Source organism: Lactuca sativa, chromosome 7 (genome assembly GCF_002870075.4).
Source record: "Lactuca sativa cultivar Salinas chromosome 7, Lsat_Salinas_v11, whole genome shotgun sequence".
In the NCBI taxonomy this organism is placed as follows: Eukaryota; Viridiplantae; Streptophyta; class Magnoliopsida; order Asterales; family Asteraceae; genus Lactuca; species Lactuca sativa.
In genome coordinates, this window is record NC_056629.2 from 28198001 (window position 1) to 28342179 (window position 144179).

At 37.0% G+C, this 144179-nt stretch overlaps 11 protein-coding genes, 1 non-coding gene and 1 pseudogene across 16 annotated transcripts in view; 3 read left to right on the forward strand and 10 right to left on the reverse strand.

Annotated features, from left to right (window-relative positions):
* LOC122194940 (DNA-directed RNA polymerase II subunit RPB2-like) overlaps positions 1-738 on the reverse strand; it is an 803-nt gene extending 65 nt beyond the window's left edge. Inside the window, exons 1-2 of the mRNA XM_042896335.2 lie at positions 312-738; positions 1-227 (exon numbers count right to left, since the gene is read on the reverse strand). The exon at positions 1-227 is cut by the window's left edge and continues 65 nt beyond it. Of these exons, the coding sequence (XP_042752269.1) occupies positions 141-227; positions 312-692 (468 nt within the window). The 5' untranslated portion in view covers positions 693-738 and the 3' untranslated portion in view covers positions 1-140. The remainder of the gene's footprint in view (positions 228-311) is intronic.
* An 11413-nt stretch (positions 739-12151) lies between these two features.
* LOC122194939 (uncharacterized) lies at positions 12152-13198 on the reverse strand. The gene is made up of 2 exons (XM_042896334.2): positions 12475-13198; positions 12152-12364 (listed from the first exon to the last, which is right to left on the reverse strand). The coding sequence occupies exons 1-2, from the start codon at positions 13120-13122 to the stop codon at positions 12362-12364; spliced, it is 651 nt and encodes a 216-aa protein (XP_042752268.2). The 5' UTR covers positions 13123-13198; the 3' UTR covers positions 12152-12361.
* Positions 13199-13258: 60 nt separating this feature from the next.
* LOC111892674 (DNA-directed RNA polymerase II subunit RPB2-like) lies at positions 13259-16574 on the reverse strand (annotated as a pseudogene).
* An 84-nt stretch (positions 16575-16658) lies between these two features.
* LOC111892693 (DNA-directed RNA polymerase II subunit RPB2) lies at positions 16659-17580 on the reverse strand. Its single transcript, XM_042896336.1, has one exon. The coding sequence runs from the start codon at positions 17478-17480 to the stop codon at positions 17142-17144; it is 339 nt and encodes a 112-aa protein (XP_042752270.1). The 5' UTR covers positions 17481-17580; the 3' UTR covers positions 16659-17141.
* Positions 17581-28376: 10796 nt separating this feature from the next.
* LOC111892691 (DNA-directed RNA polymerase II subunit RPB2) lies at positions 28377-35637 on the reverse strand. Its single transcript, XM_023888742.3, has 24 exons — positions 35257-35637; positions 34496-34717; positions 34126-34416; positions 33623-33820; positions 33443-33507; positions 33284-33370; positions 33065-33185; positions 32920-32964; positions 32624-32834; positions 32425-32501; positions 32232-32339; positions 32025-32141; positions 31779-31934; positions 31589-31693; positions 31390-31515; positions 31229-31306; positions 31042-31137; positions 30843-30958; positions 30692-30761; positions 30557-30610; positions 30335-30478; positions 29950-30249; positions 28892-29314; positions 28377-28806 (listed from the first exon to the last, which is right to left on the reverse strand). The coding sequence occupies exons 1-24, from the start codon at positions 35488-35490 to the stop codon at positions 28681-28683; spliced, it is 3570 nt and encodes a 1189-aa protein (XP_023744510.1). The 5' UTR covers positions 35491-35637; the 3' UTR covers positions 28377-28680.
* Positions 35638-41516: 5879 nt separating this feature from the next.
* Positions 41517-48390, reverse strand: LOC111892690 (DNA-directed RNA polymerase II subunit RPB2). Its single transcript, XM_023888741.3, has 25 exons — positions 48000-48390; positions 47221-47442; positions 46848-47138; positions 46360-46557; positions 46207-46271; positions 46031-46117; positions 45820-45940; positions 45676-45720; positions 45451-45588; positions 45255-45327; positions 45069-45145; positions 44883-44990; positions 44689-44805; positions 44431-44586; positions 44241-44345; positions 44026-44151; positions 43851-43928; positions 43547-43642; positions 43338-43453; positions 43185-43254; positions 43059-43112; positions 42819-42962; positions 42436-42735; positions 41927-42349; positions 41517-41852 (listed from the first exon to the last, which is right to left on the reverse strand). Exons 1-25 carry the CDS (start codon positions 48237-48239, stop codon positions 41733-41735), a joined length of 3570 nt encoding a protein of 1189 aa, XP_023744509.1. The 5' UTR covers positions 48240-48390; the 3' UTR covers positions 41517-41732.
* Positions 48391-54720: 6330 nt separating this feature from the next.
* Positions 54721-57300, forward strand: LOC111892687 (CASP-like protein 1C1). The gene is made up of 3 exons (XM_023888739.3): positions 54721-54934; positions 55638-55737; positions 56914-57300. Exons 1-3 carry the CDS (start codon positions 54780-54782, stop codon positions 57142-57144), a joined length of 486 nt encoding a protein of 161 aa, XP_023744507.1. The 5' UTR covers positions 54721-54779; the 3' UTR covers positions 57145-57300.
* A 345-nt stretch (positions 57301-57645) lies between these two features.
* On the reverse strand, positions 57646-60684 carry LOC111892685 (3-deoxy-manno-octulosonate cytidylyltransferase, mitochondrial). 2 transcript variants are annotated; one of them, XM_052765298.1, is made up of 8 exons: positions 60374-60684; positions 60112-60157; positions 59378-59464; positions 59109-59233; positions 58847-58986; positions 58709-58760; positions 58129-58239; positions 57646-57891 (listed from the first exon to the last, which is right to left on the reverse strand). In XM_052765298.1, the coding sequence occupies exons 1-8, from the start codon at positions 60611-60613 to the stop codon at positions 57799-57801; spliced, it is 894 nt and encodes a 297-aa protein (XP_052621258.1). In that variant the 5' UTR covers positions 60614-60684; the 3' UTR covers positions 57646-57798. The 2 variants fall into 2 exon arrangements, with proteins under 2 accessions (XP_052621258.1, XP_023744506.1); XM_023888738.3 differs by having other exon boundaries at positions 57646-57888; positions 60374-60682.
* Positions 60685-88906: 28222 nt separating this feature from the next.
* LOC111892671 (callose synthase 11) lies at positions 88907-95110 on the forward strand. Its single transcript, XM_023888719.3, has 4 exons — positions 88907-89127; positions 89223-89300; positions 89396-94725; positions 94836-95110. Exon 3 carries the CDS (start codon positions 89447-89449, stop codon positions 94715-94717), a length of 5271 nt encoding a protein of 1756 aa, XP_023744487.1. The 5' UTR covers positions 88907-89127; positions 89223-89300; positions 89396-89446; the 3' UTR covers positions 94718-94725; positions 94836-95110.
* On the forward strand, positions 92427-92505 carry LOC111892703 (small nucleolar RNA J33). The gene has a single exon (XR_002850631.1). It is a non-coding gene; the product is annotated as a small nucleolar RNA J33 (small nucleolar RNA).
* Positions 95111-95382: 272 nt separating the features above from the next.
* Positions 95383-98088, reverse strand: LOC111892675 (uncharacterized). The gene has a single exon (XM_023888723.1). It carries the CDS (start codon positions 98086-98088, stop codon positions 95383-95385), a length of 2706 nt encoding a protein of 901 aa, XP_023744491.1.
* Positions 98089-98477: 389 nt separating this feature from the next.
* Positions 98478-102333, reverse strand: LOC111892696 (probable hexosyltransferase MUCI70). Of its 4 annotated transcripts, none has more exons than XM_023888751.2 (9): positions 101641-102333; positions 100903-101229; positions 100427-100637; positions 100225-100334; positions 99940-100139; positions 99726-99829; positions 99419-99606; positions 99126-99325; positions 98478-98887 (listed from the first exon to the last, which is right to left on the reverse strand). In XM_023888751.2, the coding sequence occupies exons 1-9, from the start codon at positions 101927-101929 to the stop codon at positions 98642-98644; spliced, it is 1875 nt and encodes a 624-aa protein (XP_023744519.1). In that variant the 5' UTR covers positions 101930-102333; the 3' UTR covers positions 98478-98641. The 4 variants fall into 4 exon arrangements, with proteins under 4 accessions (XP_023744519.1, XP_042752177.1, XP_042752178.1 ...); XM_042896243.2 differs by having other exon boundaries at positions 100903-101252; positions 101708-101888; XM_042896244.2 differs by having other exon boundaries at positions 101708-101846.
* A 12584-nt stretch (positions 102334-114917) lies between these two features.
* LOC128127210 (uncharacterized) lies at positions 114918-116055 on the reverse strand. Its single transcript, XM_052765638.1, has 2 exons — positions 115452-116055; positions 114918-115381 (listed from the first exon to the last, which is right to left on the reverse strand). The coding sequence occupies exons 1-2, from the start codon at positions 116053-116055 to the stop codon at positions 114918-114920; spliced, it is 1068 nt and encodes a 355-aa protein (XP_052621598.1).
* Positions 116056-144179: the final 28124 nt, after the last annotated feature.

The window sequence follows — 144179 nt, forward strand, 5'->3', positions numbered from 1 at the left end:
TATTCTCATCTATAGGTATCTCCATGGACATTATAAGCTATTGCTGTAGGTTTAGGGTTTATGTCAACTACTAAATTCATATACATTCAAGTTCCAAAAATTCAGTCAACAGACTCAAGCCCCTTTCTACTTGCTATCTTTCACATATCTTTGGTAAGCATCCTAGGCGCAATCGCCATAGCAATCAGCTCTTGAAACAACAACTTACACGCATACGGAATATACACCTACATATATCAAAAAAATATTTGACCATAAATAATAAATACTAAAATTTAACAGGATGGGACAATAGGATGATAGTTACATACCTGAACAATATCAGTTTTATTCTTGCAGCTTTTACAGTCAAACGAGTTTTTTCTAAGATTGGCAGCTGCAATCAATCCACAGCGCTCACAGACATGAACCCGATACGCATCACTCAGCTCAAAGAGCCGTTCTTTAAGGAAATGGGCCGCACCATGTGCAATCACACAGTCGCGTTCCATTTCACCAAACCGGAGCCCACCGTCACGTGACCGACCCCCCGTGGGCTGTCGGGTCAGGATCTGGATGGGACCGCGTCCACGTGAATGGATCTTGTCATCAACCATATGTTTAAGTCTTTGGTAGTAAGTGGGCCCCAGGAATATCATCGCGGTCAGACGTCGGCCTGTGTGACCGTTGTACATGGTCTCAAACCCGCGCATTTGATAACCACATTTGTGAAGCGCTCTGCTAATATTATCCACCTGTCACATCAAAACAATATGCCAAGTCAAATGAACTAAATAAATAAAACTTAAGTTTACAAGAAACAGCAACGTACTTTCATTTGTTTGTGTATTGTAACATCCTACTTCAATTTCTTTCCATTACATCATTGTACTTATGATTTTGTATACTAACAGGGCATTGTACTTTCCATATATACAAACCTATAGCATCCTACTTCCATTTCTTTTCTTATCAGGACATTGTACTTTGAAAACATCAAATGAACCAAAGAAATAGGTCTTAGGTTCAGAACTTTTAGCATGATGTAACAAATAATAGGCTAAATGCAAGAAAAAGCAATGTACTTTCATTTGTGCGTAACATAATTCTTTAACAAGATTGTACTTTCAATTCTATTCTTATAAAGGTATTGTACATTGTCAGTATACCCAACTATAGGCTATAGCATTGCAACTTCAACCTATTTTCTTATCATGACATTACACTTTGATAAGTCTATTCAATACTTGCTCTGTATTTAGATGCCATTGCTATTAACTAAATAAAATTTTCAAAATACAAGAAAAATCAATGGAAGTAGATTGCTATTTATTGAAAGTACTTACACTGACATCAGTGAAGGGAGTGGCGTCTCCTTATGAAGAGAATTGTTGTCGAGAATTAAGAAAAGAAACGATAGATTTTAATGATGAAAGATGATGAACACATGGAGTAAATATTAATCAGATCTCATTTTCATTAAGACTGATTACAAAATAAGCTGAAGAGAGATTTTGTGTTTTGATATCTTCTCTACTTCAAGCCTAAGGCCCTATTTATAGGGAACATACAAAAAATATACTAAGTCTATACATTTACACTTCGCATACTACACTTCGCATACAAAATTGACTTAGTAAAATAACATATAAATGCGAAACATTACAATACACACTATTCGACTTTTTACAACAAACATCTACATTCTCCCCCTTTGTAAACAGTCGATGTGATTCAACTCAAAAGCTTTTGAATTGCAGAGTGAATTGTTCTTCGCACTTCTCCATACCAGGAGATCACCTTCTTCAAGTCTTTCTTGTCTCCTTCGTTATTTTTCTTGCAATTGTTCATACGTACAATGAAGTGCGTATATTGCGAAGAATTGTATCTTTCAATCTCTGAAGCTTTGAATAGGAATTTCTTCGGTTTTCCTTTAGTGTCTTTTCCCGAAAACACCATGCCAAAAGGTTTCAGGCATATCTCACCCACAACATACTTCGACAGAGCAGATTGTGTCAAAGTATCTTCCCATGGAACTTTAACTTCTCTTCCTAGCACATTCGCTAATTCATCATCAGTAAGAGCAAGACAATCGAAATAGTTATCGATGTATGTCTTTACGTGTGCGAATCCAACTTTGAACACATCTGTCTCAGAGCCTTTGAGTTTGTTTTCTTCCATATGCTTCAGAATCAGAGCTACTTGAATAAGATCGTTGCAATTCATCAACGGAAAATCAGCAACTGTGAAGTCGTATTGTTTGTTGTCAGCTCTGATGACAAAATATCGAAAATTTTGAAGCATGTCTTCAAACAGAACATCCTTCTTTATTGTAAGCACCTTCTTGATCTTCATCAGGGACCAAACTTCATCTGGATCCTTCCCAAGAACAGCATGAAATCTGATTTTCATATGAGTGTAGTCATCTGGATTATCAAATTTCTCACTGATCTTGTATTGAGCTGTGATGAACAACCTTTCGTTAATTGGGAAGTCCAGCTGACAATGATCTGAGTTCGCAATATCGTAACTTCTTTTAGGCTTCTTCTCGAACTCATACATCTCCCTTCCTACAACTTTCGACTCTATAGTTTCGTAAGAGTAAAGTTTCGCAGGATCTCCTTTGTTCATGGAGGGAGGATCACTTGCCCTTTGTCTCATGATGCTCTGAACTTGTCTCATCCTCTCCAATTCAGCCTCAGCATCAGCTTTTAACTCCTCCTTCGACTTTTCATACAAGATGCCTTTTCCTTTTCCTGTTACATCTTTCTGAGGTTTTGAGCTTGAACCTCCTTCGTTTTCTCCAATAACAATTCCCTTGGAAATTGTTTTTGTGGTGATTGTTGTTGAAGAAATCGGTTTTGTAGGAATGGGAAGAGTAGCAACCAGTTGAGTCGAAATCACTTTTCCCACTGTTTTAGCCTCATCTTCTTTGCTTCGACTTTTCTCTCCCCCTTGCACCCCTGTGAAAACAGGTGGAGCACTCTTCGGAAGTAAAGAAGTGAAATTTGAAAGCGGAGCGAGAGCTTTTTGAATAGCTTGTTCTAAAGTATTAATCTTTAGAGACAAGAATTCAGGAGTAAGGATTTGCGAAGATGATGAATGCGAAACGGCTGATTTAAGCTCAGTGACCAATTTGATCAAGTGATCAAACTTCTCCATTGTGACAGCTTTCTGATCTTCAACAACAGGAATATTATTGAGTTTGTGGAGTTGAGAAGAAATTTCCACAATTTGCTTTTGAAGATCTTCTTGTCTCGTATGCACATCTTGAAGATCCTTCGCAAGTTCAGACTTCAATTCCTGAATTTTGAAGTTGACATCCTCACGAACTTTCTTGACGTCTTGTACAAAAAGAATGTGTCGTTCTTTTGTAGCAGCTTTAAGATCTTGAACTGCAGACGTAAAATTGTTCCCTTGTGCTTTCACTCTGAGTTCGTTATTTTTATCGGTTTGATCTACTTTCTCCATGATTCTTTTCTCAGCACCTTTAATCATGACATCAACCTCCATTACTGATATCGAAGACATTCTCCCAGAATCGGCTTGCAATTGGATAATAGCCTTTAACTTTTGATTCAGTATTTTAAACTGCTTTCCTGTCATCAGCATATGATCAGGAATGTCTTCTTCGTCTGAATCAAAAGGAATATCATCTAGAATTCCTCCAAAAGCACCTCCTTCGACTTCAGGATCAGACATTTGTTGCGAAGGTGGAGGATTTTCAGGTGATTGGGATGGAAAAAGTGTGGTAAATAGGTTTTGAAGGGCATGATCAAAGATGTATGAAGTGGTGGATAATGTGGTAATAGGTAAGGATGTTTGTATTGTGGATGCAACACTCGGGATAGGTGCCCCCGTATCAGATACGTTGACAACCATATCCGAAATAGGTACCTCCTCAGTAACTGATTTGGTAAGAACTATTTCGAGTGGTTGGGTTTGTGAAATAGTAGTGGAAATTTGCGAAGTTAAAAGTATTGGTAAAGAGACATTTACCATAGTTGTGACAGGTGGAGTTTCTGGGACAACTTCTTCATCTGATGATTCATTGCGAATCACCATCTTTCTCCTCTTAACCAGCGTGCGTTGCATGTTTTTCACAACATCTTCAGCCTGTTGGCGTTTCTTTCCTGGAGACACTGGTGCAGGAATACTGCGAATAGTAACTCCTTTACTACTCACTTCTGCTTTGCGAATTTGTTTTAGAACTCCAGACTTGGAAGGTAAAATTTCCTTCTTCGATTTGGACAAAGTTTCATCGGTTGGAACAACTTCATCTTGTACAATTGGTGAACCTTTCGCACTTTTCTTGCTCACATTCTTCTTCTTCGATGGTGTAGCAACATCTGGTAACACGCCGGTCTGATCAGCTGTATCGATGTTTCGCAAATATCTCACCAAAACTTTGTGTGTGGGAGAAACTTTGCGAAGCATCGCATCCGGAATACGAGCCACACGCGTAAAAATGGCTTCATTATCTTCAACAACTTTGGGAAATTGGTAGAAGGAAAATTCAGCAACTTCTACATCTTGCATTATTGGAATAGCTTCTTTCTCGTAGACTTTCTCAAGAATTAAACTCCAGTATCTTGCACAAGATATCCCCTTCTCCGAATTTGTGTTTTCCAGGATTTTCACAAATTCTTTCCACAGCTGAGTTGCGTAATCGACATTGATGTCATAGTAGATACCCATTACCATGGCATAGACTTCGACTCTTCCTCTATCCAAGCCGACTGATCTTCCAGTAAGGCACCGTAGAAAAATGCCAAAAAGAAAATTCCAGATGCATGGAAATCCCGACTTCCTGAAGTCACTGATCTTCTCCAACTCTGGTTGATGTCCCATCTCATTAAACATATGAATGATCTGGGAGTTTACAGGTTTAACAAAGGGAGGGTTGTTTGGAATCTGCAATAACTCCACGAACAAATTCTTTGACAGTTTAACCCTTTTGTTGTTGATGATATTGAAAGTAATCACATCCGCCGTGTGATTGTATGAAGCCGTGGAAGCAGCACGAGATAACCACACCATTGGAACGGGGAATGATCTGAACATGGCAGTTGATAACGGTGATCGTTTCAAAGCCACAATAAGCATCTTCAGGTCTTCTGGATACGCAGAAACGGTGGGATCAACTTGGTAATTGGTACTTTGAATCTTCATAAGTGATTGAGAAAGAACCTCATCAGTGTTGGAATTTGTGGCTGCCATTATTAGGGTTTGAAAGAAAGTTGAAGTTTGGATCAAGGTGTAAGCTTTGAAGTTTTGTGAGAATTCTTGTTTGCGTAACCGTACATAGTGTTCTTGATCCCCCTTTTATAGGTTACTCAAACTTGATTTGAAATTAAAGCGGGATACATTTAATGTTATCCGATGTGGCACCTTGAAACTCGGATCATTACTGTAAAAGATGACTATGTTTCAAAAAGTAACTGTCACATCTCCTCGAAAACCGGATAGAATATCAACCATTTTGAGTATACAGCCTGTCAAGTATCCGTTATAGAATCCGAACCGGTAAAACCCTTCGCATGGAAGCAAGGCTCTTTCACTTTTGGGATTTAAAGTGAAGTCATATGTCAGACTTGCGAAATCATCAGTCTGAGTTGGTTTTACTCAAAACCTCAAGGATTTCGTGTGTGCATTGTGCCAATGGAATAAGATAAGATTCAAGAAAATTTGGAATGTTGTGATGTCAAAAAAAAAATAATTTGACATGAATGCAGTAAAACCCCAGGCAAAGGTTGCTTCGTTAATCATCAAGAGAGATAATCAACTGCTTGTGTAGTTTCCCGTGAATTACAATCGAATACTTGTAAAGAAGTATCAAAGGGCTTATTTTAAAAGGCATTTTGGGTTGGTTTGAAATTTCATTACATATCAGCCTTAACATAAGGTGAGAAATTGTAAATGAAATTACTTGTTTGACCAGTGTAGTCAGTGACAAGTTGGCTTGTGAAAATATTTATCATGACAAGAATTTGCGAATGAAACTTACACTGAAATTATATTCAAAAGAAAATTTGTTTTGGATCTTGTTGGGTAACAAATATTCTTAGTTGTAAATATTTGATCAAGACCACACATGCGAATTGAATATGATTTGAAGTTTCGAAATTTTTGATACTGAAACAAAGGTTTCGTAAAAATTTGGAACAAAGTTCCCCGTCAATTCCTTAAGGTGTATGATTTTTGGGTTTCACTTTCATCACGGACTCATGATGTTAGATCTTAAACACAGAGTTGTGATTTGTCTAGGTTTTAATTTGTTTTGATCAAAGACCTCAAGGACAAATCTTTTCAAAAAAAATTTTGGAGTGTAAGAAATGTTTGGTTTAAAAAGATTGGTTAAGAATCGAAGTGTACCTCTGTTATAATGACCAATACAGAAAACTCTTAACTCATTTGAGAAGAGTAAGGTAGCTCGTTTTGACTTATGCGAATATAAGTCTTTTTGGGAAGAAATTTTCATGAGAGAATTTCATTAAGGCTTTCTTGTCACACATAGAGTCATATTGAGGCTTTTGGTCTACATACAGCAGCATGCTTCTAGGGACATCCTAACTAGTTTGTAAAAGAAATTGAATACCTTCCCTCAGAAACACAAATGTATGACCTCTTCGCATTGTAGCCCTGTATTAAATTCTCAACACACACAGTTTAAAGAACAAAGAAAACAAAAAATATTTTTGTGATTTTTGAATTTTTTTTCAAAATTAAAGAACAAACAAAATAAAATCTTTTTGTATTTTTAATTTTTCAAAATTAAAGAACAAAAAAAATAAGATCTTTTTGGATTTTTGATTTTTCAAAATTAAAAAACAAAAATAAAATCTTTTTGGATTTTTGATTTTTCAAAATTAAAAAAATTAAGCGTAAACCTTACCGTAGTGATTATGAGCTCAAATGCGAAAATATGTGGTTGCGAAGCCATGCGAAGCCTCTGAATGAACAGTAACCTCTGAATGATGTTGACTCTTATCTGCTGATCAAAACTTTTAGTTTTGTGTTGATGAAATTGAATTCGCATTAATCATCCCCAAACCTGCTAAAATTCGAACAAATGATTTTTCATCAAGAGGTTTTGTAAAAATATCAGCAAGTTGTTCAGTTGTTTTGACAAAATGAATTTCAATATTCTCATCTTCCACATGATCTTTAATAAAATGATATCGAAGAGCAATGTGTTTTGTCTTTGAATGTTGCACTGGATTGTGACAAATGCGAATTGCACTTTGTGAATCACAATACAAAGGAATCTTTTTTCATGTTTATTGCATAATCACGAAGTTGACTCTGAATCCAAATAATTTGCGAAGTGCAGGCAGCCGCAGATATGTATTCTGCCTCAGCAGTTGATATAGCCACACAAGTTTGTTTCTTTGATTGCCAGCTCACTAACTTTCCATCCAATAGTTGACATCAACCAGTCGTACTTTTTCTATCCAAAGTACATCCTCCTAGATCGGAATCTGAAAAAGCTTGAATGAAAAATCCTGTTTTCGCAGGATACCAAAGTCCTAAAGAAACGGTTCCCTTTAGATATCGAAAAATATTTTTCACTGCAGTCAAATGAGGTTCTCTTGGATTAGCTTGATATCTAGCACAACAACAAACAGAAAACATAATATCAGGTCTACTTGCAGTTAAGTACAATAAAGACCCTATCATGCTACGATACAGTGTCAGATCAACAGCAGGAGCATCTAACGAAGGAGTTAGTCTTGTTCCTACTGCCATAGGTACTCTGAGCTTTGTGCTATTTAGCATTCCAAACTTTTCAAGCAAGTTCTTCGTATATTTTTCTTGATTAATTAAGATTCCTTCCTTGTTCTGTCTTATATTTAAACCAAGAAAATTATTAATTTTTCCCATCATGCTCATTTCAAACTGACTTTTCATTAAATTTTCAAATTCAATTGACAATGCTGGATCAGTTGAACCAAAGATAATATCATCAACATAAATTTGAACAAGCATTAGATGACTCCCAACTTTCTTGCAAAATAATGTGGGGTCAACTGATCCTTGTTTAAATTTAGATTGTTTCAAGAAATTTGTAAGTGTTGCGTACCAGGCCCTTGGTGCTTGTTTTAACCCATATACAGCTTTGTCAAGGACATACACATGATCAGGATGGTCACTGTTTACAAATCCTGGTGGTTGTTCAACATACACTGTTTCTTCAAGTTTTCCATTTAAGAATGCACATTTAACATCCATTTGATAAACATCAAAGTCTTTGTGAGCTGCATAGGCTAAAAATATGCGAACTGCTTCAAGTCTTGCAACAGGTGCAAATGTTTCTTCATAGTCAATATCTTCTTGTTGCGAATAACCTTTAACCACTAATCTTGCTTTATTTCGAATAATATTGCCATCTTTGTCGGTTTTGTTTTTAAAAATCCATTTTAATCCAACAATTGAAACATCAGAAGGTTTAGAAACTAATCTCCAAACCTTGTTTCGTTCAAATTCAGCTAATTCAGATTGCATAGCAACAACCCAATCGGAGTGTTCCATAGCATTCTTTACAGTTTTTGGCTCTATTTTCGAAATAAAAACATTAAACATACAAAGTTCTTGGTTTGCATTCAATACCTCATTTTTCACACGAATTTGAGCTCTAGTCAACACACCTTCTTGTGGATTACCAATTACCTGTTCTTTTGGATGATTTCTTGTCCATTTCTCAAGTGGTGGAAAATTTGGATCAAATTCTAATGGTACATCTTCATACATATCTTTACTTTCAGATCCTGCAACAGAAAAGTTATCATTAACTGCATGAAATTCTTCATTTGTATCAAGATTAATTGTCTCTGTTTCATCATGCTCCCCCTCAACATGATCTGCATCTTGATAATCCCCCTCAAAATGATATTCTTGTTGATTTTGCGAATGCTCCCCCTCAACTTGATGTTCTTTCTCCCTACAAACATCTGGTGTGCTTTCACAAGTTATCGTTGATTCATCAGTATGTTTTGAGGATTCTGATGTTTGATTATCAGGAGCATTATTTTCTGCATCAATTGCCCTGTCAGGAATTCCAAAAATTAAATCATAATCAAAATCATTGATTTCAGAATTATCAATTGAAGTATTCGAATCCACAAGTATTGGTTTATTATCGAATTTACTATCAATTTGTTTAACATAATAATCATCAAATGTTAAATTGAAAGTTTCTTCAATTTTTCTTGTTCGTTTATTTAGCACTCTGTATGCAACTGAATTCTGCGAATATCCTAAGAAGATGCCTTCATCAGCTTTAGCTTGAAACTTGGACAAATTATCTTTGAGATTCATGATAAAGCACCTGCAACCAAAAACATGAAAGAATTTTACATTAGGTTTCCGATTATTTATGATTTCATATGGAGTAACATTAAATCTTCGATGAATGTATGATCGATTCTGAGTAAAACATGTTGTGGACACAACTTCTGCCCAAAGATATTAAGGAAGATTCGCATATGTTAACATGGTTCTGGCAGCTTCGCATAGAGATCGATTTCTTCTTTCAACTACACCATTTTGTTGTGGCGTATATGGTGATGAAAAATTATGCGAAATGCCTTTGCTTGTGAGAAAAATGTCAAGAGTTTGATTTTTAAACTCAGAACCATTATCACTTTTAATTTTTCGTACATTCTTCTTCAGACTAACTTCAATCTTTTTAATAAAATCAATCATCGTCTGAGCAACTTCAGATTTCAACCTGAGAAAAAACACCCACGTAAATCTAGAGAAATCATCTACAACAACTAAAATATACCGCTTTTTGTTTATTGTTGCAACAGTTGATGGTCCACATAGATCAATGTGAAGAAGTTCCAATGGATCTACTATTTTTGTATCTATCACAATCGGATGACCCTTTCGATGTTGTTTTCCTTGTTCGCAAGCTGCACACAAAGAATCATTGTCAAATTTTAGTACTGGTAACCCTCGAACTAAATCATCAGTTACAAGTTTATTTAGATTTCGAAAGTTCAAATGTGACAATCTTCTATGCCAAAGCCAGCTAAGATCATTGGATGCTTTTGATAGTAAACACACAACTGGTTTTCCCACAATCGGTTTGATGTCCAGTGTAAACATATCACCATATCTTTTGGATTTGAGGAGTATTTCATTCGTCTTTGCATTTGAAATGATACTTCCTTCTTCATTAAATACCACTTGATTTCCAGTACCTACAACAAGTTGTGACACACTTATCAAATTATGTTGAAGTCCTTCAACATAGGCCACTCTGTTTACTGTGAAGTTTCCATTTGTGACTTTCCCATATCCTTTCACTTGACACTTGTGATTATTTCCAAATTTGACTACTCCAGCATTTTCCAAGCTTCTGTAATCTCGCAAATTTTCCTTTCTTCCAGTCATATGACGAGAGCAACCACTATCAATGTACCATTTCATATCATATTGCTCGTCACATATCACCTGCATTTATTGGAAAAATTTAGGAACCCAAGACTTTTTGGGTCCATCATTAGTAGAATGAAACAAATTTCTGGAATTTAAAAACCATGTTTTCACTTTGTTTGTAACAGAATCCATTATATCAACATCATCAGTTCTAGATTTTGAAATATAGTCATTCAATAATTTTGGATTTCCATTAATTGTAATCTTATCCTTCACAACATTCGCATTTTTGATAACTGGTTTCCATTTTTGAACTGGAACTTGCGAATTATGAGATGATGCACTAGCAATTGAAGAATTATTTGTGAACTTATCAAATGCACTTTTGATTTGTTCTTCTGAAAACTTCCCACTTTGATATTTCTTTCCTTTTCATTCAAACCAATGATTGATCGTACTTATATCAAATTTTCCTTTTGTGTATGAAACTTTGGTTGGTTTTGATATTGAAGGATTTGGAAAATTTGGTTGTTTTGGTGAAAATTTCATTTTGGCTTGAGTTGAGTTCTTCAAACTTGATGAAGCATTCGTGAATTTGTCAACATTTTGAAACTTTTGATTATTTGCAAATTTTTGCGAATTCTCAAATTTTCGATTGTTGTCATATTTGCGAATATATGGAACCTTGTCAACAGAATTTATTTGTTTATGAAAACTTGATGATGTTTTTGAAATTTGTTCTTTTTCATCTCTTGATTTTTCATTAGACACAACTTGCCAGAATATTGCTTTTCTTTTTGAAACATTATTTTCTGTTGAATAGTTTCCAACCATCAATTTGAATTCATGAGAATTTAGTTTCACTTCAACCTTTGGGTTTTCATCTTTTTCAAAAATTTTGTTAGATTTTTCACCTTTAACCACCCATTTTTGTTTTGATTTTTGTTTTTGAAACACATAAGGATTTTGGGTTAAATTGTTTTCTTCTGTGTTTTGATTTGCTAAAAAACCTTCAGTCGTGGACTTTTGATTATCTTTTTCAATCATTTTATTGAAATCAGGATGAACTTTCTCAGCATTTCTAGTAGTGACAAAAACTTGATTTGGAAAAATGGTTTTATCAGTACATACAAAATTTGGATATACCACAGTGTTGGTTTCCAAATAATGTGCGCCTTTATCATTTAATATTTTGTCAAATTCTGTTGTATTTTCAAACACTTGATCAACCACAACCCTTTGAGGTGTTTCAGTTGAAACTTTCTTTTCTTCTTTATTTACATCTGTGTCATCAGATTTCCAGCTTTCAACTTCCACATTATCAAACTTACAATGTTGCGAAGTTGAAGGTTTATCAATTTCATCCTCTACTATTGAATCAACTATTATTTCTTTACCTTTGATCTTAGATGTGATATTAATGATTGACAATTGAGAACAATCAACCTCTTCTTCCTCTTCTATCTCACTGATTTCACTTACATTATCAGAATTTTCGTCAATATCAGCATAATTCAACTGTGAGTCAAGAGTTGAATTTTCAGTTTTCTTTATGATTTTCACTTGTTCACTCTTTGTCAAACTTTCATTGACAATGTTAACCAACTCATCAGCATTCATAAATTCATCAATTTTGACAATACCATAAGAATATCTATCATCAGGTATTTTGTCAAATTGAGCAATTGTGCTTTCGCAATCATAAGAAACAACATCAACTTTTTCACGTTCATACTCAAGAAAAGGTAAAAGTTTCCTATGTTGTTCTTTGCTAATATCAGAAGAATGATGTAAAACTGTTAATTTTGCATATAGTCGTTTTGCAGAATTACAATATATGTTTCTTTGTGCTAGTAATAACCTAACATCGTTAGTAAGATTATTCCTATCACAATCTATATTTTTGACTTGCAATTCCAATTTCTCAACTCTGCTCTTCTTTATTTCTAAATCTCTTCGTGTCTCACTAAGTTGCACATTTAATTTCTTAGCTTCATTACTAGCAGACACAATAACAGAATCAAAACAAGCCACAGTATCATCAAATGAAACAATTTCAGCATCATAAGCAGATAAAGGAATATTAAAAGATTCAAGAATTGCACGTACCTTGGTTGTCATGGGTGACTTGTCAGTGGATTTAGACACAAAACATCTCCCTGAAATGTTCTCTTCGCAATCCTCAAAACTTGCGAACATTGCTCCATGTGTGGGATGCCTCATTTCCTCATCATCAGATCCAGAAGACCAGATCTGATAAGTTCCACTTTCTTCTTCAGCAGTTTCTCCCTTAGCAACTAATGACACTCCTTTGGTCTTAGCACGTAATTCTTCAATCTTCTCGGAGTAGTATGCTTCATCTTTGACTTTTTCTTTCTTCTCTTCTTTCTTTCGCAACATGCAGTCAGCTGCGAAATGATTCGCATCATTGCAATAATGACAATAAATTCCTGAATCACCTTTCAACTTTTTCTCTTCATTCGCATTTTTCTGTTTTTCATCAATTTTCTCCATTTTCTTCCTCTCTTCCCCTCCAGTTCTTGTGACAACATTTTTCGCATCACTATTCTTTCCTTTTGGATTAAAAGGCTTTTTGAAAAACTTTTTAACTCTGTTGTTTGAATAGAATGCTACAGCTTCATCATCAGAGTTCATCAAAAATCCTTCTTCATCTGAACCATCTTTTTCATCAGTTTCTGATACCTTTGAAATAAGAGCCAAAGGACCACCAATCGCTAGTTTTGATTCTTCATACATTTCTGAGACCTCACATTCATGTGTTTTCAGTTGATTGTAGAGATCATTCAATGTAGTTGTATCAAAACTTTGTTGATTCTTAATCATCATACTCACACTTCGCCATTCCTTGAGAAGACCCATAATGAAAGTTAAATTGAATTCCATGAGAGATCTAGTGATACCATACCTATTGCAGCGAAACATAAGCTCATTCAGACGATCATAGTAACTTTCGAGAGTTTCTGCATCCTTTTGTCTGAATTCCTTCAGTTCAACCAGACATTGCTTCACAGAATTGATCTTCGTCTTTTCGCTACCTTGATACTTTTCTTCTAGAGTATTCCAGATGTCTTTTGCTGTTTTACAACTACGAATGTAATTGTAAACCACAGGAGGTAGAGCACCTCTTAGTTTCCTCATGCACCTCTTTTCATTATTCTTCAGTCGTTTTCGTTGTTCTTCAACATCAGGAGATGCAGTGGAAGCTCTCGGAAGTGCAAGTGCTCCATTGCTCGAGTAGTTACAAGTGGTTTTTGAGGATAGAAAAGAACGTAGGCCAAAGTATCCTAAAAAGAAACAGAATCAATGAAAATATGATGCTCATGCTATAATAAGTAAAGCAATGAAAGTACATTGCTATTTCTTGCATTTAAGAAGAAATTTGTTGCGTACCATACGGAACTGGAAATTAGTGACATAAATCCCCATTGCTTGCTTACCCATGGCTGCTTGATACGTATTACGTGGAGACTGTTTGTTGACACATAAAACAAAATTTAAATATTAATAATTATGTAACAACAATAATATCACTGTGGATTTATATCATTACCTGATTGTGGTCAGGAAATGGTATAATTGAGGCACAAACACCCAAGATTAAAGACGGATGGATTTCACAATGTGTGTAAGTGTCCGAATAAGAATCGTCTGGATTTTCCCTTGCCCTTATAAGATCCTACAAAATTACATTTTATGCAACTAATTGATAATTTTTATACTATTTAATTCCTTCCTTTTTACTTCATATCATGTACTGTTGCTTACATTAATGGTCATGGAAATCATAGTGTTCTCTTCCTCTTCCGTATCAATATACTCTATGAATCGATTTGCTACAAGATCACGCCACCCACCATCTTCTGGGGTTTCCTGTGAAACCATAAATACAAAACAAGATGTTATTAAGATAATAATCCATAAAAAAAAGTTACAAAATTACAAAACTCGAGAGACATACCCTTTGTTGGAGCTTTTGGATATCTTTCTTTTTTATTAAAAGTCTTTGGTTTTCTACAACAAAAAGCGGGCGACTGCATCGACCATAATCAGTATATATCCGAACTTCTTTTAAACGCGTATCCCGGACAACTCCAATTTCTGTGTTCATATCATCCTGGACATTTTAAACAATTCATATAAACAACATTTTACCAAACTATGCACCAAAATTTTAGTAATTTTAATCTAATAAAATTTTACTCACTCGTCTTCGCAATCTCCTCAATGTTTTCACCAACATGTCTGGATTGCGATGGACTCCCACCCACACACCATTTACAAAGATTTTTGTAGCTTCTGGGATAACAGCAGGGGAAATTTCCTAATATGGAAATAAAAGATTAGCCGATTAAAAAATAAAAAACATTATAGTAAGATATATATAATATTTCAAAAACTTCGTGATGTTTACCTCAAGATTTTCTGTACCCTATTCTTCCAAAAACTCTAGAATCGGGGATGCAGCTGATCCGACAGTTATGTAAACCATTAATGCAAGATTCTTCACCAGTCTACATGCCTAGAACAATAATCATAAACATAAGGTTACCATTTGAATTCAGATATGATCAGATCATAAGTCATAACAAAAGCAAATTACTAACCTGCCCTTCAGGCGTTTCTGCAGGACACGTCATTCCCCATTGTGAGTTATGTAGCTGCCTTGGTTTTGCCAATTTTCCTATTTAAATGTAAAAACAACTAGTTTTAAGACAAGCTAAAACAAAAAGCATCATGCACCGTGGAACTAAATCTAAAACAAGAAACAATAAAGATACAGTAATTTCATCAGACCCTTTGAGTAAAAATTATAACACAAGTTACCTTCGCGCCCTATAGGTGAATTTACTCTTCGTAAATGTGACAATGTAGATGCATATGTCAAGCGATTCAACACCTGTGAAACACCAGCCTTAGTTCCAGCTGCATTTGCTTTCCCCCAATTCCCAGTAGCAATGGAATATTTAAGCCCGTTTGTTATTGTGTTTGCTTTAATTGCAAATTGCAGATTAATATCCTTCCCCTTGTTTACACACTGCAGATTATCAAATATAATGGATTCAGATTCAATGACCAGATAAAAAACAAGAAACAATGAAACTTGAAGAATTTGAGATTACCTTCTGAACATATGCTCTTACATCTCTTGTTAACTGCCGAAAGTGCTGCATTAACACAAGAGGTGACAACTTTTCAAATGCATATACATATGTAACATATCCATAGAATAATCCAAGAAAATAAAATATAAATTAAAGCCTCACCGTTCTAAATAGGCTCCCGAGCAATGGACAAGCAAGATCCAACCTTTTGTTTCCATAATGATCCCTATCATCCTCGACCCTCTGACCAAGAGCACATAACAAAAGACGGTGGATAATATAACTGATGAAAGTAAAAACAAGTTACTTCTATATAAAAACAAGAAAAATACCAAAAACAATGCATGTCATATAGAAATAAGTAAGGTTTACCCAAAGTAGAATGCTTTCTTTGTTTCACAATACTCTCCAACACCCACATGAGGAAGCATTTCTTTTTGTAGAATATCATGGGCAAACCTATGAAACAACAGATTTTGTAAAACCAGATAATATTAAAACAAATAGACAAATAAAAAATAAAATATACTTTATTCTATCCTCTTTCGTGACACCAGCACGGGCACCTCTTTTCCCAATGTAATCTAGTGCCACCTGCATAAAAACAAAGAAAAAGAGCCATGGCTAGTAATTAATTATGAAGTTTACATTTCATTTTATCTATCAGAAATAACGATTGGAAAACTGTAAAGAAAATGAGATAAGGGAAGAAGCATACTTGTTGATTTTGTATAACAAATGCTTCTTCTAGTGATGGTCTTAGCAACTCCATCATTTGAGTGTCAGCAAAATCATAACAAATGTGTTCTAATATATCTTTATCAGCAACAAATCCTAGTGCTCGAAAAACGATAATGATAGGAATCTTAGTTCGGATATAAGGAAGGGTAGCATGGATACATTGACCTGAGGATCCCTGCAATTGTAAAAGATGCCAAGTAATCAAGAGAAAGAACAACTTACTTCATTTATATGTGTATTATAGCATCTTACTTTCTGTTACAGCACTATAATTTCAAAGTACAATGATGTGATAGGAAAAGATGAAAGCAGAATGCTATGATAAACAAACAAATGGAAGTACATTGCTATTTCCTTCGTCAACATATCATACCCCTTTGGCACTAGTCCGAGAAAGCATCTTCACAAACATGGTATTTGGTGACCTAAAGAAGGATATATCAAATATTCAAATACATCACATGAATGTATGCATTTCCGTTCAGTCAAAGTGCAATTTCCTTGAAAATGCAGAATGTTTTGATACTTCAGTTGTTTTGTTTAGTATAGAATGTGAATCCCGCTCATTTAGAAGTATCGTTTCACAATAGTTCAATTGAATTCAGATCATAGTTTAGAAGTTCTTACTTCACAATAGTTCAATTGAATTCAGATCGGAGTTTAGAAGTTCTTACTCGGACACCGCTAGAGTCTTGCAAAGGATCCTTACATTTCGATAATTCAACTAGGAGTATGAGTACTATTATGATCTGATTCTAGAATTCCATCCAGTCGAACAATTTCCAGTTAGATTCAGATAGTTTCGTGAATCAATCAATTTCAAGAGGCTTAAACTGATTTTCCCTCCAAAACCAAAACTAGAGTTAAAACCCTAGAATTAAGAATGCCAAGCTTAGGTTACCACTTTCAATTTCAATCAACAATCAATTTGAACAATCTCTTCTCCGAAACTGAAATCTTAATCCTTCTGTGGAACTTTAACAATATACAGAAACAGGATCCAAAACGAACCTCTGCACAATCAGGCCGGTGCCCCGGATTGTGCTGTGATTCGCGTCGGATCTCGATATCTGCAGATTCGTCCACAATTTCTTGCATGGAATTCTGAATAAACTCATCAAATGAATCAAGTTGTTGGCGAACAAGTCCTTTTTCTTCGAAATAAGAACTGATAACTGTCCAAGCATCCTCTTGGGTTATATCTTCTTCATCATCGTTGTATCCTTGATCATGTTCTTCCTCCAAATCCATACCCAAATCTTAAGGAAAGCCTTTTTATCCAAATCAAATTCGAGAGGTTCGATCACAGATTTTGAAGGAACGCAATTTGTGGAAGCGGGAAGGGTTTAAGGTCTCCCTAAGTCTTGCTGGTCGTAGCATCAATCTGGAGTTTTATTTATAGAATGGCGGTGATTAAGGGTGGATATGTAATTTACATATCCAAACTTCTGGAGCAAGTTACAAATCTAAGAGTATCGGGTATGGTCCAATTTTATAACACCCAAAATTACTACATCACATGGCAACACTACAATAACTAAAAGTGTCGATGGTGAGCATTATGTCATAACATGTAAAGAGGTAAAAGAGAGAGGAAAAAAATTGATTGGTTGAATTCTTTATTGTAGTTGTCGTTATCATGAGATTTGTCTTAACAAGACGACAATCATGAGAGTTGTCTTAACAAGATTTGGGGTGGTATTTTTGATGTTATCACGGCGTTATGGGCATGCTAGATTAGCATTAACGGCGTTGCGGTGACTCATATCGCTTGTTCTAACTGACCACAAGCTATTGACTGTTCGTTTACTATTTCTCTCTACACTTAAAATTCAAATAATCAAAATTAGATGTGGTTTTTCATTAATTGTTGTTCGGATGCATTTCTATTAAGTGCATTTAAGATATTATAGTAAATGTGTTAGTTTTGTGATTCATGTTGGTTGGTGAAGTGAATGAACCATTTATTATTTTAATTTTTTTGTCTTTATTATTTAATATAGTTTAAGGTGGACACTATAATGAGGAGAAAAAAGTACATTAAAATAAGTAATGTCTTTGTTGCGACTTTCTTTATTAATTCCTTAGTATATATTAAGTAGGGTAAATGTCATTGTAGCCCAACCATGTTACATGTTATGGTTTAAAAGGTTCCTATCTTTTTTTTTGCATTTTAGGGGAACCACTTGTTAATTTACCGGTTGAATTGGTCCATTAACATGTTTTTAAATGTTACCCATACAAGTCACAATACACGTAAGCAAGTGAGTCAACTCTGAGTCAAATCGGTGGACATGTCACTAAGTTGGGTCGACGTGGAATACTTTAGCCCTAAGGGTTACTACTTATTGTGGACCCTCCCTTGTGACATAAAAAGAGGGACCAATCGGTTGAAACCCTAAATCTTCATTCCCTGTTTCCACTAAACAATACCGAAAATCCAACAAACATCCCTTTCAAGTGAATCACGATGACTACCCCCACCGCCAAAGTCACCCAAATCGGTATCGATAAATTCAAGGTACCATCTCAACTTTGAAGATTTGCATACTATTTTTTGTGAGTGAAGCTCATATTGCGGAACTAAAACTTGAAGTGGAGCGTCTAGAAGAGGAAATGGTTCGAGATTTGGTCATAAGTGGATGGACCTACTGGCATTGCATTGTCGGTTAGCGCAAATGGAGAAGAAGTTGAACTTCGTCACTGTGTTGGTGTTCGGGCTAGTGTTTGTCATATTTAGGTTTCTAGTGACGAAGGTTATTAATGTTTTGAAGAAGTCATATGTCCATCGCTGTGGTGTTTGTGTTAATCAGGTAGTATTTTGTTTGTTTTAGGGTTTATGTGTTTGTATTAGGGTTTGTGTATTTCAAATGTGTTGTTCACTTTAGTTGGCATGTTGATGTTTATTTTGTGAAAGTGGATAAAGACTTGTATACATACGGGCAATTTTGTATAACCAATGTGTGTAATTGTAACACCCGTAAAATTCAAGCAAATTTAAAACTTTTTAAACGATTCAAAACCCATTAGTTATTACAAAATATTTTCAAAACAGTTTAAACATCAGAGTATTCCCCATAACCATATCATAAAACATGAGGAGTGGTACGATCATGCCTTCGCCTTGCCACGATCTCCTGAAGTACCTGAAACAAAACAGTGAATCGTAAGCCCGAAAGCTTAGTAAGTTACCCCCAAAATACCGATACGTATACAATCCACATAACTATGTCAACAATAACATATCATAACAAACTGAACAGAACAGCACATAACGGGTCCACAACCCTACAGATTGTAATTCCCATGAGCCCACAATACGAGTCTCCCTTAGCCCGTAACTGGAATGCTCCCGAGCCCACAGTACGAGTCTGGAATGCCTACCTGGCACACACAAGTATCACACAGACAACAAGTATAAACTATCATATAAACCATTCCATGGGCACCCGCCCGCTATCATTGGACCTCATCATGAATATCATTCTAGCATACTGTGCCTAGGGCTAACCCCCGGGTCTTCTACTCATAACTACATGGGTCGGCATTGTGGCCTTAGACCCATTCACACAAAGGGAAACTCACCTGCACTTGCTGAACTTGCTGATAACCCCTCTAGCTGCTGCCCGACAACTCTTTAAACTCCTGCTCCACTAGCTCCCCGAGCTACCAATATCAATGCAACACTTAGTCTAACTGTCCCCCGAAGTCAACTAAGTCAACTCTGGTTAAAGTCAACCTTCCAGGTCAACCGTACTCGCTGAGTCTGCCTACTGACTCGTTGAGTTCATATGCTCAGAGTCCTTCCATTCGCGACTCGACTAGCCGAGTCAGTCCATGACTCGTCGAGTCCACCGATTTCTGAGTCCTGACCTGTCCAACTCACCGAGTTCCCACTCAACTCACTGATCCGAGTCTTAACTCGAAGGGTTTGGGATTTCGCGACTTGACTCATCGAGTCCAAGGCAATCTTCAACAGACTCATCGAGTTGTTCTTCCAACTCGCCGAGTTCCTGCCCAACTTCATCTAACTCGCCGAGTCCACCCATGTAACTCGCCGAGTCGCTCCAGTTCTTAATCCATTCAGTGGCTTTTTGAGCCATGCAGGGGCTCCAAATCATAGATCCATACTTCCAAAGCTCAATCCTTACGTAAAGTTGCAAACTTTACGTATAACTAAAGAGATCTAGGCTCAAAACACTCTTAGGCTAGGTTTTAGGACAAAGAGCTTCACTAACTACTCAATATCCGATGCTTTACGACATATTGGACCATCCCAACACTAGATCTGAAGTAGCAACCACATATCCAAGCCCCAAACCCGAACTGGGTCTCAAACAACCATGAAACCCCCAAATCTCATAACAAAATAGATTTAGATGCAAAGGAGGGAAGATAGCAGCTTATTACTGGTGGTTGTCGAGGCCAACAAAAATAATAGCCCTAAATATTACACACTAAATAGTGTATAGTGGTAAAGGGGTCGAATCCACGGAGATTGGTTCAATTTATAACTCTATGAAAAATCTCTTTGTAAAAATACTTGTAAAATAACAATAAAAATAAAATGGGGGGTTTTGGTGTTTTGAAATACTTAAAACAAACTAGAATTAACTATGATTTAAATAGACAATTTCAACAAAAATAAGGGTTTGGTGTAAAATCAATAAGGGAGAGATGGTTAACTTAAAGTTTCCTCACTTTGACTTTTGATGAACATATCATTAGAATCCAATGGTGCAATACTTTGATTTAAATCCTTAATTTGGCTGTAGTAATCCAAGGAGCTTGAGATTACCTAGACTTTTCTTAATTGTTGAAATGGCTAGAGAAGCTCATAACAATTTCATTAGTCAAAGTCCACATGCGGACTAAAAGACTTCTCTAAAATCCTAAGAAAATCGCAAAAAGATATGGTGATGTAAAGAGACCAGATATGGATTCTACTCGGGGACAAGCACTAATGTTTCATCCTAACGGTTCAAACATGATCAAGTGTGATCCTCTCGGTGGTAGTGACCAGAAGGCTAAGACATCCATTGCTATAGTATATCCTACAGTCATTAGTATTGTATGCATAATTCTTCATGAAAACTACCTGGCCATGATCACTTACCCCTTTAAGCTACCAGCATCTGATCCCAAGTATGAAATCCCAAACTATAGCTAGTGGTCTCGGTTCGATGGGTGAGATAGCAACAAGATCCTGGACCAATAATGATACAATAACTATGAACCTGTTCCATGGCATCCAAGGAGGTGAGAATAAACAGACAACAAAAATGCATGAATGCTAATGCCCTAAGCTAAATGTTATGCAAAAATATAAAAGTAGAAAAGAAGAAAATAAAATCTTTTTGGATTTAATAAAAATGAATGAAAATTAGCTTAAAACTAAAATGTTATGCAACCTAATTAAAAATGCATGAAAAAATAAAAGGAAAATGAAATGCCCCACCCCAAGCTTAAGAACAAGCATTGTCCTCAATGCTTAAAGTAAGGGAAAAATGACCTAAATCGGAGGATTGGATGACGGGAGATGTCTGTGGCAGTGGTTTTGTGAAATTACGACCGGTAGAACTCCGACAATCTTGAATTTTCCGATGAGGTGGGTGATGGAAGGTTATATGAGAGGAATGGAGTGGGAGGTCAAGATGATTAAATGAAGAAGAAGGGAAGCTGAACATTTTAATCTATGGGTCAACAAGGGTCAATTTCGGTCAATGTTGGTCAAGAAAAGTCAAAAGGTCAACTCATTAAAACCTTTGGTCAACACCTGGTCAAATAATAGCCAAAAATAGCCCAAATTGCCCAGCATAGTGCGTGGGTCGCGCAGTGTAGCACGCGGGTCGCGTAGACCTTGCAGTTAAGTCTTGGGCCAATGTCGCTTCATCACACCTGGCCGCGCAACCCACCCGCACAACTGCATGCAGGTCGCGCAACCCGCTGATCCTGATCTTCATTTTTGCTTCATTTTTCTTCGTTTTTCACCCGTTCTTGCTTTGGAAGGCCCCAAGAAACTCTTGATTTATTCAAAAACAACTCTTTTGAATCCCAAAAGCATCTTCAAAAGTCATTTATCCAAATTAAAAACACAAAAACACAACGCTTTCCAAAAATTCCCTTCTTTAACGTCTTTGGCGAGACGCCTCCAAACTTCACTTTAACACTTTGGGGCATCCAAATGGATGACATCTTGGACATTTGAATCAAACCCTTCATTGAATGGATTCAATCGATGTCCATTAACCTTGCAAATTTTCCCCGTGTCTACATTTCTTAATTTCCACACCTCCATTGAGACTCTTTTCTTGTATTTGACTTTCTTTTTACAGGAGAACCATACTGGACTTAGACCTTTGATAATAGCAATCATCCAACCATATTCTCTTTTGTACTTATTCAGTAAGGTGACCAACTCTTCCATCTTTGACATGGTTTTTGAGTAGGTGAACGGGCGTCTTCTTTCTTAGGATACGTATCCTTTGAAGAGTCCGAAAAATTTATCGCTTCCCGCTCTTGTGGTTGGTCTACCAATGGAGTTAGTTTCTCAATGGTAGTGGGTGGCTCAACCTCTCTTTCATTAACCCCCAACACTTCCTTTATAGTTTCATTGACAACTTTCTCAATTTCTTCTTCTTCTTTGACAACCTCTTCCACTTCTACTTCTTCTTCTTCCTCTTCTTCATATAACACTCTTGGGCCATTAAAACTTTTCTCATCTTTCAAAGGAATAGAACATGTTCTATGACATGGGATCTCTTCAGATGGTAATTTGTGTTGAGCTTCCACTATACTCAATGATTGAGCAATTTGTGTTATTTGTTGCTCTACGCTTTTGAGGCTAGCTTGAGTTGTTTCCTGGAAAATTTGGGTAGAAGTGGCAATGCTTTTCACAATGTCCTCTAAGGACATGCTTGGCGTTTCAGTTTGTTGAGGAGGGTAAGGATAGGGTTCTTGGAACAGTGGAGTTGGTTGGTATTGGTTATTTCCCCATGTTTGGTATGGGTTTTGGTAATGGTTATTTTCCCAAACTTGGTTGTTGTCTCACCATTGATCATGTTGAGGCTGATCATAACTCCATTGGTTTGACCGGTAGTAGCTTCCCTTATCTTGCACTTCTTCCCATTCTCCTTGTAAATATGGACACGTGTCGGGATGATGTCCATTTTGGGCACAAAAATCGCAAAGAAGAGGTGTGGGTTGCACACTTTGGTCACTTTCAATCATCATAACTAACTGAGCTAGCTTAGAAAGTTGGTCTTCGGTGCAAGGATTGTTCATTTCCAAATCATACTTTTTTTTTTTAATTTCGAGGTTTTAAATTAGAGTACCTGCACAATGAGATGTAGGCATAGAGAAACAAACTGATTAAATCAAAACCAATCCCCGGCAACGGCGCCAAAATTTTTGGTGGTTGTCGAGGGCAACAAAAATAATAACCCTAAATATTACACACTAATTAGTGTATAGTGGTAAAGGGGTCGAATCCACGGAGATTGGTTCAATTTATAACTCTATGAAAAATCTCTTTGTAAAAATACTTGTAAAATAACAATAAAAATAAAATGGGGGGGTTTTGGTGTTTTGAAATACTTGAAACAAACTAGAATTAACTATGATTTAAATAGACAATTTCAACAAAAATAAGGGTTTGGTGTAAAATCAATAAGGGAGAGATGGTTGACTTAAAGTTTCCTCACTTTGACTTTTGATGAACATATCATTAGAATCCAATGGTGCAATACTTTGATTTAAATCCTTAATTTGGCTATAGTAATACAAGGAGCTTGAGATTACCTAGACTTTTCTTAATTATTGAAATGGCTAGAGAAGCTCATAACAATTTCATTAGTCAAAGTCACTAATTCCAAATAGCATGTAATTAGTGAAAGTCAACTAGCATTAAAAACCAAAAAGTCACCAAATCCAAGAGGGGTCAAATGCTTTCACCTCCATGTTGGAGGAAATGTTTTTAAGATTGTGTGAAACAAAAACAACACAAAAATCATTTGTTGCTTGCTAATTTGAGGATCCTTTACTTAATCAAGAAATTAGCCAACTAATCACCACAAACACATTTGAACTCATGAATAAAAACATACTAGTAGTGATAATATGATAAAACACAAAACATTTCCATAAAGATTTAAGAACAAGTTCATGTATTCTTCAACATTCAACAAAAGTTCAAAGGATTCAACAAAAAGTCAACCAAGATTAGTTTAGCCAAGCATGACTAAACTCAAAGAAACAAAGTTAGAGAAGATTATACCAAACATTAAGCAAGAATCAAGAGGTAAAAAGATGATGTTCTTGAGGTGTTCTTGTCCTTCAAAAATCTTCAAAACTCCAGAGAGAATGCTCAAAAATCGGATGTCTAAGAGTTTAGAAAAGTGGCACACCAAACTTCCCCATATAGCTCAAAACATGAATTCCCGGAAATGCCCCTGCTGAGCCTTGCGCGACCCGCGTGCTGTTGCGCGGGTATTTTGCGCGGGTGGTCCCTGGATGTACTTTGAGGTTTGGGCCTCCATAACTTAGCCCACTTGGCCCAGTTCGAGTCTAATAAACTCCTAGCCCATTTTTCTTCAAGTTTTCTTCAATTTAAACCCAATTTGGCTTCTCCAAATGATCCATAGCTTCCATAATCGTCCAATCATCAATCTCCGCATGCTCGAATATTCTCCCGCATCTTGCAATTTTAAAGTTCATTTTCTCCAAGCCTTCAAATAGTCATCAAGCTCGCTCCATGCATCGAATCCATTATCATCAAGCCTATAATTCTCGACGTCCTCTAAGTCCAATAGCTTTCCATATGTCCCGAACATTCCCGCTCCGCTAGACCCGAAAACCTGAAATTATGCTCACAAGATTCGAAAGTACCCGAAATAGTCATAAAATAACAAAAAGGAAAATATGCATGGAAATTATCTAAATTATGAATGAAATATGCTAAAATAAACTATAAAAAGAAGTAAACAAAACAAACTATCAATTACCTCCAAGATGAGCACAAACGGAAGTAGATCTCGGATCTACACCTCTCCTTTGAAGCAACCCTCTTGATCTTCAAGTTCCTTTCCAAGGTTATTTCTCTCAAATGATGGAAGCTCACACGGAATCTAGGGTTTACGGGCTCTCTAGGATGATATGGAGGCTGAGAAAGGGACATAACACCCTTTATATAGGATACAACTCGCGGGATTAGGGTTTTCCTTGTTCAGACCAGACTCGCCGAGTCCCCTTAGCCGACTCGCCGAGTCGGTCACTTACTCCCTGACCCGGATCCCGCTCGGACTCGCTGAGTTCCTCCTTGGACTCGACGAGTCAGCCCTTTACTTAGGGTTTTCTTTCCTTTCTTGGCCTTCCTGATTTTGGGTGTTACAACTCTCCCCCACTTAAACTAAACTTCGTACTCAAAGTTTTCTATGGCCAACCGCCTGCGATCTGCTTTCAATACTCTACTTATTAAACCAACACCAGCTGCCTACCTTCGCTGGCCTTTCGCCCAGTCCTCCTGACGGCCGTTAATCCTTGCGGATAATAATCTCGGGTCAACCCTGACCCTGAACATTCTGGAAACACAATTTACTCAACCGAAAATCCTTCTGGTACTCTCTGAGTACTACAACTGAACCCATAGGGATTCACCCCCTCTTTCCTTGTGCGTTTTCTTGCCTTCCCAAGGCGATGCTCCATAACCATATATTTCCTTTGTCACTGTGAAGGTCCTATCCTCCACCAAATCCATTACTCCCGTTACCTCCAGTACGGGCCATTATTGTCAGTATCCACTAGGCATTTCTCTCTACTATAATTGGGTGTCGAGTACCCCACGATCAACTAATTGAATTCCACCATAGACCGCTTACCAACATTGCTATTGACTGAAAATTTCCGTTATTCCTTATCTGCCTTCCGGATGAACCGAGACCACCCTGGTCCCTACCAATCTAACAATATCTGGATTACCGGTTCCCACCGTTCGCCAGCCCCAACACACTCCTAGTCACTCCCAACGACTTTCGAAGAAACTTCGACTACCTATAACTACTCAATCTATTATGCCATTCTGGCACTACAACTCTGGGGTCCTCGATCCCCTATCTGACACTACGGTCCCTACCAGGTCCCACCTTTGCTACTAAAACTCACGGGCCTCGCCCACGGGTCTCACCCGCCTCTATCCTTCTAGTCTCACTTGTCTAACCACTCTCGCACGGGCCTCGCCCACGGGTCTCACCCAACCATACTACTGAGCAACCCTGCTCTCAGGTCTCACATATATTGCTACTCTCATACGGGCCTCGCCCACAGGTCTCACCCAACTACATCCTGGAGCGGCCTCTCCCAAGGTCTCACCTCTCTAGGGCTATACAAGTAAACTCCCTACTGTTCTCATCCACTACCCATTCCTGATCCCTATCTGATCACTAGGAGATAAGGGCCTCGCCCCAACTCCGCTAACGAAGCTACTATGGAATGCTACGGCTTACCCGTAGTCTTACATCACCTTCCATCTCTGACTGCTAGTGAATGCTACGGCTGCCCCGTAGTCTTACAACACCTTCCACCACTGATCGCTGCTGGAGAAAGTTGCGGCTCTCCCGACGCTCTACCATGCTGCTTCTGCCTCTGCCTACTAACACGAAAGCATCTCATGTTATCCGTCCTCAAGATCTTCATTCCGACTCACTCGAGTCCTACAGGCGATCCTCCAACCTGAATTCCCAACCACGTACTAACCATCACCATTACATGCACTAACTGATGGGGAGTTTCCCAAACTCCCAACCCTGAACTCCTCAATCCATCAAACGATGTACTACTTCTTTTCCTTCTCAGAGATCGCGTACTCATTCTGGATCTGCGTGCTCTTACCCTTGTACACTCGTAGGATTCTTCCCACTTCGATCCTGTTTACACCTCGCTCCTCAATGCTTGAAAAGAAATCCCAATCCTTGCTACCATTCTATAATCAATCTGCTGAGGAACCCCAAGCTTACCATAGCTAGGGATCTAACCAGTCCATTCCTAAAACTTATACGGCTCCGAACCAGCGAGACATACCAAGTCCCTCCCAGGCATGCTCTGTTAGCCATCATCGTTAGAGCTCTGTCGCCGTTAGCTAGGGATCTAACCAATCCATTCCTAAAACCAGTCCATCATCGTTAGAGCTCTGTTAGCCATCATCGTTAGAGCTCTACCATTCCATAATCAATCTGCTGAGGAACCCCAAGCTTACCATAGCTAGGGATCTAACCAGTCCATTCCTAAAACTTATACGGCTCCGAACTAGCGAGACATACCAAGCCTCTCTCCTTCGACAAGCAATTGTTAGCCATCATCGTTAGAGCACTGTCACCGCCGCTTCCACTATCTTCATTTATGTTATATTTTATGTTTTTGTTATTGTTTTTCTAGTTTAATCATCATCCCCTCCCGATCAAACTGCAGGGGGATGTTAGTGATTAGGGTTTAGGCCCAAACCCTTTAAGATTCAGATTAGGTTTCTTATGTATCCCTATTTATATGAGGTTTAACCTCAGTATTTATCAATCAAACAATCTATTATCTTACAATACCCACTACCCTAATAATGTAAAAGGTGCAAAATGAAAGAAGAAGAAAAAAAGATGGGAGCTCGCGAAGATCTTGCTGGAAATTGTTGATCAGCTAAGGTAATGGGACACCTTAGACGGTGTTCCCTTAGGTCCGTAACATCCCGACTATCCTTTCCTCAAGGTCTGCATAATCTATTTACCTTAGATACAGGAAGCATGCCAAACTATTAAGTGAGCTTGTTGCAGTCGGAACAAAAGTCAAAACATGTTACTATTTTATGTAGAAAGGGTAACACCAAAAACCAAAATGAAAAATAATAATGGAAATCACACACAAAAACTTGGAAAGTATTAAAAATCTATATTGGCTAAAGTAATAACTTATCTCAAAGATTAGCATTGCCCTTAAAATTAAGAGATAAAAACCGAAAGGATGGGACAAAGGTCACATCGTATCCTTCAAACAAATTCAAGATTCATATTGATTTAAAAAACATTCTTGTCCTCCTATCGCCAACAATTACGGGGACGAGAATCAAAATATACTTTTATTTTGCATAAAATAATAGCAAAATTCAAATCCATTAAGTTCTCCAAGCCTTTTTATAAGAAACAAGAAATAATCGAGTTTTAAAATTCTCATCACATACTAATATAGTTGCTGGTTTGGTTAAATGCTATATATGAATGAGAATAGTAATTCACTGTTCTCATCCATAGGTATCGGAGACTTTTTGGTTCATCATATGCTACTGCTCTAGGTTTACGTCAATACCTAACAATATTATTTAGGGTATTCCACCATACACTACTAAGTACTAAATTCATATACATTCAAGTTCCAAAAATCCAGTCAACTTGTCCCAATCATCTCAACTCAATTCTCAAGCCCCTTTCTTCTTGGTAATGCTATCTTTGACTTGCTTCACATCTTTGGTAAGCATCCTAGGCGCAATTGCCATAGCCATCAGCTCCTGGAACAACAACTTACACGCATACGGAATATGCACCTACATACATATCATAAAATATTTGACCATTAAATAATAAATACTAAAAATTAACGAGATGGGATTGGGATTGATAGTTACGTACCTGAACAATATCAGTTCTATTCTTGCAGCTTCTGCACTCAAACGAATTCTTTTTAAGATTAGCAATTGCAATCAAGCCACAGCGCTCACAGACATGAACCCGATACGTGTCACTCTGGTCAAAGAGCCGTTCTTTAAGGAAATGGGCCGCACCATGCGCAATCATGCAGTCGCGCTCCATTTCACCAAACCGGAGCCCACCGTCACGTGACCGGCCCTCCGCGGGCTGGCGGGTCAGGATCTGGACGGGACCGCGTCCACGTGAATGGATCTTGTCGTCCACCATATGTTTCAGTCTTTGGTAGTAAGTGGGCCCCATGAATATCATCGCAGTTAGCCGTCGGCCCGTGTGACTGTTGTACATAGTCTCGAACCCACGCATTTGGTAACCGCACCTGTGAAGAGCCCTGCTGATGTTATCCACCTGTCCCCATCAAAACAAATAGGACTTGAGTTTACAAGTTTTGCAAGAAATAGCAACATACTATCACTCGTTTGTGTATTATAACATCCTACTTTCAATTTCTTCTTATTAAGGAGTTGTACTTTGAAAAATATACCCACTTATAGCTTTCTACTTTCATATTTTTCTTATACTTTGGAAACTATAGTAGTGAAAATCGTTTTATTTTGGGATGACATTGCTAATATTAGGGAAAAAAAAATTCAAAATACAACCCACAAAAAAAAATGTCAAATCAACTGAACAAAAAGGACTTGAGTTGAGAAAATTTAACGAGATGGAACAAATAATGGACCAAAATGTGAGAAATAGCAATGTACTTTCATTTGTGCGTAATATAACATCCTACTTCCATTTCTTTCTATCACAAGATTGTACTTTCAGTTTTATCCTCATTAAGGCATTGTACTTTGTCAATATACCCAATTATAGCATTGCAATTTCATCTTCTTTCTTATCATGACACTATACTTTGAAAAATCTGTGCAATCATTGCTCTGTATTTAGATGCCAACGCTTTAACTGAGTAAAATTTTCAAAAACAAGAAAAATGAATTGAAGTAGGTTGCTATTTATTGAAAGTTGAAAGTACTTACAGTGACATCAGTGAAGGGAGTGGCGTCTCCTTCTTTGCCCATATGAGCAGCAACTTTGCCCATAATACACTCAATGAGTTGACCAATTGTCATACGAGAAGGAATAGCATGAGGATTGACAATGATATCAGGAGTGATTCCCTCCACAGTCCATGGCATGTCTTCTTGCGTGTAAGTCATTCCAACCGTTCCCTTTTGACCATGTCTACTGCTAAACTTATCTCCAATCTGTGGGATCCTCACTGACCTCACCCTCACTTTCACAAACTTCAACCCATCAGCATTTGTTGTCAGCAGCACCTGCAGCACTCTCCACTTTCCATATTTATAATCTAAGCCAACAATTCAAAAACACGGGCAGCCGGGCAGGGAAACTGGGCAGTACCTGATCAACCATTCCATTTTCATTGTGACGTAAGCTTGTACTGAGATCACGGCGAGTGTATCTGGAGGATTGCCCTTGAGCATCATCTTGAGCAATTGGTGTTGTCTTCCCGATAATCACATCGTCACCACCAACTCGTGTCCCCTGTATTATAATGATCATATGATTTTAGTACAAATAAAAAAAACCCTAAATCCTGAACCCTAAGAAGACCGTACTCACCGGAGGAGCAAGACCATCATTGTCCAATTTATCGTAAGAACCATGCCGCATACCCTGTACTTGAAAAAAAGAGGTTAAAATACCGGTTTGGTTTTAGAAAAAGAAAGGAAAACACCGTTAAAGGTGTTTTTTTACCATGGTGTTAGATCTATCTGGACAACAAAAATCTTCCTTCACAAGTGTACCCATTTTCTTCTCTTCATCCCTGTAAAAAACCATGTACATCAAGTTTTCTAGTCTATGGACTGGAGGGAGGGTATTTATGTCTTTTGAGCAAGTAAAGAACCTGTAAGAACGGAAGAAGAGTGATCTGAAGAAGCCACGGTCTATTGAGGACTGGTTCATGATAACAGAATCTTCTTGGTTGTATCCAGAATAACAGGCAATTGCCACAATTGCATTCTAACACAAGAGAAAAAGGGATGGTATTTTGATATGAAAATAAAGCATTTTTTATATGAATTAAAAAATGCATAATCGCATACGATGCCAGCTGGAAGCTCTCGGAAGTGCAAGTGCTCCATTGCTCGAGTAGTTACAAGTGGTTTTTGAGGATAGTAAAGAACATAGGCCAATGTATCCTAAAAACAAACAATGAAAACAGAATCAATTAAAGTACATTGCTATTTCTTGCATTTAAGAGTGATGAAAAAGAATAAATGTGTTGCATACCATACGAAACTGGAAGTTGGTGACGTAAATTCCCATAGCTTGCTTACCCATGGCTGATTGATATGTATTACGTGGAGACTGTTTGTTGACACATAAAACAACATATAAAATATTAATAATTATGTAACAACAATAATATCACTGTGGATTTATATAATTACCTGATTGTGGTCGGGAAAGGGTATAATTGAGGCACAAACACCCAAGATCAAGGATGGATGGATTTCGCAATGTGTGTAAGTGTCTGAATAAGATTCACCTGGATTTTCCCTTGCACTTACAAGATCCTACACCACATCCATTTCCCAAGTTATTTTCTTAAATATTTTTTAAAACTTGATATCACGTATTGTGGCTTACATTAATGGTCATGGAAATCATAGTGGTCTCTTCCTCTTCTGTATCAATATACTCAATGAATCCATTTGATACAAGATCATGCCACCCACCATCTTCTGGAGTTTCCTGTGAATCCATAATTACAAACAAGATGTTATTAAGATAATAAACCATAAAAAAGTTACAAAATTATAAAACTCGATAGACATACCCTTTGTTGTAGATTTCGGATGTCTTTCTTTTTTATTAAAAGTCTTTGTTTTTCAACAACAAAAAGTGGGCGACTGCATCGACCATAATCAGTATATATCCGAACTTCTTTTAAACGAGTATCCCGGACAACTCCAATTTCTGTGTTCATATCATCCTGGACATTTAAAACAATTCATATAAACAATATTTTACCTAACTATGCACCAGAATTTTAGTAATTTTAATCTAATAAAATTTTACTCACTCGTCTTCGCAATCTCTTCAATGTTTTCACCAACATGTGGGGATTGCGATGGATTCCCAACCACACACTATTTACAAAGATTTTTGTAGCTTCTGGGATAACAGCAGGGGAAATTTCCTAATATGGAAATAAAAGATTAGCCGATTAAAAAATAAAAAACATTATAGTAAGATATATATAATATTTCAAAAACTTGGTGATGTTTACCTCAAGATTTTCTGTACCCCATTCTTCCAAAAACTCTAGAATCGGGGATGCAGCTGATCCGACAGTTATGTAAACCATTAATGCAAGATTCTTCACCAGTCCACATGCCTAGAACAATAACCATAAACATAAGGTTACCATTTGAATTCAGATATGATCAGATCATAAGTCATAACAAAAGCAAATTACTAACCTGCCCTTCAGGGGTTTCTGCAGGACACATCATTCCCCATTGTGAGTTATGCAGCTGCCTTGGTTTTGCCAATTTTCCTATTTAAATGTAAAAACAACTACATTTAAGAACAGCTACCTAAATCTAGAGCAAATAACAATAAAAAAACAGTAATTTACAACATTGAGAAACAATAATAGAAAAGATAAAGAGAAGTTACCTTCACGTCCTATAGATGAATTTACTCTTCGTAAATGTGACAATGTAGATGCATATGTCAAGCGATTCAACACCTGTGAAACACCAGCCTTAGTTCCAGCTGCATTTGCTTTCCCCCAATTCCCAGTAGCAATGGAATATTTAAGCCCGTTTGTTATTGTGTTTGCTTTAATTGCAAATTGCAGATTAATATCCTTCCCCTTGTTTACACACTGCAGATTATCAAATATAATGGATTCAGATTCAATGACCAGATAAAAAACAAGAAACAATGAAACTTGAAGAATTTGAGATTACCTTCTGAACATATGCTCTTACATCTCTTGTTAACTGCCGAAAGTGCTGCATTAACACAAGAGGCGACAACTTGTCAAATGCATACACATATGTAACATATCCATAGAATAATCCAAGAAATATAAAATAAAAATTAAAACCTCACCATTCTAAATAGGCTCCCAAGCAATGGACCAGCAAGATCCAACCTTTTGTTTCCATAATGATCCCTATCATCCTCAGCCCTCCGACCAAGAGTACATAACAAAAGGCGGTTGATGATATAACTGATGCAAGCAGACAGATGTTACTTCTACATATAAACTACAACACAGGAAGGGCATTCACGTCTTTTGCACATAACAGAAAAAAATAAGGTTTTTACCCAAAGTAGTATGCTTTTTTTGTTTCACAATACTCTCCAACCCCAACATGAGGAAGCATTTCTTTTTGTAGAATAACACGGGCACGCCTGTGAAACAACATATCTTGTTAACACAACACAGATTACATTAAGACAAAAGGACAATAAAAAAAATCATACTTTATTCTCTTCTTTTGCGTGGAACCAGCAGGGGCACTTCTTTTCCCAATGAAATCTAGTGCAACCTGCAATAAAACAAAGAAAAAGAGCTTATTGAGGTAAGGTTACTTTTCATTTTATATATATTATAAACAATGATTGGGAAACTGAAAAGAAAATGAAAAATGGGAAGAAGCATACTTCTTGACTTTGTATAACGAATGCTTCTTCTAGTGATGGTCTTAACAACTCCATCATTTGAGTATCAGCAAAATCATAACAAATGTGTTCTAATATATCTTTATCAGCAACAAATCCCAGTGCTCGAAACACGATAATGATAGGGATATCAACTCGGGTATATGGAAGGGTAGCGCGAATATATTGACCAGAGGATCCCTGCAATTGTAAAAGATGCCAAGTAAGCAAGAGAAAGGACAATGTACTTCCATTTATTTGTATATTATAGCATCTCACTTTCTATTACAGCACTTTACCTTCATTTTTTTTTCTTATTAAGACATTTTACTTTGAAAAAACTATATAGTTATAGCAGTGAAATTTTCTTTGTATTTGAATGACATTGCTATAACCAGGTTGTTTTTTCAGAGTACAATGATGTAATAGGAAAAGATGAAAGCAGAATGCTATGACAAATAAACAAATGGAAGTACATTGCTATTTCCTTCATCAACATATCATACCCCTTTGGCACTAGTTCGAGAAAGCATCTTGACAAACATGGTACTTGGTGCTCTATTATGAGATTCTGTCATTGAACAAACTTCTGCCACATAAGTATATGTATTCGGTTGTCTCTTCTTAAACACATATACATGATTGGTGCTCATCTTCTCTTGAGCAATCAGAACCTTTTCACTCCCATTGATAATGAAATATCCACCTTGATCATAAGGACACTCACCAAGCTCAGTCAAGTCCTTTTCTGAATTCTGATACAGTGTACAGTAACTTGACCGCAGCATTATAGGAACCTGAAATTTGTGTCATACCAAATTGATTACAAGAACTCAACACTTGCACTTTATTGTACAAAGATTTCATTCTACATACCTTTCCAATGAAGACCTTATCAAAATTTTCAGTTTCTGTGATTTCTTCACCATCATGCCCTTTCATTATAGCCTTCTTTGATACATCAACATACAGTGGTGCAGAATACGTCAGATTCCTCAGTCTTGCTGCCTTTGGAAACAATGTAGCACTTTCACCATCTGACTCTGTCATCATTGGCTTACTCAGATAAATCTGACCAAATCTGATCTTATACATTGTCTGCAAGTGAATAAAGAAGGATATATCAAATACATCACATGAATGTATGCACTTTTCCATTCAGTCAAAGTGCAATTTCCTTGAAAATGCACAATGTTTTGATGCTTCAGTTGTTTTGTTTAGTATACAATGTGAATCGCACTCATTTAGAAGTACATTTTTTCCGCTATTTTCACAATTTCAATTGAATTCAAATAGGATGTTAGAAGTTTTTACTCGGATACCCCATGAGTGTTGCAAAGCATCCTTACATTTCGATAATTCAACTATGAGAACTATTATAACATTATTATCTGATTCTAGAATTCCATCCAGTCGGACAATTTCCAGTTAGATTCAGATAGTTTCGTGAAACAAGGTCACACTGATTTTTCCTCCAAAACCAAAACTAGAGTTGAAACCCTAGAATTGAGAATGTCAAGCTTAGGTTACCACTTTCAATTTTAATCAACAAATTTGAACAGGTTCTGCTCCGAAAATGAAATCGTAATCCTTGGGAGGAACGTTAACTATATACAGAAACAGGATCCAAAACGAACCTCGGCACAATCAGGCTGGTGACCCGGATTGTGCTGGGATTCGCGTCGGATCTCGATATCTGCAAATTCGTCCACAATTTCTTGCATAGTATTCTGAATAAACTCATCAAATGAATCAAGTTGTTGGCGAACAAGTCCTTTTTCTTCGAAATAAGAACTGATAACTGTCCAAGCATCCTCTTGTGTTATATCTTCTTCATCATCGATGTATCCTTGATCTTCCTCCAAATCCATACCTAAATCTTAAGGATAACCTTTTATCCAAATCAAAATCGAGAGGTTCGATTACAGATTTTGAAGGAAAACAATCTGGATTGGGAAAGCGGAGAGGGTTTAGTGTCTCTTTGCTGCTTTTTAGTGTCTCATTAATGTCTCTTTGCTGCTCGCAGCGTCAAAATGGAGACGAATTTGTAAAGGAGTTGTATTTATACTTTATAGAATGGCGGTGTATTCAAGGGTACATAACTTACGGAGCAAGTTACATATCTAACTGACCCCAAGGCCCAACCTATTGACTATTTCGTATATCGTGTCTCTCTTGCAATTAAAATTCAAATAATCAAAGTTACATATGGTTCTTCATTAATTGTTGTTCGATTGATAAATGATCTATTTACAAAATTGATGGCATATTTAAAGAAAAAAGAAAGAAAATTAAAATATTTTTTTTGTAATTCATGTTGGTGAAGGCTTCTTATATTATTTATCTTATGTAATAAATAATGTGAGACAGTAATGTCTAATGTAAATATGAAGTTAATGAACCATTTATTACTTGCATTGTTTTGTTTTTATTGGTATTTAATATAGTCTTGTTACAAACTATAATTAATTAGGACAGGAAACATAGATTACATTAAAATAAGTAAAGCCTTTGTTGTTGCAACTTCCTTTATTAATTTGTTGGGATACATTAAGAAAAATAAACACATTCTTTGGTCTTGTCTACATAAAGTAAAAAATACCATGATCATTTAATACAATAATAACAATAATGTTATTTCAATCTCATAGAGATGGGATAATAGGATGTAGAATGTTGGATCGTCTGAGTTACTTCCATAGATGATATCTTATATATAGGAAAAAACAAAAATATGAGAAGATAGTCAAATCATATTATAAAAAAAAACTACATATCCAGCCTTAGATGAACTGCATATAAAATGTCAATCCACAATGATGTAACATCATGTTTTTGAGGCTAAATATTTTGGGTTTTTTTGGTAAAACTAATGTTTTTTTCTTAAATTAAATAAAATATATTGAAGTGAAATAATTGAAATGAATATTTTAGAAAAATAACAATAACATCTATCATTAATTTTGAATAAATATATGATAAGAGAATTTGGCATTAAATAAGACTTTTGTAAAAAGGGGATCAATAGTGTCAGCTTAGAGAAACTTGTGTTTGGCCCAAGAATTTGATCAAATAAGCATATCGCAGACTAGGTTTGCTTGAGTTATGGTTGAAAAGGACCAATTGTAGACTAAAGATAAAGTTTATTAAGTGTTTAGTCAAGTTAGAGATCATTACTGAAAGGAATTTAGAGTGAGTGACCAAAATTGATAATCTGACCAAACTTGTGGGACGTGTTGCACCCTTTTGGTCGATGCATCATGCTTACAACGTTGGGTAGATTATATATGTATTGTGTGCAACCCTTTTCTTATTCATTTCCCCCCTTTCTTTTCCTCTTGATTTCAGTTTCCCTTCCACCTCTATGATCAATTGTCACTTCTTAATCCATGGTGTTTTGGTGATTGGAATTGCTAGATAAATACACTTAGACCGGCTGATGTTTTAGTTTGTAGATGGGTTGGAGGAGCATGCACATGTGGATCTAACAAGGGTTTCCCTTCTTGTAGGCTTGGGGATTGGGGTTTTCATTGTGGGGCAAGTTGTTTTAAAAGCTGCATCATGCGAAGTGGCAAAAGCATTAGAAAGCATGCATGGAAAATCAAGACATATTTATACCTTTTGCATTTGATACTTTCGGTTTTCTTGCACCAGATGTTGTAGAGCTCCTCAATAGAGTCCAACGTTAGGTAGATAATATATGTGTTTTGTGGAGCTCCTAAAAAATTCTTCCAATATATTGCATCAATTGTAGTTTTCTTCCTCTTTTCCCCAAGTTCGAATTAGGGTTTTGGTTGGATTGCAAATCCAAAATTTATACTCAAATAGTGTTATTCATATAAGATTATTGATGTGGTTACATTCCTTGATCCATCTCCAATCCCTAACCAACAAATGGTTGTGAGATTTATGAGATTAGAGGATGTTTGATGGGCCTTCAAGCCCTTACTCTTCAAATCTGAATGTAATGCTCTAAGCAATGATATGAGCTTGAACTTATGTTTAGATTGTATATTTCCCTTCAATCCATGGTCCATTTTTCAACCCTTGGCTTATGGTGATATTCAATGATGTTTGAATCAAGTTTTAGTTCCAATGGTGACAATTTGGGTATTTTCAATTCTAGGGTTCATTGATTCAAATTTATGGTTTCAAGTAATGATATGAGCTTAAACTTGTGATTAGACTGCTTATGTTCTTTCAAATATATGATTCATTTATTAATTGATGACTAATGATGAGATTTCTAGTGTTTGATTCAAGTTTAGTTTTCATTTGATGATTTGGGTATTTTCAAACCCAAAGTGTTTTAGATCAAGATCCATATTTCCAAACAATGATATAAGTTTGGTGGTATGTCTAGAATATGTTTTACATTCCAAGATCAATGTGACGTTCTTTGTCCCATGATGACGTTTTATGTATTTTGGTGCACCTTTGCATCAAGGGTGATTTGAGAATATCTTGATCATTAATGATCTCTAATTTTTGTCTCCAGTGTAAGTACATTGTTATAATTTAACCTTCATGTCTAGTTTTTGCTATTGAATCCTATGAAGATTAGGAAACATACATATCAATGTTAATGGATGATTAAGGTCTCAACACCTTATTTATCTACTCATCTTGTGGTTTGAATCTTGTTATTGGTATTGTCCCTTTTTATTTATTCCATAAATCACATGTAGTGATTTTGATGTGAATTGAGCCTTTTGTGCTCATTAAGCTTTTAGGTGAAGTTGTGTAATAATTTGATGTTAGATGCTTATTCCAAGGAAATAAACCAGTGGGAATCCTTATTATAACTTCATTTGGAGTGTTAAAACTTTCCTTTGAAGTCTTTTCAGTTACTGAAATCATTTTGGAGTTTTACTGAAAGTTGGATAGCTAAATGGGAAACAAAAAGACCCAATATACAATATGTTCTGTAGACGCAATGCGTTCTCTAGTCGTTCTGTTTTACCTTTGTGATTTATTGTGTTTCACGTCTGACTCTTTCCTTTGGTCTACGTTGGCATCCTAAATTCACTTAGATATTTTTTAGGATATTTTGAGCTTGAATGAAGAGTTGACCCATTAAAAGGTATTTTAGTCATTTGACAACTTGATCAAATATATATCCCCCTTTTTGAAAAAGGAGTTTGAGATCACCAAATCCTGTGCAATAGCAATTAGCAAACTCAAGAAGTGAGCATTTTCGTTCCTAGTATCAAAATACCCCATGCACTTTCGTGTATCCTCTCTCTCTCTCTCTCTCTCTCTCTCTCTATATATATATATATATATATATATATATATATATATATATATATATATTGTGTGTGTGTGACCATTAAAGTCTCTCTTAATACAACTCGTTGATCCTCTGGGATGTTCCTAAGTGTGTCATCTAATAAATCGAAAAATGAAAATTTTCCGATTCCTCTGACGCAGCATGTGAGGCATAGGCGCCCACGACCTTCAAGAACTCCTCTTCTATAATTGCCTTAATCAGTGTGATCCTATCACTATAGCTTCTTACTTCTAGGGCAGTATCTTTGTGCTTCAAAGACACTAATGTAACATAATGAACCTATCACTACATCTTGATTATTTCATGTAACACAACAATTATTTTATCTGAAATGTTGCACGGTAAAATACTATATTAGCGGAAAATTGGTCAGGCTAAAGTATCACTCAATCTTATACATTTAACATATCTAATTGTTGTACAATAATACAATGCGTGATTAGTAAATCAGTTCTAATAGTTAGGGATGTCAAAAAGTCCCGTGGGACCCCGTTCCCGTGGGGGCCCCGTCCCGTTTGGGGGATTTTTTTTAAAAAAATCGGGGGCGGGGACGGGGGTGGGGCGTTAGGTGCATTTCATGCATTCATTTTTATAGTTTTAGTTCATAAAAGTGCATTACATTTAGGTTTAAACTCATGCATTTTGTATATTTTCGGGATTTTTCATGATGCAATTCCATTCACACGCTTTTAGGATATTTTAGGGACTTATGAAGGTTGGATCTTGTTGGAGGAAGTTATCAAGAGTTGGAGACAAAGTTGTAGAAGTTTTGGAGCTTTGAAGAGAGAGAATTAAGAAATGAAGAATTTGGCTTCACAGGAGTTTACACGGCCGTGTAAATGTATACCTATAATTTACACGGGCCGTGTAAACGTATATGCAAGGACATTCTACTTCGAAGATCTGGAAGAATTAAGCATTCTACTTTTCTTGTTTACACGGCCGTGTAAATGGAACCCTTTGGTTTACACGGGCCGTGTAAACGTCTCGGCAGTTTTTAAAGTGGTTTTGTCTTTTTATAATTCAGACAATCAGTTTTGATGGGAGTTAGGTCGGATTTTGGGAGGAGAAGAGACGATTTTCAGAGCCTTTACAAGTAGATTAACACTTGGAAAACACTTTAATTTCTTTTTGTAAGTCAATTTGAAGTTTAAACTTGTTTGATTTGTATTCCAACCTAGATATGTGTGGTTGATTTTATTATCATTTCCGAATCTGGATTCTTAAGTATGTGTTGTTAGGCTATGATTTGAATTTAACTTGTGTTTAACATCTAGTAATCTTTGATTTGATCTTAATCATGTGTTTGGTTAGTTCTCTTTTTCACTTGATCAATGAACTAGGGTTCTATTCAATCTAGTTAATCAAATCATGAAATTCGTATATGTTTTATGATTTGATGTTAGTAACACCCACTTACTTGGTTGTAATTAGATCAAAATTAGTGCAATCAAAGATTAAATGTTTATATTCCCAAGCTTAAGAGGAATGTTAAACATTGTTGGTAATTAGTGCAAGAACCTAATGTCATTTAATGATTTAATGCAAGAGCTTATTTAGGTTGAATCAATTAAATGAAGTTTTATTTAAAGAGCTTATTTTGAATAAAATACCTTTGCCAAATTGGATATTAGAGCTTATTAATATCCAACTTACCAACCTAGATTGAACATGAGTTATAATCATATTACATCTTTCAACATAATACATATATAAGAGTCAGAATCGGAAATGTACTTCTTTTACTACGTTTGTTTTCAATCTTTCTTATTTATGAAGTTTAATTCAAGTTTAAATACAAACCCCCCATTTTAATATTACTTGTATTATGTGTGAAAATATGGCAAGATAAAAAGTCCCGTATCTCTGTAGACCGACCCTGCTTACTCTATACTATTTTTAGTGTTAGAAATAGCAGTGATTAGAGTTTTATTAATATTATTTTATCCCATCATTTGTTGGTTTGACCACCAAACATGGGGGCAAGGCTAATCCCCGTTTTAATTTCGGGGGCGGGGGCAGGGGTAGGCAATCCCGTCCCGAAATCCCCATGGGGACCCCGTTAATAAATTACACATATATTTACATATATTAATTATATAAATATAATAAACTATAACATGATTTTGAGCTTCCAAAATTCATCAAAAAACATGTTTTTAAACTGTTAGTATAATTTTTTTAAATGTCATAACTTTTTTATTTTTAACATATAAAATTTTGCTATAAATAATTATTTGTTACCTAAAAAATAGCTTATTTTAGCCTAAATAACACATTCTTTTAGCCCAAAAAGAAGTAGCCCAAAATTAATCAGGGGCGGAGGCGGGGGTAACAAAGGGGATTCGGTGGCGGGGGCGGGAGATGCACTCCCCGCCCCGTTTGCCCCCGTTGACATCCCTACTAATAGTAGTCTTTTCTCTAGTTAGTAGTATCTACATGCTACCTCATGATTTAATTTAATTAAAGGCCTACTTTCTTTGACACATAGATAAGCAATTCCGCATCATTATCCTCACTACATGAAAAATATCTCAAACTATAAAAGTGGACTTGTTTAAAGAAGACCAAGACCTAAACATACTGTTATTTTGCTTTATAATATCAACATAATTCTAGTCCATTAAACTCTCAAAAACATTTTTAACAAAGTAGAAACAATTCAGCTTAAAAATTCTCAAATTCTGTATTGTACGATATAAAGTAGGTTTACTATATAATAGTAAAGAAAATTAGTATACATTAATTAGACTTCTCGCTCAACCATTCAAAATCCCGTAAAAATCATTACATCACAAGTTGGCACCATATCATCTCAACTCAAGCCCCTTTCTTCTTGCTATCTTTCGCTTGCTTCACATCTTTGGTAAGCATCCTAGGTGCAATCGCCATAGACATAAGCTCTTGGAACAACAACTTGCAAGCATATGGAATATGCACCTACATATACCATAAAATAATTAAAAAATAATAATAAATACATTAATTAACGGGATGGGATGATAGTCACATACCTGAACGATATCGGTTTTATTCTTGCAACTTCTACACTCGAAGGAACTCTTTTTGATATTAGCAATTGCAATCAAGCCACAGCGCTCACAGACATGAACCCGATACGCATCACTCTGGTCAAAGAGTCGTTCTTTAAGGAAATGGGCCGCACCATGCGCAATCATGCAGTCGCGCTCCATTTCACCAAACCGGAGCCCACCGTCACGTGACCGGCCCTCCGCGGGCTGGCGGGTCAGGATCTGGACGGGACCGCGTCCACGTGAATGGATCTTGTCGTCCACCATATGTTTCAGTCTTTGGTAGTAAGTGGGCCCCAGGAATATCATGGCGGTTAGCCGTCGGCCAGTGTGACCGTTGTACATAGTCTCGAACCCACGCATTTGGTAACCGCACTTGTGAAGCGCTCTACTGATGTTATCCACCTGCAAGCATCAAACCAAAATGTCATTTTTTTCATTCTACAACAAATCAATGGAAGTAGGTTGCTATTAGTTGTGAAAGTACTTACGGTGACATCGGTGAAGGGAGTGGCATCTCCTTCTTTGCCCATATGAGCAGCAACTTTGCCCATAATACACTCGATGAGTTGACCAATTGTCATACGAGAAGGAATAGCATGAGGATTGACAATGATATCAGGAGTGATTCCCTCCACAGTCCATGGCATGTCTTCTTGCGTGTAAGTCATTCCAACCGTTCCCTTTTGACCATGTCTACTGCTAAACTTATCTCCAATCTGTGGGATCCTCACTGACCTCACCCTCACTTTCACAAATCTCAACCCATCAGCATTTGTTGTCAGCAGAACCTGCAGCAGCCCAGTTACCAAATTTAACGACTAAACCAACAATTCAAAAACACGGGCAGCCGGGCAGGGAAACCGGGCAGTACCTGATCAACCATTCCGGTTTCACTATGACGTAAGCTTGTACTGTGATCACGGCGAGTGTATCTGGAGGCTTGCCCTTGAGCATCATCTTGAGCAATTGGTGTTGTCTTCCCAATAATCACGTCCTCACCACCGACTCTTGTCCCCTACATTATAACAATCATGAGTGTGTGCGTTTTTAGTACAGATGGAAAAAAAACTAAAATCTAAACCCTCAACTCTAAACAGACAGTACTACTCACAGGAGGAGCAAGACCATCATCATCCAATTTATCATAAGAACCATGTCGCATGCCCTGTATTTAAAAAAAGTTAAAATATTTGTTTTGGAAAAGAAACGAAAAACACAATGGTTTGGTGTATTTTACCATGGTATTAGCTCTATCGGGACGACCGAAATCTTCCTTCACAAGTGTCCCCATCTTCTTCTCTTCGTCCCTGTAAAAAAAAACATGTACGTGAATTTTTGTAGGCTATGGACTGGAGGGAGGGTATTTATGTCTTTTGAGCAAGTAAAGAACCTGTAAGAACGGAAGAAGAGTGATCTGAAGAAGCCACGGTCTATCGAGGACTGGTTCATGATAACGGAATCTTCTTGGTTATATCCAGAATAACAGGAAATTGCCACAATCGCGTTCTAACAGAAGAGAAAATAGAAACTCAGGGATGGTATTCAGATATGATAATAAAAAATAAAAAAATATATATGTAACATATAGGAAATACGCACAATGCCAGCTGGAAGCTGTCGGAAGTGTAAGTGCTCCATTGCTCGAGTAGTTACAAGAGGTTTTTGGGGATAATAAAGCACGTAGGCCAATGTATCCTAAAATGAAACAGATTCACAACAAAACCATTTAAAAAAAACATGAGTTTTGTGAAAGAGTTAAATACAATGTATAGCAACGTACTTTCATTTATCTGTGTATTATAGCATTCGTTTAATCTGTTTCTTATCAGGACATACTAATTTGAAAGTACATTGCTATTTCTTGCATTTAAGAGTGATGAAAAAGAATAAATGTGTTGCATACCATACGAAACTGGAAGTTGGTGACGTAAATTCCCATAGCTTGCTTACCCATGGCTGATTGATACGTATTACGTGGAGACTGTTTGTTGACACATAAAACAAAATTTAAATATTAATGATCCCACAACATAAATATAATAATTATGTAACAATAATAATTTAGAATAGAAACTTACCTGGTTGTGGTCAGGAAATGGTATAATTGAGGCACAAACACCCAAGATCAAGGATGGATGGATTTCGCAATGTGTGTAAGTGTCTGAATAGGATTCACCTGGATTTTCCCTTGCACTTACAAGATCCTACATCACATCCATTTCCCAAGTTATTTTCTTAAATATTTCTTAAACATAAAAACAGAACAAACTTCGTATCATGTATTGTTGCTTACATTAATGGTCATGGAAATCATAGTGGTCTCTTCCTCTTCTGTATCAATATACTCAATGAATCCATTTGATACAAGATCATGCCACCCACCATCTTCTGGGGTTTCCTGTGAATCCATAATTACAAACAAGATGTTATTAAGATAATAAACCATAAAAAAGTTACAAAATTACAAAACTCAAGAGACTTACCCTTTGTTGGAGCTTTTGGATATCTTTCTTTTTTATTAAAAGTCTTTGCTTTTCAACAATGAAAAGCGGGCGACTGCAACGACCATAATCTGTATATATTCGAAGTTCTTTTAAACGAATATCTCGCACAACTCCAACTTCCGTGTTCACATCAACCTGAACATTTTTAACAACTCATTCATATAAAAAGATTTTGCCAAAAGAGTAATTTAATTTAAGACGAATTATGAAGAAAAAAATTAAAAGGATTTTACTCACTCGTCTTCTCAATCTCCTTAATGTTCTCACCAACATGTCTGGGTCACGATGAATTCCCACCCAGAGACCATTCACAAAGATCTTTGTAGCTTGAGGGATCACAGCAGGAGATATTTCCTAAATTTGAAGTAAATTATTAGCTTTTATTAAATAAAGAAAGAATTTATACCAAGATAAATGATCTTAATGTTTACCTCAAAATTTTCTGTACCCCATTCTTCCAAAAATTCAAGAATTGGGTATGCAGCTGACCCCACAGTTATGTAAACCATCAATGCAAGATTCTTCACCAGTCCACAAGCCTACAACAACAACCATAAACATAATGTTACCATTTGAATTCAGATATGACTAGATCATAACAAAAGTAAATTACTAACCTGCCCTTCAGGGGTTTCTGCAGGACACATCATTCCCCATTGTGAGTTATGCAGCTGCCTTGGTTTCGCCAATTTTCCTATTTATATATTAAAACAACTACATTTAAGACAAGCTAATATAAAAAGCATCATGCACCATTGAAATACAGAGCAAGAAACAATAATACAACAAAAAAGAAAATTTACCTTCACGTCCTATGGGTGAATTGAGTCTTCGTAAATGTGACAATGTAGATGCATATGTCAAGCGATTCAACACCTGAAAATTCCATGAACAATATGTTAGAAAAAGAAACTTAAATTTCAAACAACCCCTTGTCTTACCAGTTTTTTTATTAAGAAAAAGAAAACTAATTGTAATTTATAAACCATAGAATCTAACCTGTGAAACACCAGCCCTGGTTCCAGCTGCGTTTGCTTGCCCCCAATTCCCAGTAGCAAGTGAATATTTAAGCCCACTTGTTATCGTTTTTGCTTTAATTGCAAATTGCAGATTAACATCCTTCCCATTGTCTACACACTGCAGATTATCGAACAAGAAAATTCAATAACTAATAACACGAAATTATGAGTTTCAGAAAATTGAATTTAGAATTAATTAAAATACCTTCTGAACATATCCTCTTACGTCTCTGGTTAACTTCCGGAAGAGCTACATTAACAAGAGAGGCAATAAGTTGTTATATGCATATACATAGGTAACATAGCAATAGAATAATCCAAGAAAATAAAATAAAAATTAAAACCTCACCATTCTAAATAGGCCCCCAAGCAATGGGCCAGCAAGATCCAGCCTCTTGTTTCCATAATGATCCCTATCATCCTCAGCCCTCCGACCAAGAGCACATAACAAAAGTCGGTGGATAATATAACTGATGAAAGTAAAAACATGTTACTTCTACATAAAAACTAGAAACATACCATAAACAATGCATGTCATGTAGGAAAAAAATAAGGTTTACCCAAAGTAGTATGCTTTCTTTGTTTCACAATACTCTCCAACACCCACATGAGGAAGCATTTCTTTTTGAAGAATATCACGGGCATACCTGTTAATCAACAAATATTGTAAACATAGATAATATGATAACAAAAAGGAAGATATTAATTATTAAAATGCCATGAACAAAAAGCGTACTTTATTCTCTTCTCTTTCGTGACACCAACAGTGGCACCTCTTTTCCCAATGTAATCTAGTGCCACCTGCAATAGAAGAAAGCAAGAAAAGATAAAAGATTAACCATTTAATTTTGAAATCAAGAGGCAAGAATTTCCTTCCAAGTGATCTTACTTGTTGATTTTGTATTACAAAAGCTTCTTCTAGTGATGGTCTCAGCAACTCCATCATTTGAGTATCAGCAAAATCATAACAAATGTGTTCTAATATATCTTTATCAGCAACAAATCCCAGTGCTCGAAACACTATAATGATAGGAATTTCAATTCGGATATATGGAAGGGTAGCACGAATATATTGACCCGAGGAGCCCTGCAATTGAAAAAAAAAATGTCAATTTAACAGATATAACCACATACTTTGATTTATTTGTTTATCATAGCATCTTACTTCAAGTTTGTTTCTTACTAAAACATTGCACTTCGAAAAATCTATCTAGTTATAGCAGTGAAAATTGTTTGTATTTGGACAACATTGCTATACACTGGATAGATTTTTTAAAGCACATGATGTAATAGGAAAAGAAGAAATTAGAATGCTATAACAAACAAATAAATGAAAGTAAATTGCTGTTTCTCATATTTAAGGTAAAAGATTCATACCCCTTTGGCACTAGTCCGAGAAAGCATGCGAACAAACATGGTACTTGGTGGCCTATTTTGAGATTCTGCCATTGAACGAACTTCTCCCACATAAGCATATTTATTAGGTTGCCTCTTCTTAAATACATACACATGATTGGTGCTCATTTTCTCTTGAGCAATTAGAACCTTTTCACTCCCATTGATGATGAAATATCCACCTTGATCATATGGGCACTCTCCAAGTTCAGTCAAATCCTTTTCTGAATTCTGAAATAATGTACAGTAACTTGATCGAAGCATTATAGGAACCTGAAATGTGTCATAAAATATGATTACAGGATTCAACACTTGCAGTTTAGTTTACCAAGATTTCATTTTGCAATATCCATACCTTTCCAATGAAGACTTTAGCAAAATCTTGAGTTTCTGTAACTTCTTCACCATCATGCCCTTTCTTTATAGCCCTCTTTGAAACGTCGACATACAATGGTGCAGAATACGTCAGATTCCTCAGCCTTGCTGCCTTTGGAAACAATGTGGCGGTTTCACCATCTGACTCTGTCATCATTGGCTTACTCAGATAAATCTGACCAAAGCTGATCTTATAGATTGTCTGCAAGTGAATCAAGAAGGATATATCAAATATTCAAATACATCACATGAATGTATGCACTTTTCCGTTCACTCGAAGTGCAATTTCCTTGAAAATGTACAATGTTTTGATAATTCAGTTGTTGGATTTTGTTTAATATAGAATGTGAATCCCACTCATTTAGAAGTACTTTTTTCCCACTAGTTTCACAATAGTTCAATTGAATTCAAACTGGATTTTAGAAGTCTTTACTCAGATAACCCTAGAATCTTGCAAAGCATCCTTACATTTTGATAATTCAACTATGGGACTATTACTATCTGATTCTAGAGCTCCATCAAGTCGGACAATTTCCAGTTACATTCAGAAAGTTTCGTGAACCAATCAATTTCAAGAGGTCTACAGTGCTTTTCCCTCCGAAAACAAAACAATACTTGAAACCCTAGAATTGAGAATACCAAGCTTGGTTACCATGTTCAATTTGAAACAACCAATTTAAACAATTTATGCTCCAAAACTGAACTCTTAACCCTACAGAGGAACTGTAACTATATACAGAAAGAGAATCCAAAACGAACCTCGGCAAAATCAGGCTGGTGACCCGGATTGTGCTGGGATTCGGGTCGGATCTCGATATCTGCAGATTCGTCCACAATTTCCTGCATAGTATTCTGAATAAACTCATCAAATGAATCGAGTTGTTGACGAACAAGACCCTTTTCTTCGAAGTAAGAACTGATAACTGCCCAAGCATCCTCTTGGGTTATATCTTCTTCCTCGTCGTTGTATCCTTGATCATACTCTTCTTCCAAATCCATAACGAAATCTTTTAGAAAGCCTTTTCCCAATCAAAATCGAGATGATTGATCACAGATTTTTAAGGAAAGCAATGGGTCGGGGAAGCAGAGAGGGTTTTAGGGTCTCTCGGCAGGTCGCAGTGTCGAGAGCGAGACAAATGCGTAGACGGCTGGCTATAAATGAGTTTTATTGAGAGAATGGCGGTGTTCAGGGGTAGATTTGTAATTCATATTCAAAAAATTCGAAGTAAATTACAAATCTAACCCCCGAACTATATTGACTATTTCGTACATCGCTCAATTATGACAAATAAGGCGGGCCTTCATTGGGCTGCACGGCCTTGTCTTGAAAATAGCCCAGTAGCGGATCCAGACCCAAAGACAGAAACAGTCTAAACGCCCGAAGCTGCTGTGGAGTCAGGCCCAATGGGCTTTGCTGCTGTAAAGTTGGGTTAGGAAGATCAAAATCCATGTTTCATTACAACAGAAGAATTGGAGAAACAAGCTCATTTTTTGACATGCATTATTAGGTAGTACTGTACAAGTAAATAATGCAACTTTATGCCTGATGTATGATCCAAATAACTATATAAATTAAAAAGAAAGGTAAAATTAGGTGTAAGTAACTATATTTTGCCCTGATTTTTACAAGAAGCCCATTTCATACATACAAAAAGGCTGCACAAAACTTTCCACATCATTTTTCTACCTATTAACGTAGTTATGTAACTAAATTCTTGTTTCACGTAATCGATTATATATGATGTCTAAGTTGAATTCAATATAGTATCATAATAGATGATATGTTTAGTACATTAAATTGGTTGAACTATTTTTTTATTTCATTTAACATATTAAACTTGAGATTTAAAAAGCCTAATGAACTAGTATATATGGCAATTTGATAAAAATAAGTAATTGGTGTGTTGGTCAAAATGGATCAGGTTAATTGACCATCCGCTATGAGTATAAATGGAGATAACATATACTATCTGTATTTAACAAAACTATTTGAAGTGTCTGGCAAAAATATTTGAAGTGTCTCCCAATAAACTTGTTTTTTCTAATTTGATTTTTTTCATAAAAGCTCACTATTACATATTTAAATTTCTATATCACATTTTAATCGAAATGAACCATTATACTTTTAGTTTTTAACGGTTTCATAACTTTGGTAGTGTTTCTTTTTTGTCTGCAAATCTGCGTGGCTTCTTCTGTCTGCTTCGTGCAGACCACGCGCAGACATTAGTTTTCGCAGATTGTTTGTTTTTTTGAAGACTGCAGACCTAAAAATCTATGTGCGCCCTCTTCTTGGCGCAGATGTGGACCAAAGTCTTATAACATCTTCCGCATCTTCTAGCCTAAAAAAACATATATATCTTTATTTTTTTCAAGTTTTCTTTTTAATTTATATTTTTTCCAACTTTACTAATGATAAATAATTTGAAAAAAAATTATAAAACTTAAAAAAAACGTTCGACGATACAAACATGATATTTTTGACAAATTTATAAATAAAGATTTATTACAATAATAGTCGTTGAAATTGTTTATATAAATATGAAAAAAAAAATCATAATATATTCTTATATTTTTTTGCCGAATTTTGTAAAACATTATTTAATATAGTATCGTCAATTTCTCGAGAAAATATTTATGGTATGTTTTTTAATGGATTTAATTGAAAAAATCGAAGTTTATTTTCATCCATTTATGTATCAAATTCTTTGATCATTAATTATAATATTTAGTTATAACTTTGCAACCAACGTTGTTGGTTTTTATCAAATATGTAACGCCCGTAGATCCGGGCTAGTCAAATTAGAGGCAATAAGGGTCGAAAACGACTTTTCGACAAAAGATTATTTAGAATAAATAATCTTAACCAAGTTGTAGAGTATGTCACAAGGTTTCCGTACATATAAAGAACGTCGAAATTCGAGTTATAACGAAGAAGTTATGACCCGTCGAAGTTTCGCGACAGAACCGGCACGATACCGGAAAGCGTAAATAATGAATTTACGATAGAGCGAGATTTAGCCTTAGCGATCTAAACGGAAGTCGTAGAATATGTTAAACTAAGAACATCGATAAAAAGAACGCCCAAATCTGACTTCGTATGAAGAAATTATGATTTTTCGAAGTTTCGGACTAGCAGTGTACAGCCCGAAATTCGAATATTTGATCGAGCGGTTTTTAGCCGACACGACCTAAACGAGAATCGAAGATCTCGTTGAGAGTAGCGTAACGAGAAAAAGATGGGCGAAAACGGATGTCGGATAAAGAAGTTATGAGGATTTAACGGACCAAATCGTGTCCCGGCCCGTTAATAATATAAAATTTAAAATCGAGCCAAAATTAGCCGACGAAGTCTAAACGAAAGTTGTAGAGTACGTTCCCACCTTCGCGTGGATATAAAGAACGTCGAAAACGGAGCTCGTATGCGAAAGTTATGATTTTTAGAAGTCGAGAATGCAATTTGCGAAGGCTGATAAGGAGCTGATGACGTGGCGCATTGTGGGCCGTCCATCGTTGATCAGATCTCGCTTCGGATAAATAACACGTCGCCCTCGCTTACGCCCCGCGTCCGAAGCCAGTACGCGCCGTGTACCTTCGCCCTGATCTATTCCGAGTGAGAGACAGCTGGAACCTCGCTGGAGCTCTTATCCGATGACTACACCCCGTGTAGGTCCGAGGTACGCCCAGCGTACCGAGGCCTCGCAGGGCTATAAAAGGGGCCCAATTTTTCCTTCATTTTCACACCTTTCTTCACTCTCTCTCTAACTTCTTTCTCTCTCTAAGTGTTCTAAACATCTCCAAACCCTAGGGAACCTCCCTAGCACCCTAGGGAAGCCCCGAGGCTCCCGGAGTCCCGAGAAAAAGGAGTTTTTCGGTTTCGAAACGCTGCTCCAATTAGGTCCCGGTTTTCGATAAAATTCGTTGTAAGTGTGCTACGCTTACGCAATTTTTAATATAGCTTTCATATAATTATAGGAATGTTATTAGGTCCTTAAAATAATTATTTGGGCTATTAAAATGAATTATATCGAGTATTATTAACACTTAATAATACTCGGACTAATGAATTTGTCGCGGTTATCGTTAAACTAAACCCTAGTGGTATTGGTACTAGGTTTTATCGAAGGAATATCGTTTTGAGAGTATCGAAGCGTTGTCCGAGTACTGAGTCACCACCTACTCAGGTGAGTGCATAGTCCCTTTCATCTTACATATAGATATGAAGTATTTTATATAAACTACGTGCTATGTGTGCATATTATTTGAATACTTGCTGTCTATGTTGGATGAACGTTTTATACATGTTTTAAAGGATTTAAACTGTATACGTATTTTATATATACGAATATGTTGGGTACGAGATGGGTAGATGAATGATGAGAGATAGAAGATGACGTGAGTATATATTGGCAGCTATAGACTTAGTGCCTATGAGACGAACACCGGTGGCTATGGACTTAATACCTTTTAGACGTTGGTAGCTATGGATTTAGTACCTGTTGGGAGTTGGTAGCTATGGACTTAGTACCTATTAGTTAGACGCTGGTAGCTAAGGATTTAGTACCTGTTGAACATTGGTAGCTATGGACTTAGTACCTATTAGACTGGTAGCTATGGATTTAGTACCCGATGAATAGACTATAGCAGCTATGGAATTAGTGCTTTATGAACGAACATTGGCAGCTATGGATTTAGTGCCAGTCCTATAACCCTGGAAGTAAGGGACTTCGGAATAAACGAATGCAGGATAGATGACTCTTAGGTTAAATCCTTAAGAGTAAAGAAGATAACGGGGATGGGTAATTGGGTTGATTGTTTGATGTTTAAAAATAATAATTATATTATTGTGGGTTGAAAACCCTATGTACTCACCAGGTTTCCCAACCTGACCCACTCAGTTTATTTATATCACAGGTGTTGATATGAAGTCACATTACACAGAGAGATTTAAAGAGATGTAGATCACTAGTGTAAATAATTGTAAGTTCTGTTTATGCTTATGTTTCTGTATTAACGATGACATCTCAAACGTTTTAAAATGAAATAAATACGTTTCTTCGAAAATGTTTTAATAACGTATTTACCATGTCTTTCTGGGAACAAATTCCGCAACATTTTTATAAAATGAAGTACTCTGATTTTTATAAAGCATAAACAAACCGGTCTTTTCTGGCTGTGATTTTGGGGATGTCACAAAATATATACGTTAATTCATACCATTTTTATTTTTATTTTCTATACAATAATACATGAAAGTTGATCTAGATTCGTTAATTATTTATAACAAAGTCATAAAAATATTGAAAAATCACTTTGAAGTTTTAAAAAAAATCAGGTTATTTAGATTTTAGTTTATTTTAGTAGCTCGCAGATGTTAAAAAAACAAACAGTCTTTTTTTTTTCAGATTGCAGACATTTGGTCCACATCTTCTACTGTAGAGGTTTACAGATGTGGTCCGCAAACTGCAGATATTTTGCCTCAAAAAAAACAAACAACACTTTATTATCCAACAATATTAAGAGCCAGTTATAAAGGAAAATTAACTAAACTGATTTATTCAATTTTATAGAAAAATGAAAATATATGTTTTTAAAAAACAATCTTTTTTTTCGGAAATGCCAAATTCCAAACTTATTTTGAAATTTTATAATTGTTTTTTGCTTTTTTTTTAACTTTTCTCTACTTAGGTCCAAAATGCTCATTTCTAAGACAGGAGAGTGACAACGCCAATTGGCCGCTAACCAGACGCTCCTAAAAGCTTGTCCAACACCTAATGATTGTCGGGCTTGAATCATCGCCTAGTCACTGCTCACTAGGCAGATTCTCGCCTAATCGTATTGTTTTGTTGTCTGCTATCCAAGCCAAGTTAATGGTCGACAAACCATCCAATAACGGAAAGGTCGCCCCTCGACAGACACATGTTGGTGATGGAGGGCGACGTTAGATCAAAAGGTGTCCGTGCCATTACCAATATTCATTATGCAGCAATCGCCTTCAGGGAGATCTGTTAGAGGACAGCTGGACCAATGTATCTATGCTCCAACAAATCCGTTTCGCTAGTCCCACTTCATGGATCCAAAACCCTAACTATATAAGTGATGACACACCTCAGGTACGAGGGATCGTCTCCTTCATATTCAATACCCTAATACATCTGTCCGATCACCAACTGACTTGACCATCGGAGGGTCATCTCGGGACCTCCTTCCAAGAACCGATTGACGTCGTCTTTTTTTGTGATAATATATTCCGAAGGCACGTTATATTCTGATTGGCACTTTCGAGACTGGACGTCACATCACTAAGTGTCTAATATCACTGTTTTTCAATCCGTCTGTTTTTAAGCCCTTTGTATTGTTTATACTTCTTATTTTCTATGCCTCTTTAACTTTTTGAAAGTATTTTTCAAAATTCAGGAATTGTTTGTCTGATTTCGAACTTGTTCTTGAAACTTCAAAGTTTTTTTTTCCAACAAAATCCAGAATCCAGTCTGGAGTTCAATATTTCGGACGAGAATCCAAATATTAGTCTGAAATCTACTTTTTTGTTAGAAAATTATTTTTATGATGTCCGAAATGGTCCGAAATAACCTATTCTTGACTTCATGGTTATTTAAAAATTAAATTAAATTTAAAAAAAAAAAAAAAAAAAAAAAAAAAAAACGTTTTTTTAATAGTATTACCTTACAATTTGGTAGTTTAGTTAATTTCCCAATATATATACCATCATCATTTAGATCCATTATTGTAAATAACTTTTTTTTTGTTGCTTGTTTTTTTACATAGAACAGAATGTGAAATTTACCAAACAGTTTAACAGAGTGTAACTATCCTTTTGATACTTTCCTCATTTAATGAATCCCATAATATTTTGTTTCTTCTAGATAGCATCACGACATACAATGATGGTGACATAAAATTATACACATAACCATATTCGAAAATCGTCAGAACTTCATGATACGTACGAATATAAAATAATCTAGTACAAAATAAATAAACTGCGAGAACCATAAGATTACCATTAAAGAAAACCACATACACATACACGCACATATTTATTTATTTGTAATGATTTAAAGATTGATAAGTTTAAAACTCATATTTAAGTTTTGTTTATTAAAATATCAAAAGTACGTTTAATAAACAGATTTTATAGTAAGAAACACATAGTAGCATGTTCAATGATGAAATGTGTGCACTAAATAAGTTATTAGGTCACCAAAGAACACCACATGTACCAACCTTGCCTAACATGTCAACTACCTTATTCCACTCATAATATCAGGAGATTTCATCTTTTCCATGCCAATAACTTTTAAATCCAAAACAATATGTTATAGTAACTTGTACATAATGCATTCAAACTTGTACGTTGTTCTGTAATTAACAGTTTGTACTTTGGAAAATGGGATACCCAAACCTTATTATAAAGAACATTAAGCATGTATGCATCTTTTTATATATTTTTGTCAACTTCCAACTTTCCCTCTACTCTCTCCCTATCATTTTTCTTGATTTAACTTTGTGGGTTTGATCTCCATGAACAAGTCTCAATGGATACCTATTATTGTGCTAAGGGTCATAGCTATGGCTTCAACTTTTGTAGCCGCTCTTCTTATGCTCACAAGCCATGACTCGGCCAAAGTCTTGGGTATGACCTTTCAAGCCAAGTATAACAACTCACCCACTCTCAAGTAAGTCAAATCAAACCCTCTCTCATAATCTTTTTCTTCTGGGTATTCATAAAAATTTGATCTTGGAAATCTTTATTTGAATATGCATTATGATATATTTTAACTAGTATTGTTAAAGATGATATGAATGTTAAAGATTAGAGTAGGTTGTTGGAAGGCAAGCCATTTGAGTTGGGTTAGAACCTGCTTAACAGGTTTGGATTCAATCGGAACGTTTTTTTTAATGTTTGATTAACAATTTTGTCAAAATGTATTGTAAATGTTGAATCTAAACAATTTGATTTAACGAAACACATATAATTCATGCTCTAGTAGTTGGTGCAATTTCATTCGTTTTGCATGGGGAGTAAGAAAAGTTTCCCAATAAAGTTAATCAGTTAAACTTATATAAATACACAACCGAACCTGAAGTTATATATAAACAACCCAACCCTAAAGTTTCGCTTTAATAAAAATTAAAAAAAAAAAAACTAAACTTATGGTCTCTTACAAGTTACAACAACTTCGTTTTCATCTTTTCCAGTTTTTTGTTCGGTTTAGTTTTTTTTTTTTTTTGCACATCACTATTGTTTAGAGTAATTTAAAAGGCCATGTATTCAAATTACACTTATTTATGGTTTAATGAACTAGTACATTTTTATATGGCTTTACATGTGTTTTTGATGGGCGTAATATAATATTGATACAAAAATGTTTCGTGTAGGTATTTTGTGATCGTTTGTATTATCACAACAGTTTATAGTTTGGCAACACTTTTCATTCCTCCCAAGAAGTCATGGCGTCCGGTTCTTGTTCTCGATGTGGTATCTCAAGATTTTCTCATTTCATGTTTTCAAGTTACTTAACAGCAATGCATAAATTTTGGGGATTGGCATGGTTTGACTAGGCTTTCCTAAAACATAAAATAAGCCAAAAATTTTGAGTTTATAGTCCCCAAAACCGATTTTATTTCATTTTTATGTTTAACCATATCGGCTTTCAGTTTTTAGTTTTTCAAATCAACAAAGATAACAATCAACTATATGAATTTGTTGAATTCAAAATCCATGAAATCATGAACAAGATATTGGTTTGATTTCCCAATACATATAGTCCAAAACCAATGGAAAAAATCTTAAACAATTAGCCAAGTTTCATTAAAAGCCGTTATTTCAGATTTTTTTATTTTAACCAACAAATGAACATTTTTTTAATTTTACAATTAAGATTTTGATTTTTTTTAATAAAAAACCACTATATAAAACTTTGGTTGTTTACGAACCATTATAGTCTGGATTTTTTTGTTAAATTTAACTAGAAAAATTCTTTTCGGTAGTTAATTAAAAAGAAAAACAAATTATAATAGTTTTTATGAAATTCAATATATATATATATATATATATATATATATATATATATATATATATATATATATATATATATATATATATATATATATATGAAAAGTGAATATACCTTTAAGGGTATATAAGTTTAGGTACCCAAACATACAACAATACGTCATTTTGTTTGATATATTCATTATAATGTTCTTAAACTTCAACCTTAACTTGACTTACTTTCAAGATATTCGAAATTTCATTATTATCTTTCTCTTACATCACATCTTTTTACCGAACATCTACTAGGTTATATATATTGTAGTTGAAAATGAAAATTATGTAAGAAGAAGATAAATGTCTAATTTATAAAAATCTTGGAAGTAAATCAAGTTAGAAGTTAAATTATAAGAACATTGGACAATTAAAATATATTATATATATGATACAAAACGATGTAATATAGTGAGTTTGGATGCCTAAACTTATTTTCTTTATATATATATATATATATATATATATATATATATATATATATATATATATATATATATATATATATATATATATATATATATATATAATAAAAGAATATCAAATACACGTTTGTTCAATGTTTATATTTTGTAGATGCTTAATAAATTTTGTTTCATCATATAGATTGTAACGTCATTTTTGATATCAAGCTTCTCGGCGGCGGTAGGAGTAGGCCAATTGGGGAAACAAGGGAATTCGCATGCCGGTTGGCTTCCAATATGCGGCCAAGTTCCTAAATTTTGTCACCATGTTTCGGCTTCTCTAATTGCAGGATTTGTCGCAGTTATATTTTACTTTTTGCTTCTTCTTTTCTCCCTTAACAATGTTCTTAATCTTGTTGCTTTTAAAGCTTAATTATATCTCCGTTATATTATTCTAAGAATCTTTTTATACGTTTGAAGGATGTTTAAAGGATATAACATCATTCGTTTTCCATGTAAGACGATTTTGTATATCACTATGTTATTGAGAAGAGTTATCTTACTAAATGAAAGTTATATATTGTTTGGATTAATGAGTTGCAAAAAGCAAATGGGAGATTATTTTTTAGGTTAAAGTCTTAAAGATATATATTTTTTCTAATTCAAACTTTCAATGGTTAAATGGAAAAGAAATCTTTCTTCAAATTGTTAGACCGAAAAAATTCCAAATTATAGTGGTTTTATAGAATCAAAGTTTTATGTTTTATTTGAAAAAACAAAACAAACAAACAAACAAACTCAACTTAGATAAACAAAACAAAAAAATATATGGTTAAACAAAAAAAAGTATTTTAAAAAATCTACTTAATTAAAATTTTATATGTTTGACTTCTTTTTTCTTATTTAAACATTATGTTTTGAAATTTTTATCCAATTATAGCAGTGAAAATTGATATGTATTTAGAGGTCAATACTAAAATTGAGTATATTTTTCAAAATATAATGTTGTAATAAAAAGAAATGTAAGATGCTATAATAATCAAATCAATAAAAGTATGTAGTTATTTCTTGCATTTAACCCTAAAAGCTACAAGTTTCTTTCACGCATCAAAGATTCGATTTTTATAACGTCTTCAGGAGTGTCAACGCCATGAGCATCATGATCAACCTTGATGACCTGCTAAATGAAACGATCATTATTCTTCCCTTTTGTGGGTCCCATTTGAATAAACAACATTCTTTTGTTATCATTTAATGTAACAAACTTACCATTTAAAATTAAAAAATGGTAGGTTTTGTTATATACTAAAACGGTTGATAATATATCAAATGGTATAAAGCAAATAAATAGATAAACTTATAAGATGATATTTGGCTATATAGTCAAATGAAAAGGGTATTTTTGACAAAATGGTACCTTAATCTTGTAACCATTTTCAAGGACTTTGAGTTGTTCAAGATCTTCTTCTACTTGCAATGGAGTAGGAGGAAGCTCAGGATATATCTTTAAGAACTTTGCATCATAACTCTGTTTACCAAATGGCCCATCAAATCGTTAATGGAAAATGATACATTATAACTATAAATTGACTTTTATTTATATAATCTTTCCAAAATCCTAAGAAAATTGCAACGTTATATGTCTATATCACAAATGTCCAACATACCCTTTGATAAGGACAAATAATGGAATCTTGTGGACCCAAATTAGTATTATCAAAAAAAGTTAATGATGAAAACCGATAGATTAGTAAAAAGTTGAAACTTGCCAAAAGTGGAAAGCTTGGACTTTTCATAAATATGGTTATATTGTTTAATCAGTAAAATGGTAAAGATTACAAGTGATTTTTCAGTATTTTGCCAAAGTTTTATATTGTAGTGTTTTTCAGCATCTTCACAATAACGATGCAATGAAAAAGTGAAATACGATGATTCAAAATTTTCAATCACTAATTACACAATTTTTGAAAAAAAAATCCCAAAATCTTAATCTTTACCTGGATTCCAAGATGAAGTAAATAAGGGAACTGTGGATTGACCTTCCCTGACCTGTATCAAGTATCAACAACCATGAAGCTTCTGTTAAACAATTTGTGCCAAAAATAAAAAATAAAAGGGTAATTATGGTAACTCACTTGTTAAATGGAATAAGTCCCCTTGAAAAATATATTGCATAGCCACGATTATCTACCACACATTTCACTCGATTTGGATCACATGCATCTTCTGCTTTCAAAGATGTAACTGCAGTACTAAATACAGCATCAGGGGTTGCCTACAAAATGCAAATGCATTCCATTTCCATTCCCACCACCATGGAATGGAATGAAAAATTACAATTCCATTCCTTCGTCATTCCATTCCATCATACCAAACAGAAATGTGATTGTAACTTACTTGTAAAACTTTGACAACTCCATCAATTATATCGGGCTCAATAAGTGGCTCATCTCCTTGAATATTTACAACAACATCATATTTCTTTTTAAGCTTTAGGAGTGCCTCATTGCAACGTTCGGTTCCTGTAAATTTGATGCAAGAAATAGCAATGTAAATTATAATTGTAATTGGGTCTAGATTATTAATTATTCAAAGTATAATGATGCAATTAGAAAGAAATGAAAGTATGATGCTATATTAAACAAATCAATGCTATTTAACCTTACCATTTCGACAAGATTGAGATGTCATTATGACATCTGCTCCAAATCCATGACAGCAATCTGCAATCCTCTCATCATCTGTAGCCACCACTGCAACATAGATTAAAGCTAGGGACAGTTTAGTAATTTTACATTTATCTCAATAATTAATTTTCTTACTGCTTATCCTTGATTGTTGATTTGTTTCTACAAATATATTCATTTTAATACTAAATAATCATAATCACTTGAATTAAATATTCAATTGATTGAAGCTTGGTTTTGATGGTGGATGTTTAAAGATTTCTTGTTCTATTTGGTCTCTATCGTGCTCTTTTTCATTGGAAAAGTTGGGTATAATTGTCTTTTGGTGGTTTTTGAGGTTGCTTTTCTAGCTTAAAAAGAAGTTAGCTTATATATATAATAACTTTTAGGAAAGAATATAATTGTTGTATTGTAGATGATAACTTTTTTAAAAGATCCATTTTGACAAATAATTTGTGCAAGGGATGGCGATAAGGTCAAAAAGTAAGGACCTATTTTTCAATTTGTCTAACTTAGTTTACTCTTTTTTCCAACATGTCTAGTTCTTTGAAAAGTTTCAACAAAATACAACAATTTGGTTGAATACAACAATATAAATTATTTAATATTATATCAGTTAAAAGTCAAAAAAATAAAGTACATGCTAAACCCTAAAAGTATATCAGCTAAAAATTAACACAGTATATTTAATAAAACCCTAGAAAGAAACAAACCTAATCGGCTCAATGTGGTAGCAAGTTTCGCTCTTTCCCAAGTCCTCTGAAGAATCAATAAAACCCAAAGGAACAGTTAGCAAAAATGATGTTCAAATTTATAACATAAATTAAACCTTGAAAGTGTAAATAATCATCAACACAAGCTTCGGGTAATTCTCAATTGAAGTAAACACGATTCGAGAGTTGTTGATATATTAATTTGTGTGTACGTATGTGTGTGTTACATGATGTGGGAAGATACCCTAGTAACAATAAAAACCTGAATCATGGGTTTTCCGAGGATTGGAACGAGAGGCTTGCCTTGGAATCTGGATGATGCGTAGCGAGCAGGTATTATCCCCACCACTTTGCTTCTGAATTTAGCAGATGGCCGAACATAGAGCGCGGCGTAACCGACGGCCATCGCGGCTGTTATCGCGGCTCCGTAGACAGCAACGCCTTTCACCGGCCATGAATAAGTGGTGTCGCCGGCAAAAGCAGCGGCCGGTTCGGGTTCCATATGTTCCCAAAATTCACTGGAGTTTAATTACTGTAATTAGCCCCGTTTCCACCCTCATAGTTAACTTATGCCTAATTCAACCATTAATTTTGGGGAAACTAACCCATATAAATGAAAATATTAATAATTTTTTTGTCAAAATTTGAAAAATAATCTATCTTGTTTGGAATGCACCATTTAGGAGTATTAAAGTTTGTTTGGGTTAACCAGAAATGACATATAATCTAACATCGTATATTTGATAGTGTAAAAGTGTATTCTAAAATACATTTTGGAACATACGGATATTGCAGAGCGAAAAGTTAGGTGTTTCTTTTGCCATTCTTGCTCCCATTTGAGAAAATTTGTGTATCGATAGCACATTTAGCATTAGATTATTGAAAATGAGTTTGTATAATCGTTATTTTAAAGTATTTTTGGTTGATTACCGTTGTTACTTCGAAGTCTAGGCTACATATTAGTAAAATTTGTCTGTCTTTTCAATGTTTTGGATTAAAATAGTTATGAAGATAATTGGTGATAGTGATAGTCATATATTTTCTTAGTTTTTGTTAGTGATATGACTCATAATACAATACAATTGTTAGTTGTTAATCATGTTTTGGAAAATGGCGTTTATCGATTTGCACGGAAAAATTGTTATGGTGACAATGGGTCTTCCGGTATTGGGTGTAACCAGTTTTATAATTTATTACCTATGGCTATGATACTGAATCAATTTATTTCTTACAATGGGGTTTTAAATAAGGTTGATGTCATGTAGAAAGGTAAGATAGTTGTTGATGATGGTCTAATATTTGAAAGTGATGAATCAACAACTCATCAGACAAAATCAATGATATTGGTTGATAATGGTAATATACTTCCACATGGAAACCCGATGGAAACATTCCATTGTTTCTCTAAATATTATGGTTATGAGACTAAATTTGATGAGGGGGAAATCAGGTCACAACAGACCCGTAAGGAAAATTACCCTTATTATTTTTTCAGATTTCAAAGAAAGCAAAAACTACTCATTGGGGGATGTATGATCCCTTACCATTGCCTGAATTCTCAAATAAAATGTACAACTTTTGTAGCTCACAATCACTCTTCGTATGTGAAGTTTATTTTTTCTAGTGCTTGTTTATTGCTATGTTTATTTGCCAAGATAATTATTTTTAAGGTTTAAGAGAAATGGGTTTTGGTTTGAACGTGATGCATCTTTATTTGGGCGTGACGCGTAGCCGCAATCATCCTAAACCCTAGGTCTTGGGGTTTGGCCTTATTTAAAGGCATTAATTTTTACGTCTTGCTCTTATTTCCAACCTCCATCCTCCAAAACCATGTGCAAATAAATAATACCCTAATCTATTTACATCCTTGTTTTTTTAAGTGCATTTAGTGATTCTTGGAGAAGAAGCAAGTCCTTTGGTGCCAATAGAAGCTAGATCTAATCAAGTTTCAACCTTCTCGGCACTTCATTAAGCTCTGTAAGTCATAAAATTCCTATCTTTATGAATTTAGCTTCTAGATCTAGGTGTTTTATGTATTTGGTCCCTTTTTGTCATGTTTTCTATGGAGTTTGGAAAACTCTAGGTCTAAAGGTTGTTTAGGATAATTTTATGGACCCAATGTGGTAAATGGAATGCAAGATGTAGTCCTCTTTAAGCTATGCAATAATATTTCAACCTTTTTTTGCCTCTTTATGAATCTAGGGTTAATGTTTGCATTGGGTGGATTGGGATTTGGGTGACTTTGCTCCCCTCACCAATTTCTTCAATTGCACTGTAACAGGGGCAGACCTATGAGTGTCCCGGGGGGGGGGGGGGGGTGTCCCGTGCAACTACTTCATTTTTCTGTATAAGTGTAAAAATATTAATTTTTTGTTAGCATTCATCTATAAACTTTACATGTATGTATATGTGTGTGAGTGTATATACACTAGTCGTTACCTGCGCAAAACGGCGGTGATTAATAGTTTCCAAACGGTGATTAATTAACTTTGGTGAATAGTTTGTTTCTGTTGAGAGGGGCGATGAATAGTTGTGTTTTATCATTTGGTTTTATTTCAAGGATTAGTTTATAGTAATTTGAAGTGTAGAGATAAGTGATTGTCAGTTAATGTCTTTGAAGTTGAAAAGCAAACCATGATCGAATATAAATGCAATTTTGTGAAATCAATTTCAATAATCCAAGTCCATGAGAGCTCACTCGTTCTTTTCAAAACTGAGAATACATAGTGATAAAAAACGATGAATATTTTTTTGGAAGACGTCTTAATCTAAATATCATATAATTAATTGAAAATTATTATTTACCATTAATATATATTTGTAATATAGCTATATTTTTAACACAAAACAATAATATAGCTATATTTTTAACGCAACATAACAACTTATTTTAATTTTAACATAGTCATTAAGCTATATTCGACATTATTATTTTATGAATATATTTTTTATCTATTATCATAACAAACGATTGTTATTTCTATTGAGATTTATTAGTTAAGCTTTTAAAGATATTGCAATTAACGTTGATGTCATTATCTAAAACTTAAAGGATTTTTTTATTTTTTTATTAAATAAAATAAATAAATTGTTTAGTGTATTAAACTGATTTATTGTTTCTATGATTTATTGTTTCTATTATGTGTGTGTATATAACAAAGTTAATGAATAATCAAATCGATTTACTTTTTAGATGTTAATGGAATAAACCAATTTATTTATTTCCATTATATATGTGTATAACGATTTGAGTTTGATAACTTATTGGTTAAATATATGAGTATTAATCAACCAAAATGTCAAGACGTACAACGCTTTATCAACATATAATGCATTTTGCTGCAACTTAAAGCAATTAAAAAATATCATATACCACATTACTCTTATGCTTGATCCTTTTGATCTACGACAATTGAAAAACCGAAAAACTTTAAAAAATCAAGGAACATTAATGTTTATTGCATTAATTAACTTAATTTATTTAATGTGCTTAATACTATTTCTCAAAATGTTAAAGTTTGGAATGGGGTTGAATGCACATTGTTATTTGCATCAAAATATAAACACATATAGCTTCCATCATATCCTATTCCATAGCCTCTTGGATCAACAAACACATTTTCCAACATCTAGCTACCACCTAGATGAATCACAGATTTCATTTCCACCATTGTTAGGCGTGTCAGACCCAACAAATAAAGGGGTACAATAGACTCCAAATACACTGCTTTAAGGCACTAGAAGTAGTACAAGGCAAGCAGGGTCGAACCACAGAGACACGGGACAAAAGTCTATACCTTTTTGCACAAGGTACTTTGGTCACAAAGGAGGGTTTGTTTGCAAAAGTAAATAACTAAATAACAATCTACTTTAAAAGCATATACAAAATGAAATAGATTTGTAAACAAATTGATTGAATGGTTCTAGTTCTAGTTCTCAATGTTGTTGTTCAACTTGATTATGACTTGATGTAATTCAAGATTGCTATTCTATGTTTGGTACTGAAATATATTAACACGCTCTAATAACTCTCGCTTGCCAAATTATCTAACCAAAACACGCTCTTTGATTAGACCTAGTTTTACTAATTCAACCTAAACACGCTCTTAGATTGTATTGAAAAATTGCATTAAGTTTTGTACAAGCTTCCCAACAATGTCCATTTCTTCTCATACGCTCGAAAGTGTGAAAACATGTGATATATGTTTTACAATAAGAAAACTTATTGCTTGTTACCAATTATTAACTCAATAGAATGATTAGGTGCCCTAAAAGTTAATTAACTACACAAAAATTCAATTCATGAAAGTGGCCAATCAAACACAAACCAAATTCAAGGATTCTAGTTTAAACAAAAACATAATCACTAGAAAAGAATCACAAATCAAACATCAAATCATATGCTTTAAGTCAAGCAATCAACATGCTTTGAACAAGAACTAGAAACTAGGGTTTCTTAGCAACACATGGCTAAGAACAAATCAAACAAGAAAAATGATGGAATTGAAATGTTTAATGCTTACAAAAATGAAATCAAGTGTTTGCAATGATTAAGTCTTCTCAAAAGCTCCAAGAATTCTCCCAAAATTTCCCTAGATCGCCAGAAACTGCTCCCAAAAACCGTTCTCTCTTCAAATGATGTTCTTTCTTTTAATTAAAGTTCACGTGACTTGCCATAAGGCCATGCGTTTTTAGCATGGCCATGCCTTTTGCCCATGTGTTTTTGGCATGGCCATTTGTCATGACCATGTGTTTTTGGCATAGCCCATGCTTTTTGCTAAAAATCAAATACATCTTCACTGTTGGCTCCATCTTCAGTCTAGCTTCACCACGCGTCATGTTGCTCAAATATGAGATGATAAAGGACAAACACGACCCGTGTCAGTGTGACAAGAATCGCATTTCAAACATAGTCCTTGTTATGATGATAATGCAACAATGACTCGGGTTAATGCTTTCATGTATTCTACCATGGAATGACCGGTTCATATTTTCTTCATGTTCCAAAGCTCCATGCTCCAAGCATCCATGCATCCAAGATCCACGTTCCATTCTCCATAATGCCTACACAATAAATCAAAAAGATTGAAGTACCAGACATTCTTAATGAAATATGCAATTGCCCTAATAATCAACTAGATGCAAAAATTATAAAGTAGAATGCTATAAAAAGATGGAAATAAACATGCAAAATAGGTGCATAAAATGCACCTATCAAACCTCCCCAAGCTTAGACCTTTATTGTCCTCAAGAAAAACCTAGAGAAGATGATAAGTGACTAGAAAGAAACTAAGATGAAAAGAATGGAAGGAACGAAAAGGACTGAATGGAATTAAGAGTGCATGCATGCAATAAAAGAAGAACTAATGAAAATAACATATGTACAAAAAGATTTTTTTTTTAAACACTAATGCAATAATCAAAACAAAATGAACATATTCAATCCAATTAACCTCATTATGTCATACAGTCGAAGGTGTACCTGTCGGACCTTGAGATAACTTGACATTAACCCCATAAAGATATATAACATGTAAAACAAGGTTCTTAGGCATTCCCTAACGCAACTCAACAAAGTCAAAAGTTACAACACTTGTTTAACTTTTACAGGTATTGGGTTAGCACATGGAACAAATTATGGTCTTACTCTTGTGAAAACATGTGATGCAAAATATGCTCATTTTCATTTTTCAAAACATGACAATGACCGACTCCAACTATTTGTTGGCTAACAACAATCTTTTTCTAAAAAATATTTTCTAAAAATTCCCTAATATTTACCCAGATTGGTTACATGTTTCAAACCACTTACACCAGTCAAAGTAGTTTACAGTTAGTCCCAATGTTTACAGCCAAACAATTTTTTTTTTCAAACACATTATTCAATTAAACTATAAACATAAATATATACAAACTATCTAATTATATTTTTCTACAAATAAAGCTCATGACTTTCTTTGAAATCCATGTAACGGGCTTCCAACCAACACATCCAAATCAGATGACCTTAGTGTGCTAGATTTAAAGGGATCCCTCGGGTTTACTTGCCCGAACCTCAAAGGGAACAGATTAGCTTTATTTGTTATTATTAAGTTGATGATTTTCTATGGAACCCGTGTAGCGAACTTTCAACCCAATCAGTCCCAAACAATTTTGCTTTAGGCAATTAGGTGTAGAACACCCCTCGGGGTTTAGTTATTTGAGTCCCAAAGGTCACAGATTAACTTAATAATAATTTTTTTTTATTTTTTTTATCTTGTTTGCCAGGTTTATTTCCTTATATTTTCATCTTGACTCTTTTAGGGAGACTGATGTAAACGCGCAAAGACCCGTAAATATAGTTGGAAACAATGTCCCCAACCAGGGTATTTAGAAGGGAGTAGGTAGAAAAGATTTTTTAGAGCGCTGGAGGATTCGAGTCACTGAAATTTTATATTCATTTTATGACTCTTTTTAATTTGGAGTTTGGATATGAAAGAGCTATACTACTCATAAGACCGATCGTGTGTTCCAAGAGCTAAACTATATTTGTCGTTATGCTTCAGTGTTGATAACCTTATCATTTTTTGTTTTGCACGAGTAGCTTCGGGAGACGTGTTCGTGTGAGATTAGGTTGCTTCAAGCTTTTGAATGAAAAACGAACAACTTCTAATCTCAAGCCACGACTAATTTACCACTTCAACTTATTCAAGAAGATTAGGTTCATTTAGATTGAATTTTTTTAATAATGCAAAAAGATAAAAATGCTAAAAACAAAAAATCTTTTTATTTTTTTATATGCTTTGAAATGAATGCATGAAAAAATGAAAATAAGAAAAGTAAAAAAAAATGGATTTTTATTTTTTTATTTTTATGAAATGCATGTGGAAACTAGATGCTAATGTATAATGACCCCTCCCCAAGCTTAAGATTAAGCATCGTCCACAATGCTCGGAGAGGGTAGGACAACCTACTTACCATGAATGTATAGCTATATAGAGCATATGAACGAATTCTCAACAATTATAGTCAAACAATCTTAGGATTCATGCATCAAACTTGAGATATGGAAGGAATGTACCATTCAACTGCTTGAATTTGTAATGTGTGTTTGACTTTTTTCACTTCGTCTTCAACCTCAAGAAAAGTTGAGCTCTTCAATGGTGGAATGCACAAACGGAGGTAAAAGCTTCCCTTCTTCTTTACAAAATACTTCCCTAAGCTTGCTCTTGAAACCCTACAAAAGAATTTTGAAACCTTTGAGCTTTAATGTTGGAGTGATTGATGAAAGTCAAAAGTTTATGAGTGTTTAGGAGGAGAGAGTGCACGGTCGTGAGTTGTGAGGTGGAAGAATGACACAAAACACATGGTCTAAGCCAGGCCGTGTGTTTTCAATCCAACCCATTCGTTTTTAGCATGGCCCCTGAGTTTTTACATTAGGCCGTGAGTTTCAGCCCATGCGTTTTTATCCTTGCGCATGCATTTTTTAGCATGGCCCATGCATATTTTTTTTTCTTTTGAAATCCTCGTCGTCACGCATTGTCAAAAAATTAGGCCATGTGTTTTTGAGTCTTGCCCATGCCAATTTCACATGCCCATGCTTTTCTTTTCTGGTAACCTCAAAAATTCACGTTTTTTTTTTACTGTTAACCTTACACAAACGTTTTTATTAACACATGGCTCCCTCTCAATCTTTTAGATAGTTTTTTTTTGGAACTCTAAAATGACTAAAAAAACATTGCAACACAACAAAATAAAGTAAATAAAAGAAGAATGGAAAGAAAATACTCCCCGAGTTGCCTCTCGATTAGCCGCCCTTGTTTCAAGTCTTTGGCTCGACTTGACCCCTGCCATATGTTATTTTTTGAATGTTGGGTCTCTCCAACTCAGTAAACTTCTTACCACTTCCTCAAATGGGACACTTATCTTGTACCTAACTTTCTTTTTGCTTGGGAACCATACTGGACTTAGACCCTTGATGACAACAATCATCCAACCGAACCCTTTCTTGTACTTGTCTAGTAAGGTGATCAACTCTTCTTTCGTTGATACGGATGTCGAGTAAATGACCGGTTGAATGTCTTCCTTCTTGGGATACATATCCTTTGAAGGGCCCGACAGATTTATCATTTCCGAATCTCGTGGTTGGTCTACCAGTGAAAAGAGTTTCTTATTGGTAGTGGGTGGCTCAACCTCTCTTTCGTCAACCTCCAACACCTCCTTTATAGCTTCCATGACAACCTTATCAATTTCTACTTCTTCTTTGACAAAATTCTCCACTTCTACTTCTTCCTCCTCTTCCCCATCTTCAAATTGCAATGTTGGTTCATCAAAAATTTTCCCATCGTTCAAGGTGATGGCAGAAACTGTATGCCTTGGGTCCTCTTCAGTCTGCGATGGTAATTTTCCTTGAGTTTCCAATATACTCACAGATTGAGCAAGTTGTGCAATTTGTTCCTCTAAGCTTTTGAGGCTAGCTTTGGTTGTTTCCTGGAAGATTTGGTTAGTAGTGGCAATGCTTTTCACAATGTCTTCCAATGACATGCTCGAAGTTTTAGCTTGTTGTGGAGGTGCAAAATATGTTGGTTGGAACTGTGGAATTGGTTGGTATTGGTCGTTTGCCCAAGCTTGGTATGGGTTTTGGCATTGGTTGTTTCCCCAAGCTTGGTTATTATCCCACCATTGATCATGTTGAGGTTGATCATAACTCCATTGATTTGGCTAGTAGTAGCTTCCCCTTTCTTGCACTTCCTCCCATTCCCTTTGTAAATATGGACACATGTTGGTGTCATGTCCATTTTGAGTGCAAAAATCACAAGGAATAGGTGTGGGCTACATACTTTGGTCATTTCCAATCATCATAACAATATGGGCTAGCTCAGAGAGTTGGTCTTTAATGTAAGGAGTGTTCATCTCCAAGTCACACTTTTTTTTTTTAGAGATGTACCTGGTCACAAAAATTTTGGTATAAACAATTACTAACACCGTGTCCCCGACAACGACGCCAATTTGTTAGGCGTGTCAGAACCAACAAATAATGGGGTACAATAGACTCCAAATACACTACTTTAAGGCACTAAAAAGTAGTACAAGGCAAGCAGGGTCGAACCACAGAGACACGGGACAAAAGTCTATACCTTTTTGCACAAGGTACTTTGGTCACAAAGGAGGGTTTGTTTGAAAAAGTAAATAACTAAATAACAATCTACTTTAAAAGCATACACAAAATGAAATAGATTTGTAAACAAATTGATTGAATGGTTTTAGTTCTAGTTCTCAATGTTGTTGTTCAACTTGATTATGACTTGATGTAATTCAAGATTTCTATTCTATGTTGGTACTAAAAGATATTAACATGCTCTAATAACTCTCGCTTGCCAAATTATCTAACCAAAACACGCTCTTTGATTAGACCTAGCTTTACTAATTCAACCTAAACACGCTCTTAAATTGTATTGAAAAACTGCATTAAGTTTTGTACAAGCTTCCCAACAATGTTCATTTCTTCTCATACGCTCGAAAGTGTGAAAACATGTGATATATGTTTTACAATAAGAAAACTTATTGCTTGTTACCAATTATTAACTCAATAGAATGATTAGGTGCCCTAAAAGTTAATTAACTGCACAAAAATTCAATTCATGAAAGTGGCCAATCAAACACAAATAATTCAAGGATTCTAGTTTAAACAAAAACATAATCACTAGAATAGAATCACAAATCAAACATCAAATCATATGCTTCAAGTCAAGCAATCAACATGTTTTGAACAATAACTAGAAACTAGGGTTTCTTAGCCACACATGGCTAAGAACAAATCAAACAAGAAAAATGATGGAATTGAAATGTTTAATGCTTACAAAAATGAAATTAAGTGTTTGCAATGATTAAGTCTTCTCAAAAGCTCCAAGAATTCTCCCAAAATTGCCCTAGATCGCCAGAAACTGCTCCCAAAAACCGTTCTCTCTTCAAATGACGTTCTTCTGCTCTTTTAATTAAAGTTCACGTGACTTGCCTTAAGGCCATGCGTTTTTAGCATGGCCATGCCTTTTGCCCATGTGTTTTTGGCATGGCCATTTGTCATGACCATGTGTTTTTGGCATGGCCCATGCTTTTTGCTAAAAATCAAATACATCTTCACTGTTGGCTCCATCTTCAGTCGAGCTTCACCACGCGTCATGTTGCTCAAATATGAGATGATAAAGGACAAACACGACCCGTGTCAGTGTGACAAGAACCGGATTTCAAACGTAGTCCTTGCTATGATGATAATGCAACAATGACTCGGGTTAATGCTTTCATGTATTCTGTCATGGAATGACCGGTTCATCTTTTCTTCATGTTCCAAAGCTCCATGCTCCAAGCATCCATGCATCCAAGCTCCACGTTCCATTCTCCATAATGCCTACAAAATAAATCAAAAATAGTGAAGTACCAGACATTCTTAATGAAATATGCAATTGCCCTAATAATCAACTAGATGAAAGAATTATAAAGTAGAATGCTATAAAAAGACAGAAATAAACATGCAAAATAGGGTCATAAAATGCACCTATCAACCATATATTTTCTTCTCCATGCCTTCAGACCTGGTTGACCTGCTAGTTTGGAAAAAGATCATGTCATAAAATATAAGTTTATATATCGAATTATCTAATATAAGGTTGAAAAGAGATTATTTTATTAAAACTTTCAAGGTTCTAGTATCAAACCATAGGTGGTGGATTCATTGTTATTTCTTTTTTTCAAATGTGAAATCAATTATGAACCAGAGGAAATTCATTTTCAACAAAATTAAGAATTAAATGCAGAAATAACAATATATTTTCATCAATATGTTTATAATAGCATCCTACTTTCATATAAATCAAATGAAAGACTGAAAACAAAAAACACATATGCCTATCTTGATTTTTCTTCTTCATTTTAGAAATTAAAAAACAAAAAATCAATCAAAAATTACACAATTCAACTCATAACCTGATAAATCAAACGAAAAAATAGATGCGAAAAAAGCATATAGATTACATTTTCTCTAACAAAATCCTAAATTTTTGTGTAGGAATTTCTAACTGATGTTCCACTTGTCGATTTGAAAACACTTTTTGTATCTAACACATGTGTGTAATTTGAACCAACAACCTTTGTTGGTTGGTTGTATCCAATATGCCTACTCGCAAGCCACTTTCCTATAAGAAAGATAAAAAAAATACATAAATGGTTATAAATGAATAGATTTCTTTTAATAAAGATATAAGGAACTAGTAATTGTCTATGAAGATCTTGATATGCCCTAATCCCAGACGTAGCACCTCTTTGCTTGTTACCTGAAGTTTCGAATCATCTATATCTTTGAGAATTTTTGCCACTTGGATTAAATCATTCAGGTTCATTAGAGGATAATTTGCAATTGAGAAGTCAACTGCAACATTGTTTGCCCTCACTACGTGGTATCGAAAATTCTATAACATATTCTCAAACAACACATCTTTTGTTATGCTTATTACTTGCACAATCTTCACAAGAGACAAAACTTTATCTGGTTCCTTTCCTAACACTGCATGAAATCTTAGCTTCATATGAATATAATCATCTTGATCCTCAACAAACTCTGAAAGTATCATCTCCTATTTATAAGAGAATTGAGAAACATACAAAAAATACAAAGGACCAAGCATCGCAAATTCGAAATCAAAATGCCTTTGTAAATAACATTACATCAACTTTCGAACATTACAAAATCTTCGATACCTTACAATATATTTCGACCCCTATAATCTCCCCGCTTATTGGTGATATTTCTAAAACTGCTTGTATTCTCAGGTTCACGTTAGACAGGTATCCCACTTTCTTTTGGATAAGATGGAGCGTATAGAAGTCTCGTCTTTACTTTTGATATACTGATGTATATATAAAACATGTATTACTTTACTTTCAAACAAATGTAAATATTCCTATGTAATGTAATGGTTGTGTTTACTATGCTTTCTATGTACATTGGTTGTGATACTTTACATGACGTCCTTCGCCTCGGAACGTTTCCGCCATCGGTTTCGGGGTGTGACAGATTGGTATCAAATCACTTCGGCCCCTTAATGTTTATAGTTATATACCATGTAAGATTTGGTATACTTAGTTCACTATAAACAAGGGCTCTAATACCAATCTGTCACACCCCGAGGTAAGAAACTTAAAATGCCCACCATTCAAATCATTCATTACACTTTGGGCATCATGTCAAAGAGAAATAGGGACAAACAATAGTCAAAACCATATAGAGGAATAGTAAGGGGCAACATAGTAATTCGATTAAATAGAGTTGATTACACGAATAACAAAAAGAATGAACCATGATTCCAAATTTGACCTGTTTGAGGCTGAATGGGTCAAATGGTTTTACTTTGTAGAAATCATGTCAAAATCTATATTTTTTTGCACACAATGAAAAAACCCAAAATCCACCCATTTAAAAACCTGGAATATAATTAGAACTCTAATAAATTTTCATTATTTCACTAATCTTATATGTTATAACGTGCAACTCTTTTGTTGATGCTTTCTCACTGCTACAATGGGGTCAACGAACCTGGGAAATCAAAATACAACAAGTTGCACCTGCAATATCAAAAACAAAAATCCACTTGAAATGAAAAGAAAAACAATAATAGATGGTACATGCTTACCTGTTGAACAGTTCTTCATTATTTGAAGATGAAAACTTGAAATGCTCTGTAAATCTGGTGGAATGTGATGATGAAACAGATCTGCAACAAAATCAAAAAATCATTCACGATGCATAAGTACAAAAGAAGGGAGATGGGGACATCTTTTAACCAGTTCTAAAAAAAACGTAAGCAAATGCACTTTCTAAGAAATGTGAAACTGGAAGCTCAAATTTGGTAGCACCTTCGAATGCGGAGATGACGGGTGGTAGTGGTGGCGTTTTAGGGTTTGTAAGAGTAGGTAATGTTGTCCACTGCTCTTCATACCTATAAGTCACATAACATGATAAAACATTCAAAATCGAGTTGAAAAATGATAAACAAAAAACTGATTAAACTGACATATCTAATATATTATTCAAAAAAAAAAACATTTCTTCAACAAAACATAGATAGGACCCGGGAAATTAATAACCAAAGATTTACACAACTCATTTGTAGAAGCAGATGGGGAACCAGAAAAAAAAAATATCAGAAATCAATATATGAAAAATCGAACCTGCAAATTGGAAGTACCAATGTCTCTTTGAAGTAAAAGAAAATCAAAATTCGATGGAAACTGCTTACGGGTTCAACGGTTCGTCTTCATATCGGATGAAAATTCGAAATGGTTTTATGAGATACCGGTTTCAGTTGTAGCTGATGGCCATGGAATTGGAGAGCATTTGGAGGAGACAATTTTGACAATTGACGGAGGATCATTTAGGTTATGGATCAAAGCATAGAAAAACCACAAATCAATTTAGGGTTGTTTCATCAAATGTGTGTGTATGTGTGTGTCTTTCCCCTGCAGTAGATTGAAAGAGAGAAACATGGTTTCTTCCATCTGAAAAGTCGATTTGAATGAGTTACTTTAGCTAGAATATGGGTAAAAAAATGAGTCTTAAGCTAAAATTTGGGGAATATATTAGGAAAGATAAGGTTTCACGAGTTCAAAAGATGGATAAGGTTATTTGATTTGTTATACATTAGATGCTTGTACTTATTGCATTATTATTTGGACAATTTAAATTATAATAATATTATATTAATAATTTGTTGTACATTTAGTTTAAACACTTGTACGTCTTAAATCTATTTTTAGAAATAGTAAGGTTTGTATAATAATATGGTAAGATATAGATATGTGTGTGTATGTGTGTTCCATGGGTTAAAGACAAAAGCGGAGTCGGAGTGTAGTGGTTAAAGTGCTTAGGTAATAAACAAGAGGTGTAATAAACAAGAGGTGACAAGGTCAAAACATGCTCTGCTTATATTTCCACATTTTATTTTGGCAGCATTACCCTTTCATTTTTTATGCTTATAAAATATAAGCTTACAATCAATTAAAAATACTTTCATTAACATTAACAATATAAATTAAAATCAAGTATATAATATATATGGTTATTAATTGGCAAAATGATAATTCAGATATACCAGTATCTTTTTCTTTTCAAACCGTTGGTATGATTGTTCATAACTTCGTCTTACTGTGTCACGTAGCAATTAATAATCAAAATATATGGATTTTAAGCATAACAAGTATGTAAAAAATTATTAATTAACTCAAATTAGGTAATCCTTTTTGGCAATTTTTAAAACACTTAAAACTATTTAAAAATAGAAAACCATATCAAATCTGGATCATGAAAACTCAATTAACACAAAAGCTAGAAATCCTAAGTGCCATAGATGTGAACATGTTGGTTTTGATACCAGTGTTAGTTTATGAGAGTCCTAAAATAACGAGAGGGACAATGGTAGCAACATAAAACATAACCATTATAAGGACCTTTGCACTATATAAAGAAAACATACACTTGAATTCCTTGGTTTCTTTGATTTCGTCAGTTATTTGAACAACGTAGAATCATTTTTGATCGCACCAAGATACAAAAAACAAAATGGAATCACCTAGCTGAAAGCACACCACGAATCGAAGCAATCTGAATCTGGAATTGACTATTCGTGGTATGGAGACTCCTTCTTTGCATCGTGGCAATCGACTTCTAGGTTTTTTTATGAGATTTGAGAGCACCTCCAGATTTCTTAGGGACTTGACTGATTTTCCAACTTTTTAATCCGGTTTTAGGCCTTTCTATTTATTGGGGAAGGATTCAAACCCTAACAGGTAAATATCACGGCTTAAAATAATTATCTCTAACTTCGGTAATTATCGTGATATTTAAATCCTTTATCTGGAACATGCCAGAATCTCTAGATTCATTTAATTAATTAATCTATTAATTGATTAACACACTAGTACGTATAATTAATTCTCTTTTTCAGTTCTACTCATATTTGTTCTTGTATTTAACCTAAAAGGATACTACTACATATAGTAATATTAACGACTTGTTGTGGTTATGGGCACCATTCTCCAACAATTTATGCAAATGATAGATATGCATGATAGAATATAGGTTAAGGACTTGCTCTAGGATTTCATGTTGAGGATAGATGCCTTAATTGCCACTATGTAATTGTTTGTTATGTGTTACTTGGAGTCTATGTTAATATTGGCGAGTGTTAAGTGAATGTTATAGAGTTGTACGCAATTAGAATAGTATAACTTTAGAATTATTGTTTTGCCTTATTGTACGTTCCTTATTTGGTTGTTGTCTTAGGGTAAGGTCATTTATTCGAATGATTGCCTCCTTCTCGATTACGTATGATTATGCATTCACGAGGCGACTTTGTCAATATTAGTGGTGACTTTGTTTGACATGAGAGTGTTGGGGAATAGTAAGTCTAAGAAGTTTAGTGATATGGGTGTGTGTAGACACGTACATGTATGATAAATAAAATGTATAGTAAGGTTGTAAGGGGCAACTTTTAAACTTTAGGGCAATTCTTTGAACAACTACGTATATGTGTGGAATGTAGTATGAGTCCATACTACCAGATGCAAATGATACATACTGTTAAAATAAAATTAATCATTTTGGATATACTAGGATAAAATAATTAGGGTTGTAAGGGACAACTTAAAAATGACTATTTACATGAGGAGTCTTATAAAACATTTTAGATATATTAGTATAGATTACTTAAATTTATATGAAAACTATTAAAATTAAACAAGTCATTAGATATGTCATTTATTTAAAGATCAAACCTAATAACATGTATGATAAGATGATTTTATGTCATAAAACTAACTATTATAGAGCTTTGTTATCGACTGAATAAAATAAAAAACTAGACAAGTTATATAATGGTCCATGTTGGTTTACCAAAAGCCACAACTTTAGTTCCTATTAATTGTTTTTGATATGAATGGTCCTTATGTTTTCTAAACTTGCATGAATAGTCTATGTGGTTTCTAAAACTTGCACAAATGGTCTATGAGCTACATGAAATGACTTATTTATCCTTTCTTAACTTTTGTTATCTTGTTCTAGTACTGAATTTAATTATTACAAAAAAACCTACCTATCCCCCCCACTTATTTCTTCCCGTTTCCTATCTACCTAACACCCATATTTTGATTCCTTCCCCCGTCGACTGCTTTAATCCATCCCCAAATTGTCGATCATAAACAATAAATACCATTGATCCCCTTCATTTTCACTGCCACTTCTCACTTAGATGGAACTAAATTTTCTGGAGATGATATGGTTTCCATCGGACCCAGAAGTGCACAATTGGTCGGGGATGCTGTGGGGAGTGACAGTGACGTCGTTCGCCTCCAAGGATGAGAACATGACTCGCTTGTATATAGATCAGGCGTAGACTTAAACCATATATCAAATGGAGAACAAAATCATAAAATTAGGAAATAAGTATCATGATTATGTGTATCAAACGAAGCATCTAGAACTAGATTTCTATAATTATTGTCCCTTACTAAATCAAGATCTTCTTGTGGTGGGTGCATTTCCCAAACCTCCAGCCACTTCTTTAGACTGTGTAACTATAACAATTGGTGAAAAAGGTCAAGAACTATCATTCAATCGCCATGATCGTTATTATAACTAGACCTATTGTGCAATATTTCAGTATTTTATTAGGCAATTTAAGTTGTATTATACTTAATTGCTCAGGATTTAATCTATTTTTGAACTAAGAGACTTATGCTTAAACATGAAACTCTAAATTATTGATTTTGACATGGTTTCGAGTGTCTGGACTTCATTCCATGTATATTTTAGAAATCAAATTCGGTTGTTGTGGATTTTGACAATGGAAATAGCATAATATTAATAAAATCGTATACATCTACATATATATTTGTAAGTTGCATATTTTATAAACAATTAAAGATATTTGACTATATATTTTATAAATACCCACTTTATATAACAAGTATTTCTTAAATCACCATAATGTATATATGATATGTGATTATAATTAAATAACAACACAATTACATATATATATATATATATATATATATATGTGTGTGTGTGTGTGTGTGTGTGTGTCATATATGACTTCAAAAGACCAAGAACTAGAATGAAAACAATTTTGGTACTCCTTAAGTACAAAATCTCGACTTATATATATATATATATATATATATATATATATATATATATATATATATATATCTTTTAATGCATAGGATTATATGTATTGTATGTGTATATAATTGCCTCCAAATATCTCAAACTTATCTCATACACATACACATAACAATATCTTCCCAATATACGAATGGTACACTAAAATCAATTGGAGGGATCATTTAGTACACCATAAAGATCAACCAAATCTTGCAAAGATGTCATTTTTTTCCTTCCCTCACACTCTTCTCTCGATCTCTCCGTCTTCTCTCTTATTTCACCGAAAAACCAGTGAGGAAAAGGTGGGACACCACCCTCCATTCCAGCCACTTTTTATCAACCCTTCATCCTTCTTTCTTCATTAATCACAACCCAAACACACCTGCCCTCTTGGTTGATTTCTACTGTTGCTTGACCAAAAAACAGCTCCATCGATGAGCTTCATGCCAAGAGAAAACAAGTCGGAAACCCACCGAATGCCATCTCCCTCCCACTACCGTTCCATCCCTTTCCACCATTCTTCTAGTTGAAAAACAACCCACAAAAACCCTCTATTATGATGCTTTGTTGTTTTTGCCATCGAAAACAGTCACCGATCAAGGTCCGACTGTCATTCCTTTCATGATCAATTCAGGCCACCCGAGATGTAACATCCCGAATTTCAGAAGTATGATTTAAGGGTTTAAAGTGTAATTTTGAAGAAGGGACTTGACGAGTAGGTATGCTTACTCGCCGAGTCGGAGCGGGTTTTGGGTCGCGAATTAAGTGACCAACTCGCCGAGTCGGAAGATGGACTTGACGAGTTTGTGCTTGAATGAGAAAAACCCTAATCTTGAGGGTTGCACCCTATTTAAAGGACTTTATGTCCTTCTCTCAGCCTTCTTATTGCCATTGAGAACCAGAAAACCCTAAGCTCGTGTGTGTGAGGCCTTTGGAGAGAGATTAAAGCTTTGGAAGTTGTTTATAGTGGAAGAAACTTGAAGATCAAAAGGGCTTGCATCAAGAGAGTGGTGTAGATCCCGAATCTACTTCAGTTTGGGCACATATTGGAGGTAGTAAGTTGTTACCTTCACTCTTTTGCATCTAGATTTATTCATGGATGAGATTTGGGGCCATTTTGGTATGTTTGAGATCTATTTCGGGTTTGGAGTTCAGATATGAAGTTGCTACTCCAAATCTAGACTTGTGTTGGTCTAGAATGTCATAAAGCATCAGTCAATGAGTTGTTGGTGAAGCACCTTTGTCTTAAATCCTACCATAGAGTGATTTGGACTTTTAACTCCTTGGTTTCACGTAAAGTTTGCAACTTTACGTGAGAGTCAGGCCCTAGAAGAGTGGATCTACAGTTTGGTGCCCCTGCATGGCTCAAAAAGCCTCTATATGGATGAAGGACTGAAGAGACTCGGCGAGTTCCTCGGGTGGGCTCGGCAATTCATATGAAGATAGGCATGAACTCGACGAGTTGGAATAACAACTTGGCGAGTCTGTTGAAGATTGACTTGGACTCGGCGAGTCAGGTCGCAGAGCCCCAATCTTTTTTGGTTAAAGCCTCGGATTAGTGAGTCGATTGGTGACTCAGTGAGTTTGACAGGATGGGACTCAGAGATCGTTGGACTCGACGAGTATTGGGGTGACTCGGCGAGTTGAGTCGTGCTTTGAGAGTTTTCTGAGTTTGAGAACTCGGCGAGTCGACGGGTGGACTCGACGTGTAGAGTCAATCAGGAAGGTTGACTTTGGACAGGACTTTGACTTTGACCAGTTTGACCTTCAAGGGTATTATGGTAATTTGGATATTTATTTCAATGGATCATTTATGGCTATAGGTGTTGGAGTTTGGGGCAGTGCTTTGGGTTTGTGCTTTCGTGGTTTGGTTCGGCAGTTGCAAGGTGAGTTATCTTCACTGTACTAAGGGGTCTAAGGCACTTGACACATTAATAGATTCATTCATATTCATTTTGTGTAGTTTGAATTGATCCAAAATGCGAAGGAGTTCATTCTATTGTTCAATTCCATACCTTGAATCAATAATTTTATAGTTATTAAAGTCTCTAACTAGGAACTTCTTCCTAGAAGCATCCTCAATGATGTACTTTGACTCAAGGGTGTACCACAATTCATTTATACTTTTAGCATCACCATGAATATCAAATAAGGAATCTGACATACGATTCAAAATATGACCTTTCCATATGTAGTCATCGTTGTCCCACTTGCTTCTCTTCATGTTATCTTCTAATGTCTCATTTCAACCACATCCTTCCTAGGAGTACCATATGCCTCTTTCAGCATGGTCAACATGAAATGCATCTTCTTTTGCAACGTCTGAAATCATTGCCTTCAAACTTATATAGTTTGCTAAAAACTTCATAGTTATATTCTGGATTAAATCAACCATCTCCACGAGACATGAAATATCAATTCGAATGTTAGGATTTATAAAAGGATTTACGATGGAAATTTGGATTCCATGTGGATCAATATCACACCCCCGGCCACCAACGGAAATGTCGAGGTGCATGACGTAAATTAGTGATCATATTTATTGAACATACATTGAACAATACAAATATAATCTTCTATTATTCTCAAAATAGAAATTACATTGTTGATGACTATTGCTAAATCGCGATACACACCTAACAATTTGGCGTTTACAGGGGTATACTATAATAACGAAAAGTCTTATATGCGAACTCTTCCAACCTGCCAATAAACCTGAGAATACATGCATTAAGATACGTCAACAAAATTTGTTGGTGAGTTCTACAAGTTTTGACACAAAGTGCTTTTATAACCAAAAGTGTTTTTTATAAAATTTTGTCTGGATGACCAATTTTTATAAAAGTGTACTTTTTCTAACCAAAAACTATAAAATAAAATGAGTTATAAAAGTGTATTTGGACTCATTAGAAATATCGTTTTTTCAAATCCAAAAGTACAAAATTTGGCAAAATACATATAAGTAAGTCAGATTTATATCAAATTTTATGGTTTTCATGACCAAAATGCATTTTTATATAATGGTTTTGAATTATATAAAAATAAGGCGTGTCATCCTTTGTGAAAACATAAATGTGACATCCCCAAAATCACGGCCAGAAAAGACCGATTTTGTTTATGCTTTATGAAAATCAGAGTACTTCGTTTTATAAAAAGGTTGCGGAATTTGTTCCCAGAAAAACATGGTAATTACGCTATTAAAACATTTTCGAGGAAACGTAATTATTTCATTTTAAAACGTTTGGGATGTCATCGTTAATACCGAAACATAAGCATAAACAGAACTTACAATGGTTTACACTAGTGATCTACATCTCTTTAAATCTCTCAGTGTAATGTCACTTCACTTCGTCACCTGTGATATACATAAACTGAGTGGGTCAGGTTGGGAAACCTGGTGAGTACATAGGGTTTTCAACCCACAATAATATAATTGTTATGTTCAATCATCAAACAATTAACCCAATTACCCATCCCCGTTATCTTCTTTACTCTTAAGGATTTAACCTAAGAGTCGTCTATCCTGCATTCGTTTATTCCGAAGTCCCTTACTTCCAGGGTTATAGGACTGGCACTAAGTCCATAGCTGCCAATGTTCGTTCATAAAGCACTAATTCCATAGCTGCTATAGTCTATTCATCGGGTACTAAATCCATAGCTACCAGTCTTTATCTAATAGGTACTAAGTCCATAGCTACCAATGTTCAACAGGTACTAAGTCCATAGCTACCAATTCCCAACAGGTACTAAATCCATAGCTACCAACCTCTAAAAGGTACTAAGTCCATAGCTATCGGTGTTTGTCCCATAGACACTAAGTCTATAGCTGCCAATGTATACTCACGTCATCTTCTATCTCTCATCATTCATCTACCCATCTCATACCCAACATTTTCGTATATATAAAATACGTATGCAGTTTAAGTCCTTTAAAACATGTATAAAACGTTCATCCAGCATAGACAGCAAGTATTCAGATAATATGCACACATAGCACGTAGTTTATATAAAATACTTCATATCTATGTGTAAGATGAAAGGGACTATGCACTCACCTGAGTAGGTGGTGACTCAACACTCGAACAGCGCTTCGATACTCTCAAAACAATTTCCTTCGATAAAACCTAGTATCAATACCACTAGGGTTTAGTCCAACGATAACCGCGACAAACTAATAGTCTGACTATTATTATTATTATATAAGCGTTAAATAATACTCAATATAACTCATAATAATAGCCCAAATACTCATTATAAGTTCCTAATAATGTTACTATATTAAAACATAAGCTATACTAAAGATGGGTTAGGCGCAGCTCACTTACAGCGGGTTTTCTCGAAAACCGGGCTTCGCTGGAACAGCGTTCCCGAGCCGAAAGGCTCTTTTCTCAAAGCCGTCGGGCGCTCCGGGGCTTCCGCCTCGTGCTAGGGAGTTACCCTAGGCTTTGGGGGGTTAGGGAGGCTTAGAGAGAGAGTTTAGAGAGAGAAAGAAGAAGGTTGAGGGGTGAGAAAATGAGGGAACCCGACACCTCTATTTATAGGGGAGAAATCTGATGGACTCGTCGAGTCTGAGTCATGACTTGCTGAGTTGGTGCATGTGGCAACCTTCTGGTGGTGCCACGTGTCCAATTCTGGTGGTGTCACGTCACCCCCTATCGCGTATCAGCCTTCGAACTTAGAAAAATCATAACTTTTGCATACGAGCTCCGTTTTCGACGTTCTTTATATCCACGCGTAGGTAAAATCAAGATCTACAACTTTCGTTTAGACTTTGTCGGCTAATTCTCGACCGATCTCAAATTTAACAGTAGGAGGAGTTTAGACTGTTAAATGACCGCGAAGAATTCGTAACTCCTTCATACGAACTCCGTTTTCGTCCATATTTTTACCGTTGAGTTCCTATTAATGAGATCTTCAACTCTCATTTAGGTCGCGTAAGCCAAAAACCGCTCGAACTAAAATTCGAGTTTCGGGTCGTGCACTGCAAAACCGAATCTTAGAAAAATCATAACATCCTCATACGAAGTCAGATTTGGGCGTTCTTTTTATCGACGCTCTTAGTTTAACATATTCTACAACTTTCGTTTAGATTTCTAAGGCTAAATCTCGCTCTATCATAAATTCACTATTTACGCTTCCCGGTGCCGTGCCGGTTTTGCCGTAAAACTTCGACGGGCCATAACTTCTTCGTTATAACTCGGATTTCGGCGTTCTTTATATGTACGGAAACCTTGTGACATATTCTACAACTTGGTTAAGATTATTTATTCTAAATAATATTTTGTCGAAAAGTCGTTTTTGACTCCTATTGCCTCTAAATTGACTAGCCCGGATCTACGGGCGTTACAATAAAACAACTAGCTTTACTCTTGAAATTTCATAGAAACAATTGTATAGTTTATGTGTAAAACTCAAAAGTTTCGAGTTTATAAACTTTGTATGATCGTGTCGTAGTATTAATTAAGTGTTATTTTACTTAATTTGGGAACTAACACTTAATTAGTGGTGCAAACTCCTCCCATATAAATTTAGTGTTTTGGTACAAAAACAAAGGGTTTATATAAATAACTTATTAAATGTAAGTTAATAAATCTTGACCAATCGTGTCGTGATGTTAATTAAGTGTTATATGACTTAATTTTGTGTAATGATACTTATCCTTTTGAGTCATGAACTATCCCAATACATAGAAGCTCTTTCAACTAGTATAAGTGAACAAAAACCTCATATAAATCCAATATCAATTATATACGGTAACAAAACAAACTTCGAGGTATATAATGAGCTCATAACCAAACTATGACGAACACCTCTGCACCAAAACGACAAGGGATATGTTGAAAGTCCACACCACGTTTTATCAGCGTGATGTGTTGAGTAGTGTAGAAACGTCAACGTCTATTTTCTACTCGTCAGGCGATGGTAGTAACTAGCAACCATTGGCGGGATGTCTACCCATATAAATCAGTATCGTCGATCTATACTTGACATTCCAAATTCCATACGGATTAACGGTTATAACATAGAGGATTTTACTAAGATATAAAGTCTTAGTGTAGTGATAAATAAAACTCATATAACTTAGGAAATAATCCTAGCTCCTATGGCTTTTAGAAGCGAACATAGCTCTATAGGAAACCTGTGTCCGTTGAATCCTAACAATGTGTCTAGGCATCCTAATCTTAAACCTTCCATTATAAGTTCATAGAACAATTATAATTCTTTGATTTTTATGAATAATTATTGATTTAAGTCTTTTAGTATTTGAGATTCGTAAGAGTTAACATTTTTTCAAATTTTATTGTCCATCGCGACGAAATTTGATCAGCATAACAATTACTTTTATAACATTTTCCTGGTTCAACCAACATGAAACCAACAATTTCCATAATAATCGATAAGTTACGTAGTTGATACGTTATATAACTCTTTTTTTTTTTGGAAAGGGAACTTCCCAACCGAGGGTTTCCGGGCCAGCTTACGTGCACCGACTAATCCACCGCTGCAAACATGAGACTTTGCCTCATGCCCTGGAGTCACTGCAGGCGAACCTCCATGGCCACAAGGGCTGAGTAGTGCCAGGATTTGAACATGGGTCAATAGGTTATTCACCATATCTTCCACATGCCTTACCAAGTCACCACAACCCAAGTGGTTGTACGTTATATAACTTCTTATATAACGATTCCTAAATTCTGGAAATCAATTATGATATCATATATGACAAATTACACAATTTAGTAAAAATAATTTATATTTTTACAATTATTATAATATATTAAAATGGTTTTTAAGATCATTTCTACATAATGTCAAAGAGTATAATAATAATAGTTGATTTTTGGTATTTTCAACTAATCATTTTATATTTTCTTAATTTTTTTTTTCAACCGTTTAAGGTAATGCACCTTCTTTTTATACCTAAATATGTTGAATAACATTTTTGATTATATATAATATCTTTTTATATATTTTTTTAACATGCACAAACTTATATATGACGCATACCATAATCCAGTGGTAGCAGATCCATCGAGGGAGGACGAGCCATCGAGACTGGTGATCCTCTTGGCCTCATTAACCTCATCTCTGACCACAACTCAAGGCAAGCAGGAGGAAGTGGAGGCGGTAGCTTGGTGATTGTCTTCGACAACAGTGGTGGCGAGGGGGCTGCTCTGGCAACTTCCTCGTCGTTTCTTCTTTTCTGTCCCGACAATAAATGCAATGGAGGTAGGAGCTGAAGAAAGTAACAACTTCAGGGGTGTTTTGTTGGTCCGATCGATAGGGAAGGAAGAAAGCCAATAGGCTGCTGCCCCTTTTTGATTTCGTCGGAAACATAACTCCACCTCTAGTAGGAGGTGTCTTGCTGGAAAATATAGAAACGGGAGAGTGGGAGGTGAGTGTAGAGAGAGAAGAGGGTAGCTTCAAATTGAAGCATTTTCTTTATTATTGCAGTATTCCATTGACTTTTTGGTGGACTTTTATGGCAACCAACATGTGAAATTTTGTACTTTAGTGATGTAAATCCCACTTCTCGATTCTCGTGTAATCATAGTGTCTTATAATTTTTTTTTTCTGAAAGTGTCGGCTTATTGTTTCGGTCGTGGTGGTTCCAAAAATGCAAACATAATTCAATTCCGATATACAGAACTCTGGGAAATGACGTTTAAAGTTTCACGATTAATTGTTTTAGATTTGACAGTTTTTTACGAATTCATTTTTTCTCAAGATTAAAAATGTCATAAAAATGAAATTGAATAATAGACCACAATTTGAGTTCAAAAACGTGCTAAAAAACAATTTTCAAACGAAGCAGGGCAGAGTTCGTTTCAGGAAAATCAGATAAATAATGATTTTATAACTTAAAAGAGGCGTAACTCCCTTATACGAACTCCGTTTTGGACGTTGTTTATATCCAAAGAATCAGGAAAACATATTCTATTAAAATTTCTTATATATAGCTCTCTAGTATACTTAATGCAAAAAAATATTTTTAGGCATCAATTAAAACTTATTTTATGAATTGCTTTCCAATTGTTAACGACTGTCAATTTTGAGAAATTTCAAGATATTCCTTATAGAATTTCAAGTATAATGACTTTAACTGCACTCAAGAACAAGAAATATTACACAATAGGTTCTTTAACAACTATGTTTGTGGTGGTTTGACTTGCAGACTTGAACCAATTATTACAAATTGTTACAATCGCGTAGGTTTCGCTTTCTGAATTGATGTTGCTACCATATGCATGGGTTAAAAGAAATCAAGCATATGATAATTTAAAGGGACACTTACGAATGTAGTCACAGAAATGCAAGCCAAGTTCCTAGAAGATTATGAGTTTCTCAGAGAAGAAGAAGAGTTGAGATAGGTCGTATACGACTCAAAGAGTAGATCCGTATTTATACATGACAATTAGGGTTGCGTAGGTTTGTTGTCTTATGAATTAGTCAAGTAATCACAAAATTAATGACATGATTAATGGTTTCTAAAACTAATGAGATTTGCCAATTTTACCATAATCACCCGCTAGAATTTGAATTTTGGGTAAATTACACTGATCGTCCCTCGTGTACATGCCAAAAAGCGTGTTTAGTCCCTATTTTCAAAAATTAACTCGGACAGTCCCTGGTTTGGTTAAAAGTTGCACATGACATCCCTCATTAGTTTTTATTTGCACGTTTAATCCCTTACAAGACATGAAATGACTATTCTACCCTTTCTATTCTTTTTTTCATTTATTTTATTTTTCTTACAATTATTTATAATATACAAAACAAAATAGAAAACCCCACCCCACCCCCACCCGCCTTATACTACCTTCCTTTCTAAACCATCTCCCCCCCCACCCCTAAATTCTTTGATAAAATCCCCACCGTCGGACCATCACCACCGCCAACAACCATCGACCACCACCTATTTTTACCTGAATTAGCCTTCATGAATCAAAAAAAAAATTACACAACCACCGGCATCACTAAAGTCATCTCACCTGGAATTCATTACCACCATAATCACCTTTATATACATCCACTAACAACCACCATCAACACTATACATAATCCACTGCCAACCACCACCTTAATCATCACACCCCTACTAGGCCAGCACCTTATGCAAATCAATAATCATACAAAAAATTAAAAGAAGAAATTAAAACTCCCCTCTTCGTCGAATTCATACACCCTAACCTCCAATTCGTTGTATTCTTCACCTCATTAGAAAAAAAACAATACCCAAACTATAAAGGTGTGTTCCATTCTTGATCTGTACCTAAAAGAAACAGGAAATGAATGGGTGGGTTCAACTTCAATTCCAAACGAGAAAAAGATTCGAAGAAATATGGACATGGGTTTGAAATGTGTTGTCATCGTCGAACAATCTAGGGTTTGTCATCACCTGAATCACCGTCGGGTGCACCACCTCGTACCTCAAATCTAAGATGGTTGCCGCCTAAGTTTTCGAGCAGCTGCCTGTTTCATGACAAATTTTACTTTGGGGGTCTCAAATTGAACACCACCACCACCTGTAATCCCTGCTTCCGTCGTGTGTCCTCACCGTAATTGGAGATCGTCCGACGGTTTCAGGAGGTTGTACATGGTGTGTGTGACCAATGTTTGTTAGACCGGTTTTAAGGTGAGTTCGAAATGAGAATGGGGTGGAGGTTGAAAAGTCACCGATGAATCGCCAGAGGGTATTGATCGGAGGTGGAAAATTTTCTTCTAATTATTGAGAACCGGACTTTGGGGAAAGGGAAGGGGAGGGTGGTTATGTGGAGAAATTTATTTATTTATTTTAAGTTTAAAAATGATTAAAGAATAAAAGAAAACTAAAAAAGAAAATATTAAGGGTAAAATAGACTTTTTATGTCGAGAGGGATGAAGTGTGCAACTTTTAAATAAATGAGGGACGGTGTGAGTTAATTTTGAAAATAGGGACTGAACATGCTTTTGGGCACCCGCACCAGGGACGAACGGTGTAATTTACCCTTGAATTTTCTAACGCTAGGGGCTCTGCCCCATGGACATGCAAGTGGCGTAACCCCCTTGACCCCCACTATTTTTTTCGTACGACTTATAATTCGATTTTATATACGTGCACTCCACACACATCGAACATATAATATATAGTACAAATTATAAGCCTTTAGCTAACATATTAATTCCAATTACACAAAATGTCTAGTGACACTAAAATCACCAACCATCGGTGGTGCATGCATCAAATTCTCAAACCTCTGAAGACCCCTCAAATCATTTTGCATAGTTTTTGCAACATTCTTCTTAGCCAAAGAAAAAAACCACATGATCCATCGCATCATTTCCTCATGTTCTTCATCAATGTTTATCGCTGACATATTCATCTCCGATAACCAATCACTTTTCTAATTGCATCCGATTGAAAAAAAAAGAGGAAATATTTGTATATGAATGTGTGAGTTGGATTTGTCAAGTCCGAAATCGCACCCTAGAAATCACAAGGAATACTCCCTAAAAACCGCACATCATAAATCGAATAAAAAATATGCAATCAAACGAGGACCAGTGACATAAAGCGACACTCATGGTCTTTTTGCTTTATCTATCACCTAGATCACATCGGTGACATTGGTGCTGATTCAAACACCAAACACTGAATCTTTGCTCTGTTCATGTATTAAGATAAAGACAATGAAGAAGAGGTATTGAGGTGGTGGTGGTTGTTCTTGAAGGCGGTAAAGATGAAAAGGAAGAAGACGAAGGGGATGAAGATGAACGGCGATGTGAGGGTGTTTTTATTTCCTTTTTTGTTTAATTAAAACAAATATTGTCGTTAAATAGAAAAGATAAAATAAACCAAAAAGGGCAAATAAGTCCATCTATGTAAGTTATAGAAATCATAAGGATTATATTCATAAATAATTGTAAGTAATAGAAATCACAAGGGCTATATTCATAAAAAAAAATTGTAAGTTATAAAAATCACTAGGACTATATTCGTAATTTTTTTAATTAAAGACTAAAGTTATACTAACTTTTAATAAACCACAGGACCATGTATATTTATCAAAAAAAGTTTGGATTAGATACGTTTATAATTGCGCCCAAACAACCTAATTCTTTTCAAAGTTTGTAAAGCACGAGGATTCACAGCACGCATCTACCCGAGAAGGCGGCCATGGAAAAAAACATTATTTTATATGCGACTCGTGCACTGCATGTGATACATCTGTTACAACTTTTGTCTTTTACTTGCCACTTTCCAATTTCATATGTACTTAAGTACTTTTGTTAACATATTGTATTTATTTTTTCTTTAAAATCATGAAATAAAATTTCTCTACTGAAACCACAATCCTCAACGTATACGTATTGTATTATGGACTAATTTAGTCATTTGAATTTTGATAAAGGTTGTAAAAATAGATACAAATCTTAGAGATACACTTTTACAAAAAAAAAGATATTCTCAAATTAGGTTACAAGAATAATGTTCGATTTTTATTTTTTTAATAACTAATTCGTAAGGAATATGAATAATATTAATATATTATGAACTAAAAAGATTTTGAAAGATAAACAAAATAAAATCAGAGTGTTATACTTTGATTGAATGCAAGTGACAGATAAAAACACCCTCGCTGTGTGGGTCGCACCCATCTTAAGTGCTCGTCTCTCTCTTATCTTAGATCTCCCCCCACCTTCTCCCTCTCAAGCGCGTGTCTCACGTGCCACTATTCTTGTAACCTACAAGTTACAAGTAACAAACACCCCTCAAAAACCCACCACAAAAACCCAATAATTTGAAACCAAAAAAAGAAAATTTCAATCGCCATATCCTAAAGGTACGCTATTTTACTTTAGGTTTTGTTTATTACTTTACTGGGTATATAGTATATACGTTTTGAGATTCTGTATCTATCTGTGTGTGTTCTTGTAGATATATTGTGTGTTTTGTTTGGAAACTGGTTAATTGGGAGTAATCAAAAGTGTAAATTTCAATCCCCATATCATACAGGTACGTTCTTTTTGTTCAATTTGATCTAATTTTTACTTTGCTTGTTGTAGTGTGTGTATTTGTTTGTTGTAAAAATGGTGAATTGGGAATTGCAGGGTGGTTTGAGAAGATACCCAGATCATGAAACCTATTAGAATTCCAATGAGATGAACTTGAGGCAAAGACCAGTACCCACTCGCGGACGGGGGAATCCCGACGCGCCGCCACATGTGACGAGGCATGAGGAGCCGTATAACATAATCCCTATACACAGTTTACTCTCTGATCATCCATCTCTTCGGTACCCAGAAGTGAGAGCGGCTGCTGATGCTCTACGCGCCGTCGGGGACCTCCGTCGGCCGCCGTTTAGAGAATGGCGAGATGGGATGGACCTTATGGATTGGCTCGGTGCTTTTTTCGGGTTTCAAAACGACAACGTTCGGAATCAACGGGAGCATCTCGTCCTCCACCTTGCCAACGCCCAAATGCGGCTCTCCCCGCCGCCAGCCATCGCCGATAACCTCGACCCTGGTGTTCTCCGGGAATTCCGTCGGAAACTTCTTAAGAATTACAAGTCATGGTGCTCTTTCCTCCGACGAAAATCACAGGTTCGCCTCCCACATTTCCGTCAAAATCCCGACACCCACCGCCGGGAACTTTTATATGTAGCTATGTACCTACTCATCTGGGGTGAAGCCGGGAATCTCCGATTCACACCAGAATGTCTCTGCTACATCTACCATCACATGACCATGGAATTAAACCAAGTTCTCTCCGGCGACACGGACGCCAACACCGGCCGTCCTTTCAACCCCTCCATCTCCGGCGAAAACGCGTTTCTAAACAAAATCATCACCCCAATTTACAAAACAATCAAAACGGAAGTAGACAGAAGCAGAAACGGAAAAGCCCCACATTCAGCCTGGAGAAATTACGATGACATAAACGAATTCTTCTGGAGTCGCAAATGCTTCAAGAAACTCAAATGGCCATTAGATCTCTCCTGCAACTTCTTCATAGACGACCCAAAAGCCATAAACCGAATCGGCAAAACCGGATTCGTGGAGCAACGAACATTCTGGAACATCTTCAGAAACTTCGACCGATTATGGGTTTTGCTCATCTTGTTCTTCCAAGCCTCCATGATTGTAGCCTGGAGAGAAACACAGTTTCCATGGCAGGCGCTTGAAGATCGTGATGTACAAGTTGAATTACTCACAGTCTTCATAACATGGGCTGGTCTTCGATTCGGTCAATCAATTCTCGATGCAGGAACACAATACAGTCTGGTTTCAAAAGATTCAAAACTTCTTCTCTTTCGTATGATCATGAAATCAATAGTATCATTAACATGGGTCATCGTCTTCACCATCTTCTACATCCAAATCTGGATCCAAAAAAACTCAGATGGGCGGTGGTCCGATGCCGCCAATGATAAAATCATCGTGTTCTTAAAATCCGGATTAGTCTACATCATTCCAGAAGTCCTCGCATTGCTTCTTTTCATCATCCCATGGGTCAGAAACTTCATTGAAGAAACCGATTTCATACTTTTCGACATGCTAACATGGTGGTTCCATTCCCGACTCTATGTAGGACGAGGTTTACGCGAAGGTTTAGTCAGTAACATCAAATACACACTCTTTTGGATCATTATATTACTCTCAAAGTTCTCATTTTCTTACTTTCTTCAAATTAAACCGCTCGTGGCCCCCACAAAAGCCCTAGCAAGCCTCCGTCTCGATCGATACAACTGGCATGAATTCTTCAGCAACACAAATCGAATGGCGATTGTTCTGGTTTGGCTTCCCGTTGTTTTGATGTATTTAGTTGACATGCAGTTATGGTACACGGTTTTTTCCGCTCTAGTCGGGTCGATTATCGGGTTGTTTTCTCATTTGGGCGAGATCCGGAACATCGAGCAGTTAAGGTTACGGTATCAGTTTTTCGCGAGCGCGTTACAGTTTAATTTGATTCCGGAAGATTTATCCGTGACGGCTAAAGATTCTCTTGTTCAAAAGCTTCGTAACGCGATTCGTCGGGTCAAACTCCGGTACGGGCTCGGTCAACCATTTAAGAAACTTGAATCGAGTCAAGTTGATGCAAGAAGATTCGCGTTGATTTGGAATGAAATTATATTCACAATGAGGGAAGAAGATCTAATTAGCGATAGAGAGGTGGAGCTCATGGAGTTGCCGCCTACCTGTTGGGGGATCATGGTGGTCCGGTGGCCGTGTGTCCTTTTGGGTAATGAGCTCAGCCTTGCACTCAACCAGGCCAGTGAACTTTCCGGTGCACCGGACCGCTGGGTTTGGTTCCGGATTTGTAACAGCGAGTATCGCCGGTGTGCGGTGATCGAGGCGTATTGTAGTATCCGGTATTTACTACCCGAAATCATTGAAAAAAGATCCGAAGAATACGGGATTGTTAAACGGTTATTCGATGAAATCGACCATTGGGTTTCAATCGGCGAGTTTATGAAATTTTATAAATCGCAAAAACTCCCGATGATTCACGTGAATTTGATCAATCTTGTTGAAACTTTGATGGCACCCGTTCAAAACATGAACAAACTTGTTGACATTTTGCAAGCGCTTTATGAGATCATGGTTAAAGAGCTCCCAAAAACTAAAAAGCCCGCGTTCCAATTGATTGAAGAAGGTTTAGCCCCGAGGAACCCTGCAAAAACCGAAGAGGGTTTACTTTTCGTGAACAAAGTCCGGTTTCCAAAACCTGAAGACGCGTTTTTTCACCGACAGTTACGGCGGCTGCACACGATTTTAAAATCCCGGGACTCGATGCGGAACATCCCGAGAAACATCGAGGCCCGGAGACGGATCGCGTTTTTTAGCAACTCGCTTTTCATGAACATCCCGCGGGCCCCACAAGTCGAGAAAATGATGGCGTTTAGTGTTTTGACTCCGTATTATGACGAGGATGTTTTGTATAAGAAAGAAGCGCTTCGAAGCCCTAACGATGACGGAATTTCCACTTTGTTTTATTTGCAGAAAATATACGAAGACGAGTGGGAGAATTTTATGGAAAGAATGCGTGGAGATGGGATGAAAGATGACAATGAAATTTTCACTACAAGAACCCGAGACCTTCGTGTTTGGGCCTCGTATCGGGGCCAAACTTTGGCCCGAACTGTTCGGGGAATGATGTATTATTATCGGGCTTTGAAAATTCTCGCGTATCTTGATTCCGCTTCTGAAGTGGAAATCAGACAGGGGTCACAAACTGTCGATTACCGGGCGGGTTCACGGGGTTTGAACCGGACCGTTAGCGAGACCGGGTCTGCAATTATGAAGTTTGTATACGTTGTTGCGTGTCAGAATTACGGGTCCCAGAAGCAAAAAGGCGAACCACAAGCAGAAGATATCGCGATTTTAATGAAAAACAATGAGGCCCTTCGGGTTGCTTATGTGGACGAGGTTCATTTGGGTCGGTCTGAAGTCGAGTATTATTCAGTTCTTGTAAAGTACAATGACCGCTTAAAGAAAGAAGAAGAAATTTACCGCATAAAATTACCGGGCCCGATGAAGCTCGGGGAAGGAAAGCCCGAGAACCAAAACCACGCGATAATTTTCACGCGTGGCGATGCGTTACAAACAATCGACATGAACCAAGATAATTCGTTCGAAGAAGCCTTGAAAATGCGAAACCTTCTAGAAGAATTCAAAGTCAACCACGGGATCCGAAAACCAACAATCCTAGGAGTCCGCGAAAACATCTTCACGGGGTCCGTCTCCTCGCTCGCGTGGTTCATGTCAACGCAAGAAATGAGCTTCGTGACACTCGGTCAACGGGTTCTCGCGAACCCGTTGAAAGTCCGGATGCATTACGGGCATCCGGACGTGTTCGACCGGTTCTGGTTCTTGACACGTGGCGGAATAAGCAAAGCCTCAAAAGTAATCAACATTAGTGAAGACATATTCGCGGGATTCAATTGCACCTTACGTGGTGGAAATGTAACACATCATGAATACATTCAAATCGGAAAGGGTCGGGATGTCGGGTTGAACCAAATTTCAATGTTTGAGGCGAAAGTCGCGTCTGGAAACGGTGAACAAGTTTTGAGCCGCGATGTTTATCGGTTGGGCCACCGGCTCGACTTCTTCCGGATGTTGTCATTTTTTTACACAACAGTCGGGTTTTATTACAACACAATGATGATGATTGTTATGGTTTATACTTTCTTGTGGGGCCGGCTTTATCTAGCGTTGAGTGGGGTCGAGGGGGCTGCTATGGACAACACAAAGTATAACAAAGCATTCGGGGCGATTATAAACCAACAATTTGTAGTACAAATCGGGGTTTTCACTGCTTTACCAATGATAGTTGAAAACTCGTTAGAACACGGGTTTTTATCTGCTGTATGGGACTACCTTACAATGCAGTTACAGCTCGCCTCGGTCTTCTTCACTTTTTCGATGGGTACCCGCAGCCATTACTTTGGGCGTACCATATTACACGGTGGGGCGAAATACCGGGCCACGGGTCGCGGGTTTGTTGTTGAACATAAAAAATTCGCAGAAAATTATCGGTTATACGCTCGAAGTCATTTCGTGAAAGCAATTGAACTCGGGGTGATTTTAACAGTTTACGCGTCCAACACCCCGTTATCCGTATCGAATTTCATTTACATAATTTTGAATATATCAAGTTGGTTTTTAGTGGTTTCGTGGATCATGGCCCCGTTTGCGTTCAACCCGTCGGGTTTCGATTGGTTGAAAACGGTTTATGACTTCAAGGATTTTGTTAGATGGATTTGGTATTCGGGCGGGTCGTTGGCGAAAGCGGATATTAGTTGGGAAACGTGGTGGTATGAAGAGCAGGACCACTTGAGAACAACCGGTTTATGGGGGAAATTATTGGAAATAATTCTGGATTTAAGATTCTTCTTTTTTCAATATGGTGTTGTTTACCATTTGCAAATCGCGAACAATAGTACGAGTATTGTTGTTTATTTGATTTCGTGGGTTTTTATGATCGCTGCGGTTGCGGTTTATATTGTGATCGCGTATGCGCAGGATAAGTTCGCGGCGAAAGAGCATATAAAATACCGGCTTGTTCAGCTTCTTGTGAGTTTTGTGATTGTGGTTGTGGTTTTGATGCTTTTGGAGTTTACCAAATTGACGATTTTGGACATGTTTTCGAGTGTTTTGGCGTTTATACCTACTGGATGGGGGATTATATCGATTGCACAAGTTTTGAGGCCGTTTTTGGAAAATTCGATTGTTTGGGATACGGTTGTTTCGTTGGCTCGGCTTTATGATATGTTGATTGGAATGTTTGTTTTGGCCCCTCTTGCTTTTTTGTCATGGATGCCCGGATTTCAAGCCATGCAAACCAGGATTTTGTTTAATGAAGCATTTAGTCGGGGACTTCAGATATCCAGGATTCTTACTGGGAAGAATATTAATTTGGAGTCGTGATATCGAGGGTATGTTTGTCATTTTTCATATTGGAAAACCCGTGTTTTATTTTCTTAATATCATAAGGTTTTTGACTTTTTGGGTTGGAGTTTGACTCTTTTGTATGATTGGTTTTCAGGTTTTGGGTGTAAGAATGACGATAATGTCCTTGAATTCATCAAGCTGCTCACCATGGGAGTTATTTTTGCATCGTTATTTTGTATTGTTAAACATTTGGTTTTTTGATGTTTTGAACATAATTGAAGGGTGTTAGCCTTAGTGGTTAGATTTTTGCAGTTCAATGTACATATTTGTGTAGGGGTTGCTCGTTAGTCAAATTGCAGTGAATAGCAATGTACTTTCTGCCAATGTACTTTTTTTTATCCATAATAACAACATACTTACATTTTGTTACACTAATATGTAGAATGAATGTATCTAATTTGTTACATATTTTTGTAACGAAATACAAGTGACATTGCTATTACTGGTTATTAACTGTTACTATTAATAAAGGATGTTAGCATGTTGCTAAAAGAATACCTACAATTCATAAAAAAAAATAATAACAAACAAACTAAGTTTCTTATATGAAAGGTAGAAATAAATCTAAACTGTTTCTTTTACAACTGAGTTTACATACAAAGCAAAACCAACAACATTACAAGTCAACAAGCCCAAAAAACTCATCCTTCTTGAGTCGTAACAGCTACTTTCTGATACATAAAACTTTCTCTAAATCTTTTTGGCAAAACCGATCTTCCCCCAAATCGTTGCTGCACATAAATCACAAGAACACAAAATGTCCCACCAAAACACACAACAACATCCCAAATTGTCGAATAGAAATCCATCCCAGGATTCGCATATATTTTATCATAAAACCACAAAGAACTATGCGATCGGTAAATATCATAAACATGAGGCAACAATCTCACAACTGTAGACCCGATATAAAACGAAGGAGCAAGAACCATGTTACATGTATCACAAAACAAATTGAACACAATTTGTGGTATCAAGAATGTGTCAAGAACTATACCGAAGTAAGACTCGAGTTCTCCCCAAAAAGTCATGCTTTTTGATGCGTGAAGTTGTAACAAATGTGCAAAAAAGGCGAATATATATAACGGGAATGTTACATATAGAACCTTTCGATCAAATTCCCAGAGGTTTTTGTCTTTGTTATTGTTATTCTCATTGCCATTTCTTGAACACCAAGTGAGTTGGAGCAACCGGGATTGAAGAAGGAAAGCAACCATTGTGATGACACGAACAAGAACCTCGTTTACTTCTAGCCATTGATCAGTTCCGAGAAACACGTTTTGCTTTCGATTTTTGATAAAAATCGCTTCGAAATTGAGTAAAAGTGGGATCATATGAGCCAAGGTGAGAACAGTTAACATGATAATGGAAGTTTCCGGAAGAAATTCGGGATTCTTTTTGACATGAAAGAGTTGGAACGCGATGAAAATGCATGCGAGTGTGTTTGAAATTACAACCATGGTGATCTCAAGATCCATTCGCCATATTGATTCTCTCGCTTGGACTGTTGTTATTGAGCTTGACCCGAATTTCACGGGCTCGAAGTATAACGGGTCGGGTCTTGTTCGTGTGGATTTGATCGACCCGTGAACCGACCCGCGTTTTGAGTAGTTGATGTTGATTAGCAGCTCACAATCTAAGGATCTTTTCTTTTGGAACTTTTCGTATGGCATATGCTTACAACCAATCATACATATAACACCATTTTTAGTGTTATACACGCCTTCTGCTGAGATTTCAACCATTTTTGACCCTGGGATTTTACCACCGAATTCAAATTCGCCACGTGTCGTGAAGCTCATGACATAGCTAATGTTAATGTACTTGTTTATTGAACTATGATTCCCTTCGATCATGGAAAAAGATGAATAAAATCGGTCACCGATGTAAAAAGGGGATGCATAACCATATGCCATTTGTCCTTTCTTGTTTTTCACCAACATGTCGAACCGTAAATTTGGAGAATTTTCATCTGGGTAAGTCTCTTTCTTTCCTTGTGTGTTACTATCGAGGGTTTTTGAGCATAAATTTGTGATCTTTTTATGTTGGGAATACTCATATGATGCACCTTTGATTCTTGAGTGTAGGTTTGCAGGGCTATAAATAGAGACATGGCCAAGATTCTTTCGTTTTGTACTCCACATTCGCCCTATGATACTACTCCTGTTTTGTAGACTAAGATTTGAAGGTAAACTGAAAGCTAATCTAATCGAACAATCTCTTGCAGACATTTTATCGAACAGTTGGCATGCTACTAACTCTAGACGGTTCTTCTTCTTGTTCCAAACTCCTTCTGCAACCAGACTAGTGAGTGGATAAAATGACATTCCTCTACCGTAGGTAGAATTAGAGAACTGCAAAATGTACCGAACTTTTCCATCTTCTAAGCAATCTACGACTTTGATTGACAGGAAACGTGGAAAAGTTTCATCGCCTACTGTTATAAAGCTACAAGAAACGTTCTTACAGTCGTAGGTATTGTAATCCAATTCAAATCTGAGACCCCATGTTATGACCGAGCATATCCCACGCCTGTAAGCCGTCCGGGCATCTGGTAGACTAAGAGAGGTGTTCTCCAGATCATCGTAGATGCTAAAACCATCGTTGTTGATCTCTTTATTGATGTAAGTATAATTATACCCCATACGTGAAACACCCAATATCGAAATGGGTTTAAAATATGTAGCGGAACCCGAAGGCGTGATGCTTTGTAATGTACCATTGATCAAACTAGTATCAAGAACAGAAGAATTGGGATAATCAAGCTTGAAAACAACATTCACAGGGGTTAAAGTACTTACCGATCCTGAACCAACCATACATAGCTTCCCAGAATTCGAATCCCAAAACCCGAATAACCTAAACCCAGCTCCGACGTTTGTACGAGGCTCCCAACGCGGTGGCCGGAACTTAACAAGCCGTAATCTTCTCCGTGGAGTATTGCCGGAAAAATAATCAATAATGCCCGCCCCAACAAGGTTAAGAACCGCATTAACCTTAACGATCCCTTTCGATTTCGTCTCGTAAGCTTCCCGGGTGGAAAACGATGCGACTTGAGAGGAAACGGGATTAAAATTGAATTGGGGATTTTCATTTCCTAAGCTATACACCGCTTTATCTAACCGGAGGAAATTATCCCGCAATAATTGGGTTTCTGTAAATGGGGATTCACGAACCACATCATTACAGTATCGAGAGTACGGAACTTCTGAGAAATCACGGTGAATTGATGTAGATTTCGTGATGAAAGCCAAGAAAATCAGAACGAATTGGAGGAAATTAAAAGGGGGAAACGAAACCCTGATTCCAGATTTCACAAAATTAACCGAACAAGATAGTATCTCCATTGGAACCAGATTTGGTGAGAAGCTAAATCCTCATATTCTCTCTCTAAATCTATATATGTTTCTCTCTCTATACGTATAGATTTAGGATTTTCTATCTAAAAATAGTGCATCTTCAACCAGAATCTTCTGACCCTGCATAAACATGTTGTACGTTGTGCATCAAGTATGGCACGCCGCTTACACACATAATCGTGGGAGTGTCTTGTACATCATGCTGTAACGTTTGTAGTGTGATTAAAGTCAAATAGTTACTTTGGATTTGGTCCATGAAAGTCAAAAGGAATATCTTTCAAAAGTAACCCTGAAGTATTGAGATTCAAGAAAATTGGACCTTGCTGGATGATTATTCTTTATTGAATGCAATGACTACGTAAAACAAACAAAATATGTGCAATAAACAGAGATTATTATAAATTTCCAAAATTGTATATACAACAAAAAATGGTAACCTGATAAATCTAAACAATGAAAAAGAAAAAAAAAAACATATAAAAGTATGAGCCCAAAAATTAATATTCTAAACAGGGATCAAAAGGATGATTTATCCTTTTGCTTACATGTAATTCCGACTTCGACTGGTGGCGTTTCTATTCCCTGGATCAATTTTCCGGTGTCGCCTCGAACTTGATCTTTTCTCTTTCCGGCGTTTTGTCGACGGTGTTTTTCTCGGATTACTTACAATGTTTTCCGTCGATCTTTTTTGTGGTTTATTAGCAGTAATATTGAAAACGATCGGTGCACCAGAAAGCCGTGGTGGTGGTGGTGGCGCCCAATGCTCCAAAACATCTCGATGGTATCCCTGCACCATGGGTCAACAAAACTGATTTCAAGATTCAATTTTTAATGGTTTTTTTCAAGTTTTTGAAAGACATTCATCGGCTACATTAAAATTAACAAGAAATTATTGAAAAGGTAACATATTAAATGCCGAATTTGAAACAAAATCCATATCAATGTCGCGTTTTAAAAACGAACTGGTTTGACCTGAGAAGTCAACGCTTTGGATTCAAGAAACACAAAGCATATCATATATATACCTGAACTACAAAGTTTCGCCTTTCGCAGTCCCAAAACATGTTAACGGTCCAATTAGTCTTGGACCGGATCTTGTCCCGAACCGTGGAAAAGCTAATTTGATCTCGAGAAGTAAACCGGTCAACTTCGTTGAACCAAAGACAAGTAAAAAGATTAGAAATCGGAATGTGTTCACGTATTACAACACATCCTTCAGGCACATCTGTCATAAAAAAATTAAAAAACTTATTCCAATAATCAGTTTCAAAAATCTGATTTTTTAGACACTAAACGATCATATATACAATCATCGTACCACTTCTAATAGGAAGCTTGGCAGAAGAATACGGCGTTAAGCCTTCCCGTTTATAAAAGTCAATCTGAAAGTCAATGGAAGCATTATCGTACTTCCCAGCCGCCTTATTAGCTTCAGCTTCTAGAAACACATCAAACCGTTTATAATGTCTAGATATTGCGAAACTAGCATTCTCCCTCCACAAGAACCTGAATTTACATAAGTCATGTTTAAAATTTGAACAAATTTAAAAAAATGGAGAATCTTTAGCTAACTTTGTCGTTCCTTCTGTATTAAATTCATCAGATAACAGATAAAAAACACTTACCTTTCAAGGATTTGATAAGGGTCAACCATAAGCATAAGTTTCCCATCCAACCATATAGAGTACTTAGCATTTGGGAAAAGCCTATGTGATAGAAGTTTTGGAACCTGTCACAAACCTAACTTTATTAAAAAAAGATTTTTTTTTTGTTGTTTTTTTAATAAGGGAAAAAGGTAAAAACAACAGAATGTCTGAATAAGAAATATCTGTTATTTACCTTCCCATTGCGCCTTGGGTCAGTGTAAGGGAGGTTGTAGATAACAACAACTCTCCACAATCCAATCTTTTTGCTATCATCCAAATGACCTGAATTCCTCAAAAACTTTTCTGTTTCTTCATCAACAAACATGAAAAAGCACACATTTTGCTTTGCAGTTTCACTTATATTCTTTGGTTGTTGAATCAAATCATAAGCCCCTGTATAAAATTTTAAATAATCACCACACTATTCATGATTCAAGGAGTGTGTGTAAATGTGTACTGAAATGTTCTACAAGGATACCAAATATTGCAGATGAAACCACAATTCCATGACACATGTCCATTAAAAGAAGATCTGAATCAGCAATATCATATCCTGACTTGCGTCCAGGCCTATCTCCTCTCACAAATCTTTATTATGTAATAATGGAAAATGATTAGTGATATGATAAAACTGAAACAAATAAAACAATTCATAAATTTTTAGAGAAAAAGAATCATACCCACAATGCACAGACATTGATTCTTTTACATCATAAGAGTCATATCTTTGTTTTAAAGTAGGATACCCACCAAAATCTGAGCCTCCAAATTCACTTTTGGTAAAACTTTCATCATGAATGAAAGTTAAATTTTGAAGAACAGGTGAAAAAGATGGTGCTTTTGGCATATAAGAAATAGCTTCTTCTACTGGAAGGTAACACACTGGACAAGCTGAAACATAAAATGAAAGTAAAAAAACAAATGAAATGAAAGTAGGATGATATAATAGCGGGTTAAATGCAAGAAATAGCAATGTACTTTTATATATTTGTTTATTATAGCATCATACTTATATTTCTTGAAAGTACAGTGCTATTATTGGGTATATTTATTAAAGTACAATGATTTAATAGAAAGAAGTGAAAGTAGGATGCTATAATACACAAGTATATGAAAGTAGATTGCTATTTCTTGCATTTAACAGTAGTGAACTTACGTCGAGGGCCAGTTCTTTTCTTGTCGGCTGGTGGAGGAGGTAATGTGAAGGTATTACAAGGATGTCCGGGAGGAAGGGTGTATCCGGTGAAATAAACAGGTGGTGGAGGAGGGAGGGCGGTGATAGCCGGTGGTGGAGGAGGAGGGTTGGCGGCGATGGGCGGTGGTGGAGGAGGGTGGTGGTGGTTAACAATGTTATCATTATGTCTAACTCTAATCTTCATTTGATCATTGGCTAATGCAGAATTAAGCTCTACTCTTTCTTGATCACTATTTGATGAAGAATATTGAGAAAATCTTACAGTTGAATTGTTCTGGTTAAATTCACCTTCAAAATGGCCCAAAGAGGAACTAATAATTGATTAAAACATTAACAGAGTTATCAACTTTATATAAAATGAAAAGATTTTCAGAATGTATAACTTGAGTCGCAATCATATAAAATGGTTTAAATATAAAAAAGAGTAGATAATGATAGCTTCAAAATTACTAAAAGGTGTAGATATTGATAGGAAGAAGTGAAGAACAATGGAGAGGGTTTTGATTTTTGTATTCAACTTCTATTAATGATTTTCAGTTTTAACCCTAAACAATGGAGACAGCAACTTGATTGATGAACAATTGCTAATGAACACTAGGAAATGAAGTTGGAATCAAATCAAATAAGATGTATAAGAACACCAATCAAATTGAACATATTGTTATTATGTATGGATTTCGGGGGAAATGAAAAGCAGACCTTTGGCAATATAAAGTATCCATAACATAGCTGCGAAGGAAGCAAGAGACAAGAGCAGCATTCCAACCTTCTTTCGAGGAGCGAATTTAAAGATCCAAAGGAACGCATTATCCTTCTCTTTATTAACAAACATCTTCGAAGCTTTCTTAGAGGGTGGAATTGGTTGATTCATTTGTTGCTGTAATACCAATCCTCCGTTTTGTGAACTCCCGTAACTTGAAGGTCGTACCACCAATGAACCTAAACACTCAACACTCGATGATCGTGCATCCAATGACGGACTCGTCATTGATTTCTTCCCCCAATACCTCAAATTTCCCAAATGGATTCAATCTGTGGGAGAAACCCCAGAACAAGATGATAACTTCATTGTGTAATTTCGTGATTCAATGCATTGAATTGGAAACAAACATGACCTCATTGAATTTGTTGTGCAGATCTAGAGATTTATGGTTTTTTGGATACAATTTAGATTTGCAATTATGGGTATTCGCATGGAAATGCGAAATGGGTTCATTGTCGGATTAAAGAAGGAGAAGTAACAGTGAGTATGGTGGTGGAGGAATGGAGAAGAAGGGGGAGAATGGGCAGAGGTTCATTAGAGCATTTCTTTAAGTTTGTTCTGTTATTTGATGATGCATTCATGTCAACTTCTTTAAATTAAATTATAAATTAAATGTGTTCTAATTTACATCAATTCTTATTTTCTTTATCTTAAAAAATTACATATTTTTATTTTTCTCATTTTATGGATTATATGTTGGAAAACCTTATCTCTTGTAAGTTTGACGGTTTTGCTTAATGTTTTTTTTTTTCAAGTTTGGACGAAATTTGCATTTTATTTATTAAATCATGCATGCTAGTGGGTTTTGGCAACAATGTTTTTGATCACATGGTTAAGCTCTTAATAAAAAAATGGTAAACCACACAATATAAATATGACATGTGTCACCTCATCTTAATATTCATGAAAAATCAAGCGCGAAATATTAATAATATTTTGAGTGTGTCAGAGTTCAGTTTGAACTCTGAACCTTCTGTATATAATTTCACTAATTGATTAGTAGACTTCCATCACAAGATCAAGTGACAAATATATGTCAGGATGCATTTAAGATCTAAAAAACTAATTAAATCGACTAACTCGATATTTATTCAAACTCGACTTCATCGTGCAAATACTCTTCCATCGCTGTCTTCTTCATCTAAATGGCTTATTCATCCTCACAATCAAACTACAAAATTCATGATATGGAATAAAAATGGAGAAGGTATTAGATGTGAACGTGGTGACTAACTTGAAATCTTTAATCATTGGTTTCAAGGACTAGGAAAAACCCATGATAAGATTTAAGGGATGTCTTAATTTTCATGCGAGTCATTATCTAATTATTTAAATTAAGATAACTTCGTTGTAAAATTATCTTGGTGTATTTGCATGATCCAGATAAAAAGTTTGGGTTTTTCATGGGGGCTGGCTATCATTGTAAACTGAAGACACCTAAAGAAGATAAAAATAATTCAAAAGTAATTCGAATGACAAAGAACAAGATGATGACTTTATAATAGCTATACTAGTTTTGCTGTTAGAAATTATGTTGATGCTCCGATGATGGCTTTATAAATAACGACTTGATTTTTTTCAATTAAATATTCTAGAAAGTTATTAAAATTTTCTATTAAAATGTAGAATTCTATTAACTCAAAACAATTTACATCCCAAGTTAATATCGTATTAACAATAAAATCATAATGTAAAACAGTAAGGATATACTAAAAATAAAACTACTTTTAGTCCAAATTCTTGCATTGAGTGGCAGATCTAGAAAAAAAAAAATATAGGGTATGCAAAAATCAACTAAAAACAATTACTGCCATTATAATATAATTGATTATATTCAATGAAAACTAATTGATTAATTACATTTTCGTATAACGAAGTTGATAAGTCAACCTTGCTTTGTGTCGTGTTCAACGGATTTAAGATTTATAGCAAAAATTGCAAATAATGAAGCAATACACTATATTTATTTATTTTTGTTTATAATTTTAGTTAACGAAATATATTTATTTATTTGCTAATATTGTATATTGTTAAAAATTATATATGTAACAAGTTATTAATGTATATATAAAAGACAACTTATAAAGTTAAAAAGGGCTTTTAATAATAAAAAATTTATAATCCAAGGGTAGGGTAACGTTATGATAAAGGCTTAGGTGTATTAGGAATTTAGGTGTATCAGGAACCATATTCCCTATACAAAGCGAACAATTTGCTCTAAGTTTGTAGAGCACGAGTCAGTAATTTCTATTTTAAAAACACTTCTGTTAGTATTATTTTTCATCAAGATCTAACAAAGTAAGATGAGAAATAGACATACCATATACTATACGAAGTGTGTATTTCTGCAGGGGAGAAGTACACAACCCCATGGAGATGAAGGGACAAGATGATATGCAGATCCGACAGAGAGCAAGAGACTTAGAAGGTCTGGTTTTATCTTACTACGCTGCATGACGGAGAGGAACTTTCGGGGAGCCGGACCATTGGAGTAGTCGGTGACTTATGAACGTCGAATGATGTTCGCTCAAAGTTTTTTCCAGGATTGAGTTTTTTAAGGGTTGTTTTTTTAGGATTAAGTTTCATTTCTTTTATAAATTCTCAATTTTTTTGAAGATTTTTTTAAATATTTTAAGATAAAGAAGGTTGTAAAGTCTCTTCATATTTTTCTTACGAGTCCTCATCCCTGTTTTTCACGGCATGCAAATATTTTGACGAGTGTATACAACCTATTGATTACCATATCTAATTTTTTTGAAACATAAATAATTAGTACTTCTTGTAAAAGTTCAAGGGTATGCAATTGCATATCCTTATTATATATTTATATCGTAGATGCGTCCCTGCTTGTGCTTAGTCCTAACTTCTCACGTACAACGACTAATACATGAAACTGCAAAACATGAAAAATATCTACATATATTTGTGGTTATATTCTATATGTTTTCATGTTATCATATTCTAACATTATTATCCGTTCTTTCTCATACTTCGTAAATCCAATCTCTTCTTTCTCATAGTTAACTAAACTATTCTTTCTCTTCACATACTCTCGTTTTTTTGAACAACTAAAAGACTTTGTAAACAACTACAGAAGCTAGAAAATCAAATACAATTAGATGTGCATCAAAGGCTTCTGTAACCACAATGACCAATGAATCAAAATTTTCTTATTTCTAAAAGAAAACCACTCAAACAAATTGAGAACAATCAAATCCATAATCAGGTTTTTAAGAATATTCGAATCTTGGAACACTACGTTATTTCTATACCGCCACAACATCCATAAAGTGGAAAGAATGATAACCTCCAATATATTTCTTTTCTTACTCGATAACGGAACCGTGTCAACCCAAAATCTTGCCTTCTCATCTCATACTATTTCTTAGCATATTCGTAGGCTCGTTTCATACTCTACTCATACTATTATCATCACCTCTTATTATTTCATTTTGCGTCCTTCTCATGCTCTATTCTTCTCTATCTTTACTTCTCTCATGCTCTTCTTACTTCATATCTTTTCTTGTCCCTGTAAGGGTGCAAAGTTCTCCTTGGATGTGGCTTGACCTCCGTGTAAATGGTACAATAGACCCCATAGAGGTAATATCGCCAAATCTTGAGGGCGAAAACCACTGCTCCCAGCTCTAAATCATGCGTCAGATAGTTCGCCTCGTGAGGCTGCCTTGAAGCGTAAGCTGTCACGCGACCCCGCTGCATCAATACCGCGCCCATGCCTGTGATCGAAGCGTCACAGTAAACCACGAAGTCATCGACTCCCTCCGGCAAAGTCAAAATCGGTGCCTCACATAACCGCTGTTTGAGCGTCTCAAAGGCTGCCTGCTACTCAGGCCCCCAGTGGAATGTCACTGACTTCTTGGTCAGTCGGGTCAAAGGAACATCGATCTTGGAGAAATCCTAGATGAATCTCTGGTAATAGCCCGCTAGACCAAGAAAACTCCGAGTCTCAGTTGGAGACCTCGGAACCTCTCACTGCATCACGACCTCTATCTTGGCTGAATCGACAAGAATACCCTTCTGGTTGATAAGGTGCCCCAGAAACTGCATCTCGCGCAACCAGAACTCACACTTGGAGAACTTTGCGAAAAGTCTCTTCCTCCTTAGTGTCTCCAACACCTCCCTCATGTGCTCCTCGTGTTGCTCCCGAGTCTTGGAGTAAACTAAGATGTCATCAATGAAGACTATCACAGACCGGTCCAACATTGGTCTGCACTCGCGGTTCATGAGGTCCATGAACGTGGCTGGAGCATTGGTGAGCCCAAACAACATCACCACAAACTCATAGTGACCGTAGCGAGTCCTAAAAGCTGTCTTCTGCACATCCTCGTCTCTGACTCGCATCTGGTGATAACCCGATCGCAGATTAATCTTGGAGAACCAAGATGCACCCTGTAGCTGGTCAAACAAATCATCAATCCTCGGGAGGGGATAATGGTTCTTCACCGTTACCTTATTCAGATTCCGGTAGTCTATGCACATCCGATGTGACCCGTCCTTCTTCTTCACAAACAGGATCGGGGCACCCCATGTCAAACTACTCGGTCTGATAAATCCCTTCTCTAGCAGCTCTTGCAGCTGCGTAGACATCTCCTGCATCTCGGGATGAGCCAACCGATATGGTGCCTTGGATATCGAAGTCGCACCAAGGACTAGGTTAATCCTGAACTCAACTTGCCTTTCCGGAGGTATCCCAGGCAAATCCTTCGGGAATACATTCGGGTAATATCGCACGATCGGTACATCATCCATTGTCGCCTTACCCTTATCCCGGGTATCCATAACATAGACGACATACCCTACACAACCCTGCTGAAGGTAGCGCCTCGCCCTCGCTGCTGAACATAAAGTTGGTCTACACTGCGACCTCTCGCCCTGAATCACTAACCCTCCCCCACTAGAAGTCCGAACTCTCACTAGCTTCTGCTCGCAGTCAATCACTGCCTCATTGGGCCTCAACCAGTCCATACCCACTAACCTTGTTCCCTCGCAGGAGAATAGGGACCAAATCCATGGAGAACTACTCGTCGAACAACTGTAGTGTACATCCCCGATGCACCCTCGCAACCCGAACAGTCCTATCATCCGCTATCTCTACATCCAGTGGACAATCTAGCTCCCCCGGAGCTCCAACAAATCGCTTGCTAAGTGCGAGCGACACAAAAGATCGGGTAGCCCCCGAATCGAACAATACGAGAGCTGATATACCGTTCACTAAGAATGATCTTATAACGAAACAAGTAAACATAAGCGATAATCAATACAAATAAAAAGATAAGGAGAGAACACATACCCGTCATAACATCGGGAGCTGCATGTGTCTCCTCTGCAGTAAGCTGAAAGCCCTGCTTCTAGTTGTAGGCGCCTCAGCCCAACCCTGATGGCCATTTGTAGTCCTCAATGTAGCAGGAGCAGGCACCGCCACATGTCCTGCCGCTGCTAAACCCGGACACTAGGCCCTTTGTGGCCCCTCTGATTGCACCGAAAGCAAATAATATCTGAAACTGATGTGGTGGTGGTGGTAGCAGTACAATCCCTGCTCATATGACCAGTTCGGCCGCACTTGAAGCAGACCAAACTCCCCGCCCTGCACGTCCCCTTGTGCATCTTGCGGCACTTGCCACACCGGCTGCGATCTTGCTGGCTCCTCGATCTGTGATTTGATACCTTGGGCTTCTTGCCCGAACTACCTGTCTGAACCCCATCTGGTTTCCTCTTCCTCTCCATCTCAAAATCCAGCTCCCTCTCCCGAGCCCTAGCAATCATATCGTCCAATCATATCTCGTGCTCTGTCTTTCAGGAGGTAGGAAGTAAGTCGGACTTTGTCCCCATTGGGACATCTGCTAGTGCGAAAGGCATTGGCGACATCTGCCAACCATCTGCCACTAGCAATGGGGTCCCAAGCCCCATGATAGTTGGGAGCTCCATAGGCTCTGAACTCCCTGAATGTTAGCGTGCGCGACCCCATCATGGCCGCCACCTCAGTGCAGAATGCACTTAACCTCTCATCTAAAAGCTACAAGATACCCTCCTTGATTGTACCAAAGATCACAGGAGTCTGGTCCAAAATGTTTCGCGTGACCTTAGAAGAGATGAACTCTCTCGTCTGCTCGTCTAACTACCCGGCTCCAGAGCCCGAGCCTAATCCCTCACCAGCGCCTGAAGTGTCAATCGGTCTAGTGCGTAGCATCACCATATTGAAAATTCACCATAACAAACATCAGTATGCACATCATTACTCGAGGGATCTCACACACCACAAATTTCCTGGGTTCATCTCAGCCTTCCTTGATTCGAGTACGGATCCTCTGCTTTCAGTAGTACGGGCCCATACTACCTTCCACATCTATCCATACTTTCCTCAAGAACTGCCTAGACTCCACCAAGTCCCTTCTACTACTACTGCTTCACGCACTAATCTAATCCTAGGCTTGCCCTAGGGTAATCACCAATCCACTCTCTGCCATCAGCTGCATAAGAAGTCCATGCTATCTCCCCCTAACTAGCTCACGGATACTATTACATATCACTAAGAATAGAGAATTATTTGAATGAGTGGTCCTACCCTACAACGGTTGGACTCAAACAAGAGCTGCGAAATAGAGCTAAACCTAACGTTCTGAAATTATTACTCGCAATATGTAACTTGACATATTCGTTTACTAGTTAGTTGAAGATAACTAGAACTCTTAAAAGCACAAAGCAAGCAACATTCGAGCATTGAGTACACATAATCAAACATGTCCTAATCAAGTCATCATATCACTGACTAATGTGTACTATCATGCAGTTCATAAAGCTGTTACACATACAACAGACACATAAGGCATCCTTCCTAGATCCTTATCCCTAATCTAACATGCATTTCTCATAAGCATATCATAACATAAACTTGTATGGGTAATTTGGGAGTACTTACTTGAGCTCAGCTGACTGCATGCACCATACCCTTTTTCTCTTTTCAAAATTCTATTTCTCTTTTTTAATTTGTTTTTATAAAAGTGATTTTCTTTTGAAAAATTTTCATACAAAGTCCTCCGTTTGAGTTCAGACACACCCAAGAGTGTGTCTGAAGCCCTCAAACCAAGGCTCTGATACCAACTTGAAACATCCCAAAAATACGATCCAAAAATTTCATTTTAAATCATTAATAAAAACCATGAGTATCATTCATCATATAAAAAACATAAACCGTGTATCTCAAAAATATCATAACATTTCTCAATACATCAAAATCGTATGTCAAAACATCAGAGTGAATCCTCCTAGGCTAAAAGTTGTGGTTTGTGCAATGCAGTCATGCCGATCTCTTCCCCTTACTAGCGGAAATACCTGAAACCAAAAGTTGTGGTTTGTGCAATGCAGTCATCCCGATCTCTTCCCCTTACTAGCGGAAATACCTGAAACCAAAACTGAAAACTGTAAGCACGAAGCTTAGTGAGTCTCCCAAACTACCACATACCATACACATAAGCACATAATCACATATAACATACATTGGGCCCCACCCTGCTACATTGGGCATTGCCCATCATCGGCCTTGTCCGACATCGGGCCTCGCCCGGCATCAGACCGCATCCGGCATCGGGCCCTACCCGACATCGAGTAAAACTCGACATACGTATGAGCATAACTACTAATACACGTAAAATGAGCATACCTACCTAATCATAGTTATATAAACATTCCTCGGGCCCCGCCCGGAATCGGACCGAAATTTGGAAGCATACAAGCATTCCTCGGGAATCGCCCCGGCATCGGACCGTAGTCCGGAAACATACAAATACAAACACATGCAAGAATCACAAAGACATTAAGCATACTAACATTCTTCGGTTACCGCCACGACATCGGTTCGAAACCCGAAAAACATATAAACTACCTCGGGCTAACCTCAACATCGGACCGAGGTACCGCATATGCTAACATACATAAACGAGCCGACATTGGTGCCGTTGACCCGCTCCTACTGGAGGAAAACTCACCTCAATTGTCGAGTGAAGTAGCTGAACGCCTCTACTCCCGCAACCGGCTCTACTACGCCCTATACAAAACAACCCCTTAGATACCATTCCTTACTTCAAAACCCCTTCAGGGGTTAACCTTGGTCAAAATCAAAGTCCAACTCAAAGTCAACGCTCAGTCGAAGTTAAAGTCAACAATCCGAGTTGAATCAACTCGTCGTGTCATCCCCTTGACTCGCCGAGTTCTCTTGCTACTCATAGTCATGATAACACGAGCCAAATCGTCGAGTCCCTTCACATACTCGTCGAGTTCTACCTTGTACAGAATCGGGACAAATCGACTCAACTCGTCGAGTCCCTCTCTGGACTCGCCGAGTTCCTCAGTCTGTTTGGGCCATCTTAATAGATTAAGCCCCAAGTCTTCAGATCTAAGCTTACTACTTCTCATACACCTTGAAAATGTTCTTTTAAGGGTAAAATTTCCAACTTTACCCATTAATACCTTTCCTTAATGGGTTTAGCTCAAACCCTATCTCCTTAGGACCTAGATCTTGGTCCACAAGCCACCCATACTCCAAACTAAAGCCTACAAATAGAGATCTAGACCCTAAACACTACATGTACACGTAAAGCTTCCACCTTTCACTCCATGCATGGCCTTTTGGGGCTTAAAAGGCCCAAACGACATCCTATGGATTGCATGGGACTTCAATGGCCATAAAGTTTGCACCTTTGTGCCATGAAATCCCTCTATCATCCCAGATCTGAAGGTATACTCACTTGGGACATCCAAATCCCAAAGATCAAGCTTCTTGGACCAAAAACCCAATAAAGTGAAAATAAGGAGATTTAAAGAACTACTAAGTAAGTTATAGACTTGATTACTAGAAAATGATGAGGATGAAAGGAAGTCTCTGGATCTACTATCTTCTCCTTCAATCCTTTAGCTTCTTCTTCTTCCACAAGCTTCAAAACACATAAAGTTCACTCAAAATGGCTCACAAGCTCACAAATGCATTAGGGTTTCTAGAACTAGGGTTTGAGACTTGGAGGCTGGAAATGAGGCCAGCAAGTGGGGATTAGGATGCTTAAATAGGGTGCAAAACCCCGAAATTATGGTTTCATCCTGGCAGCCCTACTCGTCGAGTTGGGGCTCCCAACTCGTCGAGTAGGTGACCTAAAACCCCGAGTCAATTCTGGTCACTACTCGACAAGCTTGGGGCTAACAACTCGTCGAGTTGCTCTACAAACGTGCATAAATTGTAATTAAATGCGTACCAGGAACAAGACGTTACAATTCTCCCCCACTTGTCTTAGACTTCGTCCTCGAAGTCTTCTGCATCGGGAAACAACTCCGGGTAGTGCTCCCTCTTCTCCTCCTCGGGCTCCCAAGTCCACTCCGAATCCTTGCGGTGCTGCCACTGCACCTTCACTAGTTCAACCCTCTTGTTTCTCAGCTCCTTTATCTTCTTATCAAGAATAGCTACTGGTCTCTCGATGTAGTTTAGACTATCATCAACCTAAATATCCTCTAGAGGCACAACCATTGAGTCATCCACTAAGCATTTCTGCAGCTGAGAAACATGGAAGGTGCTGTGGATCAGGCTGAGCTCAATTAGAAGATCCAAACGGTAAGCAACCCGGCCTACCCGAGCTAACACCCTGAACGAACCGATGTATCTGGGGCCCATCTTTTCCCGCTTCCTGAACTGGGTGACACCTATCCAAGGTGACTCTAATCAGTTTGGAGCTTGCTCCGAACCTGATGGATCCTCTCAGTAGTCTTGAGTACTACTTTAGTACTCCCCATGACTCTTTGACCGACATCGCCCCAACATATTGGGGTCCTACACTTCCTCCCATAGAGCATCTCCAAGGGAGGTCGGTCTATGCTGGCATGGTAACTGTTGTTATACAGAGATTCCGCTAACGAAAGATACGTATCCTAACTGCCACCGAAATCCAAGACACATGTGCGTAGCATGTCCTTGAGAGTTTGTATCTTCCTCTTGTTCTTTCCATCCGTCTGAGGGTGGAAAGCGGTGATGAAGTGGAGACGAGTACCCATATCGTCGTGAAACTGCTTCCAAAACGTGGAAGTGAAACAGACATCTCGATATGATACCACCGAGACGGGCACTCCATGACATGCCACCACCTCACGAACGTAGATCTCGACTAGCTTCTCAGCCTATATACTCTCCTGGACCGGGATGAAATGAGTACTCTTGGTCAACCGATCCACGATGACCCATATCGAATCTACTCTATGTGCGGTCCTAGGAAGCTTGGTGATGAAATCCTTGGTGATATCCTCCCATTTCCACATGGGAATGTCCAATAGGTACATCTTGTCGTGGGGTCGTTGGTGCTCGGCCTTGACCTTCCTGCAGGTCAAGCACCGCTCTACATACCATGCTACGTCCCACTTCATACAGGGCCACCGGTAATGATGGCGAAGATCCCGATACATCTTCGTCGCCTCGAGATGGATAAAGAACCTCGACTTGTAGGCTATATCCATTAGAACCTATCGTACTCCGCCCCAGTACAGAACCCAAACCCACCATGCAGGGTTAACAATCCACAGATGCCATAATCAAAGGAGGCCACCTGGCCTGTGATCCGCTCGCACTTCCGACGCTCCTCCTTCATGCCCTCGACCCGCGCCTCACGGATCTGCTCTAGCAATGGAGTAATCACCTTCATCCTCATACATATGTCTCGAATCGGGGCCGCCACTGCCTAGCGGCTTAGGGCATCGACCACCATGTTGGCCTTGGTTGGGTGGTAAAGGATCTCACAGTCGTAGTCCTTCACCACATCTAGCCACATAACGCATGCAAGAGTTATGCAGACATCTAACATTCTAACAAAAAAACCATGGGCCGACATTGGTGACTTCGACCTGCTAAACCCAGTGAGGAGACTCACCTCGTACTGCCGAATCGCAGAGACGATCCCTGGCTACTGGTTGACAGATCCCCGAACTGTTAATATCAAAACAACACCCAATCAACATTTGGGTTCCAATCCATAACCATAAATCCTTTCTCGGGGTAAAAAGATCATTTTACACCTAACCCACCTTGGTCCAAGACTAAGGCCCAAACTCTTAATCTAAAAGGCCCAAAAGCCAAATAATCAATCAAGGCCCAAATATGGCCAAATTTTCCAAATTGGTCCCAAACCCCTTACATGGGCCTTACCCTAAATCCCAACCAATTTTCCTAGTCCAAAACACTTGTACTCAGATGGCCCATTAAGAACTCAAACACCTAGGCCCAAAAGAAAGCCCAAACTCAAAGCCCAAATGCAAAATTCCACCTGACTGAGTATGCAGGGAGTACTCCGTTGTACGCTAAGCGTACATGCAATTTGGCTTGTACGCTGCGCGTACAGACTTGTACACCCAACGTACTCATCCATTAAGCCAAATTATTCATTAAGATCTTAATGCTTAAGTCTAGAAGCCCAAACCACATATCTGAGTCCAAACAAGTGTCTAGAACCATAAACTAACTAACTTGGTGACTTTGCCTGCCCCAAAAAAACCTAAATTCAAGATATAACATTATACTTTCACCAAATGGACACAATCTCATACATGGGGGATTCCAAACCCTAAAGGAGACAACATTATGAATCTAGAACCTTAGAAACACTAAGAGTGGAAACTCATAGCTGCTAGAGTGGTACCAAACCACTAGATCTCATTCTCGGGGCAAAAAGGAACAAAAACTCATACAAAATAGATCTAAGCCAACAATGAACAAGTTCATAGCTTTTTACCTTAAACAATCTGGAAATGAAGTAGAGAATCAGGATCCATAAGCTCTTCCTTGATCCACAACCTTGCACCAAACTCCATCTTCTTAAAAATGACCCAAAAACACCAAAATGCACATAATGAGCTCAAAAACACCACCATGGAGGCTAATGAACAATTTCTAGGGTTTTGGGGACTTGGAGGCTGGTAGATAGGCCAGCCCAAAAGACTTAATGTGCTTATATAAGGTACAACACCAAAAATCAGGGTTTCTATTTACCCCTCGTATGCCCCGCGTACTCCTCGTACGCCCAGCGTACGAGGTCTCACACCCCCGATCCAACCCTCACAGTACGCTAAGCGTACACTACATTACGCCTCGCATACAACCCTTCGCATCAGTATGCCCCGTGTACTCCCTAGGTACGCGTCGCGTACTAGGGTTTCCTCTTAAACTCTTAAGCACTCTGAAGGCCATAACTTCTTCGTTAAATCCGATTTCAATGATCCATATATCCATGAAAAGGTAATAAGAAGCTCTACTCTTTATTCAACTCATACCTACCTTACCATTTCCTGAACAAACATCCAATTTCCATAAAAGCCCGAGCTGACATATTACAAAAATACCATTTGACTCCAAAACACAAATTAGACATCCGGATCATCCAAATTACATCATCCACCTCCAAATGAGTCCAAATCTCAATTCTTCAAGGGTCCTAAGTCTGCTAATACCCAATCCCTGATCACCACCCGAAATGGAGAACGATTCAAAATAGGGCGTTACGTCAAATGTATCAAACTCCAAAAGATGTGATTCAAAGTTGCCAAGTTCAAGTTGTGAAGAATGAAGTTGTTCTTGAATTTAAAACTTCAAGATCCAAGAAGAAGAAGAAGATCAAAAACAAGAAAATTTGGTTTTTTAAACAAAATTCTTCAAATGTAGTTTTAAAGCCGAAATCAATGAAGAAAATTTTGGTTCCAAAACAAAAATCATCAAATTCGGTTATGGATCGAATTCCAAACCCAAAATTGTTAAAGTTTCTCAAATTCGTTATGAAGATGAAGTTAGGTCTTGGAAAAAAATGAGAAGAAATTCCATGAATGGTACAATATGCATCGTGGGTGGTACAATGTGCAAATTGAAAATTTCTTAGGTGCTATTTGTTTTTCTGAAGCCAAAATGTCTGCAGTCTGCGGACCACATCTGCAAGCCTCTGCAGCAGAAGAGGTGGACCAAACGTCTGCAGTCTGCAATAAGAAGACTGTTTGTTTTTTAACGTCTGCAGGCTGCTGAAATAAACTGAATTTTAAATAAAATTATTTTACAAACTTAAAATGATTTTTCAACACCAAAATTTTAATAATAATAGTCTTATAACATTGAAAATAAAATTCATGCAACTAAATTAGTCATACAATAAAAAAAATGTTTTACAATAACAATTTCATTTAAAACAATTCAATCTATATTGTGCATCAACTGATCAGCAATTTCATCACGTAACTGAGTCATATATTCACGGTCTGCTGCAGTACCATGTGTTGGAATCCCGTCTTCATCATCATCAATGGCCACATTGTTATTTCGAAATGGGACATTGGGTTCATCGTATCGTGCGAAATACTCATCACTCAATCCTTCTTTCCTTATATAATTATGAAGCGCGAAGCATGCCATGGCAATGTTTCTTTGTGTCACAAACGGGAATGGTGCCATCCTCTTCAATATAGGGAAGCGTGCTTTCAAAACACCAAAAGCACGCTCAATGACATTCCGAAGTTTTGCATGTCCATGGTTAAATTTTTCTTTATTGGTCAATGCACGTCTTTGACGAAAATCTCCAAGCCAATACCTCACATTACGATAAGGGGCCATAAATCCTCGAGTGTGTGCATACGCGGCATCACAAAAATAATATTTGTCTGAAAGAAATGCAAAACACTAATCAATTTTCAAATTAAAATGAAAATATTAAAAAAAACAAAAAATTACCTGGTGGTGGAAACGGGAATGATGCTTGTGGATCGGCTACTGCTTCTGATAATATTCTAGAGTTATGCGCTACCCCTTCCCACCCGGTCACAACAAATGTAAAAATCATATTGAAGTCACATATTGCCAATACGTTTTGGTAGCAATCTCCCTTTCCCCTACTTCTATATAAGTCTTGTTTCTTAGCAGGGACAACAGCATGTATCAAAGTGCCATCAAGTGCACCAACTGCTCCTTTGAAAACCCTTCGTAGCCTCCTATTATGTCTTGGAATGTTTGGATTCGGATTAAAAGATGTTGGTACTATAACATCTTGTGCGAAAAGCATCATTTTTTCCAACACTTCATAAAAAAATTTATGAATTGTTTGCTTCGAGTGTTGAAATCTCCGCTTGATAATCACGTAACGTTGATTATGTCCGATCATCATCAAAAACATAGCCATCTTTTCCTCAACTGATACATGTTTGCTGTCCTTTAATGAGTAATTTGCTCTAAAATGAGCACATAGTCGTACAAAAGATTCACGGGACATGCGTAATACTTCAACACATTGTAAACGATTACGGTGTAATAACTCCAATGTGTATTCGTGTCCCGTCATTTCCGAATCATTATCCCGCAATCGTTTCACACCCCTCTTCTAAAAATAACGGATGTATAGGTACATTAGAATTACGAGAAGTAACTTTTGATCGTGATCCATATGAACCTAAAATCAACAAAGTAGAACTTTAAAAAACATTACATAAACCATATTTCAAGTATCAAATAAACATTCCATTTATCATATTTCAAGCCAAAATAACATTACATAAACCATATTTCAAGTATCAAATAAACATTCCATTAATCATATTTCAAGTACCAACAAGGGCAAAAAGACCTAACAAAATAGTTCCAACAAAGGCAAAAACATTTAACAAAGTAGTTCCAACAAGGGCAAAAAGTCCTAACAAAATAGTTCCAACAAAGGCAAAAACATTTAACAAAGTAGTTCCAACAAGGGCAAAAAGACATAACAAATACTTTCAACACTAGAAAATCATCGAACAATCTTCCCATCCTTCAAACTCCTAAACTGGTACCCGTCATCTCAAGCCACCCTCATAATATCTCGGGAACATCGGGCAAATGCATCCACATCTCTATCATGTTCATGGTTCCTCCAAAAATATGATATGCGACAAAGCGTAAAGGATCTGTAGGGCCTAACTGAAGGACCTCTAACTTCTCTAAACACTGAGGAATTGTATACCCTTTAGTCAAACTTTGTAGAGCTTTCTTCATTTCAAATGCTAAATCGTCAGCAGTAACAGAAGTTCCATCAGGTGAAGAAGCAGACGGTGAGGCACTAGGAGCTACAGGAGTTGAGGGTTTAGCCCTTTTGTTGGGGTTACCGGATGGTGTAGCAGTATATGGTGAACCAGCAGAAGGTGAAGCAGCAGAAGGTGAACCAGCAGAAGGTGAAGCTGCAGAAGGTGAAGCAGCAGAAGGTGGTGGCTCATGATGAGAAGTGTCAACACCATCATCATCCATTGCATCAAAAGGGGTGGCGGTGATCTGAAGTGGTGGAACACGACAGGAGGATGCGCCAGCTACTGATGATGATTGGGTTGAGTAACTCCTAAAATTACCAGTAGCACTATTTCCATCAAAAAGACGTGCACAAAGATCTGGAAAAGGCAGTGGAATTGTTCTCAAAGAAGCAGCTTTCGGATGCCCCTAAACCCAAATGTAACAAGAAATAATATAAGAATATTTGGCAACTTCAAACGTAAATGTTATATATATATATATATATATATATATATATATATATATATATATATATATATATATATATATATATATATTATTGTATATTAATGTATATGTACCTTCTTAAAATCATCCCACTCCTCGGCTGTTACATTAAAAGTGTTTGTTTGAGAATTGTATATATTACCGGTTTTGTTTTTTAAATATACCCATCCAGTGTATTTGGCTTTCAGATTGTCATATGCGTTTTTCATTTGTTTTTGAGTCAACTCAACCCCAAATTTCTCCTTAAGAACTCTTCCAAGCCTTATCCATGAATCTTTCTGCAAACTCAATCCTTTTCTACCAACACTCTCTACTTCTTCAATACAAGTATCCAATAAGCATTTTAAGTGCTCATTGGTCCATTGTTGTTTTTCTCCCATCTCTAATAACCAAATAACAATAAACAGTGAACAAGTAACATCATTATTTCAAGAAAAAGTTTTTATTTTCACGACAAATTTGTAATTTTGTTTTATTTTCAATCACAATAATGTGAAACTTTTTATTCAATTATAAATAACCTCAATTAGAGTGTTTTAATTCAAAGTTTTCTAAAAAACTTTATAAATCAAATAAACTTCACTTTAACGACAAAAACTTTACTTCTATCAAATAAACAAAACTTATGTCTCTTTTTGATGCTTTCTATCATATACATACAAAATCAACAATCATATACATATACACTATCATATAAATATACACAATCAATAATCATATATATATATATATATATATATATATATATATATATATATATATATATATATATATACAACTTTGAATTACTGCATATTTAAGTAATACAATCAATTCTAATTATAAGCATTGTTGATAATATGGGTGAGTGGAAATTTAACATTGTTGGTGTACATAACCTAAATTACATTCAAGGTATCATATAAGCATCATAAGAACATCATTCAAAACAACAGGAGGCATGCCCAGGCTTGACAATAACATAATTAAACATAAAATTTGGGTGCTACTGTTACAGGTTTAACATCTAGGTTCAATTGCTAATTGAAGCACAAACACATACACAATTGGACTTTTTCGATCAAACAGACCAAGCTGGAGATGTTACAGGTTTAACATCTCGGTATTTCATTCAAAATCAAATCCAATTTCACATTCAAAGATAAATTACTTTCATTACAAATGTTTTTATTTTACAGCTCTTTTATGAGTTATGCATCAATTAACATAAATTCTGAACTATAGCTTCAATGCAACGGATAAGAAGGGAATAACAGAAAGTCGGGAGAAGAAGGAAGACTGAAAGCAGGGAAAAAAAAACGAACCTGTAGCTGTGAGGTCGAAGTCTCCGGTGTAGCTGTGGGGCGACGGTCTCCGGCCGGTGGCTTCACAGGGGAGGCGCTGGTTAACGGCGGCGAGCAGGGGAGGAGTCGTCGCTTGGTCGCTAGTTGAAGTTGTCGCTGTGACCTTGTTGTTCGCCGGCTGCTGCAATCGACTGTGATGGTCGGAAAATCGGAGGACGCCGGATCGGAGAGGAAGGCGGCGATCGATGGTTTTGATCGAAGAGGAGGGTTGCGACGGTGGTGGTCGCTGCAAGGTGGAGTACGATCGATCGATCGAGGGTTTTTTCTGGGAGGGTTGGACGAGGACTGGAGGCGGAAGCAAAAAAAAAAACGCGTTTTTTTTAGGTTAAAGGGCTTGCAGACTTTAGAAGATGCTATCCCATATCTGTGTGGTGAAGACCTCGCGCAGATGTTTTTATGTCTGCGCACTTCAGAAAAACAAACAGACTGCAAACCATTATGTCTGCGCGTGGTCTGCGCCTCGCAGACAGAAGAGGTCACGCAGACCTGCAGAGAAAAAACAAACACCCTCTTAGTTTTAATCAAAGAACCGAGATCTACCATGATGGATTCGAGTATTGTAAATGGAAAAAGAATTATCAAGAAGGTTTCTCAAATTCTCAAATAGATTCCAAAAAGTTCATGATTTCGATACCTTGTTTTTTTAAAGATCCAATACTGAACGATCCAGGTTTTCTCGAAATTCAAATTCAATCATATTTTCAATTCGTGCTTTCGTTAATGATTTGTGATTGTTTTGAATCGTTGGATGTAATTTGTTTAGAGCCCCATTGTTGATCCAATATATTTTATTCAATCTATTTGTTTGAAAGTTTAATCCAAAACTTTAATCCACTCAATTTGAGCCCAATTCGAACACTGTTCATTCTTTTAAGCCCAAATCAGAATTCATTTCGTCATATATTTCATTCTCTAGCGTCAGTCGATATAGGGTGTGTTTGGCAGGGAGCTTTTGGAAACGTTTGAGAGCTTCTAGCTTTTGGCTTTTGGTAAAACGCTCTAGTTTAAACAAAAAGCTTCGTTTGACAGTACGAGCGTTTAGCTTTTAGTTTAACAAAACGCTCTGATTCTAAAAGCTACTTCATGTAGCGTTTAACAAAACGCTCCTGAGCTTTTGAAATCAATTTCCATAATTACCTTTAAAAATATATTTATATATTTATTTGTTTTTAATAAATTGTCATTTTATGTAATTTTATATATTTCAAAAGCTCCAGCTACTTTTGTCAAACATTCATATAACAAATAAAAGCTACAGCTTCTCGCTACCAGCTACCCGCTACAAGCTACCAGCTACCCGCTACAAGCTACCAGCTACCCGCTACAAGCTACCAGCTACCCGCTTCCAGCTAACGGCTACTTTTGATACGAGTTCTATCGAAATCGAATTTATGATTGAAATCAATTTTGGAGTCAAGTGATTGAACTAGTTCAAGTGTTAGAAACGAATGTCATGTTCAAATCGATAAAGTCAATGGTTGAATGACCACATCGATTTTGGTTGATTCTTTTGGATACCGATTGTGCTTACTGAGTTTTGATGTTGCACGGGAAACAAAAGGATTCGAATGATTGAGTTTGAAGTCAAAAGTCCAGATTCAAGGATCGAAATTGCCTGAGAATCGAAAGTGTTGGAAAAGGACTTGGAATCGTTTTCGATTGAAAGTTGGAAGCATGTTACTTGCAGTCAAAAAAGGAATTTTACTTGATGTGTGTTCGATTTGGATTTACTTGGAGTCGAAACTAACACGAACTGAGAATCAATTCTGAGAAATCGAAGTGCTAGGATTCTCAATTTGATCCAATTGAATCTTGTATTTGGTCTTGAAATTGGAATCTCGATTGTGCCTTTTGAGAAGATAATTTGCGATTGAGATTTCCTTGGAATCCAACGTACTTGCTTGGAGTCGAAATCTATTTCGACTACGTGTTGGTTGTTCGTTCGAGTCGAGAGGTCTACTTTCGATGGTGTTGAATCTTGATTCGTGTTGTTGTTGATTTGAACTGATGAAGTCTAAACTAGATTCAAGATGTTTAGAGTCCAATTTGACTGGTACCTGTGATTGTTTGGAGGCGATTTCGTCGGCACTACTTGGAGTGGTTTGAGTCGATGTAGCGTCGAAAGCCACAAAGTCGAATCCCACAAAGTCGAACGCATTTACTTGGAATCTAAATTGAATCGAGTCGAATGGATTTTGGAATTTTAGTTAATGGTCGAAAGAATATATGGAGTCAAAATTGATTTGTAGTTAATCGTGATTTCAAGTCGAGTCGAGCATGTGGGAATGATAAGTTCGACTATTGTCGTTCGCATCTTGGAAACGAATTGGGGAAGAACACAACATTTTGCATTTGAGTCCTTATAGTTTCAGCGTTTTGGTAGAATATATCGAGTTTGGGGGTAATTTTCGATGTGGGGGTAATTTTCTGTGAAGCAAAAAGAAGTTTCGAATGTGGTTCCTAAAGTTTGTGCGAAATGACACTTTATACCCACTTTCACATTTGGCTAAAGTTTAGCATTTGAAGCTGATTTTTCGCATTTGGTACCTACAGTATTTGCAAAAATGGTTGTTTGTACCCATTTTTCGAAATTCTTGCAACTCTCACCCAAAAGTCGAAATTTTCACAAATTTTGGAAATTTTCTTGGCTTTTCGTGATTGTTTTTTGGTGCAAGTTTTTCATGGAATATGAACATTGAGTGTTCATTTTCAAGTCTGGAAAGTCATAGATTTGAAGACATCGACTTATTTTTTGGATTTTCTCGGATTGAAGTGTTTCATTTTTGTCACACATCGAGAGGGAGTTTCGTCACGTTTATTCCTTGAGCGCTTCTCGTACTCTTGTGGGTTTTATAATCATTTATTGATTATAAAAAACGGGAGAATGATGAAACGGGTAGTTGAAGTTTATTGGATATTCTTTTTCAAAGTGGATTTGAAGACCGATGTTACTTCGAGGGGGGAGTTGGTCTTGATCGCTTGCAGCTAGTTTGGAAATTGAAGTTGGGACATCCAATCCTAACTTTGAGAATTGGGGGGGGGGGGGGGGGAGATGTTAGGGTGCAAAGTTCTCCTTGGATGTCGCTTAACCTCTTGTGATGTGTAATGAGTTTAGTCTTTCCTATAAATAGGAAGTGAGTGACTTCCATTTTATGTAAGAACCATTTTGAGAGATTAGACTAGTGATAGAATTATTACATAATCCACTTTGTAATAGCTTAATAGATCTAATGAGAGCTTAAACGAGATTATTTACATTGTTTGTTCTTCAATATTACTTTAGATTCACTTGATCATTATAATTCCGCATACGTCATCATAATCGGGTCGCTATAGTCCCTTACTCTTATCTCATCTCTTTGCTCTTCTCATACTTTACGCATACTCTTCTTGTGACATCCCCAATTTTCACGGCCAGAAAAGACCGATTTTGTTTATGCTTTATAAAAATCAGAGTACTTCATTTCATAAAAAGGTTGCGGAATTTGTTCCCAGAAAAACACGATAAATACGTTATCAAAACATTTTCAAAGAAACATATTTTATTCATTTTAAAATGTTTGGGATGTCATCGTCAATACAGAAACATAAGCATAAACGGAACTTACATTTATTTACACTAGTGATCTACATCTCTTTAATCCCTCAGTGTAATGTGACTTCGTATCAACACCTGTGATATAAATAAACTGAGTGGGTCAGGTTGGGAAACCTGGTGATTTAACCTAAGAGTCATCTATCATGCATTCGTTTATTCCGATGTCCCTTGCTTCCAGGGTTATAGGACTGACACTAAATCCATAGCTGCCAATGCTCGTTCGTAAAACACTAATTCCTTAGCTGCTATAGTTTATTCCTCAGGTACTAAATCCATAACTACCAGTGTTTATCTAGTAGGTACTAAGTCCATAGCTACCAATTCCTAATAGGTACTAAGTCCATAGCTATCAGTGTTTATCTAGTAGGTACTAAGTCCATAGCTACCAATTCTTAACAGGTACTAAGTCCATAGCTACCAGTGCTTATCTAGTAGGTACTAAGCCCATAGCTACCAATTCCTAACAGGTACTAAGTCCATATCTACCAGTGTTTGTCCAATAGGCACTAAGTCCATAGCTGTCAGTGTTATTTATTAGGCACTAAGTCTATAGCTGCTTATAATCATTCATCTACCCATGTCATCCCCAACATATTTGTATATATAAAATGTGTATACAGTTTAAATCATTTAAAACATGTATAAAAATGTTCATCCAGCATAGACAACAAGTACTCAGATAATATGCACACATAGCACGTAATTTATATAAAATACTTCATATCTATGTGTAAGATGAAAGTAACTATGCACTCACTTGATTAGGTGGTGACTCGGTACTTGAACAACACTTCGTTATCTCAAAACAATTTTTCCTTGACCAAAACCTAGTATTAATACCACTAGAGTTTAGTTTTAACGTTAATCGCGACTAATTAATAGTCTAGCTATTATTACTATTATATAAGCGTTAAATAAAACTCAATATAATGCATAATAATAGCCCAAATAATTATTTTAAGGTCCTAATAATGTTACTATAATTAAATAAAAGCTATATTAAATATAGTATAGGCGTAACTCACTTACAGCGGGTTTTTATTAAAAACCGGGCTTCGCTGGAGCAGCGTTTTCGAGCCGAAAGCTTTTCTTCTCGGAGCCGTCGGGCGCTCCGGGGATTTCTTCTCGTGATAGGGAGGTTCCCTAGACTTGGGAGCGGTTTAAGGAGGTTAGAGAGAAGTTAGAGAGAGAAAGAAAGGTTTGAAGGTGTGAGGAAATTATGAAGAGTTCATCTCTTATTTATAGGAATTGTATAGTAAAGTAGTCTCCAAGCTTTGTCCGTAACTTTTGCATACGAGCTCCGTTTTTGTCTGTCTTTTTACCATTGAGTTCCTATTAATGAGATCTTCAACTTTCATTTAGACCTCGTTAGCTAATTCTCATTCTATCTTGGATTTACAAAACTGTATCGAATTCGCCGCGCTCGAAAAGTAGAGACTAAGCTTCGTCCATAACTTTCGCATACGAGCTCCGTTTTTGTCTATCTTTTTACCGTTGAGTTCCTATTAATGAGATCTTCAACTCTCATTCAGACCTCGTTGGCTAATTCTCATTCTATCTTGGATTTACAAAACTATATCGAATTCGCCGCGCTCGAAAAGTAGGGACTAAGCTTCGTCCATAACTTTCGCATATGAGCTCTATTATCGTAGTTCTTTATATCCACGCGTTGGTATTTATGAGTACTACAACTTTTATTTAGATCCCGTCGGCTAATTCTCACTCTATCTCATATTTACAAAACTGTATCGAATTCGCAACGCTCGAAGAGTAGGGACTAAGCTTCATCCATATCTTTCTCATACGAGCTCTGTTTTCGACTGTCTTTTTATTGTTTAACTCCTATTAATGATATCTTCATTTATCATTTAGATTATTTTGGCTAAAAATCGACCGATCTAAAATTCAGATTTCGGGCTGTGCACTGCTATGCTAAATCTTAGAAAAATCACAACTTCCTCATACGAAGTCAGATTTGGATGTTCTTTTTATGCACACTATCGATTTAACATATACTATGACTTTCATTTAGATCGCTAAGGCTAAATCTCTCTCTATCGTAAATTCACTATTTACGCCTCCCGGTATCGTGTCGGTTCCGTCGCGAAACTTCGACGGGTCATAACTTCTTTGTTATAACTCGGATTTTGACGCTCTTTATATGTACGGAAACCTTGTAACATATAATAAAACTTGGTTGAGATTATTTATTCTTAATAATCTTTTGTCGAAAAGTCGTTTTCGACCCCTATTGCCTCTAAATTGACTAGCCCGGATCTACAGGCGTTACACTTCTCATACTCTTACTCTTAGCATGCCTTAACATACCTATAATAATACTGCTTATTAGGAACTACATCAGAATCAAAATTACCTTAGATATAGTCTGGGTTACTTAAGGACTTTTGAAAGATAATTAGTTCTAAATAAGCTAGACATTGATTAAGTCTCATTTTGAGGGTAGAGTGTGAGATTAGAGTGGAGCATTGTATTCCTTCTCTTTCTTAGATGACTAGAAATGGTGGGACTAGATTGTAACGACGTAAATTTTCAAAACAATTTTTCGTTTTAAAAACATAGTTTCATTCGTAAGAAATTTTCAAATCAATGTTTCATATATTATCCAACTAAAACAAATCCCAAGATCTCAATACATAAAAACCCCAGAAGTGTGTACTGATCATGCCTGTGCCTTCCCACGATCCTCACTGGTACCTAAAACACATAACACATAACATGGTAAGCATAAATGCTTAGTGAGTTCCCCAAAATACCATATACAACACATATTAGCCACTCAAGGCTATAACTCTATGGACCCTCTGGTCCTAACTTTGTGGACCCTCTGGTCCTAACTCTGTGGACCCTCTCGTCCTAACTCTATGGACCTTTCGGTCCTAACTCTGTAAAATCTGGAACACACACTGAATAAATCACATAGAAATAATGTAGTGCATCACATCACATAAATAACATACAAGATACTCTATCACATAGCTCTAATTAACACTCAGGTAAAGTATAGTGAGAAGACTCACATCGGGTAAATTGGTAAATCTCGAACTCGAAAATACTGGTCTAGCCTCCACCTAACCACATAGAATAATTACTCTAATCAATAAGACTCTCAAAGGCTAGGTTAATCTTCCTCTAGGTTCTCTCAGAAGGGTAAAAGACCATTTTACCCCTCCCATGGCTCAAAGGTCCAAACATTGGCTAAACCCTAAAAGTCAACAAAAGTCAACCCTTCGGGTTACGCGGCGCGTACCAAAGCTGTACGCTGAGCGTACCCGGCAGCCTCATAGAATCGGGGAATGCGACCCCCTACGCTCTGCGTACTGGGATTACGCCCCGCGTAAGTCCTAGTCTCATTCTCCTTTCGATTTTGGGTCTTAAGCGGTTAAGACACACATTCAACTTCCAGATCTAACTATTCTAAAGCCACTTAATCCATAAAGTCGGTGACTTTAAGCCTTTGCATGGTTGTAGAAGTCACCAACACCCAAATCATTCCATTTCTAACCTTTAGGAGCCCATAACTTAAGCATGGTCAGCTCTTAATGACCAAGACTGGATTTTTATGACATAGCAACCCACAATAAGCTAACATGGGACAGATCTCGGGTCCTAGAAGCTTATCAACACATAAAGTTATCAACTTGGGGGACAAAACCCTAAAACATCCCCATACAAAACAAAAACAGAAAAGAAGGAAAGCTTGAAGCTTTTTACCTCCAAATGAAGCTTTTCCCACTGCTAATCTCAGATCCAAAAGCATGAGCTCTAACTCCTTCTCTTCCAAAGCTTTCTCTTCACCTCAAATGTCCAAGAATACACCAACAAGCTCTCCAAGGCACTCTCTTGCTACAAGAATGGGATATAGGGTTTGGGAGATTAAGTCTCTGGGAATGGTGGCCAGAAAAGAGGCCATAATGATCTTTAAATAGGTGGCTTACAAAGGATTAGGGTTTCATTTTTGGTCCGGGTACACCCCGCGTACCGGGCAAACCTCCACGATCAAGCACGCGCATGAGTACGCTGAGCGTACACCCCAGTACGCCCCGCGTACCCGTCTTCCATTCTTTTCCTTGACAAGGACCAAAATAAACAACCTCCCAAAGATTAGGGTTCATAAAGCATACCTGATTTTTGGGATGTTACAATTCTCCCCCACTAGAACCAGACTTCGCCCTCGAAGTCTCATGCCGCAAACAGCTCCGGATGCTGCTCCCGCATTTCTAACTCCGACTCCCAAGTCAGCTCAAACCCTCTCCGATGTTGCCACTGGACCTGAACCAAGGGCACCTCCTTGTTCCTCAGAACCTTGATCTTTCGATCCACAATCGCGATTAGCTTCTCAACATAATTCAGGCTCGCATCCACCTGAATGTCCTCTAGCGGTACCACTGCCGTCTCTTCCGCAATACACTTCCTCAACTGAGACACGTGGAAGGTATCATGTATCTGGCTCAACTCCGCAGGTAGCTCCAAACGGTACGCTACCCTGCCTACCCTAGCGGTCACCCTGAAAGAACCAATGTACCGGGGCCCCAGCTTGCCCCTCTTTCGGAATTGGATCACTCCCTTTCAAGGAGATACCTTCAGGAGTATGAAGTCTTCCACCTTGAACTCGAGCTCGGACCGTCGCCTATCCGCATAACTCTTATGGTGACTCTGATCTGTTAACATCTGTCTGACCTGTTGTATCTGCTCTGTCATCTGAAGCACTATCTCAGTGCTGCCCATCACTCACTTCCCTACCTCTCCCCAGCAGATGGGAGTCTGACACCTCCTCCCATACAACAACTCAAATGGAGGCATACCAATGCTCGAATGGTGGCTGTTGTTATAGGAAAACTCAACGAACGGCAAATACGTGTCCCAACTTCCTCCAAAGTCCAACACACATGCTCGAAGCATGTCCTCGAGCGTTTGAATCGTCCGCTCACTCTGTCCATCCTTCAGTGGGTGGTATGCGGTATTGAAATGTAGCCTCATGCCCAACTCCTCATGGAACTTCTTCCAGAACTTGGAAGTGAAACATACATCTTGATCTGACACAATCGAGATCGGTACTCCACACCTCCCTCACATACAACTCAGCTAGTCTCTCTGCAGAAGAGCTCTCACTAATAGCAAGGAAGTGAGCGCTCTTCGTCAGCCGGTCGACGATCACCCATATTGCATCGACACCCCTCGCGGTCCTCGGCAATTTGGTGATAAAATCCACAGAAATATATTCCCACTTCCACTGGGGAACCTCAAGTGGCTTCAACTTGCCATGCGGACGCTGGTGCTCGGCCTTGACCCTGCGACAGGTCAAGCACCTCTCAATGATCCACGCAACATCCCTCTTCATACAGGGCCACCAGTAGTCTCTCTTCAGGTCCAAATACATCTTAGTGGCCCCGGGATGGATCGAGAACCTCGACTTGTGCACCTCCTCCATCAGAATGGTATATGCCTCGCCTGCAAACGGCACCCAAATCCGACCCTGAAAGGTCATAAGCCCTCAGCTATCGGTAGCAAACTCAGATATCTGCCCGATCACCCGCTCTCTCTTGCAGTTCTCCAGCCTCACGGCCTCTGCCTGGGCCTCTCGTATGGTATCCAACACCGGAGTCATCACCGTCATCCTCATATAAATGCCTCGCATCGGGGCACTCTCCGCCCTCCGGCTTAAGGCATCGGCTACAACGTTAGCCTTGCCAGGATGGTACAAGATCTCACAATCATAGTCCGTTACCACATCCAACCATCTCCTCTGGCGCATATTCAAGTTGGGCTGATCCATCAAGTGCTTCAAACTATTGTGGTCCGTGTATATGATACATCGGACCCCATACAAATAGTGACGCCAGATCTTGAGGGCAAACACCACTGCCCCAACTCCAGATCGTGGGTGGGATACTTTGTTTCATGAAGCTTCAGTTGCCTCGATGCATATGCTATCACATGCCCTCTCTGCATAAGCACCGCACCCAACCCCGATATCGACGCATCACAATACACCACAAAATCTTCCATCCCTTCCAGAAGGGGTAACACCGGGGCTTCACATAATCTCTGGCGAAGCGTCTCAAAGGAGGCCTACTGCTCAGGACCCCAACTGAAAGTCACTCCCTTCCGGGTCAACTTGATAAGAGGAACAACAATCTTGGAGAAATCCCTGATAAATCTCCTATAATAGCCGGCCAACCCCAGAAAACTCCTGATCTCGGTGAGGGATCTCGGCACCTCCCAATTCATCACAGCCTCAATCTTGGCCAGATCGACCTGTATCCCATTCTGGTTGACGAGATGTGACAAGAACTGGACCTCTCGTAACTAGAAATCACACTTGGAGAATTTGGCGTAAAGCCTCTCCGATCTCAGAACTCCGAGAATCTCCCTCAAATTCTCCTCATGCTGCTCTCTGGATCTCGAATACACTAATATATCGTCGATGAACACGATCGCCGATCGATCCAACATCGGCATGCACACCCTGTTCATGAGATCCATGAACGTTGTCGGTGCATTGGTGAGCCCAAAAGGCATCACCACGAACTCGTAATGCCCATAACGAGTCCTGAACGCCGGCTTCTGGATATCCTCATCACGCACTCTCATCTGATTATATCCAGACCTCAAATCAATCTTGGAGAACCAAGACGCTCCCTGCAACTGATTGAACAGATCATCGATCCTCGGTAAGGGGTAACGGTTCTTGACTGTCAACTTGTTTAACTCCCGGTAATCAATGCACATCCGGTGTGAACCATCCTTTTTCTTGACAAAAAGGATCGGCTCTCCCCACGGCGAGCTACTCGGCCGAATAAACCCCTTTCCTAGCAGCTCCTGAAGCTGCAAGGATAACTCCTGCATCTCTGGAGGCGCAAGGCGATAAGGTGCCTTGGCAATAGGCACCGCTCGCAGAACTAAATCGATACGAAACTCCACCTGCCTCTTGATTTGAACACCCCACAACTCCTCGGGGAAAACGTCCGGGAACTCTCGCATTATCGGTACATCACCAACCGAACTCGGCCTCTCTGCGGCCACTCGTGTGTCCATCACATAGGCCACAAACCCACTACAACCTTGCTGTAGACTCTGCCTCGCTCTAGCAGCCGAATGAAATGCTGAACCAGAACGGGTACCCTTGCCGTACACCGTAAGCACTCCCCCACTAGGGTCTCGGATGGTCACCAGCTGTCGCTCGCAGTCGATGACCTCTCTGAATCTGCTCAACTAGTCCATGCCCACAATGACACAAACATCCCCCATCGCAATCGGGACCAGATCTATCAGGAACTCAACACCGAAGATCTCGAGTACACATCCTCGAATCACCTCAGTGGCATATACCGCTCGCTCGTCAGTTATGGAAACTCGAAGAGGTCCACTCAAAGCCTCTCGACAGATACTGATGTGCTGACTAAATGCTAAAGACACGAAAGATCGACTCACCCCCGAGTCAAATAACACCAAAGCAGGTACAAAACTCACAAGAAAAGTACCTACGCATACCATAATATAGGCATAGTATCTCAAACTTAGAAATAAATAAATGAAAGACTACATACTAGCCACAACATTGGGCGCTGTGCGGACCTCCTCTGCTGTCAACTGGAAGGCTCTCCCGGGAGATTTCGATGCCTCAGCCTTCACTGTGCATCCCTCAATAGCTCGTACGACAGCAGGGACAAAGCCATGTGTTGCTCCCCGTGCCGATCCCCGCATCTGCGGACACTCGGCCTTCCGGTGTCCGATCTGGTTGCAATGGAAGCAGATTGCAAATCCATTGGGGCAATCCTAGTCTATATGCCCCTCCTTGCCACACTTGTAGCAAGACCCAGCTAGACAAATCCCCTCATGACTCTTGCCACACTTACCACACGTGCGGCTGTTCTGGTTCCCTGACCTCGAATCAGCAGGCTTTGCCCGCTTGGCTGCCGACTGGGATTGTGCCGGTTGCTGATCCCTCCCCTGAGACTCCGCCTCCTCCCTTGCCTGAGTCTCAAGCTCAATCTTCCTCTTCCGAGCATTTTCCTGGAGCTTGGCAAATGTCCAGTACGACGAGTTCGCCATGAACTCGTGTATGTCTCTCCCCAGAATGCCCAGATATCGACTCATACGTGCCTGCTCGGAAGACACATGCTCAGGGCAGAACATCACCCTCTCGTGAAACATCCTGGTGATCACAGTAATAGACTTGGTACCCTGCTTGAGGGTCAAGAACTCCTGGGCCAACCGTTCCCTCTCCACCGGGGGAGCATACTTATCACAAAACATAGTCAAGCTCTTTAGAAGTGAAGTGCGCTGTCACAAACTTCCACCAGTCCTTCACTCCCAAGCAAAGCTGGTTCGGCGCGAACCGTACCCTCAGATGCTCTGGACATGAACACGTATATAAACATCCCTCGATGTCAGAAATCCATCTCATCACAGCAATCGGGTCCTGCGTTCCATCGAACTCTGGTGGCTTCGTGTTGCTGAACTCTCGGAACAGCAACGAATCGCCACCCTGAGGTCTAGCAGCAGCAACAGCTGCAGCGGCTGCAGCCTCAGTAACTATTGCGTATCTCTTGTAAAACGTCTCAATCAGGGTGGTCTTGATAGACCCAAACATCTCCGGTATCTCTACGCGGATAGCCACAGCCACCTCATCATGGATCATCTGACGAAGCTCCTTATCACTCACTCCGCTAGTCTCTGGTCTGTGGTGTGTCCCAACCATGATGTCTCTGAAATACAACATAAAAATATTAGAGACTCACTTGAGTGTACTCGCATTTGATAACTCGACCCTACTTGCTTACTAGTACCCTACGGATTCTTACTTGGACTGCGCACTGATCTGGTGTCTCCAGTAGTACGGGCCCTATACTACCGTCCACACCGCATCGGTATTCACCCCAAGTCCTCCTCTTAGGATCCCAGATCACAAGTACTCTAATCTCGCTATGCATAGGCTACTCTCCAGTAGACCTCTCGTAAGCTCCTCGCTGCTACATACTCACTCTCAAGCATCTCCTAGTAGCAGTAATCTCCTAGGCTAAGGCATCACAAATCAGGACACTCTAGTCCTAATATGAATACCTAACCTACTCTAGCATGCATAACATATCATATCATATCTCATAACACATAATGTAAGGGTATTTTGGGAAATCACCATTCGGGCGCTGGCTGATCGTACACACTGCTTTTCTCTGCTCGTTTCAAAACCTTTTACTCTTTTTAGAAAAATTGTTTTATTTATGAAAAATTCCTCAAATCCTCAGTTTGAGTTCAGATACACCCGAGGGTGCATCCGAATCCCTCAAACCACGGCTCTGATACCAACTTGTAACGACGTAAATTTTCGAAACAATTTTTCATTTTAAAAACATAATTTCATTCGTAAGAAATTCTCAGATCAATTTTTCACATATTATCCAACTAAAACAAATACCAAGATCTCAATACATAAAAACCCCAAAAGTGTGTATTGATCATGCCGGCGCCTTCCCGCGATCCTCACTGGTACCTGAAACACATAAGACATAACAAGGTAAGCATAAATGATTAGTGAGTTCCCCAAAATACCATATACAACACATATTAGCCACTCAATGGCCAAAACTATAACTCTATGGACCCTCTGGTCCTAATTCTATGGACCCTTTGGTCCTAACTCTGTGGACCTTCCGGTCCTAACTCTATAAACTCTAGAACACACACTGAATAAATCACATAGAGATAATGCAGTGCATCACATCACATAAATAACATACAAGAGACTCTATCACATAGCTCTAATTAACACTCTAGGTAAAGTATAGTGAGAAGACTCACCTCGGGTAACTTGGTAAATCTTGAACTCAGAAATATTGGTCTAGCCTCCACCTAACCACATAGAATAATTACTCTAATCAATATGACTCTCAAAAGCTAGGCTAATCTTCCTCTAGGTTCTCTCAGAAGGGTAAAAGACCATTTTACCCCTCCCATGGCTCAAAGGTCCAAACATTGGCTAAACCCTAAAAGTCAACAAAAGTCAACCCTTCGGGTTACGCGGCGCGTACGAAAGCTGTACGCTGAGCGTACCCGGCAGCCTCATAGAATCGGGGAATGCGACCCCCTACGCTCTGCGTACTGGGATTACGCCCCGCGTAAGTCCTAGTCTCATTCTCCTTTCGATTTTGGGTCTTAAGCGGTTAAGACACACATTCAACTTCCAGATCTAACTATTCTAAAGCCACTTAATCCATAAAGTCGGTGACTTTAAGCCTTTGCATGGTTGTAGAAGTCACCAACACCCAAATCATTCCATTTCTAACCTTTAGGAGCCCATAACTCAAGCATGGTCAGCTCTTAATGACCAAGACTGGATTTTTATGACATAGCAACCCACAATAAGCTAACATGGGACAGATCTCGGGTCCTAGAAGCTTATCAACACATAAAGTTATCAACTTGGGGGACAAAACCCTAAAACATCCCCATACAAAACAAAAACAGACAAGAAGGAAAGCTTGAAGCTTTTTACCTCCAAATGAAGCTTTTCCCACTGCTAATCTCAGATCCAAAAGCGTGAGCTCTAACTCCTTCTCTTCCAAAGCTTTCTCTTCACCTCAAATGTCCAAGAATACACCAACAAGCTCTCCAAGGCACTCTCTTGCTACAAGAACGAGATTTAGGGTTTGGGAGGTTAAGTCTCTGGGAATGGTGGCCATAAAAGAGGCCATAATGGTCTTTAAATAGGTGGCTTATAAAGGATTAGGGTTTCATTTCTGGGCCGGGTACGCCCCGCGTACCGGGCAAACCTCCGCGATCAAGCATGCACACGAGTACGTTGAGCATACACCCTAGTACGCCCCGCGTACCCATCTTCCATTCTTTTCCTTGACAAGGACCAAAATAGACAACCGCCCAAAGATTAGGGTTCATAAAGCATACCTGATTTTTGGGATGTTACATAGATCAGACAAATGGTAGGTATGACTGGGTCATCGACCATAGCTGATGACAACATTTGACTATTCTAGGCGAGCTAGTGAACTACATTGCTAGTGTGGATTTATAACCCACATTCATAGACAATGTATATTTTAATAGCTCTAAACATTAGCTTCCTTTATATGACTTACACTGGCCGTGGACTACCCTAGCTGTATAGTAAACCAGATACTCAAACGGTTTATCAGATAGGGTGATTCCTCCAGATAATCGTTGACATAGGATTCATGAGAATCAATTGGGCTGGGTAGAATGTCTTAAGGAATTTTAGGGAAGATTTTTATATATCTATATTATCTGTTAATGATTGTTTTCTATGAATGATACTATGATTTATTATCATTAAATTATTATGGGCTTGAAAACCTTATACATCATACCAGGTTTTCTAAACCAAACCCACTCATTTTATGTGCATTACAAGTAGTGGATGTAAGTTTGTTGAAGCTTATTTAAGATGCCGAGTGAAACAAGAGATGAGCCAATTTTAGAGTTTGAGGGCATTTTATATATTTACGTTGTAATGTATGTTTCGATATGAACGATGACATCCACATAATATAAAATAATGAAATAACTTTTGTTATCTCAATATGTTTTATATAATTAGGAATTTCTACATCTCAAATATTAAAGTGTAAATAAAAAGTTTTAATCGGTTATGAAAAATGTGGGATGTCTTATACATGGTGCGGTGGGATAACGCCTAATCATAAATGATTATATTGTGGATAGGTATAATCAAATATGATTATACATTTTTATACATATATGTCTAATCATAAATGATTACTCATATATGTTTGTTTACAAAGCGATTAATCATATATGATTATGGTGGTTAATGGTAAAGGAGGTGGTAATGGTAGAGGTGGCGGTGGTAAAGGTGACGGAGGTGGCAGGGGTGGGTCGGTTGGTGGCAGAGGTGGAAGGGGTAGTGTTGGTAGTGGCAACGGAAAAAGGAACGAGCGGCGATGCATAATCATTTATGATTATAACTCTCTCGCCACGTCGGTATACTGAAACGCTAGAGCAGCAAATAAGAAATATATGACTGAGGTTGAATCTAAAGATCTCTATTTTTTGGAAAACATATATAGAATTACAAATTATATACAAAACTGACACCTTAAGTCACACCTTACAAAAGACATGACTCGGCATGGCTTGTAAATTCTAAAGACGGATGAAATCAGCTAATGGAATAACCAACCCTATACACGGCTGAAATAACAATATATATATACCTAGACCTAATTACAAAGGCCCAACCCAAAAATCCAACCGAAAGCATCATTAAGCCCACCGAAATCACATGGTGATTTCAGTCCAAACACCACCGAAATCATGGTGTTTTCGGTCCTAGACCGAGAACTCTAAAAACTATCAAAAGTAAAGTATAAACCACAAATCATGTCCTAACAACCTCCCCCTTGGTTTATAGCTTTCCTTTCTTTTCAATCTTCTCTTTGATTTTGACTTTCAGCTTTTGTCTTCGATTTCTTTACGAATTCAAGATGAACATATGAATTTCTACATGAATGGATTTATCTTGAACAGTTGGTATTCCTTTAAAAAGGTGACTTTGAACGCACATTGGGTATAGAGGCTTCTTGTATAGGTTCTTGAAAATCAACACTTCTAGCTTTGAAAAACTTCAGTGGTAATTACAGAGAGACCGATTCTTCTGGATCACTTCAGCAAGTTCATAGATAGCAGCAAATTGATTGAGGAGGATTCAATGTAATTCAACACATAACTTTAAATACAGCATCACCTTGCTTCTGGGGTTAAAAGGTTGCATGTTGAAAACTAATCTTCACTTCTTGTTCCTTCAAATGAAAATTCCTCGTCGATCATTTATGTGTCTTGAAAAGTAACCATGACTAAAAATTCCCTGTGGATCACAGAGTCATAAAGACCCTTCTCACCATAGTTGCTTAAGGACCCAGCCTTGGCTCAGATGGAGACTACTCACAGTATCTTTGTGAACACGGAGGAGCACATTGCGATTTGTTGAGTATCAGAGAACTACTCATGGCTATTTTTTATGTCATCCCGTGCATATCCTCGATCAAAGATCTCAATACAGTTAACAAGCTAACTTGGCCCTTCGCGAGACGTTCAATGGTTTCTGAATCTCAGCTGAGTGTACGATTCTAGTTCCAGTGAGAGTTAATTAGGAATAACTCACAAAACCATTCTGTGACAAAAGTATCCGAGGACATATTTCCACAGTTTAACATGACACAAGGTCAAGGCCCTTTGGCGGGACATTCAGCGATAATCGTGCCTTGCGAGGTGCATCGCCCTAGTTCCAATAATCGTTAACTCCTTACATGTGGAGAATGTAACCAAGAATACATTTGAGTCTTCGCAGTTTTTCATGACAAAGAGAATGTAAAGACCCTGGGCGGGATGTTCATTGATATTTATTTCCCGGTTGGGTGAATCGCCATGGTGCCATGACAGTTCTTAGGTAAAGATAACTGATAAGACCAATTTTGACAATCTGTATAGTTTCAAACTTTCAGTTCCTTAAATACAACAACTCTTAAAAAGATACTGCCTAACTGACAGTTTGTACAGTTTCATGCCTTCAATTCCGTGAATACGACAATTCTTAGAGAGAAACTGCCTAATTGACAATTTGTATGGTTTCATGCCTTCAATTCCTTGTAAAAGTAGTGTGAAGTGTAATTTCGTCAATTCCTTTCAAGATTTCTTTTTGCATAGAAAATTCTGACACAGTCTCCTTGAGTCTCTTTTTGGATTTTGATTTTTTTTTTGAAAAGGAAATAAAAACAGAAATAAACATATTTTTGGATTTTTGAATTTTATGATTTTTTTTTGTTTTAATTCTCCCCCTAAATTTGTGCATAGAGGAAAAAATATGAACAAATTTAATGAAAACAAAAACAAAATACAAAAAGTACAAAACAAAAAAACTTTTAGTCTTCAAAACGAATCATTTTAAGAAAACTCACAAGCATATCAAAACGAGCTTTTCCAAAAGGTTTTGTTACCAAATCGGACACATTATTATCAGTGTGGATTTGTTCCAAATGAATAATTTTACGCTCAAAACAATCTCGTATAAAATGAACTTTAATATCTATGTGCTTGGTTTTAGAATGCTAAACTCGATTTAAACAATTTGAATAGCAACATCATTATCACAGAAGATAGGAGTTTCAAGAAAAATCAAACCATAATCCTGCAGTTGATATTGCATCCAGATGACCTGAGAACAATAATCAGATGCAACAACGTATTTAGCCTCAGCTGTGATTCATTTCCGGAACGAAGTTAACATATTTAAAATTCATCACGATGTTAAATACGGTTCCCATTTGTGTGATTTTTTCTTTCCTCCTTTTCCCATAAAGGAAACATGCTCTCCATTAAAATTATGAATGTCATGCAGAGGAGAGATGTCTCCTATCATGTTCCTGGAACAACCACTATCAACATACCAAGGTTTGATGATATTCCTCTATAGCTTCTTTGACACAGAGTGCAAGATTAGTTGGTTTTGGGAACCCAGTCCATTTTGAAACTGGGTTTATCATTACTATCTACACAAGATACTCTTTCCCATGACATATCCTATTTATCAAATAAGGAACATAAAGAAGTCACATGAATTTTGGACGATTTTGAAATGTGACCTTTGGGACTTATTGGTAATTAGGTTTGAGTACTTTAATGTTGAACCTAATAGGTGCTTCAACACTTGATTTTGAAATGGAACTACCTTTTGATTTAGACTTGAATTGCAAGTGTAAGCTAGAGGATAATTCTTGAGATGAATTCAACCTCACCGAATTCGGTCTGGCTGAAACATCCCTCGAATTAGGCTTCTTGTCCGACATGCCTCTTTTGTCCTTGGGAGTCTGATTCTTGGTCTTTTTAGCATTTCAATCACCATTGCGTGAACATGACCTCGAATGATTTCTTTTGGAAGATCTCCCCCTTAGCACGTTCGACTAACCTTGTTCATAGTAGGGAACATACGAACGATGTGGGCAGTTTCTAGCAATGTGACTAGGAGTCCCACAGTTAAAACAAGTTTGTTTTTTCAAATAAATAAGATTGTGACTTGGTCCTTGTCCAAATGAAGTTTGTTTCAAAGAACTTCCACAAGCACAAGCATATGCACATTTATTAGGCTGTTTAACAAATTTTCGTGGCTTGAATTTTTCAACAGTGAGATTATTATCATCACAAGTTTTTGAATCATTTTCAGCAGAACTAGAATAATTTTTGTTCTGCTCGAACCCATCTTGCACTGTTACTTAATCTGCACATGAAGTAGAAACATTAGTATCGTTCACTTCAATATTCTCAGTTGGGCCGAACTGTTCAATCTTGATTGAGGTAGTTACATGGGGATGGACACATTGAGCATGTCTTTCTACTTTTATGGTCTCAGAGACAGAACATAATTATCATTAAAAGGGAGGTGGAACACTATGATACCCTAGTCCATTTTTTTGGTTATCTTTCCATTTCAATTGTTTTTCTATCATAGATTCAACTATCTCACTTGACACATCAAAATTCTTAAAGCTAAATTCAGCATCCTTAAATTTAGCTTTTAACGCATCAAGTTCGACAGTTAATTTGACAATTTCTTCTTTAGAATAACGATGATGAACACATTTGGTGCTTTATTCCTCCCTAATCCTAATTAAATCTTTATTTTGAGCATCTAGTTTTTCTTTAAGAGACTTATTGAGTTTCTTAATTTCATAAATTTCATTTTTAAGGTAAAAAAACCTCTCTAACTAATAACTCATTTTGTTCACAATATTTATTAATTTTATCTATGCAGAACTGAGAGCATGAGGTTTCACTAACCTCCTTCACACTGATGTAAGAACTCATTATTTTCCAATAAAAAGAATCTGATTGTGTAATTTGATTTTGACCGAAAACCAAAAAAAATAAATGTCCTTTGAAAGTAAACACCAATAGTCAACACCCTGTTGACTGAGGACCTTGTAGGTCACCTTTTTGTCCAAAAAAATTGACCGAGAACGAGGTTTCTTGACCGAGAACCTTAGCCGAAATCTCAACAACCGAGAAGCTGAACCAAGGATGCAGAGCCAATATACAGACTGAATACGTTGACCGAAGACCTGAGAAGCGAAGCTGACCTAGCCGAGAACAACGAGTCGCCGCCGAGAACTACGAGGCTGGGACTGAGAGCTCCGAAGTTGAGTCTGAGGAGCTGGCCGAGAGAATGTGAATTCAAAACCTAACCGAAATCGATCAGTCTAGCCGCCTAAGACTCCAAAACCTAACCAAGAATTTTATGTTTTGATCGTGTTTCCATATTCAGTGAATCTCAAATTTTGGTAATTTACCAAAAACAATCTCTAACGCAATATCCTCCAAAATTAGTGAGGAACAACAACATGAAGAACAACAACAATTATTTTCGTCAAAAGGAACCCAGAAATACCAAAAACACCAAGAAAAATTCGAAGAAACGTTTAACATCTCGTGAGGTATTTTGGCAACCTTTTTAGTAGGAACTAGATTAAGGATGCAGGAGGCAGTCTCTAAAGCATACCCCCAAAAAGAGATTGGTAACGAAGCTCGACTCATCATGGAGCGAACCATGTACAACAAAGTTCGATTACGCCTCTCAGCAACACCATTTAACTGTGGTGTCCTAGGAGGTGTCAATTGTGAGACAATCCTACATTCCTTAAGATAGTTAAGGAACTCGATACTAAAATACTCACCACCCCGATCGGATCGGAGCATCTTAATCTTCCTGCCCAGATGATTATCCACTTATTGCTTGAACTCTTTGAACTTTTCAAAGGTTTATGACTTATGCTTGATTAAGTAGAGATAACCATATCTATTGTAATCATCAGTAAAAGTCGCATAGAAGCAGTTAGCATCCCTTGTGGCGGTTATGAAGGGTCCACAGACATCTATGTGTATGAGGTCCAACAAACTCTCACCCCTTTCACAAGTACCAGTGAAGGGTGACTTAGTCATTTTTCCAAGTAAACAAGATTCTCAAGTATCATCTGACTTTAAGTCAAATGAATCCAAGACTCCAACCTTTTGGAGTTGGCCTATGCACTTCTTGTTGACATGTCCACGACGACAATGCCACAATGATGCTTTATCCAAACTAATGGAAGAATCACTATTATTGTAAAAAACATTAATAGCACCAATATACACCATTACAAGGTAATGCTTTAAAGTAAAATATATCATTGTAAAAAACATTAATGCTTTAAAGTAAAATATATCATTGTAAAAAACATTAATAGCACCAATATCATTATCAAATGAAAAAGTAAATCCTTGTTTGTACAAGCCATGAAAAGAAATGATATTTCTTGCCATTTCAGAAGAGTAACAGTTATTCAAATCTAATGTTAACTCACTACTAAGCAATAAAGAGTAAACTCCAATCTTGGTGACAGGTGATGCTTTCCTATTCCCAATGATTAAGTTTATCTTCCCGTGCTCCACATGCTTACTTATTTTTAGGGCCTGCACATCAGAAAAAATGTGAATTCCACAACCTGTATCAAGGACCTAAGAATTAGTATGTGGTGAGTTGCTAAACAGAATAGTATAAATACATGCATGGGTAGGTTTAACCTTCCTATCCCTAACATCTTGTAGGTACTTAAGGCAGCTTCGCTTCCAGTGCTCTTTTTCCTGACAGTAGAAGCATTGTGCATCCTTCGGGTTGGAAAAGGGAGTGGCAGAACCACCTTTGGTTCCACTCAAAGAGGATCCATCAAGAGACTTTCCCTTGGTACCCTTCTTAGGGGTATTCCTCTTTTTCCCTTTACCTTGCCCGATTGCCAGAACAGGGGCTGTGGTAGGAGTAGATACAACCGATTTACCTTTGAGACTAGTTTCGGTTGTCCTCAAAAGTCCTTGAAGTTTGCTAAGTGTGACCTCCTCCTTGTTCATATGATAGGTCATACGGAACGAATCATAACATGGATGTAAGGAGTGCAATATCATATCAATAGCCAGCTCCCCAGGGAAGTTCACATTCAACTTAAGCAATCGGTCCACAAACCTTTGAATCTTCTGCAAGTGGCATGTGATGGGTTCACCATCCTTCATCCTGGTTGTTATCATGGAAGAGATGATTTCATACCTCTCTTGATGAGCACTCTGATGGTATCTTTCCATCATGTCCTAGTGCATCTCCTAAAGGTAGAAATCTTCATAGGATTTCTAGAGTTCTGCTGTCATGGTAGCCAACATGATACAAGACACCTTAGTGGCATCCTTCTCATGGATAGTGTACTCATCAATCTCCTCTAGAGTAGCAGTAGACTCATCGGTTTCCCTTAGCTCATTATCTAGGACATATTCTTTGTCCTCATAACGTGTGATCATCCTGATGTTCCTAATCCAATCATTGAATTTGGAACCATCAAAGATGACTCTCCCACAAAGGTTCATGAGAGAGAAGGAGCCAGAAGGGTTTGAGCCAGAAGCAACATTGTTGGAAGACATCTGAAAAGGAAGAAAGACACGTTTAGATTACATATAAAATCCTTAATAAGACACCCTAATGAAATATTAAGGCTAGTACCCAACACAATATTTTATAACTTGGAAGACGGATGCCGTAATCCAAGCTACAAAATATTTGAAGGTAGGTAAATGACAATTTACCAATTTCCACCATGAAAAACGAAATAGATTATTAGGTTTTAATTGGATTGAAACTCCTAGATCTTTTGAGATTCATTGAACATTCAATAGCATGTTTAAATCTCGAATATGCCCTTCAAGTTTGTGACTGGGATACCGAGGATTACAAAACAAGGTGTGAATAACCATGCAAATTAACTTGGTACACTTAACTTTATTACCTAATCGATGTGCCAGTTAACCACACACACTCCACCAATCTATAATAAAAATTAAGCTACCCTTTGCCACCCTTACTACTCCATGTTAGTGTGCCGGTTAACCACACACGCTCTACTAACGACTTGGTAATGGTACAAAGTGTAATTTCATGGGTTAGCATCAATTTCACATTTTCCTAAAGTAACTAAGATCGGGAATTTATAAAAGTTTATTTACTTGATAAATATCATTATACTTTTAATGAAGGGAGAATTATAGTCTTTTTCCTACCCGTTTGTCTAACGACCCTCCACCATTCAAGGAAGCGGTAGGTGAGAGTGTACACCCATTAAGCTGCCATTATATAGGCAACAACCTTATACCTCCCCTTATAGACTGACTTCGTGAATGAGGCCTACTAACGGTAAGATTAACTTGATCTTACATATATATATATATATATATATATATATATATATATATATATATATATATATATATATATATATTATTAACTTATAATATTATAAAGTATAAGAGTTGAATTTTAAACTTTTAAAATTCTAGGGTTTGGAATTAAAGTTTTCTAAAATGACTTTACAAATTCCAAAACTTGAGGGCAAGTTTTGAAACTATTCAAAACCTTTCATCTATAATTTATGAGTTTTAAAGACTTTAAATGGAAGAGACTTTTGGAATTCCCTATGATCTAACAAAAACACATAAGCAAGAAACATTCATATCAACAATTTTCAAGTATCATATGAACTTAATATAAAACTTGAAACTTTGATAATTATCATTAAAATTGGATAAGCACAATCATTACCACATCAAAAATAGGTTTAACAATCTATATACAGTTTAGGGTAATGATCCTAGTCCAATTCCAGCAATAAAAACTTGAAATTCTGCACTCAGGGCCTCCGACTCGTCGAGTGCACTAACTAACTCGATGATTTGGATGAGTTTTCTCATGGGCTCGTCGAGTCCCCCCATGGACTCGGCGAGTTCACTGAACAGAGAGCACAAATTCGACTTTTTTCAGCAATTTTCATCAAGTATAATTGAAAACAAGCCTTGGCTCTGATACCACTGATGGGTTTTGAGCATTCTAACACTTTTATGGTGTACATGCAACCCTAGAAACCTTGGATCTATGTTTTCTCTATTATGCATGCAAAATTTCATTTTCCAAGGTTTTCATCCTAACTAGTATATCATGGGGTATATGTAATAGAAAAACTAGTAGAATAACATACCTTTCTTGTAGCTTTGATTCCTTAAGACCTTATGATCCTAACACCCCAAGTGTGATGCCTCAAATGTCTCACACAACATCACAACTATTGGAATAACTTAAGAGAAGAACACTTGTACTTAAAAATTCGGCTAGCCCTCACTTGTATGTCTAGTGGCCGATTTTACTTGCTATGAGGTTCTTTATATAGTGTGTCACATGTAGCGTTACACCATGCAAACCTTAATGTGCATGACTTTCCATTACCTCCATGGTCCATGGGTTTTAACCTCCATGGAGCATCCAGGGATCACCCTATGGGTTTTAGCCCAATCTAATGAACCATGGATCATAAGCCCACTATATATAAGAATGAATAATTTACACAATCAATCCCCATGTATTTTATTAGTCTCTTTTGGTCATAAAATTAATTCCAAATTAATTCTTGATCAATACTAATTAAATAATATGATTTCATATTAATATATTAGAACTTATAATATATTAACAAATCACACGTATTCTTTTCTCATTTGTCTATCCAATTGTTTCGATGTCATGCAACCCAAATGAACCATGCTAATTCGGGTCAAGTACATACCAAATATAGTTATGGACTTAGACACCTTATCCAACAGTAATGCTAGAATGATCAAGGTAACAACTTGTTACCTTCAAATGGACGCCCAAATGTTGTAGATGTTGGATCTACAAGCTCCTTCCCGTTCCAAGCTTCTAAACCTTCCAACTTCTTCAACAAAATACACCAAAAGCACTCTTTTAGTCTCACAACCTCAAGAAAACAACAAATGACGGATATGGTTTCTTCTCTAGGTAATGAAGTGGTAAGGGAGGCCACAAGAGGCTGATTAAGTTCTTTATATAGGTGCAAACCCTAAAAATTAGGGTTTCATTTTCCAGCTCCTACTTGTCGAGTCGGGGTCCTCCAACTCGTCGAGTAGCCCTCATAAATCACGTGTCCTGATCCACTTCTACACGAAGAGTTGGGGGAAACCAACTCATCGAATAGGTTTAAGAATATCACTTTAAGCTTTTAAATTTTATACCTGGGAGTCGGGATGTTACACTTCACTTTCTGCTTCTTTGGTCTCGTTTCTTATTCTCACTCTCCCTGTACATTTAGTTAATAATTACACATACATAAACCCAATTATCCGCGAAACGAAATAGAACATAAAGCCCCCAATATTTTCACATCTTCCTCCCGATCTAAAAAAAAACAAAAATTCTCATCAAAATCATGTTTAGATAAAAAAAACATGCAAAAAGCCATAGATCTGGGATCGTTTTCGATTTACATCCAACCCCCCTACACAAGACCGTATCTTTCTGATTGTTATCAATTCACACCCAAATGTATGTTTCTAGCTATGGGTAGTTGTGAAATCCTTTAGGAATCTGTAATTTCGAGCTTTACATCCATGCAGTCAAGGACCTTCTTCCAAATTCATACAAGATCAAACCTTAAATTAAACGTAAAATCAACTTGAAACCAAAATCACAGTCAACCAAAGTGAAATTTAGTATCCCGGAAACCAAAACCAAATCTAATGAAATCAAAACCTAGAACCATTACAAAATCAAACCTTTGCTTCTCTCATTCACAGTGATTTATTGACCCGTTTCTAATGAGATTATACCTTCATGGATAGTCTAGATGAAAAGGGGAGAGGGAGACAAGGATGTTGGTGGGTAGCTACATTTTTAACACCGACAATATATTCATCTTTCAACCTTCCTCATTTGCTCCCATAAATTTGGATAACTTTTCGATTACAACTAGTAGTGGATTCAGGTGGTAAAGGAAAAGAAGGTGAAGAGGACTGGGTTGGTTTATGGCAAGAGAATAAAGGAATAAAGGTTTCCAT

Coding starts and splice junctions, on each gene's coding strand:
- LOC122194939 (XM_042896334.2), bottom strand. CDS start 13,122: ATGTATGAAGAATCAAAACTAGCGATTGGTGGTCCTTTGGCTCTTATT.
- LOC111892693 (XM_042896336.1), bottom strand. CDS start 17,480: ATGGATTTGGAGGAAGAACATGATCAAGGATACAACGATGATGAAGAA.
- LOC111892691 (XM_023888742.3), bottom strand. CDS start 35,490: ATGGATTTGGAGGAAGATCAAGGATACATCGATGATGAAGAAGATATA. Junction 33,508..33,622: donor TCGTTATACAAAGTCAAGAA/GTATGCTTCTTC, acceptor GTTTTATTGCAG/GTTGCACTAGATTTCATTGG. Junction 30,762..30,842: donor CTCTTCTTCCGTTCTTACAG/GTTCTTTACTTG, acceptor GGTTTTTTACAG/GGATGAAGAGAAGAAAATGG.
- LOC111892690 (XM_023888741.3), bottom strand. CDS start 48,239: ATGGATTTGGAAGAAGAGTATGATCAAGGATACAACGACGAGGAAGAA. Junction 46,558..46,847: donor CTCGGACTAGTGCCAAAGGG/GTATGAATCTTT, acceptor TTTCAATTGCAG/GGCTCCTCGGGTCAATATAT. Junction 46,118..46,206: donor ACGAAAGAGAAGAGAATAAA/GTACGCTTTTTG, acceptor GTTGATTAACAG/GTATGCCCGTGATATTCTTC.
- LOC111892687 (XM_023888739.3), top strand. CDS start 54,780: ATGAACAAGTCTCAATGGATACCTATTATTGTGCTAAGGGTCATAGCT. Junction 54,935..55,637: donor AACAACTCACCCACTCTCAA/GTAAGTCAAATC, acceptor TGTTTCGTGTAG/GTATTTTGTGATCGTTTGTA. Junction 55,738..56,913: donor CGGTTCTTGTTCTCGATGTG/GTATCTCAAGAT, acceptor TTCATCATATAG/ATTGTAACGTCATTTTTGAT.
- LOC111892685 (XM_052765298.1), bottom strand. CDS start 60,613: ATGGAACCCGAACCGGCCGCTGCTTTTGCCGGCGACACCACTTATTCA. Junction 60,158..60,373: donor TCGGAAAACCCATGATTCAG/GTTTTTATTGTT, acceptor TTGATTCTTCAG/AGGACTTGGGAAAGAGCGAA. Junction 59,234..59,377: donor ATCTCAATCTTGTCGAAATG/GTAAGGTTAAAT, acceptor TCAAATTTACAG/GAACCGAACGTTGCAATGAG.
- LOC111892671 (XM_023888719.3), top strand. CDS start 89,447: ATGAACTTGAGGCAAAGACCAGTACCCACTCGCGGACGGGGGAATCCC.
- LOC111892675 (XM_023888723.1), bottom strand. CDS start 98,088: ATGGAGATACTATCTTGTTCGGTTAATTTTGTGAAATCTGGAATCAGG.
- LOC111892696 (XM_023888751.2), bottom strand. CDS start 101,929: ATGACGAGTCCGTCATTGGATGCACGATCATCGAGTGTTGAGTGTTTA. Junction 100,140..100,224: donor GGTTTCATCTGCAATATTTG/GTATCCTTGTAG, acceptor AATTTTATACAG/GGGCTTATGATTTGATTCAA. Junction 99,607..99,725: donor CCTTATCAAATCCTTGAAAG/GTAAGTGTTTTT, acceptor ATGTAAATTCAG/GTTCTTGTGGAGGGAGAATG.
- LOC128127210 (XM_052765638.1), bottom strand. CDS start 116,055: ATGACGGGACACGAATACACATTGGAGTTATTACACCGTAATCGTTTA. Junction 115,382..115,451: donor ATTCCCGTTTCCACCACCAG/GTAATTTTTTGT, acceptor CATTTCTTTCAG/ACAAATATTATTTTTGTGAT.